A 130,970-nucleotide genomic window follows, 5' to 3' on the forward strand; every position below is an offset into this window, starting at 1 on the left:
GAAACTTCCGGGATCTGAAGGGTAGATCTAATAGAGTACTTTGGTGTCCATGTGTTGGCCTTTCTGGATAAAGTCGTGGGCATGGCTTTTTTAAGCTGACTTACAGACTTCCATTAGGCGCCTTTTCACTACGTTTCATCCCCTGCATTGTGTGCGCGAAAAGTGCAACCAGATGAGTCTGTGAAGGTGTAGCCTATGAAAATGTTAATTTGAATACGGAACAACAAGCTTGGTTTTAGAATTTTCGTGGGAAGCCTGACTGGCATGTTGATTGTCTCCTTGCGAGCCCTACTTTAGTAATCGGCGATGAAGCTTTGAACTCCTGATTCAGAGTCTCTCCAGCCCCTCCGCGCTAAAAGGCATGCGGTGATCTTTTGGTGAGAAATGTGTATAACGGGCTACTGTGGAACATATCGCATCACACCAAGGCTCGAGCCGCCCACTTTGAGGACTGCTGTCGCAATCTCGGCTTTAAGGCTTATGGTTTTTGTCTGCGTTTTTCGGGCAACGGCAAAAGTCAATAGGTCTTCAAAAATATGATATCTCATACATTCGGAAAATCAGGGTTTGAGAATTCCGCCCAGTCCGACCGTATGTGGTGTCTGCTGTCTCATTGCCAGTGACACAGGAAGCAGATACGGTGTGATCCATAATTAGTGAGACACGCTTGAAAGTCTGGGGCGTCAGGGTGCTGTGCAGCCGCTGTTGAGCGCACTTGAGTGAGAAGAGGCGAGTATCCGTCTTATATGCACCATATGCCCTAGAAGGATTATTACTCCCAACCTCGGCACCCCATTGCGAACGGCAGAAAGACAACTCGCACTCCGCCGGACTGGCCTCGACGCCGAACGTCCACCCCGAGAGTTTTTGCCGGATCCTTTGGGCACTGCTGGTGAGGACGAGCCTATTGCAACGCTCTTTTCGGATTACATTCAAATTGGGTTTCGCGTAGACGGCGAGTTCGATCCAATGCGATTATAATTGTAAGCTCTCGATTGTTCGCCTACCCCACTATTGGGTTGAGACTCTATTTGTTGTTAAAGCTTTTCACATGCCTTACAGCCCCTATTTGCGCATTTTTAAAATCAACTGGCGCTTACAGTGGTAGACAGCCCTTTAAGTGTTCCGCATGATTTACTTTCAACGCAGAAAAGTCTTTTTTTAGGTGGTTCACTTCTGCCCGGCTTTGCATATAACTTTGGAGCTTAGCTTGCAATGCAATCAAGCCTTTTCAGTATCACTCCTCTTTTAGCCAGGGAAGTCGCTCTGCCATATGCAACATTGAAAAAAACACCTTTCTCCACTCTGTACTCATGTATGGCGGAGCGTCAAGTTTTTCTTACTGTCTGCACGCACGCACCACAGATGGTGCAACCTAGTCTGATGTCGGCTGCCCTTCTGTTGTCTTGGTTTGCCAACTCTAGCTGACCTGGTTTCGTGGGCAGCGTCCTAGTTAGGATTTTGCGGTTGCTGGTCCCAGCCCTTGGGTATTTCGATTTCGGATTCCACCAAGATGAATAGGCTTGTCTTAGTGGGACAATGTAAACGGATTTGAAAGCGTGAAGCATCACAAAATGCCACTATGTTCAGAGCCCTCCGCGTTTTTCTCTGAAGCTTGAGCTACCAGGGTGCTAAAGGAAGGGAATTCCATGTGGTGCATATTCCAATAGGCTACTATGCCGAAGACTGGTAGGGTCATGGACCACTTGTGTATGGCATGTACTCTTTAGGGTGGTTTAGATGCCAAATAACTCGTACAAGAGAATCATGATGCTACCTGTGGCTTGTATGAGGTGACAGAATAGCTGCTAACTATAACAGCGGAAGGTGAAGCACCAAAACACCTGCTGAATGAAGCAGCAAAAGGTAGAGCTCAGGCAAGCAAAGGGTAAAAGCAGGCCTTGGTGAGCTACAAGGCCATCCTTTAGAACTACGCTCCTATCATCCTTGCCTGAAGAATGTTTATTTAGAGGTGCATAGGAAGAAAGTTTTCTGCAAGCATATTTTTGTTGATAACCAGGTTGGTGTCGGGAGTGGTGGTGCCAGCTGTGACATTGAGCTTGGCGCGTTTGTTTTTCAACGAAAATAGCTTTCTGCCAAACCTGCTTTGCAGTGAAATTCTGAAGCACCAACCTCTGATCTACTATTCCTTCTCTTTAAGCTTCCAGTGGCGCTCGTGTTGCCAGCGCTGCACTCACCACCCGACGTAGCCAGGGGAAGGGAAACGGTGGCCGCTGACCTCTGCCAATCTAAATTCATACAAAGATACTAACAGAAAAGGTTAATTCTCTGTTGCAACAATCCCTGGCATCCTCTGTCATTCCATGCGCCTACTGATTCGGTCAGGTATTGGGGATTCTACGACCTTAGATGGAAACCTGGGAAGCGTATCGTGGCGTTCTAGGGAGGCAAAAATCTCTGAGAGATGATAAGCAGCACTAACGGCAGTGGGGGAAAATTATTCGCCAGCACCAGTAGAACGCGTAACAGGCGCCTCGGCAGGGATGACACATCTGATTCTCGAGGTCCCCGAATAAATTAGTGGCCAGTATTGCCCCACACACCCTAGCCAGTGAGCCCTAAGAGCCCTTTCGAATTAACCCTCCAGTCTCACCGGTAGCGGATGCAAGAAGAACGGTGGGGCGGGCTACACATAGGCTCGTTATCTGGAATAGTGCGAAATCCGTCGCTCTATAGGCGGTCCCTCTGCATTGCAATTCCAAAACAAGAATGATACTGGATTCAGCTTGTGTCTGCGTGGTACTGATGAATGTTATACTTAGAGAATAAGTGCCTTTTCCGGCGCCACATGGCTAGTCTTCGTCGCACATAGTGAGGGCGGCAAGTTGAGAAGCTAGTCGCATGGCTGCTTGCCGTCTTCCCTTTGAGGAAACATGAGGTCCCTTCTGTTTTAAGTCCAGCATAGCTGCAGTGAGGGCGTCAAAAACCTCGGCGTCGTCTGTCGAGTGCTGCCCCTCCTCATGGGCATTGTTGTGAGCCTCTTCCGAGACATCGGGGACAAGCCGAGAAGCCCCTCCTTCGAGCCCCTGTGCAGGATCCTCTACATTGGAATTCCCTGAGCCTCTCCTGTCATTGACTGCTCTGCCAAAGACACTGGAACGGTCCTTTGACCCGCTCTCTGTCACAGATTTAATGCGAGTGAGGCCCGGCCACATGTGGTACTGCAACGATTCGGCGATTTTCTGGAGGCGGTGCTGCTGGCGAGACACTGCGTCAGCGGCAAATTTGTGGGGCGGAGACGGAGAGGCAGCATGTGAGTTTGAGTTTGCGCCTCTACAAACAAGGCAAAGCTCCATTCCCTCTAGGAATACGTCACCCCCGAAAATCCACACAGCTGTATCCACCTCATGGTCAATGGGGGAGCTCGTGCTGCAGTCAAAGCTGCAAGATCGGCTATTCCTGTCACAATGGACAGAGAGAAGGAACTTTAGGGGTACGTTTCGCACCCACCACTCGCTGGTTTCTGGGTTTACCTCCTGTCCATCGCTCTGGGTGTGTTGGTGTTGCTGCTGCTGTAGATCATGCTGCTGTAGTAAAATGTTCTTCATCATGAAAGGTAAGGGCTGAAGTGGTTGCTGCTTGCCCTCAGTTGTTCTTTCAGCGGCATTTGCAACGACGTGGCGCCTTGCGAGTAGTTCGTGGTGCTCGTCACTACTGCATACAAACACCACCGCCTCTGGGGCTGCCAGCGGCGTAAAGTTACCCTCCTCTCTACTTCCATTATCCTGCCTCTGACGCTCATCGCGATCCAACCCTTGTTCGTTTTTGCAGATCCGCTGTGACTCTGTAGGTGGTTCCGCCTGAGACCGCAGCTGTGGATGCACTAAGAGAGCCCTTACCTGGGCGGTGTAGTACTTTGTTCGAAGGCAACATCGCCATGACTTGCAGCCTTGTGCCTCTTCGCAGAGGACCCCACTCCTCCCTGTTCCGTCATCGGGCAAGCAGCTGCCCAATTGCAATAGCAGCTGCTCTGTGAGTGTCTGCAGCAGGAGGGGGCCCCCCAAGGGAGTTGCCTCCTCCAGAGCTGCGGAAGATGCAACCACCACTAGAAGAGGCAACGAGGACCCTCCATCTGGAGTGGAGGGGGCGCCCTGGTTGTGGGCAGTTCCCATTAGATCTCTGCTTTGCATATGCACGCGAAGTAAGGGGTGGTGCCGTGCAGCACAGAAAAGTTAGGACGTCATGAGCACCTCGAGGATTACTGGTGCCGTCGTACTCCCTCTAAAGCCTTTCAAAACCCTTCGAGTTGGGTATACGGGTTGGGCGGGTCTTCTCGATGGGAGGCAGGAAGGGCACAGCCCTGTCTATTCTCGTCTTCGCCTTATTTTTGGAAAAAAAGGCAGCTTTTGTATCAGAATTCTACAGAGAATACACTCACTAGACTCAGTGTCTTAGAGGAATGGACCAAGATTGCTATGGCTTCATGCCTGAGTCTCGCTACTGCTCGCGCAGCTGTGGGTGCCATGGTGTTTGCGTGCACTGGCTGGGAAAAGTGTGGGGTTTGCTATTGTAATTACTTTCAAGAGTGGAGTTGCAGGTAAATATGTCTACTCTTTTCCTCAATTGTTTGGTTGAGGCGGTTCTTTTCTAGTATCAACTGCTCCTCAAGCGTACGCTAAGCTTGGCCTCGATGCAACACCAGCTTCAATCCCAACATAGTTAGTGTCAAGCACATCATTTATTTTCGTTATGGATCTCATCACTTGAGGCAGTCGTCTCATTTTCATGTCACTGGCCGGCCCTATTTCCGTGTTCCCCCTCCCTTCCACTCCTCGCAGTTCTCAGGATTGTGTGACTGAGCAGCCGACCTCAAAGCATCACTAAGGAGGGACCTTGGGTGAGCCATTGCGCTTTCCCCTTTGCCCCGTGCCCGTGATACAACTAGCTGTGGCCGCAGCACTGAGAAGAGCAGCAGAAGCTGGAGCGAGGGCTCACTAGCTCAAAGGTGTTCACGGATAGTTACCACCAGCGTCTCGTTCATTTCTCCTCCGAGCGCTGAGAACGGCAGGCCTTCTCAGCTTTCCGCACCAGGGCGCCACATGTGCCAAAATTGTTCATGAAATGCTACGTGCACGCTTGCACGTGTTCTCGTCGAAGTGAAATAGAGCCTTTGCTGCCTCATCCAGGTGCTGCAAGATGGGGCAGGATCAGTCCACAGTGCTTAGCGATGAGCGCATCGGTGAAGAGGAAGCTCGGATACGACCGAGAAACAAGATGGTGACCACCAGACAGATCAAGGTAGTGGTAAGTAGGACAGGGAAATGCTAGGCAGGACAGCGCTTGCGAGGAGGGGGAGGGGTACGAAAGGAGCCAGATCATTCAGGAATTTTTTAACGGAGTCACAAATGGTATCAGTGTGGAGCCAGCACGCAGGCAGAATACCGTGTATGTGGCTTTGTGGGCATGTGTACTCCATGTGGGACTAGTAGCAAAAGATTGCACAAGCCTCACTGTAGACCACAGACAGTACTGCAATGGGAAGCTACGCTTTCTTGTTGTGCCTCGTTCTATCTTTGAGGCAACCTTACTGTGTACAGGCTGCTGTCCTTGTTTGGTGCTCTCTGTGCTTGCAGAAGAGGTCTGCGCCCGACCAGGTAAACAAAGCAGCCCTGCTTTGTCTCAGCTATATCTGTCTCTTGGTGGTGTCTGGGCTTGGGAATGAAAGAGGATGGCGGTCGGCGTCAGCTGTGGTCATATCTAGTTGAATGTCAACCATTTTTTACTTGCGAGGATTCGCAAGTCCAGTACTTGTTTGGTTCAGTGTTTGGTGGTGCTGGTGAAATTGCTGTACTTCTAGCGGTTGTTATCTCAAGTGTCGCTCAACTTTTGTTTTTCGAGGATCGTTGTAGTTCATGGAGAAGGCCGATGTAATTGACCATATAAAGCCGATAAGGGAGGCCGACATGGCTGCGAAGAAAGAATTAGAGTCCTACGAAGGCATTATGGAACTCTCGGCGCAGCTGAAAAAGGAGAAGCGAAAGGAGGTGGGACATAATTCGTTTTTTGAGTATCTGGTTTGCAGTTTAGTCAGCAGTAGATTGTAGAACGCTGAAACGAAGCAAGGATACAGTAAAACTCCCGTAGTACGTGGGTGCCTGTGGGCTGGAAGGAGCCAGGTGTACACACACAACAGCTGACAGTACCACAAGCAAGAAGAAAGCGGAAGAACATCTTTCGATTCTCAGGGAGCTTCTTGTGTGTCACTTTGCAGGAGGAACCGCTGGACCTGAAGGTGATGGCTTTGCCAGAAATTGAAGAGGTAGAGTCTGTGTCTGAGGAAGAGGAAGAGGATAGGGGCGTTTTCCACCGAGAGGTTGAAATAGAAGAAGAGCCCGTGACCATCTTTCGGGAGGCGGCACACCCTGTAGCTATCGAAGGTCAGATAATCGTGAACGGAACCGAGTGTATCAGACACTATGCGTCAGAATGGGCGTAGCTGAATTCTTTTTTATCGCTCTTGCTGTTGCTTCTGGGCCTCCCCCAGTTTTTTGCATGTCTGCACTGGAAACCTAGTTGCTGGTATGTGATTTTTTGTTTCTTAATGTTGCTGGTTGGTATGCCCCTCTTTTCGCGTGGGAAAATACTCGTACTTCGCAAAATCTCTAGGGGTGCTGCCTCCTCATATGGTCATTCTGTTTTCGCTGCATCCTTCTGTCATCTTCGCAAACATTGGCAAAGGGGTCTTCGCCCGTGCTAACTACGAAGCACTTCCGCTCTTCATGCTTGCAGGGATGTCGGGCTCCTACATATAGCCGGTTTACGTCCCGTCGCGCAGCCCCTGTTTTACATGGCTGTGTGTAGGAAAACAGCTTTCTGTGAGCGTATTTGGGTTTTTGTGACTGCAGGGGAATGCGCTGTCAACTGCACTTTGCAGTTTCGAGATGATTCACCGTACATGAGGGAGTTCCCGGTTTATAAAATTGAGTGGTATGTGTCCATACTGTTTGTCTCCATCCACCTTCAGCTGCCCATGTGCTTTTGTCATGGTTTGCCTCCTTCTCGGCCTCATTTGGGTGAATGCTGTTGCTCCTCCCCATCAAGTCTCTCGGTGCACACTCTCTTCCTATTCGGTCTTTGCAGCAGTTTCTCTCCGTTCATTGTTGCATCAAAGGGCGAGTGCAGGTTCCTCGAGTGGCTTAAGCGCCTGCATCCTGCTGGGTCTGTCATCCGAGCGGCCAGCGCAACGACGGATTAGGATTTAGGATTTTTAATTAGTTGCGCAGTATAGGGTTTGCGCTGCGTGTGGCTAACGCAGGGCGGAGAGCCTATCAGTTGGCGAAGCCACGGTCTTCAGCATTGCAGCATTGGCTGGGGGAGGCCCGGATACACCTTTGATAATTCCTTCAGATTCATTGGGGAAATACATTTGTGTCAGAGCTTACAGGCAGGTGGAAGATCAGGTAAATCTTCAAGCGACGTCCTCTCCTGGATTCTTTGTAGCATCAGAGTTGCCGCTTTAGCTCAGACAGCTTTGAAGTCTCGATGCCTTTCAAATGATTGCCTTGGATCTGTACTTGAACATCTAAAAAGGAAAGGCTTCGACACTCTTAGCCAGCTGGTGTAGCGTTTGCATTCTACCTCTGGGGCTCTTCCACCACTGCCAGTGCATCCGATGTTGCTTCTGCCCCTCTCTGCCTCCTCAGTTTGAAACCACCAAGCTAAGGGACAATGAGGCCGGCATGTACGATGCGCACGTAGCTGGAGCCCGCACGGCAAAAATCCTAGCGCCGAAGCAGTTTGTAACTGTGGTCTCAACCTCCATCGTGGGCCCCGTGCTGCTCGCGGAGGATGTCACCGTTTTGATCCTTAAGGCTCTCGCTAGGGGCGGATTCAGTTGCGCGGTGAAGCTGCGGGATGTCCTAGACTCCGTAAGCCCCTAATCGATTTCGGCAACCACGTCTTCGCAAGGCGTGAAAATATTGGGCCCCCAGTGTAGATGCATTGCGATTTCCCTGGTTATCAGACTGTCTGTACAGCCCCTGCTGCCCACCCATGGCGCTGTGTCGCACCCTAGACAGCAGTAGCGCAAGGAAGGCATGTAGCTTCCAGAATCGCATCCAAACGTGTCTGAAATTCCTGGCATTTTTGTCCCCTATATCCTTGCCACGTCTTTGTTTCGTGCTGATTCGATGTTTTCCTGCCGTGCAGCCAATGTTTATTGGCTGTCTTTATTATGAGGTGCGTGTGCATTTAGGCGGATCGCGCTGTGCCGCTGGAGCGCGATCCCGTGAAAGCGGCCAAGGCAAAGAAGAAAATTCCAGCAACATTGCTAGTTGACTTTCGTGCGTTAGCCCTCCACAGGGTGCCTTGTTTCGCTTGCCCGGCAGCCAGGCCCTTTTGCGAGCCACCCGAGGCTTCATTGTGCTACTAGGGAACTGAATACTGTTTTGTTGACGTGTGCACCTTGTAGATAACAGCTTCACCACTCGCTGTTTCTCTTTTGCTAGTACTCTTCGAAATGACTGAAGATGATGCCCACGATTTACGGTATAGCAAGCAGAGCTTTCTTGTTTAATGTCCCAGGTATGCTAGAGCTGCGCTATCCGAAGAGCTGCATAAGAGTGGACGAGGACGGCCTGATTCACCTGAACCTAACGAAAGAACCTATGGGCACTGAGTTTGCGGTAATTGAACAACCGCTGGATGTCATTTCAGTGAGGCGTTAGCAATAGCAGCTGCTTTAGCCCTACTATGTACAGGGAGTACCTGGTATCATTCTTCACGGGAGAGAGGCTCTAACCACCGCTGCAGCTCCGCTACTTTTACTTCTGCTATGGACTGCTTCTGTCGCGACGGATGCAGCACCTTTTAGGGGCAACACCGTGTATTGGCATGTTGCGTTTGTGGCTTTTAGTACGTAAGTATCTCCGTTTTTGTTCATTGATCTCCCTCTGCGCAAGCGGCATCCTCCCTCAGGTGCGGCCCTCCAAAGGACCCAATACAATTGTCTTAGCGCTGGTGTTTAATACGTAAGCAAGTGCCATAGAGAACAGAAGGTGCCACTCGCCGTTTGTCTGCAGATGTCCAAATTCCCTGGCAAGGATGTCTTCTGGCTGAGACCAGGAGAGATGAGAGAAAGAAGTTTCATGAGAGGTACATTGTGGGGTTTTAGTTTCGGTATGTTTATGTGAACATGTATGAATGCACGCAGGCACGGCTACGAGCATGGGGGGACTCAGCAGTTGATTCGCTTTGATGTGGATCCGGCAGTTGGTAGAGACCTTGCGTTGCATCAGTGCCTCGCCTTTCAAGCAGTCAGAAAAGTGAGAATTTAGGTCCAGAATCTAATTTGTGCACTTAATGGTAATCGGAAACCACTGCCGTTTGTTCCACTGTGCGTTTGCCATTTAACTTTGTTCGACTGATTTTATGTTTTAGCATCTCGGCTGATCCTCTGCTGTACATTTTTTATGCTGCTCTTTCTCACCACTGTTCCAATACTTTCTTTTCTAAAGGTCCTGTGCCCCTTCCGGCTCATTTGTCTTGATTTTGACGAATCTCCTTTTAATGCTAAAGTCTAAGAGCACATTGAGAGGGGCGGGTGAGGATCGCAGGCGCGGCTCACACGTAGCACCTTGTCATCCTGGTACAATTGCGGCAATGTGGAAGCTCTTCGCCGGGCTGTTCAGGATTTCCTCGAGGGTAAGTTGAATTAGACCGAACGCCACATGATAGTGTCACGTGGGTCCTTATACGAAAGTTTGTATGGTTTGATTTTGAATCTTTTTGTGTGTCGGTTACGGCGCGTCTCGTGTAACGTGCGCCAGGATGCACGCTGTGCAGTGTATGGCTTCGGAGCCGACAAATACGCTGCCGCGTATCGCAGAGGACCTTTGCGCGCATTTGAGCGTTTGTATTTCTCGCTGTGCTGCACACAAGTGATTTTAAAACAACGAGGCGGCTGTGGCTTTGTAGCAATGCTGCTTCATGACAAAGACCTGCTGATCGGAATCCGGGAACACTTGTCAGCTCACAGGACCATATGAGCCCTAAATACATAGTGTGCGCGAAAATCTGTTCCGTTGCATGGTTAACAAGAGTGTGGTTTACCGCACTGTGTTGTTATGTGTTCTCTTTTACTGTGCTTAGCTCAAGCGTTGGCCTCCTCAGAAGCAGCGCCTGCATTTGAGAAGATGCCTACAACTCCCTGGAGCATTATGAACTACCGGGCTTGAAGCCTGGAGTTGCTACGTCCTCTTTGGTATTATGAGAAGAGCTCAAGCAAGGACTTCGAACATGTACAGTGAAGTCCCACGCACCTAACGGTTTTTCGAAAGCGCGTGACAGACAGACAAGCGTGCAGTTAAGTTACGCATGCTCTTCGAGATACCAGGCGAGCAAACGGCCTCCATCCTTCATAACGCGCTTCCCTCTCGCGCCCTCTCCGCGCAGCCATGTCGCTGCGTTAGTGCAGTCACAGGTTTGAGGCGCAGGTTTTTTCGTTTGGCTGTAGTTTAGAGGTGTAAATGCAACCGCCTCCTTCCATGTGCAGCGTGTGGGCTGGTAGTTACGCTGGCGGTCCGCACCCTCTCCCGTTTCTTTCTTATTGGGGTCCACCTAGGGGCCCCAATTGAGGTCCCAATATGGCCTCAACCCGAAGTTTTAGGCTGTTACAGAATATTCTGTGGTAGTTAGTGAGCGTGCTTTGACAGGATGGTGTTGCAACCTTTGATAAGGGAGCGGTCGAAGGGGTCAGTTGCTCATTCACTGCATCTCGGGTTTGACAAAACCGACCGTGAAGCACAGAACGAATGGCAGAGTTTTTCAGGTCTTTGAAAGCCATCAATAAGGGAAAGGAAAGATAGTGTGCTGTAAGTTGGTCTACTCAGATTGCAGTGCGTCTGAGCAAACTGGGAGGCCTTTACACACACTGAGGACCACGTACTAAGGGCCATGAGGGAAGCCACAAGAGAGAGATCTGAGTAGACTGGAGAGGAGAGGAGGGGCCCCATGTGCACACGCAGGAGTGGCCCACTACGCCGTGCGCACGGCTGGCAGAGGGACGTCTGTGCCATCTGCAGTGTAGATACATTAAAGGCGCATACTAAATTTACCGTTAAGCCAAAAAGAGAACAAAGTGCGGCTATTCTCTAGAATGCTTAAGCCCCTGAGTAGCATTTTTGCATGCACCGGAGCCTAATTCGCCCGCCTGCTGGCTGACATGGGTGGCGCTCATGCGGAGACAATAGAAGCTCAGACCACGTCACCCCGTCACGAGGACTCCGAATAACTTGTGCAGTTCAGCCGGGAGACTTTCGGGCTGAAAGCCGCCACTGCTATATAGCCCGTGTTGCCAGCAAGCGTTGCACTCAGTGGGGCTAGTGTATGGGAAGGCCACTCCCTAACCCCCTTTCTCGCCTTATGCTTCGGCACACTCCAGCGGGGTGGGATGTGAGAGGCAGGGGTGAGACTTCTGGAACAGCCGGGACTGCAGCTGCACCAGCTACACGTCATCATCGTCAAAGTCGGAGACATGACGGTCCTCCATACCTAGCAAATCGAACCGACCGAATTCCGTGTCTCGCTGAAAGAAAAGACACGCGCGCAGACGCATAAGCGACAGCTCAAGGAACGTGCTGAAGGAGCGGGTCCTGCTGTGTAGACTGTGTAGACAGTCTACGGAATGCGTTTGCACGCGTCTTCCCGACACAAGCGGCCCCCCTTCTAGATTTCGCTTGTGTTTGAAGCTTATACTTTGCGTCGCAAGTGGGGGAGGTACCTGTCGTGACTTCTCGGACCGTCGGTGCTTCATTATGAGCCGCGAGATCAGCCAAACACCGCCAACGCCCAACCCCGAGAAGAGAAGCAGCAGCCATAAACTCGATGACTCGTTCCTGCAGACCCGCAAAAGCGGTAACCGTGTAAACTTGATGCCCCTCTTTGTGTTGTGTAATGCGCGCAAGTAGCCCAAGGACCTTCAGCAAAGGAGCTGGCGCAAAGCTGTAGACAAGGGGGTATGACAGAGAGGCACCCGCAAAGCATTGAAGACACGAATCTTCACAGCCAGACACACCTAATAGAGCGGCATTCCTCGGCGGATTCATCCCATGCCTCTCCCTCAGCGCACTCCACTGCCACGTCCTGCTCCTGCGTGTGCGTCGAAAGCTGCATCGGGGCCTCCTGGCTGTTGTGCCCTTTTGCCTCCTCAGTCTCCGTATCTTGGACCGCCTTCGGCGTCTCCTTCTCCTCCTGCGGCATCTCTTGCACATGGGGTCGAGCGCGAACGGAGCCAGGCTCGCTGTGCGGTTTGCTGCAGAAGACAACACCGCAACAAGTCGCACAAACCTACGTCCACGAGAAAGGCGGTCTAGGGGAGGCGGTCTAGGAGCGACTATCGCCTCTCCTCTGTATATATCTATATAGATTATGGCTCCCGAAAAGGCGAGGTACTGTGCATGCGCGAAAAAGCTGCTGTAGCCACCGCGTGCAGGGCAGAGCAACGCACTTGTAAGGATCAATAATAACTTCCTTCTCGGGCTTGACAAGGCCAGCAGCTTCCAACTGCTGCTTCTGCTTCTGTATGTGCAAGTGCTGCTGCCGCTCGTGCTGCTCTTGCTGCGGTGTGAGGGGGTGAGGGACGGGCAAAGGGCCTCCCTTCCAGGGGGCGGGAGCTACCCTTTTCTGCTCTCCCTCGATCTGAAGCACGACGTCTTGCCGATGGTGAAGGCGGTTCAGCCACGTGAGGGAGAACGGTCGTCCACTGTCAGCCTTCATGTCGATTTCAAGAGTTGCCGAGGGTCCCAGAGACCGCATGGCATCGGCAGGAAAGAAAAAGGACCACACCAAACCCCCAACCGAATCATCCTCTTCGGTGGTATCCAGCTTCACCTGGGCTGCAGGGTAGACAAGCATCCCCGAAGCGCCTTGCAGGTGGACTGCCCCCTTGGCGTCCAAAGACCCTTCCGTCATGTTCGGGGGTTCTGAAAGGCGGAGTAGCAGCTGAGACACAAGGCGCAATTTCTCCGCAAAAGTACTGTGGGTGTGCATGTATGTGTGTTCATGTATGTGTGCATGTATGTGTGTGCATGTATGTGTGTGCATGTATGTGTTTGTGAAAGTGTAAGTGCGTCCGCCTTTCCATGCTCAGAGAGCGCTTTCTTGGCTGCATTTCAAGGCATGTCGATGCACGTCTATGGGGTGCTGTGTGTTTCCGAGCATCGCAGGTGAACCGTTTACTGTTTGAAGGTGTGGAGCGCACTGCCTTAAGGGACGTGCACTGCCTCTCGCGGCAGAGAGGGCCCACAATTGCCTACCAGAAGATCCTGCCCCGCCTTAATCGGCACGCTTGGATCCGGATGCACCGCCACAACTGACGGCTGCGCGCACATACCCCAGCGTTGCACACAAACTAGCAGGATAAGTGCTGCTGCTGCTACCGCTGTTCGCTTGGAAAGGCGCCTCGTCCTCAAAGCTTTTCGAAAGAGACACAGATCATACGGATGCTTGCACCGCGTGCAGTAACTTCGCTCTATAGCCAGAGAGCATGCATTGAGCTAAAACCAATTCTGCCGCCAACGTGCGGCAGCAGAGGTTCTCCTTGTGCGTCAGGAAGCGTTAACAGTCTCCCGCAAAAGAAGACAGCCCGAGCAAACACCGACCTGCAGACCCTTGTCATTCAGAGCATGGATGTGGAAAAAGAACTGGAAAGGGAAGCAGCGATCGGCGTGATGCAGAAACTGCTGGGGGAAGTGATCATCGGCCACTCGCAAGATAAAGTGCCCCCTGTGAAGAAGACAGCGTCACAAACGTTTTGAAATGCGCAGCATGAGGATTTCAAAATGCCTCCTCCTGAAGAGCTGCAGATCCCACATGGCGAGATCCTCATGAAGCCCCTCAAGCTGAATGCGTTAAGGCTTCGCGGAGGGAGCCGTTCAGCTTGCGGGTGTGCTGTAAGAGAACGTGGAACAGCCTGAGCAGCCAGGTGAGTAGAGCGCGTTTTTCACAGGGGGTTGTACTTACGGATCCACGTGAGTCGCAATCCACTGGCGGGCGTTAATTGGACTGTCAGCGGAGTTCAAAAAATCGAGTTCCCCCGAAGCCACTGTCTGCTCCTGCATCACACACATTGAGAGCAAACACAGACGGAAAACAGCCGAGTTCGGACGACTTTGCTGCTCCCCGAATCTGGAGGCTGCTGCAGTCCTTTGAAGCAATACGCAAAAAGGACGTTTGCAGATGCCTAACTTTATAATGTGCGATGTCAACGCTTTGCAGAGCTGCTCACGGAATCAGCAGTTATGAGATCCATCTCCACGTGAGAGCCCATAAAGTTGAAGCCAACCTCTGCCAAAACAAACGAGGGCTGCACCAGCAGAACACATACGCCACGCACTTACGCTTACATGCACTTACACTTACACTTATATGCATTTACACGCAATTACACTTACACTAACACTTACACTTACATGCACTTACACTTACACTTACACCAACACTTACACGCACTTAAACTTACATACATGTACACTTGCACGCAATAACCCTTACACTAACACTTACACTTACACTAACACTTACACTAACACTTACACTAACACTAACACTTACTACTACATACATGCACACACAAAAGCTCCTCCATTGCTCTTGAGTGCAACCGTTCAAGTACCCAGTCGATGCCTCCCTGGAGAGAGCCTTCCTCACAGAGTGGGCGCCTTTGCATGCGTGGCGGCAGTAGGCTTTGGCCATTAGTTGTTGCCAACGTTTGCACGCGTGCGGCGAATTCCGCAGGAGACGACCCCTCCCTACCCCTGAGAAGCCCTTACTTGGGGAGCTCCCTTAAGGATGTTTTGCGCAGCGCACCTCGGAGACTTCGAATTCAATGGCTTTCAGGAAGCCTTCTTGGTGTTGCACGAGCGCCTGAAGAGGACTTAGGACCTGCTGCGGTGATCCTGAAGCGCCCGTCTGCTTAGTGGAGAGAAACGCCGCTGCCTCCACTACCGCTGGCTTGAAAAACTCCGTCGGGGTGACTGGAGGGGGCGTACTGCCGAAGGCTTTGCAGTCGCTCATCTGCATGCACAAAGTAACACGCCCTCTCAGGGTCGCAGCAAAAGCGTGTGTGTGTGTGTGTTTCTGTGTGTTCTTGTGTGTATGTATGTATGCATGCAAGTGTGTGTTTGTGTCTGTGTCTGTGTATGTGTGTGTGTGTGTGTGTCTGTGTCTGCTCTCTATGGACAACCCAAATCGCTAAGGGGGCAGGCACAAAGAGACGCCGCGCGAGCAGTGGGTAAGGGTTTTCCGGCGGGGGGGAGGGTGTTTTCTGGCAAGCAGTTCGAGAAAAGCAAGCAAGCAGCAGCGTAGCCCACCTGATCCAACTCGTTCACAGGAATCGATTGGATAAACAAATCAAATAGCTGACAACCATGCCCGTCTCCTAAGAGCACCAGATGATATACGCTACTTTCCGCTGCAAAAGAGCATGGCGCACGCAACAAGGCGACCTGAGTGAGACTTTAAACCCTCACTCGCCAAGTGTTTGGGCGGACGACGTCTTCGTTCGTCCTCTCCAATACGCTGCAATCACCAAGCCCCTACAACTCCAGGGGAACTCGAGATGCATGCGCATGCGTGCACGGCACAGCCTAACCGAAGAGGAAGCGCGCCAGAGGGAGTCTCTCTAGTGTGTGCACCACCCCACAAAGGACTCCCTTCTTCTGCGCACAAGGAGCAGTCTGGAAGTAAACCCCATACACTGACGACCCCACCCCACACACCTGCTGGCTTGAGCCTGTATATGCGTTCACGGTGACCGCCACCAACTGTCCAATCATATAAAGCATCTACATTCTGAGAGGCGTCATCTTGCAGCTGCGCAGTGCCATCCGCAAAGACGCACAAGCTCAATGATCGAGGCCTCGTTCGGCGTATGGGAAGAAGTACAGCGGGCACGCAACCTTCGCCTTCTCTCCAAAAAAGCTGCCCTTAACATTGTACCCATATATATATATACAGGGGTGTACAAGCGTCACAAGAGAAGGATCGGGCACGATGCCGCTGCAAAACAACTCTCTGGCTGCTCTCAGAAGCTGTGAGTGTGGGGGCATGGCATGCGCATAGTCGGCGCCTTAAAGGCGACTCTACGCAGAGAGCGGCCACGCTGTACATACAGCTAAACGCGCGCCGTTTCGCCGTAGCAGTCCAGTAACGACGCACTTACAACGATGCTCATGCTGCGCGTCTGGTCTTCTAGGAAAGTGCCAACCTTGAGCAGGAGCTCACTGCCTACAGGTATCGCCACACGCAGCAGAAATCCTCCCACTTCATGCAGTTGCGGGGAGCAAAAAAGCATCGAACTACATAAAGGAACTCTGCGCTGATGCCAGTCCTCCTCGCGGCGTTTCGCCTTGCACAGTACGTAGCTATGCACGAGCGATCTGTCTAGGGATCAGAGGGAGTCGTGCCTTCAGTGTTGATGGCAATGCGGTGTTTAGCAGCAACCCCGCTATGCAGCACGGCCTTCGTGCGGAGTACAATTCGCCCTTCGCTGTCCAGAGGTCCTCCTACAGAGAAAAGATGCGGCAGCACATTCGCGCAGGAGCTCAAACTTTAAAACCCTCGATGCATGTTTCTTGCTACGGAGCTTTCCCCCTTCTTCCTGCTTTCTTCCCGCCTTCTCCTCCCCTCTACCTCCCTGCCAGGCGGAGGCGCGATGCCAGCAGTGTACATACACTGGAAACAGCGCCATGGACAGCATTCCCAACACTTTCACACCCAACCCAACCCCCTATCTGAAGCGATCTTGTTGGCTGCGTACCGAGGGTGGAGCTACCCCCGTTGGGGGTATTAAGATCTGCTGGCAACGGCAAGGCCCCAAACGCCGAGCACTCCTCGAGAAAATTCGCCGCGCGGTCCTCCATCTTCGTAAGGGAGTGAACAGAGATATGGAGGGAGAACTGCAGGCATCGAGATGCCTGATGAAGACAGGAGACACGCAGAGGAAAGAAGCGAGAACGGTTGGACAGGCGTGAAGGGAGGACGGCAGATTAAAAACAGACGGACAGACCTGTACATCTATAGATATAGATATGCATATGTGTATACGTATGTATATGTATACGTATGTATATGTAAATATATGTATATGTACATGTATGTACATGTATGTGTATGTGTGTATGCATGCGAATGTATGTATGTGTATATGTATGTACAAGTATGATCATGCATGCAAATGACCGATACAACCAAGGCAGACACGCTGTATTGCAGCCGTTCGCACTTTCGCATCGTTCAGCAGTCCGTCTCTAACGGCCTGATCGTTGAAGGCCTCCTTTTCTAGCCGAACTCGAAGGGCATGTTCGCCTGCATCCAACAGCAGTTTTAGAGAATTCTGCCGACCTCTCTGCTCCCCCAACCACAGGCCTTCCACCACTTCGATCCCCACACTGCGTAATGCGCATTGCAAGAAGAGACAAACAGGCATGCGCGACGTCCTTCCTTGCAGCACCTGGCGCAAGCCAGCAGGGCTGCTCGCTGTAGCCGTGGATCGGCAGAGGCTCAAGTAGGGGGAGAAAAGAGGGGGAGAAGGGAGGGGGAGAGTGCGTTTGACAAGACTTCCAGGGGGAGGGAGGATGCATGGAAATTAAGAGTTGGAGACGCCTAAGCAATATAGCCAAGAACGCTGCATCAGGGCTTGCTAAACACGCTTACCGCACGAAATCAACAACAAAGTTCGAACCTGCCTCCGCATAGATCACCGAGGGCGATGTGAGATGAAGCGGCACTGACAGCAGCTCTCCCTGCCCATGCAACGCGCGCAAGATAAGATGCACAGAGCAGTTGTAGCCTAATCAAGGAGGACGGCTGCTGCTGCAGGGAGGCATGCAAGGAGGCATGCTCCCCATTCTACAACAGTCAGAATCAGTCAGATGGGGGCTAGGAGCTCAGAGGAGGCCTTCCCAAGGTTCCCCCGGTGAGGGGAAAACAGAGCGCCGCACCGATTCTTTTGCCGCTGCATAGTCGACGCTGAAGAAGAAGTCTTCACTCTCAAAGCTGGGCGGTAAAGGAGAAGGCAGCGTCACACTTGGGAGTGTCGAACTGCACGAGGGGCCTCCTCCGGAAGATCCACTTGAAGGGCCAGGCAAGGCGGCATGCAGCGCGTCGATTGACATGAGACCTGCAGACAGGCACCTCGCAGCGCAGACCAACGTCTTAGGCGACTTGCGCGATGCTTTTCTCCATTCTGGAAAGGCTGAGAGAAGGGGCGACTCCGAACGAGCTGGTCCCCTACACACTGCCAAAGCATGCAAACGCAGACGCGAGGAGAAGGGTCTTGAAAACTTACCAATGGTCGTTAGGAAGGGCTCTGTGCCCTCGAAAACAACGTGATAAGAGCCTGGCTGGAGGAAGGCAAAGAGGTTGTTCTCGCTTGCCTCGGCAATGACACCGGTGGAAGGCAAGGCCAACATTGCCTCCCCACTGCTGCCGCTCGTGTTGCTGCTCGCTAAAGCTGCTGACTCGGGGAGAACTCGTATCTTCAGCTGCGCGTCGGACGCCACTGCTGGCTCTGCCGCTATCCTAAATGCCGTCGGTTTGCTGACATGCAGAGTTGTCCTTGCAGCGCTGCCTGCAGGGAGCAGCTGCTGCATCTGCTGCTGCTGCTCTGTGTGGAATGCGAAGATCGATGTGGCATAGATTGGAACGTCCGGGTGCGCAAGCCATCCGCTGCATCGCGATCAAACCATATTATACGCCGCATACATCAACGCATGCGTCCATGCCCTGCTGCCCTTATCGCCGGAGCAGCAGAAGCGCAGACACAGACCGAGGGAGAGAGAGATAGAAAGAGATCGAGAGAGACAGAGAGAGATGAAGAGAGACAGAGAGAGATGAAGAGAGACAGAGAGAGATGAAGAGAGACAGAGAGAGATGAAGAGAGACAGAGAGAGATGAAGAGAGACAGAGAGAGATAGAAAGAGATGAAGAGAGACAGAGAGAGATGAAGAGAGACAGAGAGATGAAGAGAGACAGAGAGAGATAGATGAAGGGAGAGTTATATATGTATGAAGAGAGACAGAGAGATAAAAAGAGAGAGAGATACACATAGAGCGAGACAAAGAAAGAGACAGGCAGATAACCCGCGCGCGCATCCTTAAAGCCTTCAGCCTATCCCGCCGAGATTTGCGTGTACAGGAGGAGGCCTCATTGCGAAGACGTGAGACGCACCGCGCATTAAGAGTCTTTGGAGGCGGCTCGATGGGAAGCAAGTCTGGGACCTCTAGCAATTCTGCCCTGACGGCATTTAGAAGAGCGGCATTGTTTTCTCCGAGCTGCATGCGGCAGACACACGGATATGGCGTATTATTGATGTGCATGACCTATTGTTCTGTCTAAATCTGAGGCCTCTGTGCAAGCAACCCATCAGGAAGCCCTCGCATGCAACCCGTGAAATAAGGATAAATAAAGGCTGGCGGACAGACAGACAGACTACAAGACCTGCCTCAGCGTTGATAGTTGCATGCGCGCAGAGCCGCTCCGTCTCGTGTTGTGTCTGCAAGCAAAAAACACTCAGGAACGAAGGCAACAGCTGCACACTGAACGAGCCGTCTTCGAGACACCCTGCCTGCCTGCCTGCCCATCCCTCATCCCTCGAAAGCAACTATCAACACCATGCATGCACTTCTCGTGCAGCTACAGGAGTGCTGCTGCTGCTCTGCTGCTGCTGAATAATTAAGGACTTCACCTGATCATAAATTACGAATTTCAAAACGTAATCACCTCCCGGGAGGTCCCTTGAAAGCAGCAGAATACGCCCTTCCGTGTACTCAGACACCGCACTACACCGCAGACACAGGAGACACAGAGAGCGACACAGCCGCATAGAGAAGGCCCCCTACTTTCAAACAAACACCCGACTGCCGACAACAACAACAAGAAAGAGGAGGAAGAGGAGGGAGCAACACCCCCCCACAGGCCGCACGAAGAGTGCCTTGTTGTGCCTTTTTTTAACTCCGATGATACAGAAAAAATCTTTTCACCACCTGGCGCACAGAACGCGCGCAGTGTCAGTGCATCAGAGTCTTGTAGAGTTTAAAATGCAACAAAAAGAAAGCCAAGGGGGAAACGCACTGAGCCGTGCGGCGAAGGCCGACATCATCTTTGCGATGCAGCTCCAGACGCAGAGGCAACCACGGAGGCTGCAAAATCACTTCGACGCGGAGGCTGCGCAAACATCCACAGATTTCGAAGCACATCGACCTTCACTCAAAAGGCCTAATCGTTTCACGCCTCTTACCCTCTAAAGATTGCAAGCACAAGCAGCCGAAGCCTGTGTGCAACACAGGAGACCCCGAGAGGCAGCCGCAAACACATGGCCCCTCTACATACAAACAAACCCCCAATTGTTGACAGTGAGAAGATGAAGGAAGAAATGAAGCAAGAAACGAAGCAAGATATGAAGCAAGAAATGAAGCAAGATATGAAGGAAGATGAAGCAAGAAATAAAGCAAGATGGAGGAAGATATGAAGCAAGAAATGAAGCAAGATATGAAGGAGGAAATAAAGCAAGATGAAGGAAGAAAGGAAGGAAGAAATGAAGCAAGATAAAGGAAAAAAAGAACCCAGAAATGTTGCAAGATAAAAAACATATCCGCACAAGTCGCACAGGCTTCACGAAGAGAGTGTTTTGTGCGGCTTTTTGCCCCGATACAGATAAGCAGCAAATGCAGAGCTGGCTGCTGCTGTCTGCAGCGCATGCAGCACGCCGTCGCTCGCGGGAGGCAAGCAAGCACCGGGAAGGGTTTTAAAAAACGAAAACACTTGCCTGCTGCTGGCTCCTGGAGCTGTGAAGGGGAATTCGGGATGCAGAGAAGGCGACAGCCAGATGTCGTGTGGACGCGAGACTTCCACTCCATCAGATCCTAATTGCCTGCAGATGCGCATACCCCGTATGTGCCCCCTCTGTGCGCTTGGGCTTCCGAGTAAGGATGGAGAGGAGGTGCCTGCCTGCAAAAGGCCTCGTTCCTAGGTCCTACCCCTGTCTCTTTTTCGCGCACGCGACACGAAGGGGGAAGGGGAGGGGAGAAGAGGGGCAGCAATTACCCGCGACTCACTTAGGCAGAAACATGGAGGCGTCGAAGGTGCTGCTGAAGGCTGCCAGAGCTGCCTGCCGCAGCTGCTCGGTGGAAAGATTCTCCTGCGTACCCCGCGCTGTGAGGAAAACAACGCAGAGTCGAGGCATCCACTTCACGCGGCATTGGCGGACAAGGCAGTTTCAATGAGCAAGCTCCTCAGTGTGCATTCGATGAAGCACGAGCTTCCAGCTGTCTCTCTCTCTCTCTATGCATCACCGAAGAGCAGCTGCAGCAGATTGCAGCAGCTGCAGCAGATAGCAGCAGCAGCAGCAGCAGCAGCCCACCCCAGGGGCACACGGGGACGAGAGACGTAGGAGCAGCCACGAAGTGGAAATGCGCAACTGGACAAGCGGCTGCAGAACCTCCAGGGGGGGTGAAGCTAAAACGAATAACATAGCGGCCTGCCGATTCAGCCTCTGCAATCCATCCCAGAAGCAGCGCAGCCCACATGCCGTACCAACCATCACACGAGCAGCAGCGGGGACGGACACATGCCAAGCACGGGGGGAGGAGAAGGGGGCTGTCTGCGTTTTTGGGGACAAGACCACCTCGCAGACCATACCGCCGCAGAAGTTTCTGACAAAGAGAGCCGCCCCCTTTCGCGTTTTGGCTCTCTCTGCAAGAGAGCTCAAATGCGAAAGAAGCAGAAGCGTGCCAGACACAAAAGCAGAACAGAACGGAGAGTCGACAGAAAGACGAACCCATGAAGAGATCTCCGTAAGCCTCAGCCAGAATATTCGCGGGCTGCCCCTCCGGATACACCACCAAGTGCGGCGCAGAGCCTTGCGGCACAGATACAGCCAGCTTTAAGAGAGACCGTCGAGGGACAGACAGCGTCATAAAGTGGTGACCTGAGAAAAATTCAGCATGCGAAACGGGGGGGCGGGCAGGAGCAGACTGACTGAGAGGCGATCGAGCAGTCAAAACCACCATCTCTCTCGTTCCCTCTTCCCCCCGAAACACAGCCCCCTTCACTCCAGACTCCGCAAAGAAGTCACTGGAAGGTACATGCGACACACGCCAATAGACGCGTGCGATGCATGCAGCGCACAGAAGAAAGGCCCCTGCCTCTCTCCACAGCGAGAAAGAAAAGCCTCCCTCTTGCCACGGCACCAAGCAAAGAAAAGCCGCAAAATCAAGTGTGCAAAGCAGAGAAAGCCGCATTCGTTAGAACAACTACAGTGTCTGGCCTCGAGCTTGTACAGAGTCTGCACGCGCCGATCGGCTCTCTCACCCGAGGCTGGAATGCCATACTTCGTGTCCAAAACAAATTGCACATCCTCCGTGACGCTGTGCAGCGCATGCATGCGGAAGGCGGCAGCGCAACACGCTCAGACGTGTGGGCAACAATTTTGCTTCCCCCTTGCCCCCAGACGGCTTCCTGCCGCATACAGCACGTCGTGTCATATTCCAGCCGCTCGCGAGGCTGCTCCTAATTTCGAGCTTCTTACTGCATCTGCTTCGGTAGGAAAGGCCGCTCTCTTGCACACAGCCACTGCTGACGCGAGGGAAGATGGTCTTCCAAAGGCCGCCGCTGCAGCCGTGCATCGATCGCCAAGGGGGCACAGTGCTGCAGACAAGCGAGCAGCAGCCGAGGTGGGTGTGTGCAGTGTCTGCACGCGCTTGCAGGGTAAAAATACGCGCAAGCGACAAGACATCTCTGAACAAAAAGAGGGCCTTGCGGAGAGCAGACGCACCCTCTCAGTCTTGGAAACGTCCGTGGTTTGAGGGTTCATGGCAAGAAGCTCCATTTCATAGCGTCCTGGATCGAGCGGTCCCACAAAGTGCTGCAGCGCACATTTCAACGGACTCCGCATGTGTCTTAACAGGTAAATATTCCGCCAAGACTCAGGTCAGCCCGTAAACGTCTTCTTACTGCTGCGAGGAAGGCAGCCGATGATACAAGGCCCTAGTGGCACAATTCAACGAGGCGAAAAAGCGGCAAGAAAAAGCCACGCCAGTTCTGTCACTACCCCGCCTCCCCCCGCACATGCCCTAATGCACAATGCCCTAATGCACACACACAGATAGAAGCAAGACAATAAAAAGCATCCACCTGGTAAGACTGCGCAAATGCAAGAAGATGCGAGGGCCCGTTGTCGCTGCTGCCTTCTTTCTTCAAGACAGCCAGTATGTCTAGGGCAGTGTAGTCTCCTAGGATCGCCAAGTGGAGGAAGGTCTACAACGAAAAGGCTCATCAAAAAGACGCAACGCAAACGGTGAAAAGGACGCCCTCTGCGGGTTTCCCCGTAAATCGACGGGTATATACAACGGCAACCAGCCATTCCCTTGACAACTCCTGATAGCCAGTCATGAATGTGAACGCAGAAGCTGTCTAAAATTCGGGAGCCTTCAATCTCTCTCTGTCTCTCGGAAAGTACCCTCACCTCGTGACTTCCACCCGTCACCTCGAACGAGCCACTCCCGATCTGCAGAGACAGTTGCAACAGGCACGCATCGAGGCAGTCCCCCAGCGAAACTCCCCCCTATATGGCTGGCAACTGTTCATTATTCGCCCTTGAGCTCCCCAGCCTGCATTTGCACCAGTAGTCGATCGGCATCCCTGCAGCTGCATAAGACTCCAGGAACATCAGCGAGCAGCGTGAAACCTCTCTCTGTGCACCTGCCCTCCGCCTTCCCCCAAGTCTTTCTGCGAGAGACTGCAGAGTGCATGCAGAAGGCGGCAAATGCCACACTGCTGGCTCAGAGGCCTGGTAGCTCTGGGAGCGGCAGCGGCAGCAGCAAACGCAAACCTTGTGCAGGGATGCTTCCGCGTGGGGAGCAGGCATTTCCAACAGGAAGGGGGTGAAACGTTCAGTGTCATCCGAGACGCTCAGCGTCCCTGAAGCCGCAGAGACGATGCCGCAGACACCTGAAGCTCTGTTAGAACGCTGCCAGGATGACGAAGGCAGGGGACCACGTGTACAGCCGGAGCGAAACAGGGAGACTTTAAAACAGGGAGACTTTAAGCAGCCAAAGGTGTGATGACATGCATATTGCATAAACACAGAGAAGAGAGAAGAAATTTCACAGAGACTTCACACACAGGCTGCAAACCGAAGATTTAAATTCCCCCACAGGCCTTACAATGCTGCAGTCAAATGAGGGCACAGCAACACCAGCAAGAGCAGCAGCAACAACAACAAAAGCAACAAGAGCAGCAGCTGCAGCAACACCCCCGTCCCGATGTAAGGCCGAGCTGCAGTGGCGCTCGCTTCCAAGTGCCTCTGTCCATCTCCTAGATTTCACGGGATCTCTCGAACTGGTATTTGCAGGGTTCCGTGAAAACGCTACAGCAACATCACGTCGTGCCTCTCTAAACTGCAAGCTCTCTGGGGTTGGCAGCCAGCTGGCATTCTACGGGACGCCTTGGCCTTGCTGGAACAGCCGAGAAACAAATACAGGGAACGCACCTAAATGAATGAAACTCTTCGCCGAACTCTTCTGTGCAGTCAAGGCAGTCATATCGCCTAACACCAGGGGTGGCAGGAGTTCAGTCTTTCGACTGCACGAGAAGCTCTGTTGAGTGTCGCACAGCACGTCACGCACGCGCAGACATCCTCACGCGTAAACACGGAGACCACTCAAAACACCATCGCCGATTCCCCAAAAAACCTAAGGAACATGCGTCACCCCGTCCCTCTCGTTCGTGGCAAGACTCCTGCAAGAGGGCAGAGCGGCTGCTTGCAGACGAAACTTCCTCTTAAAACACACGGGAGAAAGAAGGGGAAAATCCGCAGTTCCCCCTTCGCAGACACCTCGTGAAGTGTCCGCTGCGAGTTCGTGTTGCAATACCTCTTGAAGGAGGCTTGTAGGGGCCACGGCAATGCGCGCGAAGAAGCCATCGCAAGGGGGAATGCCGCCGAGGGGGTAGCTCGCCTTGAAGGTGACCAGGTACTCACCTGAATCGCAGGAAGCACATGGGCAGACACAGATGCGCGCGGTCCGAGTGGCGGTAATGCAGTCACACCAAAGAAAGAGAGACAGATAGAGAGAGAGAGAGAGAGAGAAAAAAAAAAGAGGCATCCTGCGCAGAGCAGCGGCAGAGATTTCAGGTGTGCCTACCGTATGTTGTTACAGCATGCGATTCTAGTAGCGACAAAGTATATGTATATATATATATATATATGTATATATGTATATATGTATGTAAATACAGAGCACAAACGAAGGCAACCAACCCCAGTAAGTCCCTGGCTCCAACGCGTCGCACGCCGCCTGTCGAGACACCCCGTCAGTGCCTTTGCGCTTCGCGCGAAAAGCCCGAAGAATAAAAGACGGTATTTTTAGAGAGTGCAGCGAGAAAGAGCTGAGCACCTACCGGCTGGGAGCTGACAATGAAGCGAGGTGAGGAAAGACTTGGGGGAGTCTTTTGGGCTGCAGATTCTGTGCTGCGGTTTTGCGGCCTCTGACACCTGCAACTTGATCTCAAGCTTCTCCTTCAGCGCCACCACCCTCAGCAAGCTGCATGCCCCACGGCAGGAAACGCAGCAGCACCGAAACCCCTCCACACCCCGGCTTTTTTGTACAAGAGCCTCAGAAGGCATGCGCGCCTCTCTTTCAACAGGCAGACACTTGCCAGACAACACGCTGCGAGGCACCCGCACGGGGGGATCGAGCAGCTCGCACGATAAGGCCTGCAGCTGCACTCCAGCCGCGGGGGCGGCAGTAGTCGGGAGCACTTGGATGCCACAGCACTCCCCAAGAGGAAGGCTGCTGATAAAGAAAAACTGAGGTTTGCCAGCCTCCTTACCTCGGCTGCTGCAGAATAAGCCGCGTGGTGTGCGTCATCGCATCCAGCTCGTCAGGAGGAAATCCGAACCTTTTGCACAATTCAAAACGCAGTAAAAGCCATTTCCAAGAACTCATGGTGACACAAACAGTGCCGGGAATGTCGGAGACTCCCTTGCCGTGTCTGTACACCGACACACGACACTCTGGCAAGGCCGCGTCGAGGCTGCAGTCCTAACGTCACGAAAGGCGCAGCTTGAAAAATCACAGACAGACCAGAGAGACGCACCAGTCCCGCATATCGATCGCATGCATCTTGACAACCCCCAGTTCGTCCGACATGATGGTGTCTGCGGAGAGCACAGAAAATCGGGGAGACGTCGTCTCACAACGTCAGCGGGAAAAGAAATGCCACTGCCGGGAATTCGGCAGCTGCCTCGCCTCTTCTCTCAAACTCGTCATTTCTGTTGCCTCCTACCTTCTGTGTCGTGCTTCAGCTGGACGATAAGCCCAGGAAGACGCGCGTAGGGGCACATCCACGAGTGCGCCGTCACTTCGAAAGGCGTCATTCGAGACTCGAACTGCAAGCATACATATATTTACATATGCATAGCACAGTGCTGGCAGGCAAATGGAAGACTGCGCTAGGGGCCAGGCTTTGCCAACACAGAGACGCAGATTCGACGGTTATTGTTATCCAGGACGCTTCATGGAGGTGTCGTGGGAATTCCTGCACCTTGACTGAGTATTCGAAGTCGAATTCCATGCACTGCGTGTTGCGGTCCTCGAAATACATCGGATCTCCCGCCAGTAGCCAGATCTTATAAACGTATCCTGCAGCGCGTTCAGCGCCAACGCAAGCGGTATGGCTACATCCATCAGGACGGACAGGAGGAGACGGGCTCTTAAGCGGGCAAATTTTTGACAATCAATGTAGTACAAAGGGTTCGATTTTCAAAAGCAGCTGCTGCACCGGGGGTGTAGAATGCAGGCAAACGAGAAGTGGACTGCCGAAAGGAAGGCATGGAAGATACTGCCAGGAAGTGCGTGTAAAAGCCAAGAAGGCAGACAAAGAGGAGGGGCCTGCCCACCAGTCGGCATTGCATGGTCGAAGAGCTGGCCGTTAAAGGTGGGGGTTCCTCCCAGACAACCTGCATTTCACGAAGCCGCAAGCCGTGCAATCGTCGCAGGTACTACAACCCCACCAACCCCTTCACATCGAAGCCCTCAAAGGCCTTGCTTGCTTGCCTCCTTAAGTGTATGTGCGGCAGCAGCGTCAACACCGCTACTGAACGCGCAAGGCGTTTTCTCAGAGAGAGACGCAGTCCACCCCCCTCCCCCCTGTGCAAGGAAGATCACGTGCTTCTCATGTTGCACGTAACACCAGGAGCAGCCTCGAAACCTTCTAAACCTCCTCCTCAAGCAAAAACACACGCCGCAGGAGTGCACATCCTGCTCCCCGTTCTGAGGAACCGAACCACCCGTAAAAACGCCCACGCTTTTGCCGTACCAAGGGCGCATTCAGGAGCCGTGGCAGAAGCGTCTGGTGGAGATTCCTCGTCAAACAGCTCAAGCATGAGTTGGAAAGGGCCTGAACATCCGAAGAAACGGCACAGTTTTACCGACACTCTCCCCTTAAGCCTCTTGCAGCGGCTTGTACCCCGCTGCTCCCTCTTCTCAGCTACCTTCGATTCTACATGACCCTCGCTGCTCTTAGAGGCCTTCGCAGCGTCCGATTTCTCAGAGGCGCACCCGAAATAAAGCGGAAAGAAGCCTTCATAAAGAAACGAACGAAGCGATGAAGCCTGGGAGGCACGCGGATGGATGTCTGCAACGGAAAGCAAAGCCCAAGAAGACAACACAGGGGCACCCTTGGAAGGCAGAAACGGCAGGCGAAGCAACAAGAGCAATTGAAGGCAGAAACAGAAAACGAGGCAACAAAGGCAATTGATGGCGCTCAATAGGCAGCTGATGAGAGAGGCAGCGTTTAACCGCCGAACAGAGGAGAAAGCGGCAAGAGCGGGGGTGTTTCAAAGACATGCCAGCACAAAGGCAAGAGATGATACGCAACCACGCGAGACACGCCAAGAGAAGGCTATCTCAGGAAGAAAGCATCGAACGCGTGGCTTCGTAGAGACACCACTAGATTAAACACGGCAGTACAACTGCACTACTGCAAGGATAGAGAGGGCAAGACAGACGGATGGAAAGACAGGCACGGCTACGAGCACCACCTCAGAGACAGAGAAAGACACATACACACACACACACACACACACACACACACACACACACACACACACACACACACACACACACGCATGCACACATGCACAAACAGAGACAGGCAATGCAACAGACAGTAATAGATGTACCTGGAAAACAGCGCGCGAGAAAGGCTTCCAGCTTTCTTCTCCGGCGAAATTGAGGACAAAGGGTTTCTCTGGGGAGCCTGAGAAGGTCAGTCCTTCGTCATCGAGCGTCTACACATAGACAGCGCAGTCATACAATTTGACATCACCTTCTTGAGGTATGAGCATCCCCTAGACACCTAGCGCCCTTCCCTTCTCGTCTCGTATACTGCTCTACCCCACAGTCTCTCGATGCCCGCAAACTCGCGAGAAAATGAGACAGAGCGCAAGGCAGCCTTCAAACTCCCCCTGCAACAAGCTGCGTTTGAGCACACTCAGGCCTTACCACCTCAGGAGCTGCACTTGGGAGGAAGGAGGCTGGCGGGCAGGAGGTTGGCATGTGGAAGTGCATGCGTGCTGCAAGAAGCATTGCAAGACACGGCAGCTGATACAAAAATGCCGACACCACCTTTACCCCTCCCTTCCCTTCCCCCCTTCTTTCCTTCCCGCTGTAGCGCAATGTCTGCGCGAGTCACTTCAAGGGCAGCGGCTCTCTTGGTGCCTCCTCAGGAGACTTCATCGCGGATATACTCCGCGAGGCGTGGAGCCTCTGCGCAGGCAGGAAGCGGCTGCTCTACCCTTGAGTTTCGAAGGTTCCTTCTGGCAGAAGGAGGCAAAAAGCGAGAGATGCTCAGAGACAGGAGAGACAGTTCTTGCTGCATTTGCTTCGGTGAGGAAGAAATCACACCCCGAGGCGCACAGCCACAAGCCAACGGAGAGCTCCTGACGAGGGCTTACTGTACGGAACTAGAGCGAGATCCAACCGGAGGGGATGACAAGGCAGCAAGTGACGAGAGGCGATGTCTTCGGGGCCTAAAGGAGGATGACCAGAGACGGGAGATACCGCAATGATCTGCAGAAGAAACACAGGAAGCCGTGACAAGCAGCTTCTTCTCTCTGATCGATCGCGCAGATGCAACCTCTCCACACGCATATTACGCAGCGAGTGCCCCTGCCGAGGGGGATCTCACGCAGGAAAGTGGAGGACGACGCTTGGGATTCCTTGAGAAATTTTTTCAGACACCTCCCCAGGGGAAGACTGACTCAAGAAGCTTTGTAAGACTGACTCAAGAGGCTTTGCAAGACTGACTCAAGAGGCTCTAAAGGGGGAAGGGAGAGGGGGAGGGAAAAAGAAACAGCCTTCCACGAGGCTTCAGCAGTCGGCAAACAAAGCGGAAAAACGCCTTTTCCCAGCAGGCTGCTCTGTCTAGAGGCCTCTATCTTGGAGCCTTGTCTGAGCTGCCACTCGCATCTCACGCCTCAGAGACGGCGAAGAACAAACTTACCAGGTAAAACACTGAATCTCTTTCCGCTCCTGTCAAGAGGGCGCTAAGCATGGCCCGCGTCTTCGCCCCTCCTGCGCCTTCCATGATCCTGCAGCCGAAGTTTTGCAAACTCTCACCCTTGCTAACTTTTTGACATGCGACAAGGAACGCTAGCGGCTGCGCTCGTGCATGCACTCCATGCCCCACCACTAACTTCCCATTCCCCAGCCTCCACCCCTCATGGCTCGACTGTTAGATGTACGTGGCTGTTTGGACTGCAGTTCTTCTCCGAGCGGCAACGGCACTGGCATTCCCAGATGTGTCTGCACCATAACAGCACAGCTTGGAGGGACCCTTCAGCATCAGTATCACCACTTTCCTTCCCCCCAACAGGCCCTGTCCTCATTCACCCCACCTACCCACCTACTCTCCCTCCGTCGCCCACCCCTCTCTCTTCCTGTCGTCTTCACCCTAAGCAGCTTCCCGTTCCCAGCGCTTTTTCGACAGCTAGCGCTCTCCATAATTGCTATACCCTCTCCTTCCCTTGGACGCCTTCAGGCCTAGGGAGTCAGCAACCAGGGGGCGAGGGGTTCTTGCAGCAAGAGGTGCAACGATGCGGAAACTCGGGAGAAACTTACGGTTGAAAAGCACTGGCGGATGCTCAGTGCGCTTGTAGCGGTAGAGCTCGAGATGCTTAAACTCCACAAAGTTGTCACGATGAATGTCAACACTGACAGAGAGCAAACTGCGCCCTGTGGAGTTCAGGGGTCCCAAGGGAAACGCAGCCACAGCAAAGCAACACACAGAAGATAGTCCATACACACACACACACACACACACACACACACACACACACACACACACACACAAGGCAACTTCATTCGCACAGTCGCTATGATGGTACAGAGAAAGCAGCCACAAGCCAAAGAGGCAGCAGCGGCGCTGACTAATGGTACGGCAGAGTGAGCTCGAGGACCGGCGGGGTACCCCAAAAAAATGGACATACAGGAATTGACAGACAGAAAGAAATTGACAGACAGAAAGACTGACAGACAGAAAGCGACAGACAGACAGAGTGACAGACATGAATTGACAGACGGACAGAAATCGACAGACAGAAATTGAGAAACAGACAGCAATTGGCAGGCAATTGACAGACACACATTGACAGACAGACACACATTGACAGACAGACAGAAATTGACAGACAGACAAAGAGACTGACAGACAGACAAAGAGATTGACAGACAGACAGGCCCATTTTCACCCTCTTTCTCTCCTCTCGAGATAAGAAGGAATAAAAGCAATACGGGCAGGACGAGAGCACATATAGACAGGGAAACTCGAGTGCTGCGTAGGTACCTTCCTCAACAGAATCCGGAATAAAGAAGGCGATGAGCTGCTCTTCGACTTCCGAGATGCCGGGGAGTCCAAAGACATCGTTGATAAGGAGCTCTCCTGCAGACGCCATGAACGCAAAGCGTCATCACAGTGGTATAAGTGAAGGCCCTTCAGGCCTGAGGATGCACATAAGCCTCCTGTAGAAAGTTTGAGCGCTTGTCAACACGACGACCGCAGGGAAGGCTCTGTGTTGAGGAATTTTCTCCGAGGGAGATGTTTTTAAAACGACACGATCCGCCTAGGAGGCGTCTACAAGGGTCTTCCAGAAGCACTGGAAAACCCCAAGGCCGCATACTGCGCTTATGACAAGTGCACATTCGGGATGTATGTACCGCTGTTGGAGCAGCGTTTTGGGGGTGAGAGCCGCACCATTGTAACTGACGAAGCCAAAAGAATTTAGGGAGGAAGGCAGGGGGTGATACTTGCAGTTTGGGGGGCTGTATTTTTCGTGCAGAGATAAAAGAGCGAGGGCTTCCTGTTGCCGCTGCTCTTGCTGTTCCTTCTGTTGCTGCTCCTCCTTTTGTTTCTGCAGCTCAGCGTTGCGGGTTACATCCATGGGAAAGGCCCAAGACGCGAAGGGTAAGCAAATGCATACGGCCGCGAGCAGCCCAAAGGCAGCGAAGAGGCTCCCTCGCCGTCTGTACAGCTGCGAGGGGTACTCGGGCAGCTGCCGCTGCTCCTCCTGCTGCTGCTGCTGCAGCGGCAGCCGCCTTCCTCCGCAGACGCCCATTGCGCTGGAGGACCAATCTGCAAGCCTGGCGGAGATTTCAAGTCCCTAGGTGTGCGTCTACAGTTGAAGAGCCCCCAAGAAGACGGCAGGTGTTGTGCCTACCATCAGGGGGCCGGAAGAAGAGAAGCCGTGAGGGTGGCTGCGGAGTCCTCAGGGCGAGTTCTTCCAATCTGTTGAATGAGCAATCTTGTAAATATTGTATGGAGGAATCCCTGTGAATATTTCCGTCCGTTTGCCAAAATGACGGGGGCCCTCTCGGCGGACCGAAAGCCCACACAGACTTCTACTGCTGCTACCACTACACAGACACACGGGTTAACAACAATTGGAGATCCTTCGCGCTTTCTCCAGAACTTACCCTATCAAACCCGAAAGCTGACTTGCAGTCCTAAGCTCGAGCTTGGAAGTGCCCCTTGCATGCGCAGAGGGCACTCGGGCACCCCCCAACGAGCGCCAGGTCTGTCAATGCATCATAGGGCCCCCCTCCGGATTCCCCAGAGCTCCAAAATTCCCGTTTTGCATCTAGAGTGCAGCGCTTTAGATTAGTAACACGTTTTTTGCGCTTCCTAGTTGTATTTCACGCCATTTCGCTTGCATAGGACCCCATGAAGGTAGAGCCCCCAAGCCTTCTGAGGGGCCGCACGCCCCCAGCCGACGACCCCACGCTCACGGCAGTGCAGCGAGCAAGGCAGTACTGCCTCGCAATACTCACTCCTCTATTAGAAGTGAAGTCGCGGTATTTCGTAAATTGGGCACGGCCGTGCCACCAAGAATCTGATTGCGTTTGCAGTCCCTTTCCCCCGCCCTGTGAAAGCCCCGCATGTTGGAAGCCTTTAGGGGTATGAGGAGATTTTATTGCACAGTACTCTGCCATAGAAAGGAACGCATTACACGGTAGCTAGTCATGGCAACCCCACTTCCCTAGGGGCGTGCCGAGGCGAGTTTTTACCTCTGAGCTCTCCAAGGACACATCGTGCGCGCATGGATTCCGCCCGTTGAGCCGTTCGCTCTGTTGCTGTGATTCAAACGGCCTACCATGCGCTTTAGCAGTTCGTATGCGAGCGTTGGTTGGACGGACTGTGGCAGTGCGGGGCATTGGGGCGGAACGTTGTTTGCTGCCTTGGACGGAGAGTTATACAGTCATGGGTAGTCTTTTTATGTGTCTCTGCAACTGGAATCCACGGCCTTACGGTCTAGGGCGTTCCTTCCAGGGTTCGAACGTGGCAAAATCGGATCAGATTAGTCCAAAGACGGCAAAGCACCGGGGATGAAAGGCAGACCAAACACCCACAAGACACACTACACGGGCACACCAACGCTTACGCACTTTCAACTAGCCTAGCTATACTTACTGGGAACTAGTAAGGAACCGATGGATATGCTCGTCTGTTTGTATATCGTATCTCGTAGAAGTACTGCTATCTTAATACAAGAAGGCGCACAGCTCAGCTCGTGTGCGCTCTAGTTCTCTAAGTCCAACTAGCTGTGAATGCTTAGAGTGCTTGGAAATTGCAGCAACACGCACACCAGATGATATTCCTTTCTTATCTGGGGATCCTGAGGAATATTGGTGAAGGAAGGTGGAAGTTCCCTGGGAAACACAACAGCTTTCTTTGAAGTGTGCACTGAGGACACAGTTGTGTGTCTTCCAACGCATAACTTGGATGAACCGGTACAGGTCTCATCGGAGACTTAATTAGGCCTTTCTTCATACAAAACAACACAACTGAAGACGTCGTCTATCGATCTGTGACCTCTACCTTCTGTCTTCGTTCGCAGCTAGGAATATCTCGCTAATGTACTTCGGTGGTACCTATCATTCTCCCCCCCCTCCCCCCAGCCACTGCCCCCGATCCGGTTGCAACTGGGCTTGCCTTGTGGCCAACAACTTGATGAAATAGGTGTACTCATTCCCCATGTCGAGTCGCCGCACTGTTTGTTCACAACATACCTTGCCAACTGCAACCTACCCAAAGTGTGTCAAAGGTTGAAAGATTTTCTAATGTCCGTGCGACCCACAGACGTTTTTTTTTCGCCAAGTTTCGTGCATAAACTAGCACACAGGCGAAATTCAGGATCCGGATGCAGTGCAGCGTAATCTGGCTGTTACGGCTGATGCCAGCCAGTAAATTCACGTGGTACGGTAGCATAGAATTGTCCGCCTCTTTTGAATATTCGTCGATCATCCTCCCAAACAGGGAAAAATGATGGCTAGGAGCCAATATGTCTAGCAACTTAGACGGACACCATCTGTGCAGCTGACGTAGGTGGTAGCCTCAAGGGAACACTACCGCTAGCTAGGTGGAGAGAAAAATAGTTCCCCGATATTTTTGTGCAAGGCTTCACACGCCTTTACAGAGGTAGCCCTACGAGTACTGTCAACCAGGAATCCCCGCATTTGTCGCCAGTGCGGCCTGGCAGAGCGCTTGACCAGAAACTAGCTGTGACATAGCAGCAGTTCCAAGCAGAGTATCCATACCAAAGTGAAAGAGGCATTAACCTCCCAATGCGAAACTTAGGTAAAAATGCCTTTGGTGCTCCCTTTGAAAAGCTTCCTCGCTCTCCTCCTGCCGGCGCCCTAAATAGGGCGTGACGGGGGCAGAGAGGGAGAGACAGCTTGGCAGCGCATTGCGCTCACCGGCAGCCGTTGGTATATAGGCGTACAACATCGATTCTTATAGCGTTAATCTAGCTTCAACGTGCAATGAGTTGCATATGTCCGGGGAAAACCAAACGATAGTCAATTCTTGCAATTCAGTGTAACTCCTGTAGTAAAGAGAGCCTAAGCGGATTTTTTGTCCAATGTACGAAGTAGGGCGTTGCAGCGGCGAAATCTTATTGTGTTGGCAGTTATCTTCAAAGCAGTTTTAGGAGCATGGAGCGTCGAACGGGAGAAGCATCACAGAAAAACTCGGGGCTGCTCTTTTTTGCTGGTCCTCCTGCTGCAGGAGTATTCCTAATTCCCCTTCATTTTCTTGTGGCAAAAGTTTCCTCGGCTCTAGGTTGCTTGATGTGTACCCAAAACAAGATTTTTCCCGCTAGATGCCGCTGGGTGCCGTGCACTATGCTCTGTATGCGAAAAACCGCGACGGCTAAAGACCTGAGAAGGGCCGCTAGAGGCCGTGTTGGAGACTCTAAGTGCTACCCGGGAGGGGGAAAATGGAGGTACACAGCGTCCAAGCGTCCCACAAACAAACAGAGAAAGATGAAAAACAGGAAGGCGGCGGCAAAGCAAGCAGACAGTAGGAGTACAGACAAGATACAATGGGAGCGCGCGAGGCAGCCCCTTATAGCCAGCTGAGGGGAGTGGCGTGCATATTCAGCTTATTAATCACAAGTAAGAAAGTAGCTGTGTGTGTTTCTGCTTTTCCGGCTCCAAAGTTTCCGTTTGACTGAGGGGCCTTTGAGGGGCCAAAGCGGAGGGGGGGCCCCGGGGCCCCCCCTCCCACCCCCGGGAAGGGCGGTCCTGCCCCTTGCAAGATTGGCGGCGATAAAATATCTGAGAATTGTGGACTGCCAATTTAAGCAAAATATAACTCTAGAAGACAGCCAAAAGACAATACGGCGCGGCACACAGCTCCCCTTCTGACGCCTGAGGCAGCGGAGGGCATACCCGCCAGAGCAACGAAAACCAAGAACAACAGGAAAATGTCACATGCAGAGGACGGCAGCGTTACCCCGCCTTGCTACAGGCGTCTTCCACTCTCTGCTCTGCAGGCCTTCTGTGCCGGCCCTAACTCGAGGGAGCGCGTGGTCTCTCTGCTGGAGAAAACTTCAGCCGGCGAGCTGCTGCAGCAAACAGCAGCCGCAGCAGATGCTCTCGCGCTAACTGAATGTGCAGTCACTGACATGGAAAAGGCGGCTGCTGCCAGCGCCGTGCTGCGCGCCGTAGCGGCTGGCGATCAGGAGGCACAAGCGGACGTGAAGCAGCTGCTAGACTTGCTGCTACAAGCTATTAAACGGTGCTTTGAAGTAGAGGAACTTAGGAATGGAATTCTCGCACAGCCGGAGGCGCGTCTTTACCCCCGTCCCCCCCCCTCTCCCCGCTGTCTGCGGCTCACAAAGTGTTCGTGCCTGTTCTCTTGCGGCTGCTGCTAACAGACACATAGTTGAACACTTAGACTCTCTTACGGCCTTCCTCCTGCTCGATCTTACTTCCCAGCAGCCCCCGCATCCGCCTGTACGCGTCTCTATGCGACTGCGACTGTCACAGATGAGACCTCTGCTGAGCGCTGCGGCTGAAAGTCCCCTCATGGCTATCCGGGAGTTGCTCGCACAGCAGCTGCAGCAAATCGCCAAGAAGGGAGAGGAAGGTAAGGCAGAGGACGCCTGTGAAGCCAAACCCCTGCACTGCCCTCTCTCTCTCTCCTTAGCTCTCTATCTCTCTTTTTTTCTCTCTCTTGGCATCCCTTTTGTGCGCCTCATGTCATTGTGCCCCTGCGTGTGCCGGTAGTGACTGCTGGCTTGGCCTCCTGCATGCCTCTGCTGCCATTTGCCCCTCTGGCACTCTCCTGCCTCGCGTTTGTTTCGCCTCCTTTCTCAGCATCTTCCCTCGACGCCCCCCTCACACTTGTGTCTTTCTTCTCCCTTCCCCTGCCCGAGGCTTTACCGTAGCTGCACTGCCACCCCACCCTGTGAGTTTGCACGCCTCGGCTCGAGAGTGAGCTCCTGCTGCTGAGTTGATGCAGGCGCTGATTTCCTCTGGGGACTGGGACTGAATCGACAGCTGCTCTGCCTCCTCACAGACAGCGAGACATCTGTAGCCATTCGGGCAGAGACGGCGCTCGCCACGGTACGATGAACCTCGCAAACGTAAACGGTCATCTTTCAACTTCAAATAAGGCTTTTCCAGGCTATAAATGCGGGCAAGGCGGAGGGATGAGGGGGGAAAGGGGAAGGGTTTTAAGGCCCTTATTGTGGCTCTATATGTATATATATGCGTGTGTGAATATATACATATATATGTATGCATATATGTACGTATTTATATATATATATATGTTTTATGTATATGTATATATACATATATATGTGTATGTATGTTTTATATATATATATATATATATATGTGTATGTATGTATGTGTGATGTGTACATGTATATGTTTATGTGTTGCTGCAGATTTGTGCGCTCGAGACAGGCCCGAAATTCGTTCTTCAGGGCGCTTTCCTTGCACAACTCAAACGTCTTGTTACGCAAAACTCGGATGTACGAAGTCGCCACTTCTGCCCCTGCCCCTGCTGCCTCACATTTAGCCTCTGCGTGGACGTGTCTTCCAGAGCTTCAACTCTCGCAGGGTTTCTTTCCTGATGTCTTGGTAAAAGCTGCTTTCGAAGGCCGTTTGTGACTGCGCTTTCCCCGCGCTGGCACCCACCTCCACGCTATGTCTGGCGCTGCAATTCTTTTTACTGCTCCGCGATTCCCATTCTGCATGCATGCATGCAGAATGGGAATCGCGGAGCAGTAAAAAGAATTGCAGCGGTATGCGGAGGGCACAGGCACACACACACAGCCATCTTTGTATCTGTGCTGTGCATTTACAGAGCATATGCTTTCGAGTCTTGAGTCCTTTGATCCACGGCGTGATCCAGCACGAGTCTTTCTTCACTGCCCTTCGTTCTGCCGCTCCTGAAGTGCTCTCCAAACTTCAGCAGCTCCTCGAAATCCGAGAAGACCCCTTGCTGCAGTCAAATGCCAGCGACTTGCTGTGCAGCGTACGTTGCCTCGGCCTTTGTTGCTGGAAGTGTGGCCAGGCAGTTCCTTCTGCGCTAGCAGCCTCTTCTTGTTGCTAGAGGGGAAGCTGCCAGTGCTGCTGTGCTGCAGTCGTTGACTCTTGTGTTTGCCGTCGGCTTTAAAAGCGTCTATGCATGAGCGAGCAAGCGATTTGTGCTGCGTCTGCAGCTCATTGGTGTCTCTTGGGGCATGGAATTCGTTATCAGCGAGAAGATTCCTGAGCTTGTCGCGCGGTATCTACACAGACACACACACAGATGCATACAGACACACATGCATACACACACACACAGCTTTCTTGCTGCTTCCGTTGCCGCCAATGCTAGTGTTCAAGCATGATTTAACGTTGCCTTCGGTACCGCTGCTCCAGGGAAGCTTTCCTCGAGTGCCTATTGCGGTCGAGCCTGCTGCTGCCGCCTTTGCTGCTGCTGCCTTTGCTGCTGCTCGTCTGCGAGGACGCTGCCCTATTGCTGCGAGCAGGCGGAGATGCTGCTGTCCGTTTGTTGCGCTCATCAGACAACTTGCAGAGGAACATGCTGCTCAAGAGGAATCTCTCAGCAGCCAGACAATGCTGAGGCTTCTGTGCAGCATGGCAGTCGAGGTATTTCCATACTTTCGAGTGCCCTCCTCTGCTTTTTGCATACTTCTCCCTGCTGCCAGCCTTCAGTTTCGCCAGAGACTGCTGCCCGTTGCCTCAGTAACCTGCCTCGCCGCTGGATGCCTGACCTCATGTTCCTCTACCTGGGGAAGAAGAGAAAGACGGAGGAGGGGCAGCACAAATAACGAGCAGCACAGGGAGCTTCACCAACAGCCTGCGTCTATTGTCGTGTGTTTGCGCTACAGCGACCACCTGAGTGCAGCCGTCTGATGGAATTAGAGGGCGGGCTACTGAAAGACACGATTGGAGTCCGCTGTTTTCTCTCCCTCTCCTTCTCCTTTTTCGTCTATTCCCCTCTGTTTTCTCCGCCCTCCCCTCTGCAACCTGCAGAGGCAGAGCCGTGCAACAACAAACAGAGGACGCGCGTGTCAGCATGCGTTGTTGCCGGAGGGCACGCATGTGGAGAAAACACCATGCATGTATTTACATATATATATATATTGCGCATGTTGCTCGTATTTACATATATGTATATATATTGCGTATGTTGCTCCGGCTGTCTGCCCGTGTCAATTGCGCTTGTGCAGAAGTATCTCAGTTCCTTGTCTAAGAGAGAGAGGGTATGCCACTGCCAGGCCGTGGTTTTGCACCAACCTTATTACGACTCTTTCTCTTGAAATCCATGGATTTTTGCCTTTGAACCTCTCCGCTTTTGAAGGGGCCGCCGCTGCTGCAGAGCTCTCGTTATTCCCGCCGTTTGCACGGCTGCTGCAAGTCGCCGCAGCTGCATACGTTTCTTTAACCTTTCATCGAGCTGCATACTTTCTTGACTGGGCGTGCTGCTGCTTCAGGAAGAGGGCATACTGTGTTGGGGAGCCCTTTGCTCCAAACCAGAATGCGCGCAAACCGTCTTGGAAAAATTGCCTTCTTCTGCAGAAACTGTCAGTGGCGCTGCAACGATACGGAATACTAAGGCACTCTTCCCGCTGCTGTACTGAGGGAGCCTCTATCTATCTATCTATACATGTATATAAGCGGGGGAATAGGTGTGTTAGTGTGCATGTGCGTATGTGTTTGTGTGTGGATGTGTTTGTGCATGTGAATGTTTGTGTGTGGATGTGTTTGTGCATGTGAGTGTTTGCGTGTGGATGTGTTTGTGCATGTGAGTGTTTGTGTGTGGATGTGTTTGTGCATGTGAATGTTTGTGTGTGTGGATGTGTTTGTGCATGTGAATGTTTGTGTGTGGATGTGTTTGTGCATGTGAGTGTTTGTGCATGTGAGTGTTTGCGTGTGGATGTGTTTGTGTGTGCATGTGTTTGTGCATGTGAGTGATTGTGTGTGTGGATGTGTTTGTGCATGTCAGTGGTTTTGTATATGAGTGTTTGCGTGTGGATGTGTTTGTGCATGTCAGTGTTTTTGTATGTGAGTGTTTGTGCATGTGAGTGTTTGCGTGTGGATGTGTTTGTGTGTGGATGTGTTTGTGCATGTCAGTGTTTGTGCATGTGAGTGTTTGTGTATGTAAATGTATGTGTGTGTGGATGTGTTCGTGGGTGTGCATGTGTGCGCGGTTGCTGCTGCCTTTGCAGTATTTTCCCTCGCATTGCTTTGCCTCGTAGCCATATTTCCTTCCGCAAGTCTTGACTATTGCACTCCGCCTAGGATTAACCTTGGGCTGCTCAACAGGCCTGCGCTCGCAGTAGCACACCTCCCCGCTTTTTCTGCAATGTCTGTTGCTGCTCTTGCGTAGGTAGTGGCTGGCATTCTAGACGTGGAGGAAGTTTCAAAAGCGGCACTTCATGCTTGGCTCTGCGTCCTCAAAGATCTGTAGGGCCTCCATACGCATGCGCCGCAGTGCTCGTGCTGCTGCGGCTGCTATTGTTGCATGCTGCGGCTGCTATTGTTGCATGCTGCGGCTGCTATTGTTGCATGCTGCGGCTGCTATTGTTGCATGCTGCGGCTGCTCTTGTTGCATGCTGCGGCTGCTATTGTTGCGTGCTGCGGCTGCTATTGTTGCATGCTGCGGCTGCTCTTGTTGCATGCTGCGGCTGCTCTTGTTGCATGCTGCGGCTGCTATTGTTGCATGCTGCGGCTGCTCTTGTTGCATGCTGCGGCTGCTCTTGTTGCATGCTGCGGCTGCTATTGTTGCGTGCTGCGGCTGCTATTGTTTTATGCCAACACTATAAATCCTCGATGTCGGTGCTGCTGTGCGCGTCTGCAGGCCGGGACCGTCCGCGCTGCCGGAGGCGATGCGGCAGATAGTAGACTCCAAACTGACACCCCAGGCACGTTCTAGAAGGGGCCTCCCGCCTTGCTGAGGCTGCATGCTCTTCTGCGTTGCGCGTCGCTCTACTTGTGGCTTGCCCCTGCTGGTGCTGTGCGCAGCTGCTGGAGTGTGTCCTACAACGGCCCTTTCCAGAACCGCGTCAACAGTGTTACGAGCTCTTAAAGGGTATAGTTTCACCCACGTGCCGCTGCTCCCCCTCATCTGCGACTTGAGGCACACGTTTCCGTACAAGTGCTCCTCCCGCAAGGAAGCAAGAGCCCCCTCTGTCTGCCGCTTGCGACGTCTCCAATACGCACCAGAGATTCCTGTGGTGTCTTTCTACAGCCCTTACAGTCTTTCCAGAGCCACTACAGGCCTTCTTCACCTCCGACGCCTTCAGGCGGCTCATGCTCGACGCTTCCAGCGACTCGGAATACGAAGGTGCGAGACCCCCACCTCTTCAACATTGGCCCCAGGATTAATGACTACGCCCTCTTCCCTCTTCTGGGAGCTAGCCACACGCCGACTCCCCTTACCACACAATAAGCGCGCGCATACTGAGTACTCAGACGACCACCACCCACCTACGATGCTGTAGAGGCGTGCGGACCGCTCACTGTCCTGGCCCCCAGACGTTACATGGCTAGCTACCGAGAGACTAGGGACGTGTCGGCCTCTGCTCCAGCAGATTTTGAATATGCAGCACTGCGCTCCTCTTCTCAGGGCTCATGTGTCTTTTAAACTGTGCATTCGGGTGTGGCTGCAGTGCGCATAGCCAAGCATGCCTTCGCGGGGGAGGCCTGCAAAGCTCAAGGCGAGTGGATACGAGATGCGCTGGACCCCGCCTTCAGCGACGAGTTCTTTCGTTACGCAAAGGGGGGGCCTTTTGCCACGTCATCTGGTCAGTCCGCTGTGCTCTGGTTCCTCGAGACGGAGACGTAGAGCAGCCTCTGGGGGAACGGAAGGGGGTGGGAGAGTTTATGGGGCATGCTGATGTGCGCTTAGGGCTGTCGGCAGAGGTTTCTGAGTGGGCAGCGTTCGTCCGTGTCGAGGTGTAGGGTGAATATGTGCCCTGAAGGATCCTATGAGTGTGTTCAGCTACGCGCTCCCTCGCCACCACCACCTAACAGTGCAGCGCATAGCGCTGCCTCGTGATTCACAGATAGCTGCTACGCATAAATAGCGCCTCCCTGCGACTCACTAATAGCTGCTGTGCACACAGCGGCACACGTTCTTGACAGGGCCCGCAATACTCTTAAAGGCGTTGGCGCGTGGCATGGCCTGGCGCACCCTGTAATACAGGCAGCCAGGTGATTAAAATACAGATAGAGGCACAATGCAAGCTTCCTCAGCAAGGGTGTAAATCGACAGCATACACAGAAAAGCCCCGTCTCGCCCGTCCCCCCCGACAAGCTAGCACGGTCAGGCCTTGACAGCAGCGTAGCTTTCCGCAAAGCCGGCTGTGGATGGCCCTTTTGAAGCCGTTTGGGGGGGTAGTTTGTCGGCGGAATGCAGTGTTGGAGGGCGGCAGCAGCGAATTTCGCACGAGGCGGGGTCGATGCTCCCGTTACAGTTTAGGATGCTGGATGCGGGCTGCTTCTCTGTGCCCTTCTCGAGTCGGGGTGGATCCTGCAGAGCCAGATTATATAGAAAAAGGGCTCGTCACGACATGAGACAACGCTTTTAGCGCTCAATTATTTGCGGTGTCACCAAAAATTGTACTTATAGTTGACCGCGCACTCGGGGCCATGCTCGACACCAGTGCGCGCCAGCCCGGTCGATTGCTGCGGTATGGCGTTACAGGGAAGCATGCTGGCTTCGGCCGCTCTACGTTGACTTGAAGGCAGTGTTCATTGTTGATTTCTAGTTTAATGGTAACTTGTCCCGACGTGCAGGCCATTTGACTCTTAGGACTCTGGCTGGGCTCCTTTCTTGAATGATGTGATGTGTGTACCCGCTGATCCTACGGCATCACAGTCAGCACACCCTCCCGCTAGGTTAGGTGGCCACGCTTCTTCTGCATCCCTGCTTCTGCTGCTTTACTCTGAAGAGCAGTTCTTCTTCGGTCCTTATAGCGGGAGCCGCCGTGCTGAAGCAGGCCCCGTTCCCGCCTGCCTTCTGTCGCAGTTTCTGTTGGTTTGTGATGGTTCCTCGCGCACTGTACGACCGCATTTCGCGAAACGCGCTGTCCGTCTCTGGGGGCTCTTCGCAGCCTTGGAGCTCGTGAGCGCCTCCAGACTTCTTCGCCAGGCAAGCCTCTGAGGACGCTCCTGCCCTGCAAACAGTAAGCGCGGCAGCATGCAGTCCAGAAGCAATGGAAGGCTCCTCCGACGCCCCACAGTACTATTATGACTCACAAGCACAGCAGTGGTGGGTGTTCAACACTGCCCAGGGAGAGTGGGAACTGTGCCCTGATAGCGAGCAGACGGCAGCTGCATTTGCAACACCTACGGCTGCTCCAGACACCCCGGACCAGCAGCAACAGCTTCGACTACCCGAGAATGAAACTGCTTCTGCTTCCGCTAACAGCCTCCCTAAGGCTGGCGCCAGCCCTCCAGCAGCGCAGGCAGTCGTGCCAATGGCAGTCCCCCCCGCCAAGGCAGCAGGAGGGTCATCGCAAAACTCTTCCGTTCCCTCCGCGCATAACGAACCGTCCTGTACTTCCCCCTCCGTCCATTTGGACCCTTCGGCAGCCACCGCAGCTGCAGGAAGGCAAACGACAGGAACAGCGCCGTCTGAAGAACGGACAGTTAATTCAGCTTCTCGCGTGCCCCCTTCACTGGCAGTACCGAGCAACGGTGGCTTGCAGGTAGACCTATCCGCAGCAGTGGAAGAAAGCTCCCGCGGCGAGGCACTAGGCTTCTCCGCCCCTGAGGGCCTGCCAACTGCGCTCTCCGAGGAGAGCAGTGGGGAAGAGGACGCCTTGGGGAATGCGCTGAAGCGTCTCATGACCACCACCGTCTCGCGTGGCCAAATGCGCAGAGCAGCAGCAGCCTCCGGCTCTACCTCATTCCCCTGGCCCTTGGGGATTTCCGAGGCAGCAGACAGCGACGATGACGGGAAAGCTAGTAGCAAAGAGTCCAGTAGCTCGAGGACTCCCACCCCAGAGCCCATTGTTAGACGAGTCACTAGATGCATGACATTCAAAGAGCAGGGGGGCCTCGCCGGTTGCCTGCAGAAGGCTGTACAGTTGCGGCAACACCTTATTGACACAGAAAAAGGTGGGCCACATCAAGAGGAAACCATGGGAAAGGAGGGCATTCTGTAGTGCCTATTTAGACCTTAAGTGGAAATAGGGGGGCAGCCAGGCTCAGAAATGGATAGGCATGGACAGCAGCTAGCACCGTCTCCTTGGGACTACCCTGCGCTGACGTCTGCTGTCTCTTGCGGCCTTGTGAAACTTGTCTCGGAGGTATTTTGTGTTGGAGGCCTTACGGTTGGTATGTGTGTATGTATATGTGTTTATGTGTGTGTATGGATGTATGTATGTATGTCTGTCTTTCTCTCTCTGTGTGTGTGTGTGTGTGTCGGTTGGTCGGTCGGTCGGTGTCTTACTGCATATGTCTCTCTCTTCCGCCTTCAGGAGTTGCGCGTTTTCTCGCTTCTAGCTGTGTGTAGCACCTGTATGGCGCAGTCGCATGCCGTTCTTTTCGGGGGACAGTCTTGGGCCCCCTGGTCCTGCACTGCCTTCTCTTACCTGGAACCCTATCTGCTGCCCTGTGCTGTGAATTGCTTTCTTAGTGTGCCTACGTGTGTGTGGATGTACAATGTATGTGTGCACGTATGTTCGTATATGGAGGTGTGAATATCTATGAAGATGCATATAAAATTCCATGTTTTGCTGGGGTTGATGAATTCCGAGGCTATTCAAACGCTTGATCATCCCCTGCGTCGTTAAGGCTTTCGATCTGTGTTCACTTGTGCGTTCCCCCGCTTCGTTTTCAGGGGGCCACGTGCCGGGGGCAGAGGATGCCGATATCAAGGAGGAAGCCTGGAAGATCAAAGCTCGAGCAAGGGCCAAGTCAGCGGGGACCGTTGCTAGGGAGCGGGCAAAGAACCGCTGGAGGGCTGCTGCCTTGGAACTCGCAAATGGGCATCAGCAGGAAGAAGCCTCGCGAAAAACTTCGAATGCCGGGGCTCAAAGATTTGCTGATATCGTTGCACTTGCTGCTGCAGCGAGAGCCAGAGATCTTTCCAGGCCAGGTACGTGGTGGCCACACGACATGCAGGCTTTCTGTTTACTTCGTGTCGAATTTCGCTGTCGCTTTCCGTCGTCCTGTTGCTGCACACGCCACCGCTTCAGCACCCGCATTAGGACACAGTGACGCCCATCGGCCACCACACGACTCGGTGTCTTTGTTCGGGCACATGTAATGTGACTTTTAGTCCCTGGCTTTGTGCCAGATTCATTCTTTTCGAGGTGTCTCTTGAATTTTCATGCCTTAGTCGATTGCTTGGAGTGACTCTGTGCTGGCAGGCTCAGAGGAAGGCTTTCAGGGGCGCAGGGCCTCTGAGGACATCAATCCGGCGCTGGTGGCTGCCGAGTCATCAGCTGCGCAGCAGCTGCCCTTTGTGTGGAACAGACGAAGGAGCTCAGAGGTGCACAGTAGAATCCGCTTTGCGGACTCTACTCTTCGGGATCCCACTTACGAGCAAGAGGTGTCCGGCCTCCTCAGCAACTCCCGCAAAGGCAGCGCAGCCACTCCCTCGCCTTCACTGCCCTTCCCGCAGTCGAAGACCACAGCACGATAAGACGAGCAGCTGCGCTGCTGCTCTTTCTGCCATTTAACGCTCAGCTGGTCTAGTAGCTGTGGCAGATACAGGTGTTGCCAAGATGGCAGCAGCGGCAGGCAGCCAGTGAGGCTGCCTACATCAGTGACAGCTTGAACCTCGCAGCTATTTTTCGCAGGACGGCAACCTGATGCATAATCCTTGACAGATGGTGGCAGTAGCTCGGATTTGCAAGGAGGCGCAGCCATAATTAGACAAATTGGGAGGCTAAGCTACACACGGGCACTTTCAAGCTGCATGAGCTAGCCCCGAGAAAAAACCGAAATTGACTTGTATTTTTCCCACTCTCGCGTGGCTACTCCAGGCCTAAACAGTTACTCTTCGCACAGTGCTGCCAATCGCGGCAGGCAGCTGAGAGTAGCAGGAAAGGCCATGTGATGCACAGGGGACGCCTTATCATATGGAGGCACGAGCCCCTAAATACCAAGCTTCCTGGGCTATTGGATTTGCTGAAGGGATTGACCCACTTGGGGGAAGTGTATGCACGTAGTCATCTTTTCCACGCCATCTCCTTCAAGGTGGGCAACTCTTTCCTTTTATTGTACCGCAATGACTCGACTCCTGTCTACGACCGGATAGACCTTTTCTGCACATTGATGTTTCGTCCTCAGCAGATACTCGGGCTAAGTAGGCAATCATTCGCTTTATGTTGGAATCTATGCAGTACTGGGGCTGCATATTACTGGAGTGTGCAGGGCCTTATTCTGTATCACTGGTGATTCATCTTTCCTTTGCCGCCAGTATCTTCAACCACTTATACACTAGATAGGTCTGCGCATTTTAAAGCTGTAGCAGCATAATAACACGCTGCGTTTTGCTGCTGTTTATTATCTAGACACTGCCCTGTTTTATTAACCCATTTTCTGAAACAGTCGCCCCTCCATCAGTTAGCGTAAGAAGTTGCCATAATCTCGAGGCCAGGGCACATTTGACACATATGCAAAAAAGCCCACATACAATTGCGTAGTCACTTACTCGGTACCTGCCAATGCAAGCCAATTGGTATGCGCCATTTCTTTTGCGATTTCCGGGTGCCAAAATGAAACTAACTCTCTGAGCAAGATCACACTGATGTTCATGAAGAGATACTCTTGACATATAGATGTGGTGTAGTAAATCATCTTGCTCAAGAATCTACCTTTTACTAAGATATGCATGTGATTTGACATAAGACATACTGCGCAGTTGACAAAAGGGAGGTCGACAGAGGCCGACGGGAACCCGCCACCGCGACTTTCGGCCGTTGGGTTCATGCCGAAAGGTTCTTTCAAAGAAAAAGTTCGCGTGGCTGCTCCATCTGGAGGCTCTATCACAATTGCTCATGGCTCTGGGTTTCGGTTGTAAACTCTGATTCATGGGTGAGTGCTGAGTGGCCGTCATGCGAAAAATTACTGATTTTCCAGGGGATATGCATTCAAAAGAGAATGACGTAAGGATGAATGGGAGTGTTTTTTGCCTATATGCCGAGCTGCAGCCCTCCCAAGTGTGCAAGCATCCACTTGACAGTCAAGCATGTCAGAAGTGCCTTGCATTGTAGCTCCAATATAAACAAGAGCCATGAATAAGCGGGAAGCAGAAGGCACAGTCGCGCGTTGTGGGAGAGAATGTACCGACTTGCGCTAGGAAGAAACATTATTTTGGTCTACTTAATAGCGCTCATTTTATTTGTGGTAAGCAGGGTAAAGGCAGCGCCTGTACAAGGTAAGGCAAAGTCATCGTGCGGGCGGCTCAGCAGAAAGGTGAAAGAAGTAGGTTTTGAGCAAGCATGGCGTCTTACGGGGTCTGTTACAGGTCATTGATTTGGTGGTTCAGTTGAAATTCGTGCCGAGAGACAGGACGAATGGGCAAATATCAACGAATAATTCGAGAATGTACTGAATATACTGACGAGCTGGCAGAAGGCTTGCCCCCTACTGGTCGTACAGCTCACTGTACTGAGAGAATTCCTCAGTCAGCCCCTAGCTATGTTCCGGGCTAACAAAAGCTTCCACAACATGAAGCAGATACTGAGAAGCCAGCCACTGAATTGTTGAAAAATGAGAAGTGGTAGGAATCGACGAGTAACTTGGGGCACAACCCAATGTTGATAAATAAAAAATTCACTTCAAGCACCTGAATATAATTACAGTGTAACGTGTGCTCCTAGTGTCTCATATTGGCGAATTACTCAAAAAAAATAGGTATCCACAGTCTACGCGGCGCTTTACTTCACAAACGCCTTCTGACGCAATCCCAGCCACTAATGAAGACAGCACAAAACGGCGCTCTACGCTCGCACTCGCAAAGTGGGGCATACTTGTATGTCGTTTGACTTGCACACATCTGCTTGTTTGTTTGCACTGCAAAAGCGTTCGTACTTGCCTGGGTAACTGGCGATGGTGGGAGGCTTCGTTCGTTTTCCTGGGAGCCTCGATTCTCGATGGACACGTATGCAGCACAAGCGTGCGTGGTTTTGAAGTGGAGGGGAGCAGATATAGCGGGGTTAGCTAGCCTTCATTACTTTCTACTACACCTCTTATATTTTACGATGAATTGATAAAGAATTGGCTAACATACTTGCCTGATAATGCACCCTTCAATTGCACAGTAAATTTAAATGATAGAAGGCACATTGTTGCGCGCATGTGTGCTAAATGCTGTGTGCAAAAGCGATGAATGCCCGAGGTGCTCCATATAGTGCAGCTACTCTAAGCTGTCCTTCTCCCCTCATGTAAGGAGCTTTTAGTGGCACGGGAGAAAAAGTTGATTTTTATATGGGGGGGAGAGAGATGGAATAACTGTTGATTAAGCTTCTATCGAGTATGAAATTATATTTAAGCTAATGAACACACTAGACGAAGCGTTACAGGCATTCCCACCAGCAGTCGACTTAGATGCGAACAGACGGTGAGGGCAAGTGCGCATACGGTGCGACAAAGAGAGAGAACAAGCAGACAGAGAGATAAAAGAGGCAACTTTGGATATGCTTGGTAAGTCTTAGCCCTATCACCGGAACTGTTTTCCTTGGCCGAGGGCCGTGTGTGAGCCTTGAAGGCTCTGTTCTCTGCGCTAACCCCACACTTCCCGGCAGCAGTAAAAATCAAGACTAGTAAATAGCTTGAAGACAAGGGGACAGAGGTCGCCTGCAACCGATCATCACGTTTTTCTGTGCTCTGTTCCGGTGGCCTGAGGCCCCTTCATTAGGCAAGGGTTTCGACGCATATAAAACCGCAGATGTTGAAGAGAATTGTGCATCATGAAAATGCGTTATTGGGGCGCCAATGCACTGCATGGCATGTACATACATGCACATGCACACATGTATCCACACACATAGGACACAGTCACCTTTACGCAGGCTGCAGCAGCTGCTGCCGCCGCTGGTACCTGCTGCAGCCCCCGTGGGAGCGGGCGGTCTTTTGCTGCTGCATGCATAGACCGTAACAGCCTCTTGAATTGTTACTGTTTCCTTGCTGCAGTTTAGCTGCGCAGCGATCTGCATTAAACCGTTTTATTCACTCTGGCTGCTGCATCAAATAATGTCTTCCAGACTCCTCTGTAGCGCTGCTGCGCGGCTTGGCGCCCGCGCGAGCGCCGCAGCTCCTAGTGGCATTTCGCAGAGTTCCTTCTCGAAGGTTTTCACTTCTCATTCTCTCGCGTCTCAAGGAATCCACGCGACCTTGACAGCTCGGAGGTGTTTAGCTGTCGCCTCCGCAGGCGCTTCCGTTCCCGCAGCAGCAGCGGCAGCTACGACGGGGGCTCCCCAGTACCGTCGTGTGCCCTTCGTTAAGGAGGATTTGACAGCTGTCATGCGGGAGGTGCCCGATTTCAAGTATTACTACATCGGTAGTGAGAACGCGTCCAGCTACCCGTACAAAAATGTGCCCTTGGACCAACCAATCCTAGACGCAGTCAGTTGCGCTTGCACTACCGCCTTCCCCGCGTTGGCTTCCCTCTTTCCCTACACCTAACCTCCCTCCTTGTTTGCTGAGAGCCATGCTACATGCATGCGCGGGGCTCTCGGAGATGTGGTAATCGGCGAAGCCCAGTGCACGCTTTAGGCCGTCTCATCACAGAGCCCGCAGGCAGCATGGCTCAGCACCAAAAGCACGAATGGCCAAATGGGTGTAAACGCCGCTAAACCCGTAACGGGTGGCAGGCATGCATGGTGACTTCTGCTGCGGTGGCTCTGATAGGGAACACGTGTGTGCACATTAGAAACTCGATTTCTCGTCATGAGGGGAGCCGCCTTTGCACTTGGAAGGAGGCTGCCGCATGAGCTGTCCGTACTCTATGAAGGGTTTTCGATTTGAATCCTATCTGCATGGACGCGTATACATGTGTGTGTGTGTGTGTGCGTGTGTGCGTGTGTGTGTTTCCGTCTTCATACATATTCGTCTGCCTCCTACTAGGCCAACTTGGGCAGCGCCACCTTACCCAAAGCAGATGTGGAATACTCCATGTTAGAAAACGGCCTTCGCATCGCCTCTGTAGATCGCGGAGGGCTGGTGTCATCCCTGGGACTTTTCGTTAACACGGGTCAGGATGCTTGTGTGCATGATCTTTCGCTTGGCTGAACCTTCCCCTTCGATATCGTCGGTTCCCTCCGTTTCTGCATGCTGGGCATTCCTGACCTCTTCTCCGACAGAGGCATATCCTTGGCATGTTTTCTCGAGAAACACGGGTGTTGAGTCGCCGTGTGGTCGGTGCCTCTGATCTGCGCTGCTTTCTCTACTGCTACCGTTCTTGCACCCCGCGCTAGGTGTTCTGGTAGTGTTTTGCTCATGTTGGTTGTGCTGCTCCTTCTTTGCCGGCTGCATCCTGCGAAATAGGCCTTTCCTCGACATCTTGCCCATTCTCCTCGATTGCGTTGCATTGTGCATATCTGCCTCCTTCAGGAAGCCGGTGGGAAGACGTCACCAACTTTGGTGTGAGCCACATGCTGCAGACGATGGCATTCCACTCAACTGCGCATCTTTCTTTCCTTCGCACCGTCAAGTCCATCGAGGTCATGGGTGCCTCTGCCGCTTGCGCAGCTGGCAGGTAAGGGCAGCTGTGGGCTGAGCTTCAGAATGCATGCAACAAGAGACGCAATAGGCGGCCTGAACGCGGTAGCGCAGGGGATTGAAAAGGAATTTGGGGGGAGGAAGGGGGTGCAGTGGTCGTGTGGTCGACGTATACTGCGGAGACTTTCTCTATTTTTTTCTGGCCTAGTAGAAGGCAGACAGTGTGCCGGAAAGTTTTTTGTTGGTGTTGTCTTTTCTGTTTTCTTGGGGTTGTCTACAAGGACCCAAGTACCGCGCGTGCTGTCAAGTAGACAGGCTCTGCAAGTTGTTCCCCGTCATGATCCTTGTTACACGTCCATATATGTGCATATGTATAGATGTATATATATATATATCGCCATTGCCTCTTGTTCTGGTGCTCGTTTGCATGTCGCGATCAGGGAGCATATCATGTATACTGCCGAGTGCCAGCGCGAGCAGATGCCTTTGTTGCTGCCGATGCTGACGGGGAATGTTCTTTTCCCGCGCCTCCTTCCTTGGGAGCTGAAGGCGAACCACGATAAGCTGCTTCATATGAAGCATAGAATTGAGAGGACTCCTGACCAGATGGTGTCAGAACTTCTCCACACGACCGCGTGGCACAACAACACCCTAGGGCACAAGCTGTATGCAGCAGAGAAGAGCCTTCAACATTTTAACGCCGACACGATCCGCAGCTTTATCCTGGATCACTTTAGCCCAGGTCCGCTCAGACGGCATTTCTCTTGAGGGCACTGTTGCTGGTTGCTGCGTGTGCTCCTCGCATGTGGTGATCCGCTTGCTTTCCCTGGCATCTCCAGTGCCGCGTACACCCTCTCCGAAATTCTCCATCCCTGACAGCTTCGCTGTGTCGAACGCGGTGTTTCTCCACCTGTGCTTACCCCGCATCGAGGCAACTCCAGAGTCCCCATACACACCCAGTAGCCATGGGCTTGCCTGCCTGCCTTTCCTTCCTTTGATCTTTAGTGGACCCCCTTTACGGACTGTAGAAAATGCGCATCAGGCATGCATGCCTGATGCGCGTTTTTCTCAGACCTATATATGTGTATATGTAAATTCATCTCGCACGCCGCGCCCTCTCTTTGTGCTTTTTCAGGCAACATGGTGTGTGTGGGGGTGAACGTCGCCCACGATGATCTGTGCAAGTGGCTCATGCGTTCCTTCGTTGATTACAATGCGGTCCCCCCAAAGGAACGAAAGGCCGCCAAGCCGGTATACACCGGAGGCGATGCCAGGATGGAGGCTGTTTCCCCGCATGCGCATATTGCAATTGCTTTTGAGACCGTAAGACGAAGAAGGAACCGAGCTCTATTTCCCCTGGTGCATAAAATGCGTTTTTGAGCTGTGCGCGTCTGCCTGTTTTCTTGCGTCAATGGAAGGACTCCCGTCTGCCTGTTTTCTTGCGTCAAGGGATGGACTGACTTCGGTCTGTTGTTGTCTGAGTCGCACGCCGCTCTCTGTCGCAGCTGCTATGGCCATATTGTCGTGCTGCTTCTTGAGTTCGCAGCAATGCTGCCTCCCCGTAGCGTCTGTGTGAGGAGGGGGTTCGGTGCCGTTGTCTCGCTTTCCCACGCGCTGTTTGCTGGGGTCGTTTATCCTTTGACTTCCTGTGTGTAAGGCTCACGGTTCTGCGAATGTGTTGTTCTGCTTTGCTGCTGCAGTCTGGCGGATGGAATAGCGGGGATTTAGTGGCGTACAGTCTGTTGCAGACGCTGGTTGGGGGAGGCGGAGCCTTCAGCACCGGGGGTCCTGGCAAGGGCATGTACACCCGGCTGTATCTCGATGTTCTCAATAAACACGAATGGGTTGAAAGCGCCATGGCCTTCAACACGCAGTACTCGGATAGCGGTATCTTCGGTCTTTACATGCTCGCAGCTCCCGATAAGGTAGCTTTCGCCTTGACAGCCTCATCAGCAGCAGATGCTTTCCTTTGGAAGGCGGAACTAGATGCCGTTTGCGAGGGGAGGGGCCCCGCTATCGCGATAATCGGCGTGCTTCCTTGTTTCGTATTTCATGTCTGCCAGTCCGTTGTAACGCTGCAGTGCCATCTTCCATGTTGATGATGAGGATGGTAGCCTCACGTAGATGCGTGGCGGCAGGCAGGCTTCCCTTGCCCCTTCCGTCCTTCGTACTACTTGATTTGCTGCTGTGCTGCTCTCAGTCGTGTGCTCGGCCGTTGCTTCTCGGCGGACTTGCGCTGGCTCGTGCTGCAGGTGGCAACAGCTGTAAAGGTTCTAGCTGAGCAGTTCGCCAAGATGCGTAGGGTGTCCGCTGAAGAGTTCAACCGGGCGAAGAACTCCCTAAAGAGCTCTATCCACATGAACCTTGAATGCAGAGGCATCGTCATGGAAGATATCGGTAAGCGGGAGGGCTAGAAAGGCAGAGAGCTAGAGGGAGAGAGTAGATGATGGATTTGGCATGCCACGGACAAAATTTTGGCAAGACAGCAAATGTTCGTAACGCACGAATGGAGAAGTTGAATGGTACTGCATGTTGAAGATGTTTACAAGTTAGCCATGTATCACTGCACAGTTCTTGATGGCCTTTTCTGTGCGTGTGAGGGGCCCTCCAGGGAGGCAACTGCTGATGAGCGGTCGGGTGATTTCGCCCCAGGAGTTTTGCAAAGCCATCGACAATGTCAAAGAAGCAGATATAAAGCGGTGAGGATCTAAAATCTACGTTAACAGAGCCCTCACGGGGGGAGGTTTTTCGCTGGTTTCTCTCTGCACTCAATGTGTGGCCTCTAGCAGCAGGCCCTTCATAGAGGAGCTCCGTCTTCATGGCGAGTCGTCTGCTCAGATTCACCTTCTGTCTCTCTCTCTCTGCTGTCTCCGAATACCGGAGTTGTGCCCCTCATATTCCCATGTTTGCCTTTCGTGCTCTATCTGATAATGTGAATCTGAAGTCCTCCTTTGTTCTCGCTTCTTTCTTTCACGCCTTCAGGGTTGCCGACAAGATGTTCTCCAAGCCCCCCACAGTTGTTGCATATGGTGATATCTCTTGTGTCCCCCACTACGAGGAGATCCGTGCCGCCCTTCAGGCAGCAGGGGTTGGTAACTGAATGCAGCCTTTAGAGGAAGCCATAAGCGGGGGCGGGGGTTCACGGACCTCCCCAGGAAAGACGGTGCGGCGACCACGTGCTAGTCCCAGTATATATATATATATATCGATATAGTGGGAGAGAGAGTCATTCCCATTGATTTATAGGACCTGATCTCACCTGCGCTCCAGAAGGAGGGCGAGAGGAACAAACCAGGCCAGGTTTCTGCTGGTTTGGCATTGCCGTGCGACCTCCCGAGGGCCTTCCTGATCGGCGACTTCATGCGGTACCTCACAGGCAGTTGCGAGACGGCAAAATCCATGGGGTTTTGCATCCGCTCATGCCGAGCACTGCAGAAGGGTGTCCGAGCTGTGGAGCGGCATTTGCGCCCTTCCTTGCCTTTTTGAATCATAAGACACGGAAGGACCCAGCAGCATATGCAGGATGCGCTGCCGACTATGCAGGGGCCTCCTTGTGATTCGGGGCCCTGCAGCGTTTGCAGGGGCCCTACAGTCTATGCTGTGGCCCCCAAGTGGTGTGGGGACGCCATCAAGCAGAGGTGGCGAACAGTCTCTTCTAATAGCTGCATGCCATGCTGGCTCGCGTAGGATGCAGCTGTTTGTTGGGACTAGGGGGGATGGCACTGCCTCGCGGCGTTACTTCGGCTTATTTGTAGGTATACATCTAGATCTGTCAGTGCGCTGCTGGCGTTTGGGTGGCAAGGCTGAATCAGGGAGGAATGGCTAGCATGCAGAAGCGCTTGGAAGGTAGACCCAGCAGGGGGAATCTCCCAGCGTACGGCAGCAGGGAAAGCCTGAAAACAGAGAAACGAGTATGGCTGGTTTAAATCCTTAGGTTAAGGGCCAAGCACATGCAAGATGTTGCTCGTCGCCCTGCATGAGCATCCTGCCTCAAGGGCGCATGCCTGAAAAGGACTAAGAATCGGACTAGAAGGGAGGCCACAGCTAGTCACCCTTTAGCCCGTAGTAAACTTCTGCTCTTTTTACCTCCATATATGGACAAGAAAGAGGGGCGCCTTTGCCGAGCTGCTCTCTGTTTCACTAGCCTTTCAGGTGATCTGGCTCTTCAGGAGCAGGGCGAGCCGCATTTCATTTGAATACACGCTTGATCCGCTGCACGGCTTCCCTATACCTGACTCTTTGCGAGTATCAGGAGTGCTCAGGGGATGTAGCAGCGCGCGATAGTCCCGGCCCCCTTGCTTCCTGCTGGAACCATGTAGAGTAATGAGGGCAGGGATGGGGGTACCACTTGAGAAGCAGTGGAAATAGCAACGAACGTAGATATGATGCACTTTGGGAGCTGCGGATCTGCGTGATGGGGGATTTCGGAGCAGCGTCACATATATTATCAAGGGGCTACGATGCAGAAGTTACAAACCAGCAGCCCATCTCGTTGCTGTTATGGTGCGACAGTAAGGTGGAGGTAGAAGTTTGCATGTCCTTGTACGCTCAGTCGTTTTTTATGTATCCTTTGGCACTGCGGGCTCGCATCTATGTCTATCCATCCCACTGAAAATCACCGTGGCTGGCAAAGCTGCACTTAAGTACTTTACATTACGGTTGGAATACAAAATGTTTGGTCGCTCTTATACTTTATCTGTTGGAGAGCAGAGCTAGTGTGATTCTATGCAGTAGACTGCATATACAAGTAAGTATGAATTCTGGGAGTGCTTAGCTTTCCCTGGTTCCTCCTGACGAAGCTCTGAGCGGTAATGGTAGGACGAGAGGGAACCGTTCTCAGAAAGAAGCTTAAGGACTTTCTAGTAGCTTTGTTTCGAGCGTGAGTCAATTTCTTTCCTATCGCTACCTCAGATGGAACTGTTCAAGCCTTGTAAAAGGCTAAGCCATACCTAAATACTTCCTCGTGCACTAGTTAAATTTGACTACAACTTGCTTTATAACTGAAGAATTAGTTTGTCTAGACGTCGGTCCTGTTTATTCTAGAGTCCTGTTGGCTCGATACAAAAGGCGGCTACGCTGTGTGCGTCCGCGCTCAATGCTGTGAGAAATAACATGCTGCGACTGCTCGGAGTGTCTAGAACAGGCGGCTATGCGCACCCTAGTGTCCCTCTTCCCCCATGCGGGATCCCTGTGGGAATGGAAGCACGAAAAGAGGAGGGTGGGGCTTTGGGGGGCAGGGAGAAGCACTCATTGATTCTCCACCAAGTTTGTATTTAGTCTGGAATTCAAAGCGACTGCCTGCGGAGTGTTTGGATGGAGCTATCACACCGCTTGACTTGTGGGCCCTCAGCTTGTCCTCGAGGCCGTTTTGAGGGGGTGGCAGTGTCTGATTTGGCGGAATTCGACGTTGCTAGCTTCATCCTGCTTCTTTTCGGTCGGTGACCGTCGCTGCCGCGAGGGCATTTGCTAGCAGCATTGCTGCTGCTGTTCTTACTGCTCCGCTACCACTGGAATTCTATGAGCCGTCCGACGTTAAGCACTAGGATTGATGATGTTTACGGGCGATGGGCTGGGTAAGACGCAAGGTCCCTCGGGATGCGCTGTAGTAATAACAGTGTGAGTGTTGATTCGTGTGGCCCCTTGGCAGTTGCCCCGCTCGCTGTTCACTGCCCTATCTGGTGAGTCCATCTCTATTATCCTATATTAAAGCTTAATAAAACATATGTTTTGCTTGATTTCGTGTGAAAGTGCCACAAGATGCGGGCCTTAATACCCTATATCCCCAACCCGGGGCGCCCCTGCGGCCCCGTTCCAGACAACGACCGCGGAGCGGAGCGCGGCGGCTGCCGGTGCGTCCCTCTTTCATGTTCCTGTCTTACTCCTTCGTTTTTCTCTAGGATGCTTTTCCTCTAAGCATCTGATTTTCTAGTTAGCCGTTGTTTTTACCCCGCTCTGAAGCCGAAGCCCGGACCTCGCTGGGGTTAGGTCCAAGGGCCCTCCCTCTAAGGTCATATATAATCCCTGAAGCGTGCATCACTTCTCCTCTCTTCCATGTCTTTTTTGTTGGACTTCAAGCTTTAATAAGACAAATCAAATCAATTGCATCTGCCATCATTTGCGGGCTCCTTTTCCTAAGCATCTGTTAATCGTCCAGCATTCTGGACACTGGTCCAGAGTTCTGAGACCGCTGGCTCTGTTTGGGCCCCAGACAAGCTGAACATCCACTGCCTGTCCTTATCCTCATAATACATCATTTAAAGGCACATAGTATTGAACATTCGTGACATCGGGGCCACTACTGCCCATTGTGGGGGCCCCCAGGCCTGAGGGGTGTGTACAGCACTACAGTCAGCCGTCACGAAGAGGGAAAGTTGCTTTTCGCCTCAAGAAAACCACGGAGGTGCTTGAAACGAAAAAAACCTAATTGCCTGGAGAAGCAGGCAGCGATAGGGAGAGAGGGAAACAGACAGACTGGCAGAGAGACTAGGCGAGAGGCCCTCGAGCCTCCGGTCTATGCGAAGATGCTGCAGCTCTTCAAAAACCAGGTGGTCACTTCAGTGGCAAAACAACAGGTGGAAATCAGACAGCTGGAGCTGGATTGGTATACCAACAATTACTGGACCCTTTCGCAGCAAGGCAAGGCCCTTCCTACCCCCGCCACTCTCCTATCGTTCGTATCTTTGCGTGGGTGTGTTTCCCTCTGTCCGCCTACCCGTAGCTGCCTGTCTCTTCGTGTACAATTACTGTTCTTCTCCGTGTGAGTGCTACCTCGTGCCGCTCGCCCGCGATCCTTGGAAAGAGGGGGCTGTTCGACCGCAGGGCCAGCGGGAACCTCTGCAGGCACACGGGAGGGGAGGGGGAAGTGTTGATAGAATGTTGGTAGAATGTCCATTGCCAAGGCCTTTATCGAACTCTCTTCTGCTACCAATCCTCTCAAGCCAACTGTCCTTACTCCTTTGTGCCTGCTCTTCAGCGGCTCTCCTCGCCGGTTTTGCATTTTCCCAGATTACCACGGCCCTGCCCAGCGATGTGTCTTTCGGCCTCGAAGCGAGCTACTTGCTGCTTGCTGCCCTCTCCTTAGGCATGCAACTCTGCGTAATTGTGACTACAACTTTCTGTTGCATGTGGGGGCCCGGTCTTGCTCTGAGGGGCCCCGACGGCGTGCGCTCGGTCAACTCTGCGGTGGAGAGTCTCAAGGCGGAGCAGGGCACTGTGTTTGGCTTGTTCGTAGCGGGTCTGAGCTGCTTTTTCGCTTCCAACATTCTGCTCCTCTGGTGCTACTTTGAGGAGTCCGTGGCTTTCGTATCAAGTCTCTTTCTGGGGGGCTTTGTAGTGGTGATCGCGTATTACACCCTGTCTCTGACCCTCCAGCTTCGGGTTGCTGAGGCGGAGGCCGTAGAAGGCAATATCGACGCTCTCAAAGCATACGAAAACATTGCGGATCTCGATGCGTGCTACGCATCAGCGCACTTCAAGCTAGCAGAGCCTCACCAGCAAACGGCAGAGGCGGCTGCTCCGAGCGCCCTTGGAGGAACCTCCTTCAGGCCACTGCAAACGCAAGGACCGCAGGAGAGGTGAGATAAAAGAAGTTGCCACAAGCACGTGCAACAGATCACGCCTACTCCCCGCCAAAAAGCTGGATCTACCCCTTCATAATGTGTGGATGTGGCCTCTCTGCTGTTTGTTCGTTTCCTTTTCGCAGTTGGCAGGATGGCCCAGGAGTGCCGAGCGTCACCACGGAGGCAACACCTCAGGGCTTCTTGGGAACAATGCTAGAGCTCTTCGACTGGGACTGATCCTCAGTATCTGCCTAGCGCCGTTGCTCTTTGCTGCCAGTAGGGTGGAATGGCATGGCTTGCAGATAGGAGACTACCCCAGATTCTTCTCTCTGGAGGGTCCAGCGGCTCTTGTACGGCGGAGATTAATGCCTGACCGTCATGTGGAGCCTTGTTGAGGAAAACTTGTGTTTCGCTACTTCGCTTAAAAGCTTGCAGCGTATGCAGGTTTGGATTAACATCCAGCCCGTCTAGGTTCGTAGAGCAGCAGGTCTCACTGCATACTTTGTAGTCTTTCCACGAGCATATTGTAACTTTATCTCAAGGCCTCCAACTGCACACCACACCTTAGGGAGTATGTATGTATGAAAAACTCCACGAGGAATAATGGGCACGTGGAGACAAGGCTACTCAAAGCTGGCTCACCTGACAGATACAGAGTCACTAAGGATAGCGGAGCCCAATGAATCCGTCTCGATGCTACTTATGAAGCACGGCCTCCAAGGGCCCCGTGATGGCATACTCATAGAGCACCAAAGGAAGCACACCGGAGGCTTTTGTGTCCCCCTAGAATTCCACTTGCACTTTGCCATTCCAGCAGCCTGTTGGAGTTACCGCATGTGCAAAAAGGATCCTATTGTTATAACCGTGGAGTACTTCCTCTTTAGGCCTTCCACAGGTAGACACTTTTAGCCTAGAGCCCAAAACAAAATTTTGGAGAGAGCTGTAGTGCTCGTTCACAAGCTTCCGTCTCCCCTCCTTGACAATAACCCTCAGGGTTCCCGCACAACGATAGCGGGGGAGCCAGGGTACCTGGGAGCTGAGGATTCATACCCACTTACACATATTAACCGATACCTACTCTTGTAGGGAACCCTGACATCTCTTTGCATCCAAAGGCAGTGGGTGAACGGGGAACAACGGCATCCCGCCGACGCAAGCCATGGCTAGAGAGACTTCAAAACGGCATCAGGTACGCCCCAAACCCTAGCATTTCTTTTCCTAGCGTGACAGCACAGTTGTCGCGCTTCATATAAGGTGTGCAAACGAGAACAATAGTTCCAGACTTAGAATACATCCAATTAAAAGCTTTTTGGCACTTTTCAACAAGCTTATTGCCCCCCTGCCTGCGCCCCTTAACGTTCCGGACACAGAAGAGGCGCAGCTGGGAGGCGTTCGATGCTGATACCTTCAATCTTTTCCAGCATTTGTGGGTAGTTGCACAGAGAGTCTCGCCCACATGCACAGCATACAACTTCGTTTTTTCTATCATGAGAGTACCATGCATAAATTAGATATACTAGCAAGTAAGTCAATTAGTCAGCTATTTACCAATTATTGGTTGAATATGGTTTTAAGATGTGTGTAAATGTAGCTTAACCCGAGACAAGGGGACGATACTTTATTCCAAAGATATGCTCTGAAAGTTTTTACAGCCCTAAAGTCGTGTCAAAGCGAAGTATATAGAATATGGCAAAAAGACTGCTTTTCTAGTTTCCTTGCCCGCCAGGATAATGTTAGAGCAGCGTAATCGTGCATACTCTTCCCCATCCATATTGAAGTTGCTGCTTTACGCGGCAAAAAAGTGCAAGGCAGCATTCTGGTTGACGCTCCGTGTCAATGAATACCATCTGGGCGGCTACCAAAAATTGAAAGGCAATCACCAGCCTGGCTAGTCTCTGTCCATACTCTCCGCAGCAGAAACCCCCGTGAGGAGGTCCACTTTCCCAAGTATGCCTTTTGTGGTCTAGCGTGGCGTGCGTACTTGCCGTTCTGGTGAACTTCGCTGCTTTTGTGTGCTGCACAGCAGCTCTTAGCAGCGTACTTAATATGACTCGCCCTTTCACTTTTATCCCTCCCTTTGTGCGCAGAGTCACACTATTCCCTGATTCATAGACTTACCGGCAGAAGTAATGAGGGAAGAAGCACTGCCCCATCTAACGGTAATAGCGGGGAGTGTCGTCTGTTGAACACGCATAGCAGAAAGGGTTAAGAGTGTGTCCGACACTTCTTTTTCCTTCGTTCGTGCATAAAACGGATACTGAAACACATTTTACATATCCGTTTGAATATGATTAGCGCTTTGCTGAAAATATCCACATGTTCTTCCATCGCTCCTAGTGCATTCGCTCCGGCTCACCGAGCAAAGTGTCGCTGCATGCCATACTCCATAGATGTGACGCAGTTCTTGTAGTGGCGACTTTTTCCCGGGGTTAAACCCGAAAGCTTAGAACCTGATGCCCAAAATCTAGTATCCTGTCTCAACGCTTCCGCGTTTACTTTCTGTTCCCTTTACAACTAAGCCCTAGCAGGTCGTCCCTGCGCTTGTTGCTTCAATCGTTGCCTCCCGAGCCCGCCATACACGTTGTTCCCGTTCATTACTTTTTCCATTTTTTAGCACCTTGACTCGAATTATCACGCGCCCTCTCTATATTCGTCCTTATTTCCCCGCTCATGCACCCCCTCTTTGACGCAGGGCATCTCGCTCCGGGCTCATCGATCCATCGTTGAGGCCCCCCGAGGCTTTAGGTTTAGACATCGGCACGCGCATTGAGATAAATTGACAAAGCGAGGCTGAGGCTTCCCTTGCCGCTCCAGGCAGTGGCAGCAGCAGCAGCTAACTGTTTTCTTCATCGACCCGTCCCACCCGCGACGTTGGTGCTGCTCTCTGTGGGGTCTCTTGGAGCGGCCTTTTAGAGGGAAGTTTTAGCTTGCTTTTGTATTTTTGGGGTCCGAGATAAGCTGAGTGGACACCGTGGCTCCTGCGCACACATGGCAGCATAGCCCGCGAATGCCTTGGACCTCGAATCCTTAGACAATGACGCGTTTCAAGAAGAAAGTTCAGGAAGCCCAACGCAAGAGCTCCACATCCGCACAAGGCCAGCAGCACGAGCAGCAGCCAAATCAGGGTACCGTAGCTGAGAGCACTGCGCCTGCAGAGGCGCTGCCCAACCAGCCCGTGGCAGCAGTCGTGGCGACGGGCGACAGTCTGCCCGCGTCTCTCCTTAGGAAACCATCTGAATTCAGAGATCCCTCTGAGTCTCGGGGTAAAGGCTCAGTGGCTTTCCTTGGCCGTGACGGTCTACCTGTGGAGCCTTCCTCATCACGGATGATCGCGAAAAGCCCCCCTGGGAAGGCCCCTGCCTTCTCCCAGGGCAGACAGGAGGCAGCAAACACCGCGGGCAAGGCGAGAACTCCCGGAGATGCGATGCCGATTGGAACCAGAAAAATGAGCAGAGAAGGTGGAACCTCAGTGCTCAGCACATGTGATCCTTCCGAGGTGCATACTCCTGAGCCAGCGCCTGTAAGTTTAAGCAAATCCGATGACCTTCGTGGGAGCGGCTTGAGCCCTCTCCCATCTTTGACTGGATCCTTTGCCTTGGCGGTGACAGCTCAAGAGGAGGGGGAACGCTCTCGAGCGACCTGTACCGGCGGGGTCAATTGGGCGTTCGCTCTTTTTTTCTTTTTGGAGGTTTTCGTCAATTTCGACTCTGGAGTAGTTCCAGCGATCCTCCCAACATTGCAGAAGGAATTCAATCTTGACGGCGTAACTGAGGGTCAGATCCCACTACCGACTCCTGCATATGTTGCTGCCTTTGTTGCTGCTTCGGTCGTTGCGTCTGGTGCTGCTTGCCTCGAGGCTGGTGGTTGGGGGATAGTGCTGTTGTTGTCGCTGTTAGGGGGCGTCTGTGGAGCTCCAGTTGGATGTTTTTGCCTTATGACCGACCTTTACCCCTTTTAAGCCCTTCCTAGCGAGGCTAGAAAGCCTTCCGCACCCCGGCAGTGCGCATTGCATCCCCCAACCACGAGATATTCAGCGCGGCGCGCTGTCCAACTCTGTACCGCTGCGACTGCTGTACTGCTTCTCCTTTTCTGTGTAGGCCTTTTGGGGGCTCTGCCTTACGTTGGGCTAAGCCTTAGCAGCCCATTTGTGGGTCGCGGTCTGACGCTCTTCTCACCCAAATATTTTTGTCTCTTCACAATGTTGGTCAACATCGTTGCCACTGGCCTCTTTGGGCTTGCTACGAACAGGTGGTGCGCCTTCGTTCAAGCGGTTCTTTGCTGCATTCGCTCCGTAGAGAGAAGTGCAGGCAGAGGCCAATCAATGGGGGTCGCTCCAGCTGTTCGATGAAGGGGTTCTTACAGGTCTTTGTTCGTGTTGCTGGCCATTAGTGGCGCTGCGGCCCTCTATGGCGTCTGGGGTTTCTATTTAAACATTGCCCTTCTCTTTCACTTCGAGCCTTGCTTTCCTGCACAGGCTGTTGTCTTCTTGAGTCTCGTTTTTGGCGTAGCGTTCCTCAGACCGTGTTGGCCATGGGGCAGTCGATTTGGTGTGCGTGTGTGGGGCTCTTCAGGATGCTCTTCTTTTCCCGCTTCCTGATAGGCCTTACGCAGTCTGGCATTAGCATCTACGCACCCGTGTGGGTGGACCGTTTCGCTCCCTCAGACAAGCTGACCCTGTGGATGGGACTAGCACAAGGGGGTGTTGTTGTCGGCACCATGGTGAGTTTGTTCTAAGGCCTTGTGGTGTATTCTATGTTCCCGTTGTCGGTGTTTGAGGCGGCCGCCTATAGCTTTCGGTTCGCCTTCCTTCTCTTGGTGCTCTGCGTGCCTGCTGCCGCGTTCTATGTTTTTTTGGCTGCCAGCTCGAATAAACTTTATATGGTGAAAGACCTTTCGACACGCTTGTGTCCACATAGGGCTACTACCTGGCATGCCTTTCTCTCTGTGGTGTGTGCGAGCATCGCCCTCTCTCGCCCTGATGTTCGCACTGCTGCGCTCGTTGTTTTTGCTGTTCAGCTCGGCTGTGTCACTGCGGGAGCGCTGGATGCAGCCCGCCAGTCGGGCCTTGAATTCTTCCATTGGCGCCACGCTCTAGCAATCCAGTTTTTATGGTTGCTCGTTCTTGTGACAGTGTGGGGTTTTACTCCCCGCTCTCTGCTAGAAATTCAGCTCAAGCCCTCAGCAGTAGATGACAGTGACATCGTCAGTTCTGTGAGTGCTGTTTCAATGGAATGTGTAGAATTTGGGGCGTCGGGAGAAGAAAGCATTTCCCAGAATAAGGCAAGGAGTTTCCCACCTGCTTTCGCGGCAGCCGCCAACTCCCAAGGGTCTGAACGGAAGAACAGGCCGATTCTGATCGGAGCGACGACGAGTGTAGTGCCAACCTCCCCTATGCAGTCAAGGAGAGGGAGAACGGCTCTTTGGTTCTTGAACGAAGAAGGGGGGCGAAGAGGCAGCCAGAGACGGGCCACAACGGGAATAGAGAAGAGAATATCTTCGGAAGGTCCCCGAAAGAGTCTGCGTCCGACCCATCGGCAGTCCGGTGGGCGCTCCCGTTGAAGCTCCTTTTCTTGCAACACATTGGAGCTTAACATAAAACTCCAATAGGAGGGAGTCAGTGGAACGGAGACATGCCCGGTGCTCAGCAGAGGAATTTTTGTGTCTTTGCGTTGTAGCGCGTTGCGTGCATTGAAAGCCTTGCTGCGATATGGAATCGCGCGTTATTTGTGTTGCTGTTTTGCTGGTGGTTTCAGATCTTCCGGAGTATCTAAAGGACCCGCTGTCAAACTTTTTGCCACTAGATTTCTTCGCGTCCAATGCGCAGCCTTGTCGAGTCTCGCGCCTGCAGTCCGCTGCAACCGCTGGGACGCGCCGGACAGAGAGCTCCCACCATCGACAGAATGGATTTGGCGAGGAAGCAATCGGGTATATGGAGGGCTCTTCACTGCCTCGAGGGATTGGAGCTCCCCTGGCTCAGCGTGAATGCTCTGTGGGGAGGGGTAATTCTGCGTGCAACGAGAAGTGTTCCCGTGGTGTGTCGTTGCGGAGAAGGAACCCATGGGGTCATGAGGAATCTTGTGGGGGGGGAAGGAGGCAAAGCTCAAACAATTTTCAATACCAGATGACGTTTCTCACACCCCATCCTACGACCCTCGCCTTTGAGGCCCTTAATTGGGCGTCGGGGGCTCAAGACCCTATGCTCTTGGTGCAGAGGGATGCGCGGCAGCCACAAGCACCGTCGGCCCAGCAGAGTTCTGGCCGTGTTGAGGGAAGCTTTTCAGGGGGCGGCAACGGCAGAGGCACCCCAAGTACCAGCAGGGCAACCGCCGGGGAGCAAGCACCTTCGACAGTTTTGCAGGACGGTGATGCACAGGACTTATCAAATATTGATTTGGAAAAGGACACTCAGGGGGCTCTGCCTCAGGATGCGTGTGCAGAGAGGCGTCACTCGGTAGGTTGCTCCCTGGGAAGCACCCATGCACTTTGCAGTAGCGCACAAAGCAAAGCTGTACCCACACATATTTGGAGGTGTGAGCTTAGCAAAGGAGTGATGGGGAGAATGCGTGGATTGTCTTCTGCAATTTACTGCAGACCAAGGCCGATGCGTCAAGGGTCGCAGCCCCCATTAAAACATTCGGCGTCCGTGATTCGATTCGAATTCTGTTTTCGTAGGTTTCACTGCAGTTCAGCTGTTATTGTGGGTGCTCTTATGTTGCTGTACAGCAATTGCTGCTGTCTGGGTGGTGGTTTGCGTGCCCTTTTACAAGGCTTCGGGAGGTTCTCATTTTGTCAGTGTCGTTTCTTCTGGTGCTTGGCTTTCAGGAGTCCTCTCTACGTGTGTGTCACTTTTTCTCTTTGCGCCCTCTTCTTTGAGGTCACCGCTATTCAGTTCTGGTCGATCACGTACTTCCAAGAGGTCCTCAAGGTAGCAATAATTCTTAGACCTTCCTGTTGCCCACTGGCCTTCAGGGTGGTACCTCGAGCGCTCCGAGTTCCCCTGTGGAACCGCTAGCCTTGCTCAAGAGGGGTAAAATACTGGTGCTATAGAGCTTCTGATTGCATGGGCTTTTGGCTTCGAGATGTATATTTTGGTGTCCCTGTATAACTGCAACCGGCTTCGTCCATTCTGCGTGGTGCGTCTTGTGTCTGTACAGCGTCCCGCGAGTACAGTTCTTGTGGCCTGTAATGCAACAGCAGCTACAGCGCCCATCCTGGGAGTATTGGGCGGTGGTTGGCTCGTAGATTTTGTTGGCGGGTACAAGGACGAGCGGGGAATGCGTCGAGTTATGGTGATACTTCTGTCATGGGCCACCATTTGCTTCCTGCTGGGCATTGCGGCGGGCTGTTCTACTAATTTTTGGATAGTCGTCCTCTGCATGTGGTGGATTATGTTCTTTGGTGGGGGCATCCTCCCCGCGGCAACGGGTATCGTTATTACTTCTGTTCCTGTGGAGGTCCGCGCTTTCGGCAGTGGTTTCTGCATGATGATTTATAATCTTCTCGGATACGTTTTGGGCACGTTTCTTCCGGGTATTCTCATTGAAGCTGCCAGCCTCGTTTGGGGCATGAGGGTCAGTCCTATTGAAGCGCCTTGTCAGGAAGCGCTAGTACCCGACAAAGATTCCTTTATTCACCGATAATCGGGGCATGCATTCGGCCTCTGTGCTTGCAGCACTCCCCGCAAGCAGCGCTCCATCCCCAAATAGCACACCAATAAAAACCATCGCCTTTATGTTCTTTGTGATATCTTTCCTCCGGTTCCTTGCTTCTGTTTCAGGTTATATACTTGTGGTCTTTTAATGGCTTGGTGGGCTTGGCACTCGCTTGCTGCTTCCTGTGGCGCCTAGAGATCAAGCCGACCTTCATTTCGGACGTGGGCAGTGCGTCAACCTGGACGCAACAACAGGACTTTGAAAACGACAATGCCCGGAGGGAAACACAAGAAGGCCTCCAACAAAAGGCAGTGTGTGTCCGTGTTAACTAGCCTTTGCACCCGAGGAGGGTGCGAAGAAGCAAGAAAAGCAGTGATATAGAATAGGGAAGGCGAGGAAATGTCCCGAAGCCTATGAGCGCATAATGATTGGCATTGGAGTTGGTTTTAGCCACTTCTGTGTAACTGTCAAAATAGCTCGCTGACATAGGGGCTGTATCTGTGCAGCCGTTTGATTATGCAACCCAATTAGAGGCAGCCCTTCAGAAGTCGTAGCGTTTTACATGCCTCTCCTGGCCGCTGCTAGTCGTTTTCTTGCCAAGGGCGCGCCATCCAGGGTTTACACGAAACCGCGCACTTTTCTGGTGGGTTTGGAAGAACCCTCTTTTTCATTAGGGAAGCCAAATATGTCTGGCTATATGCACTAAACTAACAAGATGTCAGCTCTGTTAAATGCCAGAGTTTGAGAAAGCTGAAATCAGCACAGAGGGTGCATGGCTGGCCTGATTTGTAGTTACTAGTGTTCAGGTAGATAGATAGTGGTTTTCTTGTGTTATCAGTAGCCCTCAGCAAGACTACTAGGTTTCGTGAATATTGATAATCGGCGTGGTAGAAATACAGGGCGGGTGATCGCATGCGTGCTGTTTGTGAACATTGTACATGAAATGATCATGACATAGTTCAATTGTTACCAAGGGGTGTGCGTCGCCAGACTAATAAGAAACTGTTTTCCTTGTTGATGTAACTCCAGGGAGATTTGTATGCTACACAGCTTCAAATGAACTGAATACCCATGTGAAAGAAGAATTGAACGGTGTGTGTACATCATGATACAACTTCTGCATTTTTGCTTATTGTGCAACAGCCCTTATTTATCTGGGTAAAAAAAGCCCTTAGTACTGCAGAAGAAATATTTACAAGGTCGAAGCTTGGCATTTGGTAGTAGAGAACAAATTTGACCATTCAGGGTGAGTGGCACGGTCGGCGTTGCGGTGTCTGCGCGTCAGAAACATTGGACACGATGGCAAAACGCCTCCAGACTTGTGTCGTCTGTTCAATTTCAGCGGCGTCCAAATGATTAAATCAGTTGGAATTCTTCTCGGAGGGGTGTATACCCTTGCAATCATGCCATCATCCGGCCTGAAAAGCTTCCATGTTCAAAACGGTCGGGCGAACACTGTGTTACATGCTCTGATCATCAAATATTTTGCATATTTGCATCAGGACCCCTGGGGGCTCCTAGCTCCCGAGTTATCAAGCTAACAGCTGAAGAATCGGTGGCCTACAATCCAGGCAGCGGCACCCTCAGCTCCTCATCTGTCAGCCCGCAATATGGTGGAGGGGAAGCATGGGCATACTCTGGCCCTAGCATAACGCAAATTCCTCACGAGACACAGCAAACCTTGGCTGCAACTACAAATCTACCTGGTGTGGTGAGGCCAGGAAAGTTCGAGTGGATCTGCTTTGTGGTTCAGACCCCGACTGCTTGATTTTAGGTTCAGTCAGGATATGTGCAGCCTGTCACGCCAACATCCGGCTTCCCTCGCCTCAGTTTTGTAGGTTCATAGTGTTGTGCACCGGAACTCGATTATTGAACGACCGTGGCTGCAGCCGTTGCCAAGTTGGCTCACACAGCTTATCAACACCGCTGGGGGTATCTCGTCCTTTATTAGTGGGCTCGGTAAGTTCCATTTAATTATGGTGAAGCAGCGTTGTTTCATTTGGCTTCTCGAAAGGCGTCCCAGGGGCCCCAAATGTGCACAAATGTGAGCCGGTTCACTATTAGCGTGTTTGCGCACAGTATTTTTCACGGCAGTATGCAGGCATGTCTTCGCCATCCTTAAAGGAGCTGATGGTTTGCGTCGAGTCTGGTAAATGAGACTTTTTTTCCATTTTATATTGCATTTTGTTCATCAGTTGGTGTACAGTTGTCAACGAGGGCAAGGAGCTGTTTCAAACCGGTACCAACGGTTGCTTCTTGCCTTTCGAGTTTCAGATAATTACTGCTACACAGCAAAAGAAATTGCGGTCTTGAATACTCGTGTTATGGCCGGAGGAAGGTATCATTGATGAATCTTTGAGAGCTGCTATTTCACCGCGAAAAAGGGAGGAACAGACCTGCAGATGCGGCGCTTGCTAGACTCAAAACTTTGGCTTCGCGACCTCTTGCAAAGAATCTAATGAAAGCGCTCGGTACTGCTTTTGAGTGTTATGTAGCCTTCTAAGCAAAACGTTCAGAACATTCACCATTTCAGGCACTACGATGATGTGCACGTTCGTCCATTACAAACATATCCGATATGACCCTCGTTTGTGAATCAAATCTTAGCATGCTGATGCAAAAGGAAATAACCCCTGACAGGTCTGCCAGAGCACTCATCCTTCCCATCATTGCTACCACAGTAATGAAACTGTTGTGTTTCGCTGCACTGTTCGGCGCCAGACAACGCTGGCAAGCCGGCTCAATAGTCACGGCAGTCACTGACTTGCCCGTGGCCAGCGATATCACCAATACACGGTCCGGCGGTTTTGGTCACGTAAATGGTAAGATATAGAGCTTTTTTTACAATTCACTGTAGAACAATTCCATATCTCCCATCCAAAGTTGTACTGCCAAGGCCCTCTCGAGTCCACCGCAGCGACAAAATAATTGAACAGCTGAACAAAGGCATGGTAAGGGACTCTTTACCCTGTGGTTATGCAATGTCATATGTCGGTGCTCCTCTTAGGACCCCGTAGACACGCTGTACGGCGCACTGGGTGTGGAGGGGAGAACCGACCTACGGTTTCCCCTCTCGGGACCCTGAAGTTTTGGTACGTACTTACGGTCCCATCCCAACAGAGAGAGGCGCCTCTAAATCTATTCCAGAAAGCTTATGAATGCACAGACCAAACAGATTTAATAGAGGCCACTACGAGCCCAGTTGAATCTCACCGTCTCAGGTGTATCACCGTGAAAAACAACCGCCGTGACGATAGTCCAGAGCAGTACAGGGTTTCTGTAGAAGCGTTTAGTTGAGAGTGTCCTATGAAGCCCATGAAGGGCCCCCTTAGGGCAGAAGGCTGGTCATGGGGTGCCATGCAAGACAATGAAGCTACAATAAAATTCTTGCGAGCAACAATCGCATATTTGCCCGTGTCTGTAGCGGCGCTCGCCTAACCGTCAGCTGCGCTATTGCGCATTGAAGGAGGGGATGCAGCAGCCAACGCAGGGGCGGGGTGGGGTCTGCCCCGGCAAACAGCCTCTACAGAAACCCCTAATCACCAATACTTAACACTGAAATGATGTCAAGTCAACCCTTATGCTGAGGTCAGCCTGTAAACCCGCCTGTGGGCACTACGAAACGCGGATATAATCCCACTAGTGAGTGGCTCTCGCATCATGTAAGGGCAGTCCACATGAACCAAAACAAAATTCCGGTAACCGCTTACTTGCACAGTCGCTACCCAGTCTCAGAGCCTTCTCTTAAAGAAAGGCACTGATTAGAAGCTCCTATATACACTTAAAACGTTGGCTGGGCAAAGAAGGCCTGTTGTTGCTGCTGCTCTGGGTTGTGCGGGGGTACTGCAGCCTGAGTGCTCACACTGGCTGCAGGTATACTGGCCAGCTGAGAAAAAGGATCACCAGATGCAGACAAACGTTGCTGTTGCTGCAGCAGTTGCGGCTGCAGTTGCTGTTGCTGCAGCAGCAGCTGCTGCTGGATGAATTGTTGCTGCATCAGCTGTTGCTGTAGAACCCTTTGTTGAAGCAGTCGTTGTTGCAACACCCTCTGCTGCAGCAGATCTTGTTCTGGCAGTAGACCTTGCTGATGCAGCAACTCCTGAGGCTGTTGTGTGGCGCTGTGCTGCGCGAGTCCCTGCTGTTGTTGGTGCAACAGCTCGGCGCGGTGCTGAAGTGCGTGATAGTACTGCTGCTGGTTGAGCAGTTGCAGCTGCTGCTCCATCCTCAGTTGCTGCTGAGACAGCTCCTCAAAGTCGGCTCTGGCAGACTCGAGTTCCCTAACTTGTTCAGGTGTCGCCGGCTGTTCAGGAAGAGCGACCAACCGTCGATACATATTCTGGCGGCACAAGGCCACCTCTGGCAACTGCCTCTGGATTTCATCCATCTGCTGAAGCATCTCAAGATGCTGCGCGCAACAATACGGTTTCTGTTGCTGCTGCAACTGCTCGGATGCCAGCAAGGTAGACAGCTGCTGCACCTGTAAAGTTGAGTCCTGGCTGGTGCCGCACAGACCCCCTACTTGAGGGAGTGCCGCGCTCTGTTGCTGCGCGTCTGCAGGCCCAGAAGGCGCAAGGCCAGCCGCAGTAACAACACCCGCAGCGCAGTGAAACGGTGTTGCCGAGGTCGCTTCACCCCCTGGGGGCTGAGTCGGCTCCGGCACTTTCCCTGCTTCCACGAGCTCTGCAGCAGTTGCTGAAGTCTCCACTGCAGCCACAGCAAACTCAGCGGGATCGATCTCACCCAAGGAGGCGCTTCCCCTTTTCTGCTCCGCCCCGTCGAATGGACTCCCGTTTCCTCGAGGCCTGCGGTTCTTTAGGCCCTGCGTGGCTCCTGGTGCTCCCTCAGACACTGCAGGCACTCGCCGCCTTTTCCTTGCTTTTGAACGCCCATCGTCAGCTGCCCCCGATGCTACATACTCCCCTCCCGCGAAAGAGGCCTCTCCTACGAACTGGAAGACCCCGACCTGCTGCTCCGCGCCTCCTGAAAGCGGCTGGCTCAGCTGGGGCAGACCCTCTCCTGCGGCACTCGGGAGAGCACTGACGGCATGCTGCTCCTGATCTGCTTGCTGGTCTTGTTGAAGCCCCTGCTGCTGCTGCTCTTGCTGCTGCTCGTGCTGCTGCCCCGCTCCTGCTTGCTGCCCCGGCTCTTGCGGTCCCATATCTTGAGCATCTCCAGGCTGCAGCTCGTCCTTAGCGCAGTCGCCGATTGCTTCTGCTCCAAGCGCAGGCGGTCCCTGCTGGTCCGCGCAGAAGGGAGAGACTCCCTCCACCTCTGCTGCAGCCGCATCGGGCGGAGTAGGAAGATCCGCCTCCTCTGGCTCCGGATCGCGAGGGCCATGCGCTTCTTGCTCTTCGTCATCTTCATCCATTTCCAACCGGGCTTCTATGGCAGCGCTGCGCGCAGCGGCAGCTCCTCCAGGCATTTCTGCCACTCGGAAGACTTTCGTAATCAACTGGCCTGCACACAGAGCCCCCGCATTCGCAGGTGCAGCAGAAGACCCTTCCTCTAGATCCGTGTCGTCCATACACGCGCTCCCTCCCGCAACAGCAGTTACCCAAGCATGCAGGCACAACGCCCTATAGTAACGCCCCAGAAATATGTGTTAACAGGCACGCATGCGGCAAAAGCCAGGCAGAGCAGGCTTGGGCCGACTTAATAGAAGCTCCGCGATGAAGGAGATATGCAGGTGCGAACACGCGATAGCACGCACAACACGCAGTGCGACACTCACAGACACGCGCCTTAGACGCGAGCAGAAGAGAGAGAGGCAATAACAAGCAAAAGTAGGATGAGGCACGAGGCGAAATGCGATGAGGGGCCCTTACCCGTTACGGGGTCTTGACAAGCGGCAACCCAAGCGTCCGCCTCAGCGTCGTAGTACACAGCAGGGGGAACTGCGGAAGCACAAAAATAGGGGGGGAAGGAAATACGGCACAGAGGCAACGGCCCTGAACGAACCTGTATTGAAAACAGGGGAAATCCTCTCCTGCTATCAGCGCCACTTGCACAAAGCTGTTTCTCGCGGCGTTTACGCCTCGCTTTGATCGAGCGACTTCTCTGCGCACGCCGCGGTTTGAAGGGGGCCCCCCGTGCATGCAAAAGCCACATTACCTGCGGCTAACTACTCGACTTACTGCAAGGGGAGGCGTCCCACTGCCCCTGGTGCTGCCTTCGCATTTCCTCCTCCAGCTCCAGGCGAGCCTCAATGGCCTTGCGCTTGGCGCCACGCCATCCGTAAACAGACACCCTAAAGTATCGGTTGATCTGACTCTTAGTTGCCCGGTTCTTGATGTAGGCGAGCCACGCGTTTCCAGTGCGGGAAAAAGATACCCCCAGGATGCCTGCGTGGACAGAAACGGCGGGAAAAGCACCAAGACACGCCTCACGCACGTGCAATATCCGTCGCTGCTTCTGCCGAAGCTGCACACCTACCTGCCACAATCAGGCAGCACGGTGGGACCTAAGGGTGTAGCTACACTCCACCCATGAGCTGAACTACACTCCACCCATGAGCTGAACTACACCAACACGTGCACTGTCTCCTTGCTCGCTCGAGACGCGTTGCGCCTTCGGCTGGCGACTCACCATTTCTGTAACTAATGCCACGGCCGTTAGGCCTGCTCAGACCTCCTCCTCCCGCGAGCTGGCCTTCCTGCTTGATCTGACTCGTCCCACTGGCAGCAGCACTGCCCACGCCCCCTGCTGCACACCTTCTAGCAAGCACGCCACCCTTTACACGGCTCCGAGACTGTGCCTGAATCTCTGGAGCACAGCCTGCAACGATATCGTCCTTACTGCTGCTGCTGCCGCTCGTGTCTGGAGTCTCCCCAGAGCCCTCGGAGGAATGCGCAAGTCTGCGAAAAACACACGACCTGCAAAGCCGGATTTCACGGCGGGGCACCTCAGCTCCTGCTGCTCGCAAACGCGACGCTGCAGCGGCAGCCTTCACGACGAAGCTGGCAGCACAGCTCTTCGAAGCCACGTCAGAAAAGCCTAGCTCGCACGACCAGCGCGGTGGGCAGAGGCGAAAGCGGAAGCGGCAGGCGTGCAGAAAGAGTTCCAAGGGCTCAGCAATCAGAGCTAGCGAAACAGAAGTTTGTGGATCTCCCCAGTCAAGAGTCCAATAAGGAGGAGCACGTGAAGGTGAGACTCCGAGAAAACGCATGCGCAAGGAGCAAAAACCAGCACGCCAAAAAGCCGCGACCTTCGTGCTTTCAACAGACGCAACACAAGCAAAGCCCACAGCACCCTCGAAACGCACCTGCACTGTACAGACAGCTTATATGCGAGATCGTCTCCGTACTTCAGCACGGAGAAAGACTTTGCCTGGGGGACGCCGTCCTCAAGCCAACGCGCCTCCCAGCAGTTCCTCTGAGGATCAAACACTACCCCAGGAACGCGATCCCCTTCTACCCCCTGCTGCTGCCCCTGCTGCCGCTGCTGGTGCTGCGGCTGCTCGGAAGGGTGCTGCTGAAGCACATGCGAAGACCCCTGGGGAAGGGCTTGCTGCTGCTGCTGCTGCTCCTGCTGCTGCTGCTGCTGCGCCTCCGCGATCGGCTGGCTGCCCAACGCAGCCTGCTGCGACTGCTGCTGCGACTGCTGCTGCACCTCGCACTCTGCGCTTGCGTCAGAGGCGTAATCGCTAGGCGCGTACAGGTCGGGAAGGCGCGCATACTTGTTGCGCTTCGCGGCAGCCGAAGCAGCAGACTGCTGCAACTGGTGCACCACTTGCTGCAAAAGCGGAGGTCTAGGACGGCTGGGATCCTCAGGACCCCTCAACTTGTGCGGCAGCAGCGCGCATGGGCCCCCCCAAGCGCATGCAGTGTGAAGAGCGACTGCGCTTTCAAGCGCCGCTTCGTTTGCCGCCTCTTCATCCGCTGCTGCCGCCGCCGCCTCTGCTGCAGCTTGAGCCTCAGAGCCGTCAACCCCCTCCACCAACCACCCCACAGCCTTTGCTGCATCGGCTGCAGCTGCGAGAATCGAGCGACAATCAGCCCAAGGGTGCAAAGGCCCACCGTAGAGGTCCTCCTTAAAGGCCTCCCCACAACTCACACTTATGCCACCCTCCATGCGTCCACTTGAGGTGTTGCTTCCCTCTGCTCTTGCTGTTGCTGCTGTTGCTGCTGTTGTTGCTGTTGCTGCTGTTGCTGCTGTTGCTGTTGCTGTTGCTGCTGTTGCTGCTGTTGCTGCTGAGTTTGCTCCCGCTGAATCTGCTGCTGTTGCTGGTGCTCCTGTTGCTGCTGAGTTTGCTCCCGCTGAGTCTGCTGCTGCTGGTGCTCCTGTTGCTGCTGAGTTTGCTGCTGCTGGCGGGGAAGAGGCCCCCGAGCGATCCTGCTCGCCAGCCTCTGCGTCTGCTGCGTCCTCGGAGGCTTCCGGAGGCACGCGGCGTTGTTGCACTTCTTGCAGTTTCGCCTTCAGTGCAACATCCTTACGTTGCTGCAACACGGCCTCTCTTATTTGCTGCTGATGCAGCTCCCTCTCCCTGCGCTCGGATTCTGAGGCCAGCAAGTAGTGCCGCAAGACATCCGTCGATTGCAAATACATCTCTGCACTCAAATCAAGCGCGTCTGCCTCCTTGCCGTGGCAAAACAGCACGGGGCCTCCTATAAGCTGCTGCTGCTGCTGCTGCTGCTGCGCAGGAGGAGGAGAAATCTGCGCACGTCGCCACTGGTGTGGCGACTCCCCCTGATGCGCTTCCTGCTGCTGCTGTTGCTGCTGCAACTTCAGCAGCGCTTGCTGCTGCTGTGCGTCGTCGCACTCCATTGCATGCAACATTCCCAGCCCCAAGGCAGGAGGTGCTGCAGACAACCGCACAACCGAAGGACTCACTGCCCAGCCTTCGCTCGGTGGGCATGGAGGTGCATCCTGAGGAAAGGCACGTTTTCCCCCCTGCTCTCCCCTTGCAGGGGGGCCTTCTGCAGCTGCTGATGCTGAGCCTCCCGACGCTTTCTCGCCAGCTTCAACAGCAGCAGCCCCTCCTGAAGCTTCTGTCCGAGTAGGATCATCGGATGCCGCTGTCCGAGGTGCTGGGGGAACTGCCACCGCCCCCTCGTCCTCCATGTCATCGAGCTCCCGTGTAAGCTCCGCGAGGCGGATGTACACGTCAGCGAGATCCGCTTTCAACGCCTCCGCATGCAGGTTACAGCGCCGCAGCCCCAACTCAGTGGCAGCCGTGAAGGCCTCGAGCTGCCCTGTCGCTTCTTCCAGCTTCTTCGCGAGCAAGGCGATATCCTCAGCCTCGAGCGCAGACGACGCAGCAGCAGACGCTCTGCGGGAGCCACCGCTGCTGGCATCGATGGGACGCCCTTGCTCGGGGGGTAAGGAACTGCCTGATAATCTTGAACCATGATCTAGCGAGACGGGAGACGAGGAAGCGGCCGCCTGGATATCGCCCTCTGCCGGAAACTCCTTGCCTGCCGCTGCATCAGGGGCCCCATCGAATGATGCAACAGCTCCCCCTGCAGTTCTCGCAGCGTCCGTACACCCCATGGGAGCGCCAGTAGCAACCCTGCAGTCAGGGCCATCATGTTCCTCCGCCTGAAGGCCCTTAAGACTTCCACTCATTCCGCCTGTGTTGCATTGAGAAAGCGGTGCGAAAGCTTCCGCCTGTGCAGCGTCCAGCGATCCAGAAAACGGCTTCGGTTCCTCGTACAGCACAGGCTGCTTCTGAACCCGCTGTAGATGCTGCGGATGCAGACGCTGATGCTGCCCTAGATGGTGCAGTTCTTGCCCGACGGCGGAAGCCGAGCTTGTCATACAGCGCGACGACTGCGAAGCCAGCTAGCTAGGTGCCTTTTAGAGTACTACTACGGGGGTGGTACACAGAGAGAGGCCAGGGGAGGTGAGGCATTGAGCGCCCCCAATGATGCCGTTTTGCCGTTTCGCCCTTTCGCAATGGTCGAGGTGAACACACAGCAACAGCGGCAAGAGGGAGCAGGTAGCTCTGGGAGTTTATTGCTGCTGCTGTTGCCGCCACTGCTGCTGAGTACCGAACACTACATACCCCGAAGGGCAGGCAGCGGGGAGGCAGAAGGCGGCACGGAGGCCTCTAGAGGAGCCCCTAGCCACAAAAGGGCCCCCCTACGCCCTAAGGCCTCGCTTGGACACGGAAATCTTGGGGGTAAAGGCACCTGCCTCGGATCCGTGCGAATAAGATCCAGATCCAGGGCGGTCGTGGCTGTTGCTGCTGCTGCTACGTTGCTGGGCAAAGCGGATATCGCTGGAGGGTCTCCTCGCAGCAGACGGCGGGAGAAGCAGAACATGCAGGTGAAGAGCGGGGTTTAAGAGTATGGCCTATAGGTTCACAACTGCAGCGCACGGCGGTACAAGCCTACAAGAGCAGGCGGATGACACACATCGATAGGGAGAAAAGGGCCCTCTTCAGGCGCTGCCCGTATATTCCATGCCCTTGAGCCAAAGTAAAAGCCCTAAACCCGAAAATACTGGAGAACCGATTACGCTGCAGCCCCTGCGCTGTTGCTCCTACGGCTGCTACCGGTGAGGCCGGGGAGGCAGCACCAGCGTACGAGTGTTGCGGTTTAAGTCATTTATGGGATGGGAATACGCATGGGGAGGATACATAACGACACCAAAATAAGTTGTTTCAAGGGTTGTTACTCAGAAATGACGGCGCCGTAAAATATGCAGCAGTACAGGAAAGCCGCATGTGGACATGTAGAGGGGCGCATGGGGGATGAAGGCGTGTGAGAGGCTGCGTCTGTTTAAGCTATGGGGCAAACACGGGCGCCTTCTACTTACTTTATTAGGGAGCAAAATCGTTTTCCCATGATTTGATGACTCCACTACGAACGTAGATCTAGTGACCAGCGAAGAGGCACAACCCCCTACCCACGCTGCCCACAGAACGGACGTGTCACGCCAACTCAGTAAGACTGCAGACCCGAGAAACCTGCCAAGGGGGCTCTTAGATCCTTCCAGAAAGACCTATAGAACCATGTGGTGGGCCCACTTAGGACTTAAGGAGGCCCCTACACAGCCTTCAGTACTAGCTTGTAGAACTTCAGTGGGGACCCTTGGTTTGGGTAACCTGAAGGGGGGTTGTAAGGCCGGGAAGTGGGTTGCATAGGGCCTTACAAGGGCACTTTTAGAATCTTAAAAGGGGCAGTGTAACTTTGTACTAAAGCGTTAGGATAGGAGGAAGGCGATGCCTAAGTCTTAGACCCGGCGTGCTCCGCCATAGCTGTAAAACAGGGTGATAAATTTGTCAAGCATGCGATCTCGCCCTGGCCAAGCGAGGGCCTTGAAGAGGGATGCTGGGCACCGCAACAAGCCCCCTGGCTGACGGGGACTTTAAGTGAAGCCGTGGGTAGGGGCTAAGCTACCCCTGGACGCAGTCTAACGGCACCGGCTACATTAGAACAAGACTGGGTAAAATATTGAGTATGTGGCTTGTCCGTTCCTATGTCTTCGTTTCTGCAAAGCAGAGCTGGCTGTACAGGATAAAGATTGGGTGGAAAATATGCCTCGGTGCACTAGGTGCCGCTTGCAACTAGCTGCAAAAGCGCTGTGCGCCTGGAAGGTACAGCCATGAGCACTCTAGCTGCCCCTCCTCTTTCCCCACGCCGGAGCCTGCGCGAGGCGAGCACGTGGTAAAGCAGGAGGGCACGCCTTTGGAAAAACGCTCAAGAACTTTCTATCCAGTTATGTATAATGAGTTTGGGGGCCGAGAAAAGATTGTGGAGTCAAAGAGACCCTATCTGGAGTAGCACACCACGGAAGCTAGCTGCCGTTCTCGCGGTTGAAGCTGGCCCCTATTGCGCCGCTAAAGAGATATCGAGAGGCCCCCATGAGCCAGTTGGGCCACCCGAACCTTTGTGACTTTCACCCAGTCATGAGTGTCTCTTGCATCGTTGTGAAAGTCAGCATTGTGACAACTCTATGTCTCTGCCACTGCATATATGCACAAGAGTCGGTCAGTTGAGCCAAGCACTGGACCGTCCCGTTCTTGAACAGTCAAAGACCATTGAAGAATTCGGGTGATATAATCCTGAAGGAGACACAAGTATCAGCCCATCAAGACCACCTACGCAAGACGATTTGAAGTGGTTCGTTCACCGAAGGAAAGGGTCTGCCAGGACTTAGTTGGCAGCATTGATTTCGTGATACTCCCTGCCTTGCCTCAAAACCCAAAGAAGAGGGCCGTGCCGATTACTTTTGGGGGCCCTCTGGCCAAACCCCAATTGGTCGATGGCCTTAAAGGCCTTCGCCCTAGTGAGAGCTTCTACTACTGTAGAACCATTCTGGTCCCTGCAGAGAAGCTTTGAGGGTAGAGTCATTGAGTTTTAGAGGGGAGCCAGAGGGGCTTAGCATACTGAGTGCGCCTAATGAGGCGTTGCCGCTTGTGTGGAAAAACGGAGCCAAGTGGCAGAGGCCGGGGCAGGGGGGTGTGTTGCCTTACGATTCCGCAGTGTGCTCCGCGAAGACACAGTGCTATGCTCGCAGAAATCATATAAGGCGCTGCCATTTGTGTAATGTGTATTGCAGTCGAGGGACAGCAGCTGCGACGAATAGCTGCTGCCGCCCCTTTGGAGGACAGGGAGACATGAAAACTACTGGCGAGTAGGGAAAGCCCTCAAAGAAAGTGTGTACTGGCATAACCACGGCATAGCGCGTAGCGGCAAAGACACTTTCCTCTGCTGAAGCTCCTTGGGAAACGCCTGAAACTCTACTCTCTCGATCTCTGTTTCTTTATCTCTTACACTAGCAAAATGTGTCACGTCCAGTTGTCGGACAGCTGGAATAAGAGGCGCTTCGAAGAGCCAGACAGCTTTATTTGACGTTTTTGTTGCAGCGCCCAGCAGAGCACTAACTAGCCGTGTGTTAGTAGGGGTTTCGCCAATGTCACGCGTTCTGCTCACAGCCGCTGATTTCTTGAGGATACGTTCTGCTCACAGCCGCTGATTTCTTGAGGATACGTTCCGCTCCTCAACTGTTATCCCTGAGACGCATTTACTGGGTATGTATTGCGCACCTCAAATACAGCACCACAGCAACGAAAAGGAAAAGAGAGCAAGTCTAGGACGAGCTTTTTACGACACAGCGAAGGTGCAGGTTGTTTTTCGGAGGATAACAATGAGTTCTCCTCACAAAATCCGCTGTTGAGAAATAGCGCTTCTCCGTCGGTGGGCTGCCACAGAATGAGGCATTCGACGGTCGAACCACACCTAAAAATGAAAAACAACGGTACGTTAAACCCGCTAAGGAGAATCCACGCCTCAAGAGCAAACTGCCAAGGCTCATTACAGTAGAGGTGTACTACAGATGCCTAGAAGCCTCCCTCACGAGGTTCTGCGCATGGCTCGCTTCCAAAACGAAGACACCACGCGAGAGTTCCGCGCGCACACTAGACCAGAGCGCCCCAAGAGAAGAAGGCTATAAAACTGCTGCGGCATGAGCCCCCTTGAGACGACAGCAGAGCAGCAGCAGAGGCAGAGCAGGGGATCCTGAGCGCAACTCTCTACTCTTGAGGAGAAGTCGCTTTGTGTTCGGCGGTGCGGCAATGCTCCCGAGCCACGTATCTACTCCACCTGTATGTCACACAGAGAGCGCAGCACGTGCAGATGCCCAATGTCTGACATCTGCGTTCTCTCCCTCCGCTTCATGAAGCCCCTCCCTCCCCTGTTCTGCTAGTCCTGTCGGCTTCAGACTTTACCAAGACACGTGACTGGACGAGGGCACCCCAACACCTGCTGCAAATCCTACCTCAGGAAGTCACGCTGCCTCTTAGGTAGGCGACCCTGGTGTGCAATGCGGCGGGGGATTCGCCGCAGGGTTGGCAAGGGAGGGCTCTCTTCGTCTTCCTGCAGCCTGCCGTCCTCCTCCTTGGGCTGGAGCGGCTGCTGCTGCTCAGCAGAGCTGGCAGTGGCGACGAGTTTGGCTGCCTGGGCTGTGCGAAGATCGGCCTCGACCTCGCGAAGCATCTGCTCCAGCTTGACAACCCGTGCCGTGAGGTTTTCTAGCCTTCTTTCGAATTTCTTCTTGTGGGGACTGCGCTGCAACTTACCGGTGCACTCTTCCACGCGTTCCCGGGCCCGCTGCAGCTGCAGGTGCAACACACGATGTCGCAGCTGGAGAATCTGCTGCAGAGACATCCCTGCCGCCCTTTGCAGCTTGTACGTATGCATGTGCTCATCATCTGCTACGGCGTCCGTGCTGCCCTCCGCGGCAGAAGCCGAAGGGGTGGCGGATGGCACAGAATCTCGATCTGCCGCTGGACTGTCAGCGAGCGAGGCCGCGTCAGGGTCGAACACAGCAACAATGCGATCTTGCGTCTTGGGTTGCAGCACGAGACAACGGCCTCCCAGCTTTATGATGGCGCGCGCGGCTGCGCGCGTGAAGGCATGCGCCTGAGGAGCCGCATCAGCATAGCAGTTGCGGCGAGCGAACCTGGGGAGTGGCCTCCGCGGACGAACCGCAAAAGCGACTCGACGGGCTCGCGGCAAAAAGGTGTTGCGAGGCAACAGTGAAGAAAGGCGATATCACGGCAAAGGCGAGACTGCAAGACACACCTTGACCTGCAATCCCCCGACTTTAAGAGAGCCGTCTGCAGCAGCCCCCAGCCGCTTGCGACTGAGCGGAGGCCCCACAACCTACAAGAGCGCAACACGCACAGACACGCACAAGGAACAGGCTGACTTGTCAGTAGGGGAAGCCGCACTGAGGGGCAAGGGGACAAGTCAGGTTGGCAGTGGCCGCAACAGCGGCAGCGCGCCGCGCTCGGGAAAAAAATGGCGATTGGGGTGCGATGCGGCGGCGAACCTTCACTGGACAGTCTCTGGCGTATTTGCCTAGAAAGACGCCCTTCGAGGCTAGGGAGGCCCAGTCCACTGTCTCGCCCTCCTTGCATGCGTTCAGCTTGTGAAGAGGCAGTAGCTGGAAGGGGTGCTGCCGATACTTCTTGCGATGCCCTGTTCCCAACTGTCTTCCCACGAACTTCGGCAGGCGCCGGTACAGCGGCATCTGCCCCCCCTCGAAGCCTGCGAGGTGTGCACACAGCATCATCCCACACACAGCCGCAGGGCATGCACGTCAGAGCACGCACATGGACGCTGGTAGTGGTGTTGGTCGGGGTGGGGTTGGTGGTGGTCTTGTGCCAGCTTTCTTGGCCGCATATCCCTCCAGTAGGGTCAGCTCTGTAGGAAGCCCTTACCAATCCTTATCGAGCCTCCACTACGCGCCTTCTGTCCCTTGCAGCCCCTGCCTGATGAGCCTCCCTTGCCGCTGCCGTCTCCACGTCCTAGCCGTTTGGCTTCCTTCTGCTTGGTGCGCATGAGGGTGCCTGGCCCGAAAGTAAACTCTCCTACGCGGCGGTTAGCTCCGAGCTGAGAGAACTGCGGCGAAATGTCAAAGAGCGACCGGAGAAACACACTTTCGCCCCGCCCAACACACGCAAACGTATGCTTCTCCGCTCTCGATTGCCCTCGCAGAGGTAAGGGAAGGCAGACACATGGCATCAACAGAGAGAGAGAGAGCGAGAGAGACACACGCGGACAGAGGTGAGGCAGAGAAAGAGCCAGCTTGAGCTACATAAAATACACATCTCAAAAATCAAAGCGCCAGAAGCCCATACACAGACACCCCTACACATCCTGCTTCGGCAAGGGGCATCAGCACGAGCCGCAACGGCAAAATCCCTGTAACATCATGTGGACTAAATTCTCAGCCCTCAGTATGCGCGATTTGCCTGGCCTTACCCTCCATTCGTGCGTAACGCTGCCCTCCGGATTGCGGAGAGCTTCCGCAGTATTCCGCCCGTAAACCGTTGTCAATAGTGCCTCAGAACAATCTCCCCCCTTTTCCAAGGCCTCTTTCGATAGGTCCCTGGAGTCCTGAAGACTGCTGCCGCTATCTGAATCCTCCTGACTGCGGTTGCTGCTGCTGTTGCTGCTGCTGTTGCTGCTGCTGTTGTTACAGTTGTTGTTGCTGCTGTTGCTAGTGCTAGCGCCACTATTACTGCAGCCTTCTTGCTGCCCTGAAGGCGGCGCCTCCGCTTTTTCCGGACTGTCTCTGCTTCCTGGCTGCTGGACGTAGAAGGCCTGCCGCCACGCCTTTCTCACGCGTAAGTCCCACACAAGGGCTTCCATTGTTTCGATCTGTGGCAAGGGGGGGGGCGGGGGGGGAAGGTGCTGCTGCTGCGCCACGCGAGCTGCTGCTGCAGCAGCTGCTGCGAGCTGGGGGCCTGCGACAGAGGCTTTCAAGTCCGACGGCTTCGGGGGGTCGACAGCGGGCCGTTTCCCTCGCATGAAGGGCTGCTGTTGCTGCGCCTGTTGCTGCTGCTGCTGCTGCTGCTGCTGCTGCTGCTGAGGGGTTTGAGCGTAGAAGGGGAACAGAGGAAAGTCGCAGTCTGGGGACTTCCACGCTCTGCTAAGAGGCCGCGATGGCTTCACGAAGGGGGCAGGAGCCTCAGGGCTTTCTTGAGCATCAGGAGGCAGCAGGGGGTTCTTGTAGGTGTAGGCTGGGGGGCCTGGGAGACCTAAGGAGGCCTCATGCATGCACACGCTGAGGGGTGTGGCATTGACACGCGGGGGAATTGGACGCTTGGAAGATGCACCAGGGAAGAGACGGGGGAAGGGGGCAAAGCAAGGAAAACACGCAAAGCGAAAGAGAGAGAGGGAGAAGAAGAGAGGGAGGGAGCAAAAACGCCGCTGTTGGGGAAGGCACGAGAGGTGGGTAGTTCGCAGTGGGGCCCCACATTTGCGCGAAAGGAGCTGCGGCTGCTCCACCTAAGCGGCACGGCAGTGTGCAGACAGAGCCTCGAAGGGTCGGCTTATGCCAGAGAGAGAATGTGAGCCAGCGAGACAGACAGACATACAGCCAGATCGACAGAGGAGAGGCAGGGAGCGAGAAAGATATGGGTTTTTTCGCTCTCTTTCTCTTCCCGCACATGCTACCACTGCGGAAAGGCCCATAGCAGTACAACGCGAGCAAGACTTACCCATAAGAAGGTGGGAGCGGTAAAGCAGCGGCAGTTGGCGCTTCATGAAAGGCTCCTGGATAGCCCGAAGCCTCCGACGAGGCTCTAAGGCCACGTGGTTTTTTTCGTCAAAACTAAGAGAAGGGTCATCTTCGATCGCCTTGAGCTCGGCGTACACCTCTATGCTTGCCCTCTCCATCCTGCAGCAGTGAGAGTCGCTCACAGCTGATACAGTAAAGAACTGGCAGGGTAGACAGCCGCTTGTGCAGCGCGTGAACGGTGCTGAGCACGGGTCGGTCCGCAACACAGCACGGAAAGAGGGAGAGTGCAGGAGAGAAAGCCAGAGAGGCAGCGTCAAGCAGCTGCAGCTGCAGGCAGACTTGCAGCCGCTCAGCTATGCGTGCAGTGAAGGCAAAGGGCGATGGGGAGCAAAGATGAGAAGCGGGGTGGCAAGGCGGAGGAGGCCCTAGAGCAGCGCGCTCTCTCTCTCTTTCTCTCTCTCTCTTTCTTTCTCTCTCTTTCTTTCTCTCTCTTTCTCTTTCTCTGTGACTAGATGTAGCGCGCCTCTTTAGCGACGCTGTTAGGGCACAACACGACACTCTCTCTTTCACTCTCTCTCTCTATGGATATACATACATACACACACCAGGGAAGAGTTTCCCCGTTTCCGTCTGTCTCTCGCCCTTACTCCTCGGAAATTTCTTGAATGGCGTCCGCAATGCGCACAGATTCCTTCACGAAAAAGTTCTCTGCTGCCTCCGCTTGAGAGCCGCTGAGAGAGTTGTCTGAGGCTAAAGCGGGAGGGAGACCTAAGATTTTCCGTTGATGCCTCAGCCGGTTGCGAATGATTGTTTCTTTCTGCTCTTGTGACAGCGCGGCAGCACTTATTGTTGCGAGTTCTTCTGCTGCTGCAGTCGTCGCTTTTGCCTGCGTGGCGTCTTCCTGCCCGCCACTCTCCAGCTGGTGCTGCTGCGCTTCCTGCCTACGCTTTTCTTCTCTACGCCTTGCAGCAGTCGCTTGCTGTCGAGCGAGCCGGCGGGCCTGCCGCCTTGCGGCTGCCCTTGCAGCCATTCGCTGCTTGATCGTGCGAGTGGGGATCCACCATCTGCGCTGCTTCCTCAGCCTTTGCTGCAGCTGCAGCAGCCTTGAGCGCTCCTTCTCAGACGCCTCTCGAGCTTCCCCTTCGAGGTCAAGCGGCTTGAAACGATCGTTTGGGTCTGCAAGCATCGCTAGAGACACTCCAATGCGTCTCCGCTGCACTTCAGCGATTTTCTCCTTCCACGAGAAAAACTTGGCGCGGTCCTTTATGCGCTTGCGGCGAGCCTCCCTCAGGTCTGCAACTGCGCAGCTCACAGGAGGAGACAGCAGAGCTTGGCCTTGCAAAAACTCAGACTGCCCAGGGAGGCAGAGGGAAAGGAGAGAGCGCTTGTCGCTGCTGCATCCGTCCTTGTGGCTGTGCGTCTTGGGGGTGAAAGACGTGGCGAGGGTGAGGCGAGAAAGCGGCAGGACTGCATGGAGGGCAGCAATAGATACTCCAGCGGACGCTGCATCTGCCTCTAAAGACGCAGCTTCCTGTACGGCTATAGGATCCACATCCTGAGCAGCTGCTCCCAACAGAGGCGCTGGTCCCTCCGCTTCAGTGCGACCTGATTGCAAGAAGGCCTCCTCACGGCATCCTTCTTCTTCTTCCGCAGACTGTCTTGAGAGCTCCTCGGCTTGCTGGTGTTGCTTTACCGACGGCGGCGTTTTTCTTCGGCTTTCACTTTGCGCAGTTGCGGAATCAGAAGACGCAACATCAGAAGACGCAACATCAGTAGATGCAACATCAGAAGACGCAGCATCAGTAGAGGCAACATCAGAAGACGCAACATCAGTAGATGTAACATCAGTAGATGCAACGTCAGTAGATGCAACATCAGAAGACGCAGCATCAGTAGATGCAACATCAGAAGACGCAACATCAGTAGATGCAACATCAGTAGATGCAACATCAGTAGATGCAACATCAGTAGATGCAACATCAGTAGAGGCAACGTCAGTAGAGGCAACGTCAGTAGAGGCAACATCAGTAGAGGCAACATCAGTAGAGGTCTCAGGATCAGCAGGCGCTGCTTTTTTGCGGCTTTTGAGTGGTAGCGGCTCCGACTCTGGAGGAAAGCGTTCTTCTCCACTACTTTCGTCCGTGTGGTTGCTGCTCGTGCCACTACGAAGGCCGCGTTGACTGTCTCCCTTTCTGCTCGAGGGGGGGGGGAGACTGCTGCTGCTTGCATCGGCTCTCGCACCTGGAGTATCCCTAAGTGCTGAAGCCTCTGCCGCCACCCCGTGTTTCTCCCCAACGAGAGTACCCAGGGCCTCCTCAGGGGCCCCCGCAGCAGCTTGCCGAGGAGACTCGCTGCCCTCCAACCCGCGTTTTTTGTGCGCTCTGATAAGAGAGACGCTACGGCGGAGGGGGGGGCCTCGTGAGAGGCCCCCCCCTCTCGCTGCAGTCCAGGGGGGCCCCATGGGCACCCCAGGCCGTGGCACTCGCGACATGAAGCAGAGGGGTCGGGGGCCCTCGCCGTGTAGGCGGCTATTCGCTGCTACGACTGCCGCATGTGCAGGCAGCGGAGCGTCTAGCTGCTTCAGCAGACATAGCAGCAGCAACAGCCATGCACGAAGCAGGCAACGCTCGGCGTGCAGCATCCCGTCGGCTGCGTTGGAGACAGCCCGTGGGCCAAGTTCCCTCCAGCTCCCGAGAGCGCAGCCAGGCAGGGCCCTCTGGAGCCTTAGAGGGGCCCCAACACCATCGCGGTGCAGCGCAACACTGGGGTGAAGGGGGGCCCCCGGGGAGGCAGGCCCTTTAGAGGGGTCTTCTTTTCCCCAGCTTCTCGGCTCAGGAACGGTGCAAGCGCCTCCAGCCGCGCTCCCTTCGAAGGCAGCATGCAGTACGAAGGCAAGGAATGCCGACAAGGCCAGGGCCCTCCGCCCACTCGGGGGCCCCCTGGGGAGCCGCAGGCGCAGGCGGGGGGCCTCACGCGCGCTGGTCGAAAACTGAGCGGCTGGCGGCTCAACAAATGTCGTGCGTCACGCTCTCCACTCCGAAAACGCGAAGAGAAATATCTACACATGCGCATACACAGAAGAACTGCCCGTCCTCGAGCAAGAAGTGTCTCCTCAAGGGGGGCAGGGGGCCCCCCTCGACGGTCCCCTCCTTCCCCGACGAGGCCGGCCGGCTGCGGGCCCTCCGGTGTCTGCGCGCGGCTCTCTCACATTCGATGTGGCACTCAGTCTGGCCGCGGGGGAGGCTCCTCACGCCTGCAAAATGCCGCTTTTAAGTTCATAATTCCCGTCAAACAAGATACATTGCGCTTTCAGGTGTCGCTGAGCGCGAAAGCCGGGGGTTGCGACACTCCCTGCCGCTCGCACTGTGCGGCAAGCCGCAAGACTACGCGCGAGGCGCGAGTTTCGCAGCCTTCTTCTAGCGCTGCTTGAACTTCCAGCGACTCACGCCACTTGGGGCCTCTCCCCCCTTCCACCCCTCCTACCTCTCCCCCCACCCCCAAGCGACAGAAACAACGGGGCCTCAACACATATACATGCATATAATATACATGTATTCATCATATACATACATTATTTATACACATACTCATATATACATACACACATATGTACATACATACACCTATATGTGTATATATGCACATACACACATATGTACATATATGTATGTGTATGTACATACACACGAACACGCGCTCGAGGAAGGCCCTCTCGGAAGCGTTGCCTCTCCCCCGAGTGGACCGCTAAGAGCGCCAGTGAAGCCGAATAGTACGCGGTGGCACTGTCACGTGCGGCTGTTGTCTGGCAAAAGCAGCAGCCTTTCGCAGCGGCGAGCAAGCTGGTGCTGCGTGTGTCTCTGCGGCACTTTGCGGAGAGCCCTCCCTTCCAGAAAAACAGCCGCTGCCAGAGCCACCCCCTCCTGCATGGAGGCGTGCATGCGCGTTCCCCTTTGCCAAGCTCGCGAGAAAACAAGCAGGCGAGGCCTCTCCGCAGCTGTGGTGCTCTCAGCCGCACAGACCGATGGGGACCACAGGAAGCCGACAGGCGCACAAAAATGCGAGGGAGCTAGAGATTCTTGAGGGTAAGCGCGGAGCGCGACTCTTGTCCTTTTTCGAAAGCGGCAACATCAAGCAAAATGCACATGGCACGGCCAGCTGTGCGGTGTACGTACAGGGCCCTTGCAGGACGCCCACTACCCATGGGTTCAAATTATTCAGTGGAGCTGTGAAGATCTTAGCGGAGATGCCGTCTTTCGCTGGAACCTTTCCATTATCAAGGATGGTCAGCCTTATTCTTGAGGCCCTCCTACATTCGCACTCGCCGTCGTGCTAATCTGTCTTGCCATGCCACCCCATAGACCTTCTGCTGTCATGCAGATTTACTATGGCCAGTCCTCCTCATCGCCTCTCAGGGCTCCTCTTGCTCCCTCTCCCCTTCATTCCTCTCCTACCTCTTGCTCCCTCTGTATTTCTCTCTCTCCATGTGTGTGTATTTCTCTCTTACTTTCGTTTTCTCTTTTGCAGAGGGAGGAGGCCTTCGTGAAGCGTGCCCCTCCCTCCGGGTGTTTCTTTCTAGTGCATCTCTCCTTGTCACCTTCGCCCTTTACCTGCCGCGGAAACCTCTCTTTACGCATCTGCTACTCTGTGAAGCATCTGCACTCCCCTTCCCCCCCTCCCCCGTTAGACCGATCTCTCTACGGTGCAGTCACACGCCTGCGCAAGCATGCTGGGCCCTCTCCCTGTGTCACTGCCTCTTTTCCTCGTCTGCTGGCACCTGCACTGACTGCAAACACCTGCCTCACAGGGAAAACGCCTCTATTTCTCCGTCCTGCTGTTTCTGCTGCCTCAGAAGTTCTCTTTGCCACGTCAGACCCCATGACGTTCCTCGCCACATGCAGCGCAGGGCTTCAGCTGCCTACAGAGGATTTCGATGCCGGAGACGACTCCATCTTTCTTGAGTGGTAAGCGCTTAAAGCTCTGCTGCTGGAGCTGCACCAGCAGCTGCAATACGCAAGCGTGGCTGGGGGCAGTTCGTGTGCTCGCTGTCTCTCTCTCTCTCTCTCTGCGGCTCTTTCAGCGCTCTGTTGCCCCTCCTTTCCTAGTCTTCCTGGCTCTTAGCCGCCTCCTTATCTTGCTTCTTTCTACGCCTCTGCTTCTATTAAAGAAGCAAACAGAAACGGTGCTTCTTCTTGTCTGTTTTGCCCTGGCTGGCAGTCAGTGACGCCACCCAGCGCCTCCCTCCTTTTCCTTGTGCACGTGCTGCTTCTTAGGGCCTCTGCCTTGTTGGCAGAGAATGTTTCCCTCGGGAAAGTACGGTACAACCTGGTGCCCTCACGCTTGCGGGAGGAGCTCTTCTGGCGTCGCTTTTTCGGCTTTGCAAAGCATACAATCCAGCAGCATGTCTGTCATCCGTCACGATACGAACGTCTTAGCTCCTGCTTTGCTGTCAGGCAACCACGCCTTTCGCGCGGCTTGCCGCCCGTGTAGGGGCCTCCTTCTCCTTGTATGTGTTCGAGGCACCAAAGGCCTCACTCACTCCATGAGCAGCGCAGCTGCTGGAAGAGTCGATGGCTGCAGCGTGCCTGCCAAATGCCCCTCTTGCGGTTGCTGCTCTCTCTGTGCTTTTCGCGTTTTCTCCAGGTTCTTCGCTCGGTAGAAGCAGAGAAGGCTCCAGAGTCTGGACTGGGCAGTAGACAGGAGACTTTGAGTGGGAGAGGGCCCAAGCCAACGACAGTGGGCCAGCCGTATCTGGGGGCCTCGGGGGCCCCCCATGTGCCGCTGTCTTTGCAAGCTGGAGGCGGGGAAGCCAGGGGGTCAGAGGAGGAGGTCAAGAAGATTCTCTTGAAAGAGGGAAATTCGAAGGACTCATTTTTGCATGGCTGCGCATCTACCCCGCTTCCGCTTCCCGTCCTACCGGGCTATCAAGGAGGTGCGCGGCTTTCGCACGAGGCTGAGACATTCAGCCCTTGATGCATGCATTTTTCGAGTCTACTACCCTCCTTGGCAAAACTGAAGGCCCAGTAGTCGCACTCCACGGCCATACGGAGCTGACACTCAATCACACGGGGCCCTAAATCGAATGCGACTTTGCGGAAATCCAGATTTTGCTTCTTGGATGGTTCCGCGTTTACTGCTTGGGATCTCTCTAGGTTCAGGTTAGCAGCTATCGCTCGACGATGCCTCTTTTCTCCTTTTCGCAGAGCTCAGAAAGCATGCAGAAGCTTCTGAAGCCCCTCTTCCTACGCGCGCACCGACGATTGTCGGCAATGCCCGTGCACCGATCACACTAACGGACTCCTAGGCCGTCGAGCGTCATTGCTGCTCTCTTGAATTCACCAGCACTAACAGGGCCCCGGGATCGACCAGGGCTGCGTATACACCCGAGCTGCTGCCTGCAACACAAGCGTCCCTCTTGCTGGTGCCGCAGCGTTGCTTTTTGTATGCGAAAACGTAGTTAGGGGGAAGGAAGGGTGGCGGGAGGACAGAGACTGAGCGCATACACAGTGGGAGGCCTTATCTCTGTTGCATTGGACCGCATGCATGCCGTACCTTCCCTACTTGTGTGAACACGCGCACGCCAAGGCAAGGAGCGGCCGGCCTCTTCAGCCTTTTCAGAGAATCTGTGAACCGTAGACTTTATCCTTAGGGAGGAGCTCGGGCAGCTGACACGAGATCCGGATGACTCACCTCGAGAAACTCTTCTTCTCGGAAGGTTCCACTCTTCGCTTTCCGTCAAATGTAGAAGCAGAATTTGGCCTGGGGCGCAACTGCGCATTGTGCTGCTGGGGGCCCAGAGTAATTTTTGGCTGATGTTTATCATGGATTTGCCCGTGCCTCCAGTCGAAACACTACAGAACGTCTTGCACCGCACCAAAGGCCTTCGCTACCTGCTTCTCTGCCCGTTTCACAAGTGTCCGCTTGTACAGATATGTCTGCTTTTGTTGCAACGGGGGAAACTAACGAGTTGGCTGAAACCGGCAGAAACACGAAAGCGTCTTTGCCTGCCCACAAAGATCTTATTGCCATGCTACCTACCACAACAGCTTGTTAGGCAAGCATGCAGCCTGTTGTCGCTTGGATGGGAAGCTGCTACCTAGAGTTTACCGTATGGTGCTGGCTCCATTTAATGTTGACTAGCTGAAGTGTCATAGGTTTTCAGGCTGTCTTCCCCCCTCCTCATCTATTGTGCAGCCTACCCCTGGAAATCCTGATCTACTTAGGGGTGTCGTTACCCAGCTACGGCCCTCCCATCAGCTAGTGCAACCTGCAAAAATAGACACCCTACAGAAATATGCGCTAAAACTGTTCGCACATCAGGGCGCATGCCCTCAGGATGCACAATGCTTCCTCTGAGATTCATATGGGAAGCTGAACTCTCTCTGTATATGTATTTATTTATGCAGAAGCAGTCGAGTGCAGACCCTCTTCAGCCCTTTTTCACTGCCCCAAGGAAGCATCTGACTTTCAAAGCAACCAACGTTCGCTGCACGGGTAGAAAATGCACATTGAGAGCGCCGCTTTTCCTTATTCTGGGAGGTTGAGTTTCCGTGTTTTTGCCTCTCCTGAATAGTTCCGATTCCCTGTCTTCATCTTGAGACACAGGAGGCAGCGTTAAACGCGTGCAGAGGGTGTAACGCCGGCACCGTGGTACTTTAGAGTGTGTAAATCCTAATTGGGATGTGTCAGGTACGTGGGCAGCCTTGGCAGTCTCTCTCGCCTCTGGCCTTCAGACCTCTTCAGCCCCCAGTGTCTCCTCTACCGTTGCCGACTGTGAGTCATCGAGCAGCCACAGCACGCAAGCTGCTTCGTCTATACGGCGAGTTTTGCAAGTGCGCTACACAGGTTGCGCCTTGAGAAGTCCCTGCTCGCTTAAACAACCCCCGCTTTCCCGCAGTATCCACAGCATCGAGCTGAGGGTAAGGCAGACCGTCGATTCCTGGGGCATTCATCGAACGCCTCCGTTTCTACTGAGGGTCCAAAGCAAAAGCACTCGGCGTTCAACAAATAAATGCCCCAAAGAATTGCAAGCTGGCGCGCTCACTGGCTCTTCTCGCATTCCCTTGCATCATCCCGCCTCGCCTAAAGGGCTGCTCTGCGCTGCACGCCGTCGTGCACCTGGGGTTGCTGCTGAGCGTATCGGCAGCGAGGTCTTCGTCTGTTTCCTTCCTATAATTGGAGTTCTTCAATGTGCTAATTGTTTGTTTCATGAATTTTGACTGTACGGAACCCAGGGATGGCGTGGAGCTGCTCTTCTTCCCGCTGTCTAGAAAAAAACGCAGGACTCGTTTAACTGCAGCGAGCCGCTGCATGTGTGTGTGCTAAGTGCCGCCGCCTTCCGTGGCTGGCTGCTTCCTTCCACCGTTCTTCTGCGATTTGCTGCCCCTTTCGCTTCTTTCGCGCGCTGCTTCAGGTCCTCTGTAGAGCTTGTGAGGCTCTACAGGGGGATCGCCATACACCTGCTGCCGACAGCGGCTGCGGAGGCCTCCCCAAAAGGACCTCTTAACGGCCTTGTCTGAGGCTTCTGAGTGCAACGCCTGCTGCTGCCGCTGCGTGGAATCCACGACCAGCTGCACTGGTCAGAGACACGTCGAGCCGGCCTTGGCACAGAGGCAGCGGCTGCGCAGACAGGCGCTGTCTGGTGCCCCCTCCTTTCTTCCACTGCGGGATTTGTGAATATGCTCTATGAAACACAGCGGACTCTTCCTCCAATGGGCAAGGGCCCTCTTTGCCCAGGGATGCACGGGGCAGTGGAGCACCGCATCTCCTTCGCTGAAGGAACTCGTCAGGCGCTTCACAGTGCCTCTTACCGCAGACTTCCTTCTTCCAGCAATCCTGCTGCTCCCTCAGCAGCTGCAGCCTCGGCTGTGCTGGCTGCGGATGCCACTGGGGTGACGCTGCCCCCCACCGCGTTTGGCCCTGCCTCTCCGCCTTTAGGAGTCTACAGTCAACCCTACTCAGCCTTGTACGGCCTCTCCCGTGAAGTCAGAACTTACGACCCCCACAGCTACCCCCTAACCCTGAGCGGAGTGCCTCTGCAACGCGCCTGGGAAGGGGCGAAGCCTTCCGACGGGGGACCGCTTCAGACACTCCAGTCAGCGAATGGAGCCTTCCTCACAGGGACTTATCAGCCTGCCCCCAGCCACCCAGCAACCTCGTCCTCAATGCACGCAGCACCCCCCCCCCAAGAGGAGCTGCTCAGAAACTCCTGCCACGGTGCAACAACGACTGCCGCACAGACTCCCAGCGCAGAGCCACAGCTCTCCGGGGGTGCGTCCAGTGGAGGCCTCCAGCACTGGAGAAACCTTTCGAGTGCGTCTGAACGCAGCGCGTCCACTGTGACACCCCCGACTTCTCAGCAAGCGGAAAGGGAAGGCCGATGGGCCGAAGCTAGGCCTCCTCTACAGCCTTTGCCTCATCCCCAAGCTTGCGAGAACCCTGCGTCTCCCCTTCTAGGAGCCGCTGCGGACAGAGACGTGAGGAGCACGGACTGGCACCCACCAGGCACCCCCGACGGCCTCCAGACACAGGCGAGCAGCATCGGCTTGGGCGATCGAGAGACTGCCGGAAGCACCGAGGCCATGCAGATGTTCATGAAAGCCATCAGCGGAGAGAAGCCTCAGCATCTCCCGCACACTCCGCAGCCGCCGCAGCAGAGGGCAGCAGCTTTGCCGTCTTTCGCACGCACTGAGGAGCTGCTCTCGCACAGCCAGACGTTTGGGGGAGCCCGTCCTGCAGCCCTCTTGTCGCCATCTGAGAGAGCGGCTGCAGGAGCAGCGGGGAGACAGGGGGTGGGGGGGGGTTGCGGCTCGACAGGTAGGCGCACACGGATGAGTCGGAGGCCTTTCTCTCCTTTCTCCTCTGTTTGAGGGGAGGAAGGATTAGCGAAACGCCACTTGACCCACGGAAAAGGCCCCTCTAGCATTAGGAGCAAGGCAGCACCTCTGAGGGGGCCTTCTAACAGTCCCTGTTCGGGGAATTTTACAGGAAATGCTGCTTCTTTTCGTGCTACCGGACCTGTTCACAGATACGACGCTAGAAGGCCCCGCCGAGCCTCAGGACTTGGATGGATGGCGCCTACTTGTTCGAGACGTGCGCTGTAACCATCATCTCCCGCTTCTGTCCCTATTCTGCCCTGCGACTGTTTCTTTTCCCCTGATGCTTGCCTGTGCGTTTTCCTGTGCAGCGTGCTTCGCTTTCCAAATAGTTGTACGTGTGCATGTGTACTATGTGTGCTGATTTCGCCATCTGAGGCCCTAGTGTCGGGGGTGTGCAGAGCACAGTTTTCCGCAGCTCTGTGCTATGCATAAACTTACACATTCCAAAGCACTCCCTGCGCCTGTTGTTGACACCTGTGCATGCGTTCCTAAACGTGGTGGGTGCACACACTGCACGAGTGCTGCTGCATGGCATGTGAACACCTGCACTGGCATGGAAAAATCAGGACTGCGCTAACCTCTTCGGGTCCGTCCATACACTGCAGACCACCACGGCTTGACAAGCCGTGGACACCTTGCTTGCTAGGTAAGGGACTGCGTGCATGTGCCTCCTGCAGCTGACTCTAGCGAAGAAGGTAGTGGAAGACCGCCTTAACGAGCAGACAAAGCAGACTTCTGAGCTACAACAGGCTCTTGACAAGGAGGTTTGTTTTTTCGCACCGTGCGAAGATTAGCGCTGGCAGCCTCACAGAAGGCCAGTCACCACAAAGGCAAGGGCAACAAGGGGAGAAAGCTCAAATGCAGTGGCGTGGCCGTAACATGTGCGCAGGTGGCTCGCGCCGCAGCAGAAAAGAGGGTTTACCAGCAAACTGAAGCTGAGCTGCAAACAACACGCGAGGAGTTGCAGCGGCAGCGGTAAGCGTTACAACTGGGGAGTCTTCTCGCTAAATCGGGGGCAAATAGCTTTCTGCCAAAACGCTCATACGTGAGAGAGTCTCTACGCTCTACCTCCGTCTAACGAAGGTTATTTCTTCTGTGAGGCGCCCATCCCCCCCCTGCTGCAACGTGGACCTCATAGGCAGAGTGCACACACTGCCGCCGCTGCCATGCGTTCCTATAGACATGCTGCAAAGCCCCAAACGGGAATCGACTCCGTGCGGAAGATTTGTCAGGCAAGCAGTCTTGGCGCCGGGCAGCTAAGCGACGAGGAGATGCGAGAACTCATGGAGGAAGTTTTGGTAAGTGGCAGATTGGAAGGTGAAGCCTTTTTTCTGTTATCGCAGGCTTCCAGAGCTACTTAGGGGTAACGGGGTGTGCCTGTAGTCTTTCTTGGGTGTGCGAATTCGGGATTTTTGCAGCGAAATTACTGTGACGCCCAAAGGGAGAACGACAGACTGCGCAGAGAAGCCGAGCAGCTGAAGGGGGAATTTACCAGTGACAAGACAGTTGCTACTGTAGGGGCCATTGGCACAGCTTTGACCTTTAAACTCGAAACTCTTAGGCTTCGCCTCTCGGGGCAGCAAAATGGTCCCGTCGGAAAAAACAAACGCTGCTGCCCCTTGGTTGTGCAAAGCTGATGCATGCCATGGCCTCGCACATATTCTTGTCTAATGACCCGGTGTACACCGCTACAAACAACGCGCAAGAGACACCGTGTGCAGGAGCAGCGCACACCACCTGCTGTCTACTCCTGCTGATTGTCGGCGTGCCCTTGCTGTTGCGTGGCCTTACAGCTGAACGGCGAGCTGCAGAAACTGAAGCAGGAGGTCTACTCTAAAGACGCAGTCATCGGGAGGTGGGAGCTATTTGCCACCACCATTGACGGCCTTCTGTCCTCGAGAAATGCCCCCCACGCCCTTCTTGTAAGGCCCTCACTATGCCAGGGGTGTTCTTTTTTCCCTAGACTTTCCCGCTATCTTCCTAGTATGTTGAGCTAGTAGGCGCCTTTCTCCTCGTCTTGGAGGGCGCATGCTATGCACACCACGTTCCCTGTAGCGTGCGACGTCAGCCCACACTCCCCACACGAGTGCGTGAAAAACCAGAGCTCCATTTTCTCTGGAAGCATGCATCTAAGCCCCAGGAGACGAGGCGAGAGGGGCGGCAAATAGCCTCCTGTTGCTCTGCGCTGTCTCAGGTGGAAAGCGTACAGAGGGAAGTTGCAAAAGTCCTCAGCGATGGCATCCACCAGTACGAGCCGTGCAGAGTAGACTGCAACGAGCAGAAGCAGCAGCAGCAGCAGCCTGAGGAGCCGCAGCAGAAGGGGGCAGCTTCTCCACCACCCAGTAGTGGGAGTAGAAGCCGATGCAGCAGCAACAGCAGGGGCAGTAAGACACAGGGCGAGCGGCCGTGTACGGTTCCTGACGTCAAATCCTCTGTGGGATCCGCTAAATCACCAGGAGGGAAAGACTCCGTGGGCAAGGCCCCCGTAGTATTGAGCTCTAACAATCCAATGCCCACAAAGGTGTCAGAAGAACATACTAACGCTACAGAGGGTGCAGCTACGGCAAAGTCTGTGAGACAGCGGATTCAGGAATACAATATTAGCAAATCTTCTGTTGACGGGGCTAAGCCTACAGACGCCAAGGGCAAGTAAGCAGACACAACCTTTGGCTCAAGTGTACGAGAATCCTTCGTCCTCCTCCGCATGCACAAAAGAAAGAGCTCTGTCTGAACGAGGAGGTGACAGCCAAATTGCTGGTCATTTTTGCTGCATGCGCGGGGTTGCGTGTGTTCTGCGCCTGCCGCCCACGTGCTGTCGGCCTCACGCCCCCAAGAGACTTTTTTTTACTAACGCGCGCCGAGAGGTGCGAAACGGTATTTAATAAAGAGCAGAGAGCAGATACACTTTCTACAAAGCTGAGATATGAATCTCTGCTGCAACGCACTGACACCTACCGGGAATAGGGCGCCTGGTGCTCTATCGGCAATGGTGCAAGCGAGGCAGAGACACCCAGCAAATTGCGGGCCCTACCGAGAGGCGTCTTTTGTGTAGAGAAGCCTTGCAGCTAAGCACCTGCAGAAGATGTCTACGGCGGACTCACCGTAGAGAGTCGCTAGTGTGCCACTGTCATTTAGTAACTGCACAGTGCGCACCCCACCAAGCGTGTGCAGATGCACGCGCAAAGGCGGTGAATTCTGCTTATCGTGCAAACGCCTTCTGTACAGATACATGTTGGGGGGTATGTGCACGAGCAGCTATACGAATGCAAGCGCCTTTATGAGCCCTTGGAGGAAGGGGCACCATGCTAGCTCTGCCAGTCACAGGGGCACAAGAGACTTCGCGAGAGGAGCGCAGCTCAAACTTTCCCCATGACGCCTTTCGGGAGCTATAGGTCAATGCCTGCCTCAAACGTATCAGACGAAGTGCTTTGAATATCCAAGGCGCGCATGCCTTGCGACAGTCCAGTGACAGCGGAGGGGCCCTGAGAATCACAACAAGGTGGTAGACAGCAGGTGCAGCAGCAGTAGCTTGGAAACGGAAAGTGCAGACACAGGCGCAACGTAGCAGGAAGGAGTTACCAATACACAGGGAGGGTGGTATTAATGAAGGAAAGTTTATGAAGTCGCTCACGTCACACGTGGAAGATCCGGATTCTGCTGTCTGTACTGTTTTTGAAGGTGGGTGTGCATCTGCTCTTTCTGGTGCGTCTGCTCTTGCTGCCCCCTCCGAGGAATTCATAGTAGAGACAGCCGGTGCTTCGATACGTTCTTTTGATGGCAATTCGCTGTGGACGCAGGCTTCTGTCCTGGTGGCGCTCAAAGCCACCATTCTGTCTCTGATATGCTTCAAACGTTCCTCTTTCTTTTCCAGCGCTACAACATTTCCTGCTATGGCATCCACGAGGTCAGGGTCTTCTCCATTCTGCGGCGCATCACACCAATACGACATCTCCGTGATCATCCATCTAATCTCTTGCGAGGGCCCTCGTGAGGCACTAGTTTATCACTGCTCGCTCGTTCCACACTGCAAAGGAGGTGCAAGAAGAGTGCAGCTACACGGGCGGCTAGAGAGACTTTAAGCTTACGGGGTCAAACTCTTGTATTTCCCTGTTTGAGCGTTCTGCGTAGGGGAGGAGCAAGAACCGCAGAGGAGAGCTCATTGCAAAGGGGAAGCAGGCGTCGCCAGGCCAGATTATAGCCATGTATGCAGAAAAACAGTAGGCTGGTGTTTTTCAGGGGTAAATTCCTATGGAGAGGAGTGGCCTCTTACGAGTGCATAATAATGGCTCTAGATGATGTGCTACGGACTCACTGAGATGGGAAATTGCATTCTCGATTTCCTTAGCTGCATCCTCCAGAATGCCCAAATCGTCAGGCAGCTCCGGAGTTAAGCCAAGGCTGATGGAGCTGGCTTTGAAGGCGCGGCTTGGGGGGATGTAGATCTCCATTGGGAAACGGCACTGTGTGAGAGAGATGATCTGGCAGATACAACTGAACAAGGGCGGGGGTGGGATTCGGGGTGGCCTTGTGGTCTGTCTGTCTTTCTCTCTCTTTCTCTCTCCTTTGCAGTTCCTGATCCAGGCTCGTAAGTGCCCGAGCACGTGCTGCTGCAGCCTCAGATTCTCCGTCTGAACTTTAACGTCGGCCGCAATGCTTTGCAGAATCGTGTTAAAGCGGGAAGTCCGACTCCCCTTGCTGCTCCGAACCTCTCGGGAGGTGCAGGCGTGTGCCGAGTAGAGTGCTCTAACAGGCTTAGCCGAATGGAAAGCACGGCTTAGACAGACAAGTAGTCATTTCTGTTGCAAATTATGGGTTCCATTGTTTATGCGTGCGTGGGATTATTACTGCCGTGCATGCACAAGGGATGCTGTTACCCAGACCACCGCATTCCGTTGTTGCATGAAAGAAACAGAGCCCGTGAACGACTCAGCTAGCATTGCATTCCCAATGCTATGATTTTATTTCGCAAATCAAAGAGTCATCATCTCTTAATAAATACAAGAAGGACTACTTAATATCTTGTTTGTGTTTGGGAGGCTGCGAGGCGCGGTCGCTGACGACACATATCATGCAGGTTTACAGGAACATGCCGCTCACGTATTGTGTGTGACCCTACTTCTACCTCCCATCTATCTCTTTTTGTATTCTAGAGGTACACAGGTTTTGTTGGAAACATCGACTACCCAGGAGACAAAAAGGCGCAATCCTCCCTTGGCATGCCGCATGACGGCGCCTAGGTTCCCAATTGCACTGCAAACACGCATGAACAGAGACCGAAACCAGCGGTATCAGATACAGCTTGGCTCATTCGCAACTCATTCGCTGTCTCTCATGTTTGCTGTCAAAGGGGGGGATTCACGGAAACGCTCATCTCTTGGAGCTCTAGGGAGTATTGCCTGCTTGTGGTACCCGACGGCCACCAGGCCAGCTTAATGCGCAGAAACCACCCCCTTCCTCGAGGATCGAACAGCTTTTTATTACGCTTTTCGTTTCTGCCCCTTGAAACGGCCTCGGGGGCAGCGGGAGGGGGGCTCCAGAAACACCACGCCGTTTAGGGAGCGACTGCAGGCGTATCGCATTTCACAGAGTGCTCCTTTCCATTCGCACAGTCTGCAGCTTCTTCCCAGAAAGGGCCAGCGGCATAAGAGGCCATGACATCCTCAAAGGCTTTAGGCGACACCGACAGTGCCCCTTGCCCCCTAACAGAGGGCGAGCACTGTTTCTATTCCCAGCAACCAGTGTGTCACGTGTCTCATCAGCTGTTCAGCTTCGATCCTGCGGCTACACTCAGTATCTTCTATGACCCCCAACACAACCGTGTACTGCACCAAGTAGAAAACGTGCTCTACGCCTTCGACTGCGCCAAAGTGCATCCCAAGCTCAAGGACGGATATCCAATCCGGTTAGCTAATGTTCGCTGCCTCCTCTCCCTACAGCCTCATGTCGCGCTTCTCCCTCAGCCCTCCCCTCCTCTGCCCCCCTACCCATGCTTCCCTTCCACCAGCTGCCCCTCTCCTGCGCGTTCGTCTCTTTACCCCATTTGGCCTCGTTTCTTCCGTTTCCTCTTGCTCCTGGCTGCTGCAGATTCCCCAAACCAAAATGCATGCTGATATCCTTCTCCCCTTGTGGCAACTTCCTGCTGTACGTCACGGCTCTCGCGGAGGGGGAAGACTCGGGGAGTGCTCCCCGGCTGTCTTCCCAGCCCTCAAACTCAGCAGCAGACGCTGCTGCCGCGTCAGCCAGGCCTCCCTGCGGCATTACTCAAGAAGCTGGCATCGTCGACTTCTTCGGTGATGACTCCCTCACAACTTTCGTCCCTTTAAAGGGAGGCACAGTTTGCGAAGATCTACCTGGAGTCCTACAGGCTTTTTGGCTAGCCGTGCCGCTAACCGCCAGCTCAGAAGCGAGCACCTTGTTGGTCGTTATCACGCAGAAAAACATCGAGCTCTTCAGGGCGAGTCTTTTGGCATACAGACTCTCCTTTGCCTCGTGCAGGTGGCGTTCGCAGGAGGGAGGGATCGTGGCGGGGTGTCCCTACAGTCCGTTTTGTGTGTGTGTGTGTCTATATGTGCATGCTCTGGGTATATCTTGTTTCGTCTTTTCAGTTCGTGCACGCCGGAAAGACTCTGCACGCCCTGAAAAAAGTCGCTCAAGTGTCGTTGCTCGCGTGGATTGCGCTGCCATCGTGGCCTAAGACTGCAGCCGCCCCTATCGTCAGTGGCGATGCAGCGCAGCAGCAGCAACACCAACAGAGCCAGCAGTCTGCACCAGCGGCAACGCTTGCAAGTACAGGAACCGCCTCCTCGGTTGTCTTCGTTGTTGCCGTTGGACAGAGGACGCTTCAGCCGTTCTTACTCGACTCCAAGACTCTGGTTAGCACCCAAAACATCAAATTCCAAGCGCTCCCGTCGCCCCTACTTCTGGTTTTATTAGCCACGCACTCAGTCTACCTGTATCTCTACGTGTGAACATGGATGATGCTCTGTGTGTGTGTATTTCTGTGTGTGTATATTTCTGTGTGTGTGTGTATTTCTGTGTGTGTGTGTATATCTGCGTCCCTGGAATGACACAGAGCCTTGTGCGACTGGCAAAGATAGAGCTTAACTTGCCCCTCTGGCAGGCGCTGCAACAGCGCGATGTGTATGTCTTCTCTCTGTACGATACTGCTTACTGCGTGCATGCGGATGGCCATGCGGGGAGGATCTCGCTAAGAGCTATTACGGGTCCTCTCCAACCCGACACAGTGCTCGACGCCCTTGCGCCAGGTGCGACACAGAAGGGAAACTGGGAGTCATTTTTTTTAATCGATGTGGCCACTTCTTTTGATTGGCTTGCACCGCCTTAGGTGGATATCTCTTCTCTGTGCCTCCCGTGGATATCTTTTCTCTGTGCATCCCGTGGATTTGTCTTCTCTGTGCATCCCTTGGATTTCTCTTCTCTGTGCCTCCCGTGGATATCTTTTCTCTGTGCATCCCGTGGATTTCTCTTCTCTGTGCCTCCCGTGGATTTCTCTTCTCTGTGCCTCCCTTGGATTTCTCTTCTCTGTGCATCCCTTGGATATCTCTTCTCTGTGCATCCCGTGGATTTCTCTTCTCTGTGCATCCCGTGGATTTCTTTTCTCTGTGCTTCCCGTGGAGTTTTACGGCCCGCAGTGCGATTTGCATCGCTGCATGCAGGGGACCTACAGCTGTTGGCACTCGACAATATGATAGTCGTGTATCACGCGGCTTTGGATTCGGTGCTCCTATTTGACGTTCACCGATCCCCCCTCTACGCAGCGAACGGCATGCCCGAGGGGGCCTCCCTCGAGACCACCAGAAGCCCCACGGGGGGCCCCCCGCAAATGCGGATCAAGGGCAAGCCAGTCACTCCTAAGCCAGCGGATCTCAACAAGGGCGTGTGGGCTGTTGGTCCTCTGGTGAGAGCAACGGCGCTGTCTATGCAGCCGGCTGCGCCGTTCCGTGGCTTAGGAGAGAAAAGGGGGGGGGCGGCGGAAGGGCAAAACGAGAATGTGGCGGAGGCTTCTGCGCCTTGCGACGGCCTCATGGATGTCGAGCTCCAGGCTCCGAATCTCGGTAAGTGAGGATACTGAGAAAACGTCACGTGGTGGCACACAAGTGGGAGCCATCAAGCGGCAGATAGAGGCTGGGGAAAGCACGTAGACAGCAAAAGAGGAGCAGGACGGGAGCTAGACAGCGAGAGAGAGAGAGAGCGACGCACGGAGAGACAGAGAGCGAAAGACAGGGAGGGGACGAAAGAAACGTGCATGCAGAGGGCGAGGGTGACATTGACTATGGGACCCGTGCAGAGAGGTGGTTTGAAGGATGAAGCGTCGTTGTGTGAAGTCGTGCAGCGCTGGCTGTGGTGCACACACACCAGTGCCAAGTCTTTGATGAATCTGCGTACTCGCAAGCAAACGAAAAAGGAGCTGCTCAACTCCAGAGTTGTGCTATCGCGCTTTGTTGCTTAGAGGTCGCCCAGTTCGTCTCTCCCGACGTCATCATCGATGCAGAGTTTGGAGGGGTGTACCGGCTGGAGCTCAATACGTATGCCATTATGCATAGACTTCTGAAGGAGAAGCAGTCCCTGGTAGGTGCCTTCCCTTTCTTAAGGCTCAGAGGAGCCAGCCTCCATCCTCCCTTCCCCCGTCACGTTTCGACATTCATGTGCCCCGCGGGGATGCACTAGGCAGCTATCCACGCCATTATGCAGGCATCCGCGTGCTGCACTAGAAGCATTTTTGGGTGTCTGGATATGTATATATACACACATGTATATATATATATATATCGCCTCCGCTCCTCTCCTTCCCCCCTACCCGGGCAGAGCCGAGTATAGATGGTAGCTGCCCTCACGGGGCATGCGGCGGCGCAGCTGGCTCCTGCTTAGGCCCCTATGGAGGCAGAACTGTCTTTGCGGCTGGCTGGTGTGTGTGTTTGTGGTGGCGTTGCTGCAGTGTGCTGCGGTCCAAGTACTTCAGAATCGTTCGCATTGCAAGGCGGAAGTCTTGCGACTGACACTTCACGCGCTGCGGCTGGAAACGTCGCTCGTAGAGCTGCAGCCGCTGTTGTTTCTGCTCAACAGCAAGTATAGGAGTGCCATCGAGCAGGTTCCCCTGTCTCTCCTGGCTTACAGCCAGCAGCAGAGCTCCCAAGAATGCGGTGCCGTCAACTCTGCTACTGCGGGGGGCAGCCCTTGTTCGGCGGCTCGCGCTGGACATAGGGTGTCTGCTTCTTTTCCCTCTGCAGCAGAGGCGATTACGGCGACTGCAGGGATAACGAGTGGACGTGCCACAATACCCCTCGAATTGCTGCTGCAGTCCATCGGTTCCCAGACAGTCATTACGGAGAGAGATGTCGTGTTTAGCGTCTTCTACCCGTTTGTGCGGCAGGTACAGATTTAGGCATGTCGCCTTTAAATGCGCAGCCCTTTCTGTAAACCTCCTTCTCGCGCGCGTAGCCTTCACAAGGCTCAAGCGGCGCTTGCTTGCTTGCTGTATACATCATCTCTCCCCTCCAGCTGCAGCAGCAACACGCAGCCGCAGAATCGAGGGCCAGGCCTGTTTTGTGTTTCTTCCACCATTTCTGCTTTCTCGCCGCAGCAGTACAACCTGCCTCCGAACACCTTGCTGCTCGACGCCTCGTTTCCTCAGCTAGAAGATGCAGAGACACCGGACGAAGCAAGGGTGTTGCCTACCGAGGTGTCGGATGGAAGCCTTGCGCGCCAGTCTCCTCGGGCTTGCCTGACGCTAAGGAAGGGGAGAAGCAGCAGCTCTCTGCCGTACATTTTGTCTGTTGCTGCCGAGTATACGCGCACTCTGTTGATGTTGCAGGTCTTTCCGCATAAAGTCTTGCAGGCGTTCCTCTTCGACTGCTGTGCCTTTTTCAAGAGAGGTAAGCCGCTCCGAGACTTGCTTGCGGTGTAGAATCCAGGAGGGGGCGTTCGAGAAAAATTCAAGCTCGCAAGCTTCGCGGGTCAAAAACGCAGCACGCTACAGGGTACTGCAGGAGGCGCTGCTGGAAAGCAGCAGCAGCAGCAAGTGTTTGTGGAATGTGCGCCTTCGCAGGAGACTTCCTCAGGCAGCTGCTGCAGTATCATCTGTTGCTGGATTCAGTGGATTTGTTGGAACGCCTCTATGTGGTGTGGCGTCAACTAGCAGCAACCACTGCGGCGGGAGATCGCAGCGCAGCTCGCGATGAAAGGTGGCTTCGGCAGGCGTGTCTCGATGCAGCCCTCAGACTGAGAGACTGGAGAACGATCGTGTCTATCCTTCTCGCGTGCAAGCAGGTGCGTCTCTGGTGCAGTCTGTGCGTGTGGCTTCGAGGATTTCTCCCTGGGTTCTGCATCTTCTTCGCTCGCGTGTATCGCTCTGGCCTGCTTCTTGCTGCCTTTTTCGGCGGGCTGCTTCACGCCGTGTTTTTTTCTTTCTGCGCCGCCACAGTGTCTTAGGGGCCCCCTGCATCCGCGTCTGAGGCCGATGTTTCTTATGTTTCGCCGTTTTTGCGCCGCTCTGACGCAACTGCAGCACAAGGAGATCATTCCGCTGCTCCGACAGCATGGGGCCTCAGACTTTCCCCTCAAAACCATTCTCCGAAGCATTGCTGCCGACGTCGAAGCTCAGAAGGAGCAGCCAGGCCTGCTGCAGCACGTGCTTGGTCACATCAGAGCGTGGATCAGTGAGTGTAAGGCGCGCGAAGCCGCAGGGGCCCCCCCCTGTCCACCCCCAAACTTGCAAGACTGTGCGGCTTGGCTGCCCGGAGTGGAAGAAAAACAGCAGCCTGCAGGGCAGCCTTCACAAGATGCGAACGAAAAACGCTGCGGTGACACAGATGCAGCCGCTCTAGTAACAGATGCAGCAACAGCAACAGCAGCAACAGCAGCAGCCCTCTCCGCGGTTACTAAGGACCCCCAACTCATAAACGCCATTGGGGAGGTGTCCAACGAGTTCAGCGAAGCCCTCCCCTCTGAGGGGGAAGAGAAGGAAGCCGCCAGCGGATGGGCAGCACTGCAGCAGGCGGAGGCCGAGTGTTGTTCTTCTCTGAGCTCTCCCATTTGAACCGTGGAGCGATGTGTTATTTCGTTAGAGGCTTATTTCCTCTTCAAGATGCAGCCTCGCATGCTGCAAGGCGCCTTCCTCCTCTTGTGACGGGGGCTTGTTTGCTCTTCCTTCTCTCTGGCGTACGCGGCTAGAACCTCTCCTAGTGCTCCCCTGCCACCATCTCTCCGTCTTTCTGCTGCATCATCCTCCGCCTAAGGCCAGCGCATCCTGCATCCTTCACACCCCTGACACGTGGGAAATACAGGCATCTCTCTCCCTGCGCTGCATCAGACGAGGTCCGAGGGCCCCCTGCGGCTGCAGCCTCTTTGTGGCCTCCATTGCCCCTGCTGTCAGCCTTTTTTCCTGAACTTGACACTTCATTTTTATGTTCCCTGCTGCCCTTAAAACAAACCACGAGGCAGGAGGAAGCTTGCGCCCAATGCAGATAGCTCACACGCAGAGATGAGGCCAAGTAGAGGCAGGGAGAATGCAACGGCCCGCTTCGACCAGCGGCGTTTTTTTCATAACCAGCCCGCTAGCAGACAGATCTAGTGAGCGCATTGTGTGCGTCTGACGCAACGTGTATACGCTTGCCATGTGCATCCGTCTTGAAACTTGATTAGCACTCTCTAAGCCTTCAAGCCAAGACCCCTAGGAATAAGCTTGCTGGGATGCGCTGTATTAACCCCCCCACCACGCCGTCTCGCTGCCAAAAAAATTTTGCAAAGAAGTGCGCACGCATGTGCAGAAGTCCGCCAGAAGCTGTACGCGCGGAAGAAACCCACTCGCGCGTGTTGTTAGCCCTGGAAACAACCGGGAGCCACAAGGGTTGAGTTTGAAGTGCATACTCTTTGCCCCTACGGCAAAGCACACCTCAAGCCTCGCTCACATCGCAGGGGGTAAAACTGACTGCCCTGCCTATAAAGACGTTTAGGAGTCCGCAGGGCCAAGTGGAGAGGCAGCCGCTTGAGGCCCTGCTGTGTGTGGACTTCCTCCCTCCCTCAAGTCATGCCCCTTTTAATGGAGGCTTCCCCTCCTGACGCTTGGTGCGTCTCTCTTCGCTACTCTACGTCGTCCAGTGTTGTTGCCCTCCAGCCCATGATCCGGCCATGTTGCAGCAACGCGTGCGATCCTCTAAAGTCCCCATAGTCACTCATGAGCTCGAAGTGCTTCTCTGGAAAGAGGACGTGTCGGACGGTGGCTAGGGGGAAGCTCTTTTTGATCTGCTTGATCAGCCGGGAGGCTGGCAGCTTGTTTAAACTGTGTCGTTTGGACGATTTTGTCAGCCGCAGCTTTTCTGCTATATCCTGCAGCTGAGACTCTACCTCAGGTTGGCTTAAAGGGACTGTCCCTACGATATCTATGAAGACGCCGCGACCCTTGCGTACATCCTCCTCCGCGAGAGCTTCCCTTCGCAGCTTCTTCTGGCAAGCCCTAACTGCCTCCCCTACACTCAAATTCGCCATCACTCGCCCGTCCATGTAGGCCTCCCGATGTGCGCCTTGAGGCCATAACCGCACGGGTGTGGCGATCCCTGGAGTGGCGTTGGTGGCCAGAAGAGCTCTCAGCGTGAGGCCCCTCTCTGTTTTCGGCGTCGAAGAGACAGTAGGTGCCCCTGCTGCCGCGAGATTTTCTCTTTGACAGGACGTGTAGACAGAAAGCGGGGGATCAGGAGCTGCGACGCAGGACTGCTCGCTACCTATATCTGTGAACTCCCACGCCGCAGTTCCCCCCCCAATCCTCGCGGCCGTAACGACAGCTACCCGCCCTTTGTTACCAACATCCGCAGTGCTGTCAGCTGGCTCTGGCATCTCGTTGAAGATCTCCAGTATTGTGTCTGCGGCTGCCTGTAAGTCGCAATCATGGGGAGTCGGCAGGTTCGCGGGGTCAGCCCCTTTGGAGGACAAAGAGGCCTCCGCATCTGCGAGCCATTCAACGATACGGGGGAGATTCAGAAGGTCGTTGAGGCCGCGGGGGCATCGCATAAAGCTCTCTAGGTTCAAGCGGTGCCAGATGCTCCATAAAAATCGAGCCCAATCGATCTCCCCATTCTGCCCTGAGAACAGACACAACATTCGTCACTCACAAGAAACTCTCCTGTTCAGTTCCGTCGTGCAGACGGAGCTGTACCTCCCCCGATTCAACGGTGAACAGGTGTGAGTTGACATGCAGACAAATTTGTCAATGTGCTCACATATCTGCCGCCATGTTCAGGAACCTTTGATTCAGACTTGCCTATGATCAGCAAAGGCAACCTACCCGGACGAAAGCTTAGACTGGTGATTGCAGACAAAGCCCCCTTGTTGACGCCAGCCACCACATCCCACTTCAAAGCCTTTTCCCTAGCTGCATATTGCTCAGCAAGTCCCAAGATCGCTCCAGCCTGTAGGGGGGCCCTGGCAATGCCCCCTGAGAGTACCAGAGCAACACAATGAGGGCCCGTAGGGACACCCGGCAGTTCCTCGGTGAAGGTTCCAATTGAACTGCGAATGGTCTTCAAGGAAACAGACTGTGGTCGCACTATATCTGCCCTTAAGGAGTCCTTTAGGACCTGTGCCGACGTGCTGCTCTCCAAGCGCTTCATTTCCTCCGGGGGTGCAACGGGGGGAACTTGCGCATAGGCCCCTCCTAGGACTTCCTCCAATAGAGCATTCATGTCGGTACCATGAGCCTTGAGTGTTTTGGAGAGGCTCCTGAAGGTGGAAACCAATTTTTTCAAGTCCAGGGGGCCCTCTGTCAACTGCTGCAAGTCCTTGAAGCGATCCAACAGGCCCCCGTCCACTCCACTGTCGCTCATGAACTTTTCCACAAGACTCTGGAGAGCTGGAGTTTTCAGAGGGGCAGACGCTCCGCCCTTCCCCTTCGCATTTTTCATAAACTCCTTCATGTCAGGGAGGTTTTCAAACAGCCCTTCTATCGGCCCTTCGGCGAAATCGGCAGGAATTTCAGGGTCAACGCCCGCTGCCAGCTTCTGCAGTATCTCCTGGAACCCGCCTTCCCCACTTTTGCCATTGGTAAAGGACTGGAAAAGGCTGGAAATAAAGTCTCCAGAGAGAGAGGGAATGGAATTTCTCCCGTCTTTGGGGGCCCACTGTCCGGCGGTGGGTAAAAGCTCCCATGAGCCGAGTGCCAAGGAGGCAGCAAGGAGTCGTAGAAAGAATCCTATCCTTTTCATTTTTGCAGCAAAGAAGCAATGAAAAGAAATCTGCTGCAAAGCATTAAACATCAGTCGTGAACCGCTGGGAGGTCCCACAACGCCACAGCCTGAGGGATTAAGCCAAATGGACGGTACAGTGCACAGAGGTGGAGATCATCGATTTATTAAACTTTTCTTTAAAATTAGTATACACTCACAAGTGAGCAGTAATCAGGAAGCGATAAATGACCCCCTGTAGCACACTGTCGGCTGTGCCCGAATCCAGACCGCTAAAGCTACTGCGCAATGGTGTCTGCGCGAAACGTAAACACCGGCAGAGTCCGCTCACATGATGGTTCCAAATCACATAGCATTTCGCTATTTGATTCTAATTTCATCCGCGTGGTTGCAACTATCCAGGGGAGGCATTACGTGATCGTCCTCGGATCAAAATGTTTTCACTCGGTGGCCTCCGAGCTGAATTCGCATAGCGATATGACGCAGGCAGAAATCGACCTTAGCATTCAACTTCTTGAACGAAACCCGTCGCTAAGAAGGGTGACATCCCGAAAATGCGTCATAGGAAACACGAGACCAGACGATCTCTCTTTCTAGCCGTCAGTGGAAGCCCCTAATACCTGGAAACCACACTGTCGCTTATTTCTCTACTGAAGCTAAACCAAGCACCCTGTCGCTGCACTTTCTGTAGCCATGCAACTACTTTAGAGCTAGCTCTCCTTTCCGTACGCACACTGCTGCCCACACGTAGCACTTTCTACTACCTCATGGGCAAAGCTGCACTTACACATTCTACTGCACTAGTTATGCTTAGCTAAGAACTGGTAAAGAGTTAAATAATTGATATGCATATTCATACATCCATCTTTACTGCGGATCAATGTTAATCAGATACAAGAAGACGCAATGTACCCGTGTGCGCGAATTGCGAGTTGCAACTAGCTGTGAATGCTCAAAGTGCTTAGACGATGCAGCTACGCGCACCCTAGCTCCCCCTCTCTAGTGTTGGTAGCTTTGACGGACGTGTGCAAGGGATTTTATGCTCCATCTAAGGTGTCACTGGAGAGAACAAATCCAGAATCAAAGCAAACTTAACAGAAAGCTACTGAGTGTTTCCCAAGTAAAAACAACATTCCCTGCCCGCATTCCTCAATTTTTGTCCGACAGAGAGAAGAGGAGCAACAAATGTGGGCGTACCTATACCTTGTAGGCACTCGCAGCGTTTACAGCTAGCTGTACATAACATTTAGCGGACACGCACACAACATTGCGCTTGTTATATTGATATAACAGTAATCTCAAGTAAAGGTGCAAACGATAAATCAGTTAGTCAATGCTCAGCACATTTTTTACTTGTAGTTAAAGGTATTCAAGTGGAACTTGGCCTGCAACGGCTTCTCTCCCCATTTCAAGAACATGCCCCCGCGTTTTGTACCTATGTGTCGACAGCAGCTTCATGCACGACAGCGAGAGCAGCACCACATTATCTTAACTCCTCCTGCAAGCAGAAATTCGAAAAGAGTGCATATGAGAAAATCAAATGTGTGCATATACGGATAAAGCAAAATCGATCGGAAAGAAAGACGCACACACCAGCCAACAACGAACTACAGACCATACCACCACGACCATCGTGGCGCTGTGACTCGTTGTGATTGTAGCATTAAAATATTTGAGTCTCCTTGTGCGAGAAAAGAGAAGATTGGTGAAAAAGGTAAAGGAAGTCAAAACACACTATTTGGGCAATGTCTCCGCGCCTTATACAGTAACTATGCATGCAGTAACAGCCGTTACATGCAACATAGTTGATCTCGATGCCCCAAAGGAGGCATACGGAAGAAAAGAGGGATAGCATACTCCAGGGTGCCTACGCGCACGACTAAGTGTAGACGGCGCCTGAACGGTAATGACGGACAACTTTTAAGCAATGCACATCTATCAAGATAGCTATTCCAGGCAGAGCGTGCGTTGAGCAGACCAATTTGTACCATGCGGAACGAGGAGTCCCCTCCATGGCAACTGGCACTGTGAACGAAGCGCAGTCGCGTATCTCCCCTAGAAAACGTAGCCCGCAACTTCAAACGCGTCAAAAACTCAGATTGGCTTCGTCCACCTCATTTCCGTAGAAATCCCCTCGAAATTGCTCATTGGAGTCTTAGGATCCAGCACTGACACGATTACAGATTGATACTTCACCTGCTGGCGGGTCACTTGCCTGCTCGGCGAAGTACGGGGATAGTTGGAGGGGAGTTTGAAACTCGTTCGAAGAGCCAATATTGATAGTTCTGTGGCACCCCTATCTTGCAGAAGAAATCAATATGAGAAGGAGCATGCATTTATGAGGGGATGGTAAAATGTCACCCACTTGGCAGCAGATGTCGTCGTTTGCTTACCTTTCGGTGCACGCTGTAGAGCCTGCTCATCCACCAGGACCAAATCCCGGGTATCGAAACGCACAGCCAACCGTCGCTCACCAAAATTAAGTGATTGTCTCCCTTGAGCTATGAGCATACACTCGCATGCTCTAGGCAGCTGTCCTCTGAATCCCTCTATCACTACGGGTAGCTGATGACCCCGGATCACCGAGCGCAGGCCCATACGAGAAAGGGGCTCCTTAACGTACATCAGGGATGCGGGAGAACAATGGCAGACGTGCGTATTGTTGCACCACAATGCCACTTAGTACAGTGAAATAAATCAAGCCAAGCAGTTTGATTTTGAAACACTTATGGTCGCATACTGCAGAAAAGTGCTGTTGGTGCGCTACGTCTGCTGGTCTGCACTGCCTCAAGGTAGAGCGCAGTGGTCACATCGTAATTGCTGCACATGGGAGTCATAAAGGGACGCAAGGATACACTAGCGCACCTTGTATCCTATCCGTAGTGACACTCCTGGGGAATGAGAGGGCTACCAGACGTGGGAAAAGAAAGCTTGAGCGACACTCTGAGCTGTGCGAGAGCTGGAAGAAGGGATCAAATGGGCATATTTGCTGAGTCTGTCAACAAGGGGCTAGGTGCTATCATGACTATTATCCTCCTGCAGGTCAGCAATTGAGTCTATAGGCATATCAGTTCAAAACGTTCTAGGGTCCGGAGGGATTCGCAAAACGCCGCTTTCAGGAGAGCTGCACGGCTTCAGGTGCCGCCATTATAGGTAAGAGTGCCTTGATTTCGGCAGCAACTACTAGTTATTGCACTAAGTAGCTCGATGCGTCAAACTGGACGGTATGAGGCAGATTTGTCCATAATGGCTGCTGGCCGTATGCTGTCACTGCATTAGCGGTAAACAACACAAATTTTCCTCTTCGATGGCTAGATCTGGGTTAAACGGGGCCCACAAAAACCTGTCGCTACCTTTCTCCGCACCTTAAACCTGGGCAGAGATCGTCAGGCAAGTGACTTCCTGTGTATGGTCCGTTCCTTTGCCCCCAAATGCTCGCCATCCCACAGAAACATGCAGTGACGCTAGAGTACAGCGCATGCGTAGTGGGCGGCCTCCATGACTGCGCGCCAGAAGGTCTTGTAACAGTAACACTTTTTACATCTTGCTCTGCCTGATGATAAGCCATGGGGCTGATGCCTCCCGTGGTCGTTCTGCTGGCACCACCTCCACCTCCAATCAATACAAAGTGCCTTTATCTTGGGGCCTACATAAAAGTTGCGTGAACGTATGCAAGATGCACCTAAGCATATCCAATAGGCTCATCTAGGTTGAAATAAACAGCAAAACTTCTACGCACAGATTTCTAATTCAAAAGGTTTCGCTGCCTCCTCATTCGGATGGTACACCTGCTGCTGTCGACTGCATTCTCTGCAAGACCAGCTCGGAGCTGGTCGCTATCAGTATTCTGGGGGTTAAGGTGATAAAATCGCGCACTTTGTTGCGCATTTCCCTGGATTGAGTCCTTTTTATGTGTCGTGTAACAGACAGGGAAGCTCTGAGGCATCGCCTCCCATTCATTGCAGAGCGCCCGCTGCCGGGACAGTCACCCTACACAGATTCATCCCTCTCTCTTCTACTTTTCCATGTGCCCCTTCGCATCTGCTGTGTCTCAGAGTGAATGAATTTCTCAATTATACTGACACATCATTGGAGGCACAGCGTCTTCTACTAGATCCTGACGAGAGGGGTCCCCTGGCATTCTGCTAGGGACCATCAATCTGCTGCGTGGACTGACAGCCTACTGATGCAAACTCGTGTATTTAACATTAAAAAGAGCGTTCTCAGTATCACCTCTGGAGAATTAGGGGCAGAAATTTGGTGTTACTCTTGAAGATCCGCCGCTAGCGACCCCGAAGATAGGGGCAACACCAGCAATTACAGCGGCGGCAGCAGCGACAGGACCAACCCATAATACACACCAAAGTATAGCATTTGGACCGGCTTCCGTAGTGTCTGATGGCTCCGAGTGATGTCCGAGTGGCAACTTGTGGGCCTCTTGCCTCACCACGGAAATGGCGATCTGCCCCAAGGTTTACCTTCTTCTTTCACTGCTACTCTTTCCCGCCCTGAGTGCTGGGTTAGGCCCTCCTGAGCCTTCGGAGCTCAATAAAACCCCCAAGCTCCAAGAAAAGTCCCTTGAGGAGCTGGTTGAGCAGAGCCTCGTATCTGCTTCCTTTGCAAAGTCACCCTACGTGCAGAAGCATTTGATTCCATTGCTGCGGCAGCAGCCATTGTCGCTACTGCAACGTGGATCTATGATGTCTGGCTACCCAACCCTTGAGGAGGCCGCTTTAGTGCTGCACGCTTTGGTCACTACATATGGGCCTAAGCTCATCCAAAGACACATTATCGGTACGGCCTCCTCTGCTGATGGTATGGCCGTTGCTAGTTCTGCGCAGACAGCGCCTCTCGGCAATTCGTCTTCCACTATTCCCGCAAAGAGAAACTCATTTCTACGTCCTCCATGTGCAATCCAGCGCTTCTGTCGTGCCGCAGGCCAGAGCGTCGAAGGCCGGCCCTTGCAAGCGTACAGAGTAGGGGGCATCCTCCGGCAGCAACAACAACAAAGGGAGAGAGACTCAGTTGATGCAGACTTCCCTGCAGTCTTGATGACTGGCTTGCATCATTCGAGAGAGCCTCTCAGCATGGTCTTCTGCATCTTTACCATCGGTATGTCCTCTGTGCCACTCCAGAAGGTTTTTTTCAAACTTTTTCTGATCCCCCCTCGCCCTCCCGCCGTTTAGACGCCTTGTACCTGTGCATCTCTTTCTGCCTCTGCATGCCTTCCCGCCTTTGCCACATTCAAGTGCCGTGCTGCCGTGAAGTATGGCGCATCCCTCTGCGTTTTATACCCAGTTGCGTGCGCCGCGTGTATAGACGTCTTCGTTTCACTGCCTATTTCTGGTCTGGCTTTGCTGCTTTATAGCGCGAAGGCTTGCGGTTAGAACAATGCGGCTGCCGCTGTTGGGGATTTTCTTTGCAGCCCGTCTTTTAGAGGACTTTGTTGCCGGAGATGCCACGGCCGTGTACTTGCTGTTGACGAGGGAGTGGTGGGTAGTTCCTATCCTCAATCCAGACGGGTGCGTGCTTGCTACTGGTGAAGCTGCTTGAGCTGCCTGATGCTAATGCTGGATTTTAACGTATCTTTGCGCTCTCCTCGCATATGGATGGCATATTCCCTTCCCCTCTCCCGTGTGAACCCCTTTCTTCACACCGCTCCAACCCCATGAGCTGCGCCTGCTCGTGGCGTCGCATCCAGAGGCTTCTTTTTCTGTTGAGGCTCGTGCTGCGTGTTCCTTGAAACTCCCTACAGCTATGCAGCCATAGAAGCTACGGGCAACACCTCCATCCGCAAGAACCGACGGCCCCCCCCTGGCTTTCACCGGCCTTTTGACGACTATGGTGTCGATCTTAACAGAAATTACGATTATCACTTCAAGTCAATTGGGTACGAGTTCCTTTCCCAGGGCCCTGCAGAGCGCCGCATCTCTCACAGCGGCTTCCATGCTTTCCTGCCCTCCAGCGCAGCCAGCATACCACCCCATCCGAGAGCCGCCAGTCTCACCCATCAGTCAGCTCGCCACGCATTCCCCACTGCAGCGTTCTTCTGGCTCTGTGCATAGCCGGACAGTCACTTTTCTGAAAACCTCCCTAGACAGCAACTTTTTGAGAGGAGAAGGGAGGGGGGCGGGGCACCACCGACCGCGTCTCCCTACGTCCCTCTTCTCCTCACGAGCAGAAGCCGCATTTGTGTGTGTCTGTATGTGTGTCTGTATGTGTGTCTGTATGTGCCACCTTCTCCTTGCTTTGGTGTTGTGCCACGCTGCAGGGAAGTTCCTGAAGAGTATGGGGGCCCTTCCGCCTTCAGCGAACCGGAAACGCAAGCTCTCAAGTGCCTTGTCGAACGGCGCGAAGAACAGCAGCAGCGCCAGCAGCAGCCGACACACTCAAAGTGTGGGGGGAAGTACACCACGGGGCACTTTAAGACTGCTCTGAACTTCCACACCTTCGGAGACGCGTGGACTTACCCCTTCAACTGCTGCAAAGAGGAGCGCCTGCCGCCTTGGGCAACTGCGGCCTTTGCCGAACTCAAACTGTACGCAATGTCGCTGTGTGTGTATGTGCTGTCACTTGCTTTTTCGCTGCTTTTTCTCTGTGTCGCTTCTGTCGTGGAATCTGGCCTTCGGGGTGCATTTTGTTCCCGGGAATTGCGCTGCCAGTACACGCAAGGCCTTTTTTTCGCAGTATGCCGTGACTAGGCGCGGCATACTACAAAGCTCCCGCATCAGCAGCAGGACCATGCGGAAGGAGGCACAAGGGGGAGAGGGGGAGGAAGACGGCGTGTAGCTTGTGGAGGGGGAGGAAGACGGCGTGTAGCTTGTGGAGGGGGAGGGGGGGGGGTGGCAGAAGGGGGTGGGTGTGGGTGTGTGACACACGCGCTGGCCGTCTCTCTTTTGGTGAGGTGCGTTGTTTGTGGTGTCTTGGGCTCGACGCAGGGCCCTGTCTCTCCCGAACTTCGCCCCTGCTCCGGTAAACCCCTTGTTGGGATACGTGACAACGGGGGAGGCAGACGATTGGCTGCTGGCAGCGAAGGGGGTGCTCGCTATGAGTCCGGAGCTTGGAGACGAGGCTGGAGGCTTCTGGCAAAGCGAAACATTGAAGCAGCTGACAGACGGGGGAGGTCGCCTTGCTGTGGCTTACGCTAGGACGCAGGGGGTGGCAGACAAGGCAGGCGCAGAGTTCGCTGCAAGAACCAAGAAACGGGTGCACGATCGACTGGAGGTGGAAGAGATGCTGCGGCAAGTTCAGACTCTCAAGCAGGAAATGCTACGGCAACCGCAGCAGGGGGCTTCTGGAGGGGAAGAAGCGGGCTCTCTGGAGGACTCCCATGTAGGCTTTGTCTTCGCTCCGCCTTCTGCCGTCTCCCTGTCTTATTTCCATTTCACGAACTCCGCTTGTGTGTGTGTGAGTGTGAAAGTGTGTGTGTGTGAAAGTGTGTCTGTGTATGTGTGTGTGTATCTGTATGTGTGTGTGTCTGTGTGTGAGTGTGAAAGTCTCTGTGTGTGTGACAGTGTGTCTGTGAAAGTGTGCGAAGTGTGTCTGTATGTGTCTGTATGTGTCTGTATGTGTGTGTGAGTGTGTGTGTGTCTGTGTGTGAGTGTGAAAGTCTCTGTGTGTGTGAAAGTGTGTCTGTGTGAAAGAGTGTGTCTGTATGTGTGTGTGTGTCTGTGTGAAAGAGTGTGAAAGCCTCAGTGTGTGTGAAAGTGTGAGTGTCTAAGTGTGAGTGTCTAAGTGTGTGTGTGCTGCGTTGCCGTCATTATTTTTATCGATCCTGGTGTGCCACCCCGTTCAGTGGTAGAAAGGACGGCAGTGGTCCGATTGGAGGGGCAGCTGTTGCGGGACCGCTGTCTCTGTACAAGCGTCATGAAAATACGAGCAGTAGTCGGTAGCCGCTGAAAGCGCTGGTGGCAAGCGCAGGCTTAATGGGGGTGACGAAGATGGCTCCTTAAGACGGTGTGCACTTGCTGACATGCGCTCTCTGCTGCGCATCTGTTTAATACGCAGCAATGGGAAGTTCGGACGCTTGAAATAAGCAACAAGTGAGAGGGGCCTTATGTCGGCAGCCTCCCCGTTAGCTCGCCTCTTCGCTGAACCCTTCCCGTCCCCGCGCCCTTTGTCTTCCGTTCCTTTCCGCTCCGCGTCTCCTCCCTGTAGCTCCCCTTGCCGCTGCTGCTGCTCACGCATGCGAAGCTGGGCACGGCTGCTGTGGCTCTTGCAGCGGCCTTAGCCGGCCCTCTACGCCTCTCCAGCTGGTAGCCGTCTCTGGAGCTTTTCTACCCTTGGCTCTTATGCCTGCAAGGATACTGGGCATGCTCTCGACGGCAGCCGATGCGGCCCTCCCCCCGTTGCACTGCCCCCTCAACCCGCATTTCAGCGGCAGCAGAATTAAGTACGACTTCTCGGGAGCGTACAGGAGGCTTGAGAAAGATTTCAACGCTGCACACGTCAGCAAAAGGCATCTGCAACATGAGCAACCCCCGCTTGGACACCCCCAGACACCAAAAGAGGAGCGCAAACAAGAACAGTCTGTCTACGATCCGGCGTGGGCAGAGGACTCCCAAGACACGACTGCCATGCAGCGGCTCCAGGCTGTCTTGTCTCCCTCGCATGATGAGGGGCGATCCCGCCTCCAGACAGCAGCAGCCGGAGAAAGACGATCTGCAGAAGCTGCACGACTCGAGGCTGTCATCGAAGCCGCAGCAAAGGGATTGATGGTAGCGGCAGAAGACGCCATGGAGGGCCTTGTGCTGCACCTCTCGAAATCGCAGCAGAAAAGACGCCATGCAGAGCACAGCTCCCAAGGAGACTCGAAGTCTCTCCCCGTTGTAAGCGAGAAAGAGCAAGCTTCCTAGAACGCGCACTAGCAACCCACCGAGCCAGCTGCCCGATGCGTGTGTGCAGCAGTGCAGCTGAGCGTGTTTCGTTGCACGAGCGCAGTCTGCAAGGCGGCCTCTCCAGAGGGCAGGCAGCCAGCCCCCAAAGGCATACAGCGGCAAATATTCATGCCACAGGAACACATGGCCATTGTGATTGCCCTGTTGTATATGTGTGTGTATGTGCATGTGTGTGTATGTGCATGTGTGTTTATGTGCATGTGTGTGTATGTGCATGTGTGTTTATGTGCATGTGTGTGTATGTGCATGTGTGTGTATGTGCATGTGTGTGTATGTGCATGTGTGTGTATGTGCATGTGTGTGTATGTGCATGTGTGTGTATGTGCATGTGTGTGTATGTGCATGTGTGTTTATGTGTGGTTTAGGCCCTGCTTTCGCTACCTCCGCTCGAAGGCAGGGCAAGACCATCGGGAGCTGTCTCCTCTTTTCGCTTCAAAGTTGCGACTCGACGCGCTTCCCTGTCCTCACAGAATACGTCTTCGACGCGGCAGAATGAAGAACCGCCAGTTGCGGCGCTCTGCGTCTTGGAGCAGATTCCAGAGGTCAGCAACTTACCTTCTGCTCCTTCTTGCTGCTGTGAGAAGAAACCTTCTCTACGCTTGTTCTGCGCGTCCTCTTCCATATAGGCAGCCACTGGGAGTGGTGCTCTCTCATATTATAGTGTCCTTACAGCGGCAGCAGCAGCCGCCCCCTTTGCTGCTGCACCTCTTGTTATCGTCGGTATCGAGTTTTCCTGATGGTTTTGAACATGTATTGCATCTCCTTTGCGGCCTTCCTCAAGTCTTGCCTCCTGATGACACTTGCTGGGTTCCTCTTCCGAACAATTGTTTTTCTATGTTTCATCCACGTAAACGTTCATGAATTTCAAAATAATTTCAGCGTATTGACTGCCTAATAACATGTCTTATCAAATTGGTTTTCCATGTTCCATGCATGTATACGTTCATGAAATTCAAAATGCTTTCAACGTATTGAAAGGCTGATAACATGTCTTATCAAATCGTTCTTCTATGCTACATGCATGGATACGTTCATGAAATTCAAAATGCTTTTGACGTATTGAACGACTGATAGTATTATGTACCGTAGATGTATGGCTTCAACCATTTCATGATTATGTTTCTGCAGTCCATCGTTCAAGATCTAGGAGTAGGCGAGTGGCTATGCCACTGTGGAGCATCCAGGGAGTCCAACAGCCCCACACTGCCGTGGACTCCTATTGCGGTGCGTTTTCTTAGCGGAGTAGCCTCTTCTTGGTGATGTACGATGTGCTGAGCTGACCTCGCTCTTTGGCACTGAAGTGTTCTATAGCTGCGTCTCTCTCTGGCTCTGCCCCTCGCTTCCTTACGGCTTCCCTCTCGACTCCTCCGCCGTGTTGCTCTGCATGTGCCAGCTCGCCAGTGCCCTTTTTAATGGGGTTGTGCAAGTCTCTTTCTCTTTTCTCTCTCTCACTGCGCCTCTGTCTTGGGGACAGTTGCTTCCATGTTTGCCGGTTTTTGTCGTCGTCTGGGGGTTCTTCTTCGCAGCTCTTTGCGGAGGCATCAGAGACGCATCCTCTCTGTCGAGATGCTATTGCGGCTGCTACCGAGTGGCAGCAGCAGCTGCACCAGCAAGAGTCCTCTCTCCAGCAGCAGCATGTGCCGCGACGCCAGCAGCAGGGCCGTCAAAAGGCAGGCGGTGTCACGGGGAGGGATGTGCGTTTTGCGTGGCAAAGCACAGATGTGTTGCTGCTAGACCATTTCGTGGATTACTCCGTAAGGGCCCTACTACGTGCACTCTTTAGAGTAGTCTCTCTCTCCGTCCCGCTGCCTCTGTCTTTTTTCATGGCCCTACGGCGGGCAGCAGCAGCAGCGGCTGCTGCTGCATGCGGGATTCTTTGCTGTGTGTCTGCTTGTGTGCTCCAGTTCGTTGTGCTTCTACTTATTGCCCAAATAATTCTGGCATTGCTGGCTGCGCGTCTCTGTATGCTGAGACAGTGCGGCGGCCCCTTCCCTTACCACGTTGTCGGGTGCACGCTCTCCGCTGTCGGGCATGGTGGAACTGTTGTTATTGCTGTTGTTGTTGCTGATCCTGTTGTTCTCGCTGATCCTGCTGTTGTTGCTGCTCCTGCTTTGCGGTTTGAAGGTGCTGTCATACCTAGGCGTTACGCTGTTAGGGCAGCAGGCTGGCCATGGAGCCTTGCAAAGAGGTGTTCTAAACGAAGCTGTGCGCAGTACATCTCCTGTGCTGCTGTTTCGCCGCGCAGTCTGAGCTCCAACCCCCATAGCCGCGTCTCTCTGTGGTATTCGAGGGCATCCGCTCAGTTTAGCAAGTTTTGCTGTTGCCTGACGATGCTTTTCAGGAGGTCGAATGGTAAGTTTTGACACCTAATGGCCTTCTTTCTTGGATTTTCCACATCGTATGAGGCGCCCTTCTCAGCGCCTTCATGCGGTGGCAGCGAACGACGGCTGCGCTCCGTCTCTGTCTTGGTCCGTCTCAGGAAAAGTGAGATGTCGATTACAGTCCAGCTTGCCGCATGATGCTGCTCGCGGCTGAAAGACGCCCTCCCGATCTGTAGCCTGTTCGGCTCTTTTCGCCACTGTGTGCCTCCTGCTGCCTCTGCTCCGAACTTCCAAAGCGCAGGACCTACTGCAGCTCCTGCAGTCTTCAAGAAAACGATCGACTGAGTGTCGGCGCCTCGTGGATCTCGGCGCGCTGTACGTGTAAAAATATTAAGCCTTTTTGTGATCCTAGTTTTTTGTGCATTCTCCGTTCTGCCACGGGAAAAGCCTTAAGGCGGCCCCCAGTGGTTTGCATGCGTCCTCACTCAAGTCTCCTCGAGAGAGGACCTTCAAGCAAGGCCTACGAGCGCCTCTTAGTGTCTTTATAAGGGAATTCCTGATCAGGAGAGTCAGGAAGCAGCAGCGCATTTCTTTGCGTCGTCGTGAGTGAAGGGAACAACGGCGGGGGACTGACCGTCTACTGGTTGCAAATACAACATCTGACAGGAGACCACCGGGTGTGCTTGGCAACGCGCACATTATGAATAGTGGATCGCAGTGCCCTAGACGTTTCATAAAGATGAAAGCTACATTCGAGGGGCAAGCATGCGTGCGTACGACTGCTAGTAACTCCGACTATAGGCCCCCGCTTTTTACACCTTCAAGGATATAGTAGTGTATATCTGCTCATGCATGTTTCTAGCATCGCCCTATGGTGGAAACGAACTAGAGCCCTATATCTGCGGTGTTGCAAGCGCGATAGTTGTTGGAATCTCTACCCGAAAAAGGGCGGCACACGCCAACGGATGTGGCAGACGTCACTTGCCGCTAGCGGCCCGTTACACCTCTCTTGGCTGCCCCCAAGTCAATTGCTAGTGCCCGTTCGAATCTGCATCTTCGGCGCCACTAATTCTTAAAGTGCCGATTTGCCGCATTACCCTGCTAATGAGCTCTGCTTCTTTGCTGCCGTTGGCCTCGCGCTGCTCCTCCCTCCGCACTAAGCGAGCAGCGGTGCCTGAGGGGGTTGGGAGAGCAGGAAGAGACAGCAAACGGCGCGTTTCTCGCTGCACAGACACACAGCAGCAGCAGAGATAGGAACACTGCACTGCCGAGACACGAGCCTCAGGCTGCGCACAGGTGCCAGGTGCACTGCCACCACGGTGGAGCCTGGAGCTAGCTAGCTAGCTCCAGCAGCAGTCGTTTGGGTGACGAATCGTCCCTGTCTGCCTCGACCCACTGGTGTTGCCGCTGTTGGCGTAGGCGTCGTAGGCGCTTCCGTCGCGTAGGGGGTCCTTCCGGGGGGGTCTCGCTGTACCGACACCTTGCGAATTCTCGTGGGCGCTACGACGCGCACGTTTGCAGCGGAGTCGGTGTCAGCAGCGGAAGTTTCTCCAGGGGCTGTCGACGATTCTCTGACGATTTCGAAGGCAGGAATTGCATTACGTGGTGGCATTCGCACCTTCACGAACTCCTCCGCGTCTTCCTCCTGGGGGAGACGTGGACGCCGCCTACGCTCGCTTGGGGTCACTATGCCAGCGGTATATGAGAACCCTCGCTGTAGCTGCGCAGGCAGCTGGGAAGAAGGCGTGTCTCTAGGGGAACATGTGCTGCAGGCAGTGGCAGCAAGCAGCTTTGTGCTCATGGATACGCTGCTAGGGGCAGCAAACACACTGACTCGAGGCCCCTTTCCCCTGGCTACCCGGGGCGAAAATTCCCCCCTTTGAGGCTACAGTCGTCACGCAACACTAGCCGCTAGTCAGGTGGGTGAAGAGCTGGAATTCTGGCAGGCAAGCGAACGGCTAGAGGGCTGTACACCGGAAACTTCACCTTGATTCCCCTGGAAAGGGAGCGACTGTCGGAGCTTGCTGTCTCTTCGGTCCGGAGTCTTTCAGCGAAGCTTCACACCGTGAAGGGGTGGCCAGTGGTGATGAACCAGCAGCATGAGCAGTAGCGCTAGCAACAGGAGGCGCCGCATGTTCGGCACGGAGGGTGCGAGCTTTCGCCAGACGGGCGACAGCTCTTGTTGAGGTCCCTCTCGTCATCGTTGCCGCAGGGTGTGATGGCGGCTCTTGAAGGCGACGATTTCGCGGCTGGTTAGACTCGCCTTCTGGAGGCGAGTCTCCCACCTGCGGCTCTCTCAGGAACGCTGGCAGTTGCCTCGCAGGCGGCTTGCTGGCCCTTCTGTCCTCCTCGTAGCTGGTGGTACGGCTGCCAGCGACATGTGTTTTATCCGGTGCGTCGGCTTCTGAATGCGCTGAGACGACAGCCAAGTCGAGAGTACTTGTGTCTGGGGGAGGCGTCAATGCCTCAGCGTCCTCGTCTGGCGGGGACTGATGATGCTGGATGTCGTGCTGAACTTTCGGAGGAGAAATGCGGGCTTCAAGTTCCCGAACTCTATCTTGTACACGGCGTTTGGTCTGAATATCCTCTTCTTGGACTGGAGGCTTTTTATCAATCTGCGGCTCTACCTCGACGCGGTGCACCAATCTAGCTCTGCCTTCTAGCACACTGTTTGCAGCGCCTCCCCCCCCGCTGCCTGAAGCATGGAAGGCCCCCTCTGAGCGACCACCTCTCCCGCTTCGCGTCTTCCAAGTGCTTTCCGCGAACCTGTCCTCAGCGCTGCCAGCGCTGCTGCTGCCTCCGGAGTCGGCTTCGTCTCTTGTCGTGGAGTGTCCTCTCTGCTGCGCAAGGCTCCTGCCTCCCCCTGCCCCCCCCCTTCGTATGCGCCTCCTCTGATAAAGATCTCCCGGCACTGCATCTCGTTCCCAGTGGCCACTTTCGTCCCTCTGAATCGTCGGCTTCTGAGGAGCTGCAACGGTCATGAGGGCCTCTTCATACTCCGCTTCGGCGTCGTCTGTATCCGACGCACTCAGTCCCAAGCTGCTTCCCTGCCTGTCTCGACGGCTGACGAGGGTGCCGCGAGCTGCTGCTTCGCCTGAGGAGTCAGTAGAAGCGTTCGACCGCTCGTACCCTGCAGCCGTCTCCCCACCCCACAAAGAGGCCTCAGGAGACACCCCTTCGTCCTTGTCTCCCCCCAACCCCGTGGGGAGGTGGGCTGCCTTGCGACGGTGCGACACTGGGAAAGAAGCCTCTGCCGCTTCAAGGTGCAAGTCCTCTAAAGAGAGCTTGGGATCATGACCAGGAGCCTCCGGCTCTGTCTCCATGCCGTCCGAACACAGCTCCTCGATGGCAAGCGCCCATTCCTCCGAGAGGAGCTGGCCGTCGGCAGCCAAGAGAACAAAGTTTTGGAGCTCCTTTGCCTGGAGATCCACCGTCACGACTTCAATGCCATGGAGATAATCCTTCTTTGCGACAGCCGCCAGGGCAGTTATGCCGGGATCAGCAAAGGTTCTCGCAAAGGTGTTGTGTCCAAGCACGACAACGCTCTCAACAGGCGCATTCGCATCTTCCTCTGACTGGTGTATACACAGGTAGGGGCCTCGAAGCGACACCACGCGCACTTCCCACACGGGATGCAGCGCGTCTCTGAGCACAGCACAAAGGCTTCGACACTTATACACACACACTTACACACAAATACCCCGCAAAACACAGAGCGGGGAGGCCCATGTCTGCTGCTCAAAGCCGCAGTGTCTTCGGACCGCAGGAGACATATACGCTTTGAGGCTGGCAGTAAGCACTGCAAATCACGGATGCGCAGAGAGAGGTTGAGAGGGACGGGAAGGTGAGGAGTTCCCACTTTCGCACGAAAGCTTGAACCTTGTCGGGAGCTGAGAGCAGGCACACAGCAGACAGAGGCAGCAACAGCAGCAGCACTCTCTCGGCGAGCCGCCATGTGTGTCTGATGGGCAGGAAGGGCGTGCCAGGCCGCCTTTCTAAAAAGGAAGAGAAATCTCCCCAAGCTCCAAACCCTGCATTTACGATTTTGTAGGAAGCGCTCGGTGTATGGATCCATGCCCTTGCTGTAGATGACGGGCAAGGCGGGCTTGCTCAAGACAACTTCTGGGAGCTTGTCAGCTTCTCTGTGCTCTGCTGGCGGCCCATCCAGAGGCAGCTCGATGCTCAGGAAGGAGTCTACCGCTTGCGTCGCGTGTTCACAGTGCGTGTTGATTTGCGAAGAGAGGTCCTGCAAGGCCTGAGGGGACGGGCAGCACAGCCACAGAAGGAATACAATGGCAAGGCAAGAAGGAGGTGCAGGGAACAGTTTCCGAGAAGCACCAGCAGCTTCTCACTGAGCCAGTACAGGTATGCAAAATCTCAAAACCAAGCTCGCCTGTACTGCTGCGAGGAGGGAGTCAGTGGAAGTCAATGCCAGATTTTTGCAAGTTTTTGTAAAAGGCCGAGGACGCCACGCATTCTGATGCGATGAGCGCCCGACTCCAACCCCAAAGATCCACCGTGAAAAACTGTCTATTTCTAAGCCACAAGAGACGCACGGTCTGCCGATCCTCCAGGAGAAAATCGATTTCAAAGACTCGCAGCTGCCAGTGCGGAACGCGCAGCCTCTCCCGCATATCTGTGCGCCAAGCAGCCGCAGCAGCAGCACAACTCAATCTGCTGAGGGCCTCCTACCTACAGAGGGGTGGCTTTTGCAGCGAAGGCTGCAAAGCTGCCACCGCTTTCACAGCACAGACGGAATGCCAGGGAAAGAAGTCACATATGGAGCAAGGAAGAGACGGCGGAGAGACAGACACAGAGTTTTACAACCAGGCAATGAAGGGAGTTTTACGCAACGAATGCAAGAGGTCATTAAGCCCCAAAGACGACAGGAGACGACTCCAGCCGAATACGCAGGAGGGCAAGGAGAGACTGCCAAACCGCGGCAAGACGGAAGACTGAAAGGCCTACCCGCCAAAAAGTCACTTTTCTGTTCCACTGCCTCGATGGTGGGAGCGATCTCCGCAAACGAGTTGAGGGCCAAGACTGGGCTGTGTGCAGCAAGGGTGTGCAGCTGAAGCAGCTGCTGCTTCTTCAGCCGCAGATACCGGAGCAAAGTCTGGCAGTCTACATCCAAGGACCTGAACACAGTCGCGCACTCGAGGCCACCCACCCCATGCGCGCCGCATCCCTCTCTGCTAGGGGTGTAGAAAGTGTAGAAAGCAGATAGCCGACTCACGCGGCAGCGCGAGCCAGCCGCGTCTACAGCCGATCTGGCAGCAGCACCGAATTCGGCAAGGGCGCTGAACTGCCCGTGAAAGCCTCGACATGCCTTTGAAGGCGATACGGCCCTTACTTGAGGCTCTGAGCGCTCACGTTGCGCACCACATCTATTTCGCGAAGTGCAGCTTCGTTCCGCTGATCAAGTGATCGAATCACGGACTGCATCGCAGGAAGGAGCATGCAGATCCTCTTGCAGCGTCAAAATCGCGTTCTCCCTTTCTAGGAGATCGGCAGCAGCAACAGCCCATCGCTCGGCAGGGACAGAAGCGGATGCACAGGGCCGGGAGTCGAACCTCAAAGGCCTCCTTGATTTGGAGTGCATTAGCCGCGTGTATTCTGGCAGCTTTCTTCTGCAACGGAAAAAGGAGACACTCCAAACAGCCGCACTGTGCTGCAGTTGCAGCAGCTGCTACTGCAACACAGAAGAGGAGCAACACGGTGCGACACGTGCGAGCCTCGAAAGGCAGGCCGTCTGTGCAAAGTGGCGCTGAAAGGAACCACCGAATCATAGTCGGCTGATAATACAAAAATACAACGGCAGCAGCACCTGAATGCTCTTCAGCGATGCAATAAGGGTCTCGAGTTCTTGAGCCTGGTGCTTGAGTTTTACGTATTGATCCGTCATCTGAGCGCAGCGAGCAGAACGCCCCGGCGAAACGTACTTCGATAAGCCGTCGTTCCGTGCATACCGCTCCCCATTCCTCTCTCTCCCCTTCTCCCTTCCCCCGTTGTGTACCACTATCCCTGAAATTTAAGAGTAGGCTGACCTTCATGCGGACAGAAGGAACGGCGGTTCGAATATTGACGAGCTCGTGATCCGTGTGAAGGCCCTCCGAGTAACAAGCCGCGCAGAGCACCTCGCATCTAGGGGAAAGTAGGCAACACAGCACATACATAAATATATATATATATATGTATGTACATACTTATGTAGACGTAAAATGCACATATACTCAGAGCGAGCCTGACAAGCCAAAGTAAACGGAGGCAGAGGAACGGATTTACTGGAGAGCGCTGTACAAAAACTATTTGCACAGGGGGATGCGTAAGGGCAGAACGGCAATCCCTACCTGCAGTCCAGGCAGGCGAAGCGTGCAGGTTCGTCAGGATGTCTTGGGCACTGCACTCCCCTGTAGAAAAAAAAATGGCAGCTCCAAGATGCTTCCCCGTGAACCCCTGCAGGCCTCAGCTAGCTAGTAAAAGTGTAGTGCATGAATGTAAGAACAGACTGCCTGTGTCTGTACACCGCGGGGCGTGCACGGGAGGCGCGAGCAGCTCCTAGGCCGCCTTGACCCTTTGCTTCCTTCGTACCTGCCGACAGTGGACTGCACGTCGAGGGTGAAGCTATCACTGTGGAGCTCCTCTATAAGGGCCCTCGGAAGCTTGACATCCACCACTTGAGCTCTTACAGCCGTGCCGACTTTGTGGTGATGCGTGTCAGATCCTCCATGTGCCTTTGCCGCGCATGGACCGCAGAAGAACTTGTTGCACTCGCCACAGAAGAGAGGAGCAATGGACATCCAGCAACGCATGCACGTGCGCCCCCCCACATGGGGTGCCCCTGGATCAAAACAGGCAGGCACAAAAATACGCATGCAATGGATACCAGACACGATGCGCTGGAAAGAGGCGATCTACATATCTAGATAGAGTGCGTGTGTGTGTGTGTGTGTCTGTGTGTGTGTGTGTGTGTCTGTGTGTGTGTCTGTGTGTGTGTGTGTGTGTGTGTCTGTGTGTGTGTGTCTATCTACCTATCTGTCTGTCAGCATTTCCGTCGGCTACCTTTTCTGCCACTACGTCTGTTCCTCCACCTCTGGCTTGCATTAAGTGTCCACTTTGTATTTACTGATCTGAGTCCGTCTGACAAGTGTGGCGAAATGCGTTAACCCTTTTGTGAGAAAGCCATCCGCCTGAGATTTAAGGGTCCAGGGAACGGCGTACCTGGCTGGAGGGAAGCTGGCTCCAAGGGGCAGGGAAGCTGATCTCGTAGCCTCTCGACTTCGCCCTGAATTTCCTCTGCAGCCTCTAGGGGCAGCAGAGATTTTGCTGTTGGGAAACCAAATCGCCACTGTGTTGGATCCGGGGAACGGGGATTCTCCTGCTTTGCAACTTCCCTTGCGGCGAGCAAGGCAGCTCCGGGGAAGGCCAGCGGCCTCAACCCCGTGCCCTGAGGCATATGCATTTTCTTGTGGCGTGGTGTGTTGGGGTCAGAAAAGCTGCAGCCACTAGAGCGAAGCTAGTTGAGCAGGGGTGCGAGGATGTCCTCCCCAGCCTGTTTACGCATGAGTGTGTGTGCCCACACACGATGAAGAAAAACTCCAGACTTTGACAAGCAACGCGAAGAGGCTAGAAGGAGAGAGTGAGGAGAGGCCATGGGTAGCAGGGGTCAAATGGGGGCGACCACTTTACTAAGGACCGCAGTAGCGGAATATTCCTGGCGCCGCTTCTTGTTTATTCAGTGAAAATCCGCTGAAACAGAGAAAATAATTTTGAAATAGGCTACTTTCAATCATCTACGCACTAAGGGGCTCCATACGAACCCCCGACCACAGGCTGTCTGGTGGTCTGTCTGCGGCATGCAGGGCACTCGGCAGCAAAAGAAACGGGCAACAAGCACCAAGCAGTCCCTGTGGTATCAATTTAGACCCTTTACACACAATTGCGCGGCGGAACATGCCCAACGAGATCGCTCAAGATGCGCCTTCATTTCGCCTTCTCCCCCCTCCCGTACACTCTCTAGGCACTCCTTCGCTCACAGAGCCTACTGGCCGCTGTGGTTTTTTTTCGACCGCTCGCAACGGTTACTGCTGCAACGCTGCTCCTACTCAAGGTGATGCTACAGAAACACGACACTAACTGTATACTTACCGTCCGTTTCTGCCAGTGTCTGAACGAGAGAAAGACTCCCGCTGCCTGTATGAGCACAAGCTGTTTACGCAGCCCAACCGAAGAGCCCCTTGTGTCCAAGGGGTTTTCTTGGTCCTCAGGGGAAAAGTTTAGCACAAGATTTTGAGCTTTGGCCAGAGTATCAGCATCTGAGTTGATCTCTCCATTGGACCATCTGCGTCCGCCACTCACTGTCTGGCCCTTCCTGATAGATTCTTTTCACCCTTTGACGCGGTGCGCGCCTACCCACCGTGCGGCTTGGAGTTATAGAATGCCATCAGTCCCTGAAAATGTAATATTACCACCGCGATATCCAGGTGCTGCCGCACGCTTCTGGTCGGGCGTCCATGGCCCATATGCAGTGGTCAGGGCACCGGCACCCAGATTCTTCAGTGTAAAGAGGCATTAGGCCAAATTACACATAGACGTGGCCCATGACTTTCATTGGTTTTGTAGCAAGGAGCTGAACGACAGTTGATTGTATTTTCCAATCGCCATTGTGCGCTGCTGCACGTGTCAAGACCAGCTAGCTCCGCTCAGGCAGAAAAATGCACTATATATCCTCGTGCGCTGTAGTTTGCTGCCTGTCAATGACCGAACTATGCAAAGACAAACGTGTATGCTGTCTGAGCAGTTCCGCTCCGTAAGCCGGATATCCTGGCGGCTTAGAGGCAGGAAGCGACTAAACTGTTTCCAGGGGAGGGAGCTAGGTGCTTTCACTCGTACTTTTGAACCTGAGCCTTCTATGATAGGCTCGCTCCTTTATGGAGAACCCATCAGGAGGTACACCAATGCTCCTAAGGCAAAGAGATCTGGTAGCTCAAGACGCTGTCAAGCAACTGGATGCGAGTCCCCATCTGCGTTTGATAAAGCGCTGCTCTGCCCCTCGCGCCCTGCAACTACAGGGTATAGGTTGGAGAGGAACAGTCGGAACGCAGCTTGCTGCACCCCCGACACAGTTCGGGCAGAAATGCGCAGTTATTCAGCACACAGGCACGCATCTTAGATCTAACGTAGCATATATATACGCTTGTCCCACTTGATACAAAGCAATAACACGCAAGCCAAACAACAACCAGCTCTACGGAGGCTAATCACAACGAAGGGTTAATTGGCTTAAAGCAACTGGCCGGCCACACCCTACACGCCAGGAATCACCAGCCTCTATGAACGCCTCCCGCAGCAACAATCTAACGACTCTCTTTGCGAGCTAAAGCCAGGGTGAAGCCCCTCTCTAGTCAGGCGCATGGGGCTGAGTGAGCTGTCCAACATCAAGAGGGACTGTCAACAGCACAAGGCAGCCGCTCTGGGGGTCAACTACAGAACAGCAGTCCATGATAACGTCTATTAGTCATAAGTAGGAATCAGCCAGGAGCTAGCACGGCTATAAGGCCCTCGAACGGCGTGGCCAGAATCTTTCGTCCGGGGTGGGAACTCTAAATACGCTTTGGTATCACAAAAGACCTATGTGTCTTTCTTCTCACCCTCCTGCAGTAGACAACAATGCCACCGGAAAAAACAACCATCCTACACACGAACATAATAAAGCGCCCTCTCTTTCTCTCTCGAGGCGCGGGCTACAGCAGTAGGGGCCAGAGGCGGCGGCAGCAAGGGCGTGGACGTCTCTCACCTTCTTCTTGAGAGCTCTTTGTCTCAAAGATAGGCACTCTCCGAGTCTTATCTTGTTCCAGGTGTGGAGCGGCAGCCAGTGCGCTACCCGCAACACTAGTGCATGCGGGCAATAGGGCGAAACAGTGGGCTTCCCGCAGCAGCTAGCTCCAGACATCGTGCGCACTGCGCTAGCGGCATATCTGTCAAACGCATCACACCGAAAGAATGCCTAGGCGCGAACAGGCTATTGAAAATCAGCAGAGGCACATGCGGGCGGTAGGTAACTTCGCACGAATCTATCCGTCGGTCTGCGCAGGTGTTGAGGCTTGTAGCATGAAAAAGCTTGCGCGTACACCGTAGCAGAGGGCCTTAAGATTCCCGGGGTTTTACACTTTGAGAGCTTCGTTGTCACGAGGAGGGGCACGTGGCACTGAACTTGAATTCCAAAGGGGGCAGCCTCCACCTGCAGAGACAACATGCACGAAAACAACAGCCCGCCAAAGCTGCAGAAGTCGCAGAATCAATGCGTAAAGCAGCCGTACGGGCAACGATGCAACGCACTGCGTAGCAGTCCTATGAACAGCTTTCAACCAGAAAACGCATCCCCCAACCTTAGAGTCCCCATATACCAACCTGCAAGGAACGGCAGAATGCTTCAGACGCGGCTTTGGTGGCAGCATACGCGCTGTACAGCGGATCCGAGGGCAGCTGCGAGCTGCTGCTGCCCACGCAAACGATCATTCCCTGCTTGCGCGCCTTCATCCCTGCGGCAACACACACCCTTGTTACGGCGTACGTACACTCCATACCCTAAACCGAGTCGAACAAAGCCCCGCAAGTGCACACACATTTTTCCCATCAGAGGCCTCGATTTTTTTTGAAGTCTCATCAGACGCCTCGACGGTGCTAGCCCACACGCGCAATCTGTAAATCACGAAAACCCTGACAGTTGTCTGTACACCCCATCACTCACCAGGGAAGACGGCGCGGGTTACCACAAGGGTGGCTCGGACGTTCACATCAACGAGTTCATTCACCAAAGAGAGAGGTACTTCATCATAGTACTGCGCACAAACCGAATGTCTCAGTAGCATTTTAAACGTCTTTATGTGTATAATTGTGGGCAAGGGCCTTCCTGACTGCATGCCAATCATGGAAATATCGGCTCCCCCTCGATCGTGGCTAGCTCAGCGGCAGCCGCCGGTGCCTCGCTGACCATGGCGTGTGGATACGATATGCCAACATTGTTGATGAGCACTCCCACCGAGAGACCCTCCACTGCTCCCGAGATTTTCTTGTAAATCTCCTCAGAGGACTCCGTGGCAAAATCAACTACAAGCCGCGATACGGTCAGCGCGTGAGGTGCGGCCGTTTCCAGCTGCAGCAGAGCAGTGGCGAGAAGCAGCAAGCAGCAGCAGCTTATGCACAACATAAGAAGAGGCAATCCAGGGAAGGAAAGATGTGCTAGGAGAGAGTGCATGACAACAGATCACAATAGAGACGGCGGAACAAGCCACATGCAACAAAAGAAAGGCAGAAGAACAGCAGATAATGAGGTTGCCGCGAAGAAAGGGAGACCATGCAAAGGACGATTCGGAGATGTTCACTTAGACAGATTCACGTAAAGTCTTGGCAGCTGTCGTTTGGGCATCCACAGACCCCTGTGTGCGTTGTTTCGTGGTTCACACCTCTCTGGTGACATCCTTAAGCTTTTGATCATTTCTAGCAATAAGGAGGAGCTTCTTAAATCCCTTCTTTACGAGCTGGTTGGCCATCGCCTTGCCAATGCCATCGGAGGCGCCAGTAATCACTGCCCATTCTCCGTAGGACACCAGATTCTTTCCCGCGACAAACCGCTGCAACAAAAGCGCACCACAGGCAGACTACTGCATCCAGATGCGAGTGCAGATGTTAGTACGTGGCAGGCGCACACGTGGGTAGGGAAAGAATTGCTCTGCTGCCCTGGTTGTTCGCTGAATTCAAAGCCCCCTTTTGTGAGATGGGAGGGCAACGAAGGCTTGAAAGGCGGGGGAAAGGAGCAACAGGGAAAACGTGTGTGACCTTGGCGATGGCGCAGAGGCAACAGACGAGGCAGATGATAATCCGGAGAGCCATGAGGCTAGCAAGAAGAAGCACAAAGCAGGACATGAAAGGGCAAGCAGCGAAGTGCTCCAGCATGCGCTGGCAGCAGTCGCAGTGCCCCAACAAGCCTGAGCCAAACATTGCTTCCACGGACAGGAGTGCGCGTGAAGGCCAGAGAGAAGAGCTAAGCGGCGGCAATAAAACAAAGTGATTTCTGCACCGCACACAGGCGCAGGGAACAGACAAGTGTGTTCGATGAGACTCAAGAGGAGTGTCTGGACGTGCACCGCAGCGCGGAAGATTTCCGAACAACAGCCGTTGATGAATTGAAACCACTGCCACGCCCCAGATACAGAAATTTGAGCACCTATAGTCAAACACGGGTCACAGTTTCGGCCTCCGTGGTTTCGCTGCAGAAGAGACTGAAGCAGTTCAGGACCAGTCTGTGTATTCACGGGGGATGAACAACCACTCAGAAAGTGCAGGGGAACACACGAACGAGGCAGTGCCTCAAACTGAGCGAAGGGGAGAGAACGCAAAAAGAGACCGCAAGATACAGAAAGAAAGCGATGAACACACACGAAGACGGCGAGACAGCGTGGCAGTGCGGTCAAAAAGGCTAGGAATGCTTCATGGAGGGAATGTGTGGCAGTCTTCGTAGACGATTAGGCATCTGTTGTTTGCGGAACTCGTACCTCGAAGTATTTGCTGTGCGTTTTTAGCAGTGTTGTTGAAGTGTGACGGCTGGAAGCGAGAGGCAGGCACACTTGCAAACTGCCTCTAATACCCGCACCGTCGGTGCAGCGGCGAAGGCGCTTGGGGCTTGAGCAGGAAGCAGAGAGCGGAAGGCTGTTTTCTCGATCTTTCTGGCAGAGTTGTTCTTTTTCCTTTTGTATTATTTCCTGTTAGTTTTTGACTTTTGCAGCCCGAAGGCCGAGAAAACAGGAGGAGGACGTGACGCTGCAAGTCTGCCTCCGCAGGTTGCTACCGCGGGCACCCTTGCACCTGCTGTCAGGCATAGTACATCCGTAGAGCTGCAAACCCTGGAAGTACGCCTCCTGAAGCTGCATCGGATGCAGCAGCGGGAGCAGCAGCTTGAGGCTCTGTGCTGTGCCCTGCGGCAACGCGGCTGGCGAGTTCGTGATGGAGTCCAGTACGGTGTTGACCTTCTTCTCTATAGGAGCTGTGGGATCAAGACGACAGGACAAGGCATAGACTTGCACCAGCGGCACGCACCATTCCTGCTGTTGCTCCTTGACCCTTCTGTTACGTGGCGCTCGGTCTCAGGAGCATCTCGCCTGGCCTCCTCTGTGGGCAAGGATTTACTGCTCGCAGCGCCTCTGCTGCCCCCCGCGGCAACCCCTTCTGCCTCTGCGGCAACATCAAACGCGGGATTGAAGGAAGCGAGTGCAACAGAGAGTGCGCTTGTTGGAGAAGCTAGGCTGGCCTTCCGCATCTTGCGGATTCGCCGCTTTGCTCCTTTGCTCGAGAAATAGATACCCTGACGCGGTATGCCTGTTTTTCTGACTTCTTTTGCCGCGTTCTCGTGGTTTTTCGAAGTTTGTTTTGTTCCCAAGCCCTTCAAGCGGGTGAGGTAACGCTGTGCTTACCTACCTACCTCTTGGTGTTGAACGTGTA

The 130,970-nt window shown here is 53.9% G+C and overlaps 18 protein-coding genes across 18 annotated transcripts; 9 read left to right on the plus strand and 9 right to left on the minus strand.

Moving 5' to 3' along the window:
- Positions 1 to 2,813: 2,813 nt before the first annotated feature.
- Positions 2,814 to 4,133, minus strand: LOC34619229. The gene has a single exon (XM_026334569.1). The coding sequence runs from the start codon at positions 4,131 to 4,133 to the stop codon at positions 2,814 to 2,816; it is 1,320 nt and encodes a 439-aa protein (XP_026190354.1).
- Positions 4,134 to 5,157: 1,024 nt separating this feature from the next.
- Positions 5,158 to 10,196, plus strand: LOC34619228. Its single transcript, XM_026334570.1, has 14 exons — positions 5,158 to 5,265; positions 5,377 to 5,487; positions 5,559 to 5,624; positions 5,871 to 6,005; positions 6,233 to 6,398; positions 6,867 to 6,948; positions 7,277 to 7,421; positions 7,665 to 7,889; positions 8,216 to 8,303; positions 8,545 to 8,675; positions 8,938 to 8,990; positions 9,173 to 9,284; positions 9,576 to 9,663; positions 10,111 to 10,196. Exons 1-14 carry the CDS (start codon positions 5,158 to 5,160, stop codon positions 10,194 to 10,196), a joined length of 1,596 nt encoding a protein of 531 aa, XP_026190355.1.
- A 1,268-nt stretch (positions 10,197 to 11,464) lies between these two features.
- LOC113146623 lies at positions 11,465 to 12,930 on the minus strand. The gene is made up of 3 exons (XM_026334572.1): positions 12,467 to 12,930; positions 11,741 to 11,855; positions 11,465 to 11,545 (listed from the first exon to the last, which is right to left on the minus strand). The coding sequence occupies exons 1-3, from the start codon at positions 12,928 to 12,930 to the stop codon at positions 11,465 to 11,467; spliced, it is 660 nt and encodes a 219-aa protein (XP_026190357.1).
- Positions 12,931 to 13,223: 293 nt separating this feature from the next.
- LOC113146624 lies at positions 13,224 to 31,459 on the minus strand. Its single transcript, XM_026334573.1, has 42 exons — positions 31,273 to 31,459; positions 30,865 to 30,960; positions 30,141 to 30,254; positions 29,765 to 29,825; positions 29,524 to 29,611; positions 28,976 to 29,090; positions 28,524 to 28,594; positions 28,202 to 28,309; positions 27,579 to 27,654; positions 27,337 to 27,417; positions 26,918 to 26,977; positions 26,563 to 26,660; positions 26,305 to 26,407; positions 26,116 to 26,176; positions 25,849 to 25,917; positions 25,417 to 25,510; positions 25,277 to 25,343; positions 24,661 to 24,791; positions 23,152 to 23,274; positions 22,793 to 22,882; positions 22,547 to 22,665; positions 22,330 to 22,385; positions 21,797 to 21,946; positions 21,380 to 21,511; positions 21,075 to 21,171; positions 20,786 to 20,890; positions 20,092 to 20,184; positions 19,706 to 19,799; positions 19,189 to 19,292; positions 18,308 to 18,687; positions 17,961 to 18,139; positions 17,674 to 17,762; positions 17,243 to 17,408; positions 16,778 to 16,934; positions 16,181 to 16,245; positions 15,738 to 15,831; positions 15,330 to 15,430; positions 14,827 to 15,033; positions 14,246 to 14,323; positions 13,981 to 14,072; positions 13,620 to 13,743; positions 13,224 to 13,337 (listed from the first exon to the last, which is right to left on the minus strand). The coding sequence occupies exons 1-42, from the start codon at positions 31,457 to 31,459 to the stop codon at positions 13,224 to 13,226; spliced, it is 4,689 nt and encodes a 1,562-aa protein (XP_026190358.1).
- Positions 31,460 to 34,139: 2,680 nt separating this feature from the next.
- Positions 34,140 to 41,169, plus strand: LOC34623684. Its single transcript, XM_026334574.1, has 17 exons — positions 34,140 to 34,220; positions 34,449 to 34,875; positions 35,160 to 35,644; positions 35,847 to 35,946; positions 36,322 to 36,425; positions 36,755 to 36,841; positions 37,177 to 37,347; positions 37,535 to 37,599; positions 37,883 to 37,967; positions 38,210 to 38,272; positions 38,552 to 38,584; positions 38,816 to 38,905; positions 39,712 to 39,788; positions 40,183 to 40,246; positions 40,347 to 40,413; positions 40,573 to 40,668; positions 40,994 to 41,169. Exons 1-17 carry the CDS (start codon positions 34,140 to 34,142, stop codon positions 41,167 to 41,169), a joined length of 2,271 nt encoding a protein of 756 aa, XP_026190359.1.
- Positions 41,170 to 42,541: 1,372 nt separating this feature from the next.
- Positions 42,542 to 53,103, plus strand: LOC34620253. Its single transcript, XM_026334575.1, has 12 exons — positions 42,542 to 43,448; positions 44,173 to 44,456; positions 44,674 to 44,920; positions 48,715 to 48,908; positions 49,410 to 49,536; positions 49,896 to 50,040; positions 50,444 to 50,745; positions 51,139 to 51,326; positions 51,704 to 51,928; positions 52,256 to 52,400; positions 52,615 to 52,702; positions 52,986 to 53,103. The coding sequence occupies exons 1-12, from the start codon at positions 42,542 to 42,544 to the stop codon at positions 53,101 to 53,103; spliced, it is 2,970 nt and encodes a 989-aa protein (XP_026190360.1).
- A 3,421-nt stretch (positions 53,104 to 56,524) lies between these two features.
- On the plus strand, positions 56,525 to 57,799 carry LOC34620254. Its single transcript, XM_026334576.1, has 3 exons — positions 56,525 to 56,639; positions 56,977 to 57,577; positions 57,706 to 57,799. Exons 1-3 carry the CDS (start codon positions 56,525 to 56,527, stop codon positions 57,797 to 57,799), a joined length of 810 nt encoding a protein of 269 aa, XP_026190361.1.
- Positions 57,800 to 60,596: 2,797 nt separating this feature from the next.
- LOC34620255 lies at positions 60,597 to 65,546 on the plus strand. The gene is made up of 7 exons (XM_026334577.1): positions 60,597 to 61,335; positions 61,660 to 61,813; positions 62,134 to 62,281; positions 62,579 to 63,028; positions 63,258 to 64,487; positions 64,717 to 65,133; positions 65,340 to 65,546. Exons 1-7 carry the CDS (start codon positions 60,597 to 60,599, stop codon positions 65,544 to 65,546), a joined length of 3,345 nt encoding a protein of 1,114 aa, XP_026190362.1.
- Positions 65,547 to 65,929: 383 nt separating this feature from the next.
- Positions 65,930 to 68,231, plus strand: LOC113146625. The gene is made up of 9 exons (XM_026334578.1): positions 65,930 to 65,953; positions 66,641 to 66,925; positions 67,053 to 67,193; positions 67,410 to 67,552; positions 67,609 to 67,685; positions 67,748 to 67,766; positions 67,822 to 67,854; positions 67,936 to 68,036; positions 68,098 to 68,231. Exons 1-9 carry the CDS (start codon positions 65,930 to 65,932, stop codon positions 68,229 to 68,231), a joined length of 957 nt encoding a protein of 318 aa, XP_026190363.1.
- A 417-nt stretch (positions 68,232 to 68,648) lies between these two features.
- Positions 68,649 to 73,758, minus strand: LOC113146626 (golgin subfamily A member 6-like protein 2). The gene is made up of 7 exons (XM_026334579.1): positions 73,558 to 73,758; positions 73,278 to 73,466; positions 72,969 to 73,239; positions 72,743 to 72,828; positions 72,139 to 72,475; positions 69,125 to 69,184; positions 68,649 to 68,749 (listed from the first exon to the last, which is right to left on the minus strand). The coding sequence occupies exons 1-7, from the start codon at positions 73,756 to 73,758 to the stop codon at positions 68,649 to 68,651; spliced, it is 1,245 nt and encodes a 414-aa protein (XP_026190364.1).
- A 13-nt stretch (positions 73,759 to 73,771) lies between these two features.
- LOC34620257 lies at positions 73,772 to 87,065 on the minus strand. The gene is made up of 13 exons (XM_026334580.1): positions 86,902 to 87,065; positions 85,516 to 85,708; positions 84,950 to 85,368; positions 82,836 to 84,539; positions 82,169 to 82,347; positions 81,177 to 81,706; positions 80,928 to 81,026; positions 80,384 to 80,564; positions 79,993 to 80,210; positions 79,743 to 79,823; positions 78,937 to 79,580; positions 74,887 to 74,924; positions 73,772 to 73,956 (listed from the first exon to the last, which is right to left on the minus strand). Exons 1-13 carry the CDS (start codon positions 87,063 to 87,065, stop codon positions 73,772 to 73,774), a joined length of 4,635 nt encoding a protein of 1,544 aa, XP_026190365.1.
- A 3,858-nt stretch (positions 87,066 to 90,923) lies between these two features.
- Positions 90,924 to 94,716, plus strand: LOC34620072. The gene is made up of 9 exons (XM_026334581.1): positions 90,924 to 92,001; positions 92,173 to 92,258; positions 92,446 to 92,633; positions 92,853 to 93,016; positions 93,147 to 93,361; positions 93,482 to 93,655; positions 93,857 to 94,001; positions 94,198 to 94,326; positions 94,553 to 94,716. The coding sequence occupies exons 1-9, from the start codon at positions 90,924 to 90,926 to the stop codon at positions 94,714 to 94,716; spliced, it is 2,343 nt and encodes a 780-aa protein (XP_026190366.1).
- Positions 94,717 to 95,449: 733 nt separating this feature from the next.
- LOC34620071 lies at positions 95,450 to 97,000 on the minus strand. The gene is made up of 6 exons (XM_022733339.2): positions 96,909 to 97,000; positions 96,553 to 96,696; positions 96,376 to 96,488; positions 96,149 to 96,183; positions 95,695 to 95,985; positions 95,450 to 95,545 (listed from the first exon to the last, which is right to left on the minus strand). The coding sequence occupies exons 1-6, from the start codon at positions 96,998 to 97,000 to the stop codon at positions 95,450 to 95,452; spliced, it is 771 nt and encodes a 256-aa protein (XP_022587478.2).
- Positions 97,001 to 97,714: 714 nt separating this feature from the next.
- On the plus strand, positions 97,715 to 103,119 carry LOC34620070. The gene is made up of 11 exons (XM_026334583.1): positions 97,715 to 97,965; positions 98,148 to 98,517; positions 98,669 to 98,935; positions 99,115 to 99,328; positions 99,740 to 100,138; positions 100,534 to 100,652; positions 101,020 to 101,454; positions 101,665 to 101,956; positions 102,130 to 102,350; positions 102,589 to 102,906; positions 102,967 to 103,119. The coding sequence occupies exons 1-11, from the start codon at positions 97,715 to 97,717 to the stop codon at positions 103,117 to 103,119; spliced, it is 3,039 nt and encodes a 1,012-aa protein (XP_026190368.1).
- A 1,043-nt stretch (positions 103,120 to 104,162) lies between these two features.
- LOC34620069 lies at positions 104,163 to 106,276 on the minus strand. Its single transcript, XM_022733337.2, has 2 exons — positions 105,361 to 106,276; positions 104,163 to 105,157 (listed from the first exon to the last, which is right to left on the minus strand). Exons 1-2 carry the CDS (start codon positions 106,274 to 106,276, stop codon positions 104,163 to 104,165), a joined length of 1,911 nt encoding a protein of 636 aa, XP_022587476.2.
- A 4,679-nt stretch (positions 106,277 to 110,955) lies between these two features.
- LOC34621256 lies at positions 110,956 to 117,687 on the plus strand. The gene is made up of 12 exons (XM_026334584.1): positions 110,956 to 111,049; positions 111,194 to 111,340; positions 111,708 to 111,777; positions 112,011 to 112,145; positions 112,527 to 112,793; positions 113,194 to 113,576; positions 114,225 to 114,297; positions 114,477 to 115,101; positions 115,518 to 115,694; positions 116,679 to 116,906; positions 117,057 to 117,206; positions 117,571 to 117,687. The coding sequence occupies exons 1-12, from the start codon at positions 110,956 to 110,958 to the stop codon at positions 117,685 to 117,687; spliced, it is 2,466 nt and encodes an 821-aa protein (XP_026190369.1).
- A 1,122-nt stretch (positions 117,688 to 118,809) lies between these two features.
- Positions 118,810 to 124,577, minus strand: LOC113146627. The gene is made up of 13 exons (XM_026334585.1): positions 124,505 to 124,577; positions 123,986 to 124,097; positions 123,824 to 123,883; positions 123,521 to 123,617; positions 123,301 to 123,378; positions 123,047 to 123,103; positions 122,827 to 122,912; positions 122,442 to 122,611; positions 121,991 to 122,109; positions 121,584 to 121,728; positions 121,333 to 121,504; positions 119,460 to 121,118; positions 118,810 to 119,140 (listed from the first exon to the last, which is right to left on the minus strand). Exons 1-13 carry the CDS (start codon positions 124,575 to 124,577, stop codon positions 118,810 to 118,812), a joined length of 3,159 nt encoding a protein of 1,052 aa, XP_026190370.1.
- A 3,285-nt stretch (positions 124,578 to 127,862) lies between these two features.
- On the minus strand, positions 127,863 to 130,788 carry LOC34621254 (very-long-chain 3-oxoacyl-CoA reductase 1). The gene is made up of 4 exons (XM_026334586.1): positions 130,603 to 130,788; positions 128,939 to 129,088; positions 128,523 to 128,628; positions 127,863 to 128,014 (listed from the first exon to the last, which is right to left on the minus strand). The coding sequence occupies exons 1-4, from the start codon at positions 130,786 to 130,788 to the stop codon at positions 127,863 to 127,865; spliced, it is 594 nt and encodes a 197-aa protein (XP_026190371.1).
- Positions 130,789 to 130,970: the final 182 nt, after the last annotated feature.

The sequence above is a fragment of the Cyclospora cayetanensis genome, unplaced genomic scaffold (assembly GCF_002999335.1).
Source record: "Cyclospora cayetanensis isolate NF1_C8 unplaced genomic scaffold, CcayRef3 CcayRef3_contig_45, whole genome shotgun sequence".
NCBI lineage: Eukaryota > Apicomplexa > Conoidasida > Eucoccidiorida > Eimeriidae > Cyclospora > Cyclospora cayetanensis.

What these genes read in the sequence shown, in the direction of transcription:
- LOC34619229 (XM_026334569.1), bottom strand. Translation starts at nt 4,133, where the DNA reads ATGGGAACTGCCCACAACCAGGGCGCCCCCTCCACTCCAGATGGAGGG.
- LOC34619228 (XM_026334570.1), top strand. Translation starts at nt 5,158, where the DNA reads ATGGGGCAGGATCAGTCCACAGTGCTTAGCGATGAGCGCATCGGTGAA. An exon ending in AACATTGCTAGTTGACTTTC is followed by an intron (nt 8,304 to 8,544) that starts GTGCGTTAGCCC and finishes TTAATGTCCCAG; the next exon opens with GTATGCTAGAGCTGCGCTAT. An exon ending in TGTTCAGGATTTCCTCGAGG is followed by an intron (nt 9,664 to 10,110) that starts GTAAGTTGAATT and finishes TACTGTGCTTAG; the next exon opens with CTCAAGCGTTGGCCTCCTCA.
- LOC113146623 (XM_026334572.1), bottom strand. Translation starts at nt 12,930, where the DNA reads ATGACGGAAGGGTCTTTGGACGCCAAGGGGGCAGTCCACCTGCAAGGC. An exon ending in GTTATTATTGATCCTTACAA is followed by an intron (nt 11,856 to 12,466) that starts GTGCGTTGCTCT and finishes GCGGGTCTGCAG; the next exon opens with GAACGAGTCATCGAGTTTAT. An exon ending in GGTCCGAGAAGTCACGACAG is followed by an intron (nt 11,546 to 11,740) that starts GTACCTCCCCCA and finishes CTTTTCTTTCAG; the next exon opens with CGAGACACGGAATTCGGTCG.
- LOC113146624 (XM_026334573.1), bottom strand. Translation starts at nt 31,459, where the DNA reads ATGGATGTAACCCGCAACGCTGAGCTGCAGAAACAAAAGGAGGAGCAG. An exon ending in TGGCTTCGTCAGTTACAATG is followed by an intron (nt 30,961 to 31,272) that starts GTGCGGCTCTCA and finishes TGGCGTCTGCAG; the next exon opens with GAGAGCTCCTTATCAACGAT. An exon ending in CGGGGGTAGCTCCACCCTCG is followed by an intron (nt 16,246 to 16,777) that starts GTACGCAGCCAA and finishes CGATACCTGTAG; the next exon opens with GCAGTGAGCTCCTGCTCAAG.
- LOC34623684 (XM_026334574.1), top strand. Translation starts at nt 34,140, where the DNA reads ATGCGAAACTTAGGTAAAAATGCCTTTGGTGCTCCCTTTGAAAAGCTT. An exon ending in GGCGGCAAAGCAAGCAGACA is followed by an intron (nt 34,876 to 35,159) that starts GTAGGAGTACAG and finishes TGCCAATTTAAG; the next exon opens with CAAAATATAACTCTAGAAGA. An exon ending in TGTGCAGCATGGCAGTCGAG is followed by an intron (nt 37,968 to 38,209) that starts GTATTTCCATAC and finishes TTTGCGCTACAG; the next exon opens with CGACCACCTGAGTGCAGCCG.
- LOC34620253 (XM_026334575.1), top strand. Translation starts at nt 42,542, where the DNA reads ATGGAAGGCTCCTCCGACGCCCCACAGTACTATTATGACTCACAAGCA. An exon ending in CAGCAACTCCCGCAAAGGCA is followed by an intron (nt 44,921 to 48,714) that starts GCGCAGCCACTC and finishes TCGCCTCCGCAG; the next exon opens with GCGCTTCCGTTCCCGCAGCA. An exon ending in TGCTCGCAGCTCCCGATAAG is followed by an intron (nt 51,929 to 52,255) that starts GTAGCTTTCGCC and finishes CTCGTGCTGCAG; the next exon opens with GTGGCAACAGCTGTAAAGGT.
- LOC34620254 (XM_026334576.1), top strand. Translation starts at nt 56,525, where the DNA reads ATGCTGCAGCTCTTCAAAAACCAGGTGGTCACTTCAGTGGCAAAACAA. An exon ending in CTGGACCCTTTCGCAGCAAG is followed by an intron (nt 56,640 to 56,976) that starts GCAAGGCCCTTC and finishes CCTGCTCTTCAG; the next exon opens with CGGCTCTCCTCGCCGGTTTT. An exon ending in ACGCAAGGACCGCAGGAGAG is followed by an intron (nt 57,578 to 57,705) that starts GTGAGATAAAAG and finishes TCCTTTTCGCAG; the next exon opens with TTGGCAGGATGGCCCAGGAG.
- LOC34620255 (XM_026334577.1), top strand. Translation starts at nt 60,597, where the DNA reads ATGACGCGTTTCAAGAAGAAAGTTCAGGAAGCCCAACGCAAGAGCTCC. An exon ending in GTGTTGTTGTCGGCACCATG is followed by an intron (nt 62,282 to 62,578) that starts GTGAGTTTGTTC and finishes TTTGCTGTTCAG; the next exon opens with CTCGGCTGTGTCACTGCGGG. An exon ending in GAAGAGGCAGCCAGAGACGG is followed by an intron (nt 63,029 to 63,257) that starts GCCACAACGGGA and finishes GTGCATTGAAAG; the next exon opens with CCTTGCTGCGATATGGAATC.
- LOC113146625 (XM_026334578.1), top strand. Translation starts at nt 65,930, where the DNA reads ATGTCAGCTCTGTTAAATGCCAGA. An exon ending in CTACAAATCTACCTGGTGTG is followed by an intron (nt 66,926 to 67,052) that starts GTGAGGCCAGGA and finishes TCAGTTTTGTAG; the next exon opens with GTTCATAGTGTTGTGCACCG. An exon ending in CGGTTTTGGTCACGTAAATG is followed by an intron (nt 68,037 to 68,097) that starts GTAAGATATAGA and finishes TCCCATCCAAAG; the next exon opens with TTGTACTGCCAAGGCCCTCT.
- LOC113146626 (XM_026334579.1), bottom strand. Translation starts at nt 73,758, where the DNA reads ATGTATTTGCAATCGACGGATGTCTTGCGGCACTACTTGCTGGCCTCA. An exon ending in CTCAAGTGGACGCATGGAGG is followed by an intron (nt 73,240 to 73,277) that starts GTGGCATAAGTG and finishes GCCTTTAAGGAG; the next exon opens with GACCTCTACGGTGGGCCTTT. An exon ending in GAGGCGCAGCAGCAGCAGCA is followed by an intron (nt 72,476 to 72,742) that starts GCAGGAGCAGCA and finishes TGTACAGTGCAG; the next exon opens with GTGCGTTTCGAGGGTGCTGT.
- LOC34620257 (XM_026334580.1), bottom strand. Translation starts at nt 87,065, where the DNA reads ATGGGGTCTGACGTGGCAAAGAGAACTTCTGAGGCAGCAGAAACAGCA. An exon ending in CCGCTCCCACCTTCTTATGG is followed by an intron (nt 81,707 to 82,168) that starts GTAAGTCTTGCT and finishes AGGCCTCCTTAG; the next exon opens with GTCTCCCAGGCCCCCCAGCC. An exon ending in TCGGGGGATTGCAGGTCAAG is followed by an intron (nt 79,581 to 79,742) that starts GTGTGTCTTGCA and finishes GCGGCTCCTCAG; the next exon opens with GCGCATGCCTTCACGCGCGC.
- LOC34620072 (XM_026334581.1), top strand. Translation starts at nt 90,924, where the DNA reads ATGCACGGGGCAGTGGAGCACCGCATCTCCTTCGCTGAAGGAACTCGT. An exon ending in CCTCAGGACTTGGATGGATG is followed by an intron (nt 92,259 to 92,445) that starts GCGCCTACTTGT and finishes CTGAGGCCCTAG; the next exon opens with TGTCGGGGGTGTGCAGAGCA. An exon ending in TCTTGTAAGGCCCTCACTAT is followed by an intron (nt 94,002 to 94,197) that starts GCCAGGGGTGTT and finishes CATGCATCTAAG; the next exon opens with CCCCAGGAGACGAGGCGAGA.
- LOC34620071 (XM_022733339.2), bottom strand. Translation starts at nt 97,000, where the DNA reads ATGCTAGCTGAGTCGTTCACGGGCTCTGTTTCTTTCATGCAACAACGG. An exon ending in GAATGCAATTTCCCATCTCA is followed by an intron (nt 96,184 to 96,375) that starts GTGAGTCCGTAG and finishes TCCCCTACGCAG; the next exon opens with AACGCTCAAACAGGGAAATA. An exon ending in AAATACAAGAGTTTGACCCC is followed by an intron (nt 95,986 to 96,148) that starts GTAAGCTTAAAG and finishes GATGCGCCGCAG; the next exon opens with AATGGAGAAGACCCTGACCT.
- LOC34620070 (XM_026334583.1), top strand. Translation starts at nt 97,715, where the DNA reads ATGACATCCTCAAAGGCTTTAGGCGACACCGACAGTGCCCCTTGCCCC. An exon ending in AAAACATCGAGCTCTTCAGG is followed by an intron (nt 98,518 to 98,668) that starts GCGAGTCTTTTG and finishes TCGTCTTTTCAG; the next exon opens with TTCGTGCACGCCGGAAAGAC. An exon ending in CTGTGCCTTTTTCAAGAGAG is followed by an intron (nt 101,957 to 102,129) that starts GTAAGCCGCTCC and finishes GCGCCTTCGCAG; the next exon opens with GAGACTTCCTCAGGCAGCTG.
- LOC34620069 (XM_022733337.2), bottom strand. Translation starts at nt 106,276, where the DNA reads ATGAAAAGGATAGGATTCTTTCTACGACTCCTTGCTGCCTCCTTGGCA. An exon ending in CAGTCTAAGCTTTCGTCCGG is followed by an intron (nt 105,158 to 105,360) that starts GTAGGTTGCCTT and finishes GTCTGTTCTCAG; the next exon opens with GGCAGAATGGGGAGATCGAT.
- LOC34621256 (XM_026334584.1), top strand. Translation starts at nt 110,956, where the DNA reads ATGTCTGGCTACCCAACCCTTGAGGAGGCCGCTTTAGTGCTGCACGCT. An exon ending in CCTATCCTCAATCCAGACGG is followed by an intron (nt 111,778 to 112,010) that starts GTGCGTGCTTGC and finishes AACTCCCTACAG; the next exon opens with CTATGCAGCCATAGAAGCTA. An exon ending in ACGCTTGAAATAAGCAACAA is followed by an intron (nt 114,298 to 114,476) that starts GTGAGAGGGGCC and finishes TGGCTCTTGCAG; the next exon opens with CGGCCTTAGCCGGCCCTCTA.
- LOC113146627 (XM_026334585.1), bottom strand. Translation starts at nt 124,577, where the DNA reads ATGCAAGCCAGAGGTGGAGGAACAGACGTAGTGGCAGAAAAGGTAGCC. An exon ending in GTGAGCGCTCAGAGCCTCAA is followed by an intron (nt 122,612 to 122,826) that starts GTAAGGGCCGTA and finishes GACTGTGTTCAG; the next exon opens with GTCCTTGGATGTAGACTGCC. An exon ending in GTTCAAGCTTTCGTGCGAAA is followed by an intron (nt 121,119 to 121,332) that starts GTGGGAACTCCT and finishes TGCTGTGCTCAG; the next exon opens with AGACGCGCTGCATCCCGTGT.
- LOC34621254 (XM_026334586.1), bottom strand. Translation starts at nt 130,788, where the DNA reads ATGCGGAAGGCCAGCCTAGCTTCTCCAACAAGCGCACTCTCTGTTGCA. An exon ending in CTCCTGAGACCGAGCGCCAC is followed by an intron (nt 129,089 to 130,602) that starts GTAACAGAAGGG and finishes GTCGCGGGAAAG; the next exon opens with AATCTGGTGTCCTACGGAGA. An exon ending in AATCTCGGGAGCAGTGGAGG is followed by an intron (nt 128,015 to 128,522) that starts GTCTCTCGGTGG and finishes GTGTTGCCGCAG; the next exon opens with GGATGAAGGCGCGCAAGCAG.